General features: G+C 41.8%; 1 protein-coding gene across 3 annotated transcripts; it reads left to right on the plus strand.

The window, feature by feature from the left end:
- Positions 1-34,076: 34,076 nt before the first annotated feature.
- slc2a15a (solute carrier family 2 member 15a) lies at positions 34,077-88,165 on the plus strand. 3 transcript variants are annotated; one of them, XM_077614067.1, is made up of 12 exons: positions 34,077-34,418; positions 34,984-35,082; positions 39,236-39,396; positions 45,547-45,671; positions 46,808-46,953; positions 53,087-53,219; positions 66,462-66,649; positions 76,711-76,821; positions 76,915-77,016; positions 79,881-79,956; positions 85,592-85,719; positions 87,378-88,165. In XM_077614067.1, exons 1-12 carry the CDS (start codon positions 34,374-34,376, stop codon positions 87,630-87,632), a joined length of 1,569 nt encoding a protein of 522 aa, XP_077470193.1. In that variant the 5' UTR covers positions 34,077-34,373; the 3' UTR covers positions 87,633-88,165. The 3 variants fall into 3 exon arrangements, with proteins under 3 accessions (XP_077470193.1, XP_077470194.1, XP_077470195.1); XM_077614068.1 differs by lacking the exon at positions 34,984-35,082; XM_077614069.1 differs by lacking the exons at positions 76,711-76,821; positions 76,915-77,016.
- Positions 88,166-125,000: the final 36,835 nt, after the last annotated feature.

The raw sequence follows: 125,000 nt of genomic DNA on the forward strand, positions 1-125,000 counted from the left end.
ATGGGCACCAGGCAGGCGAGACCCTGAATTGGTGGCCAGCCAATCGTAGGGTACAAGGTACAAACTTAAATGCACACATACTAAGGTTCAGTGTTCAACCAGCCTACCATGTGTGTTTTTGGGATGTGGGAGGAAACCGAAGTACTCAGAGAAAACCCACGCAAGTCTGAGGAGAAATTGCAAACTCCACACAGTGAGGACCGACTTGGGATCAAATGCTCGACCTCAGGACTGTGAGGCAAATACTCTAACCACCATCCACCGTGCCAGAATATTTATTTTCCAAAGTGCTTATGTTCACAAGGGTACCTCAGCTGACTGTGGGCACCGCATATAATATATATAAATTATTTTATATAATATATAGCAAATATACTATATGATTCTTAATAGAATAATTAATGTGTAAGGACTGGGGCTAGTTGGTCACCACATGCCTTAAGGACTTTCCCTGGTATTCCATCCAGTCCTGTGGCCTTCCTGGGGTTGTCAACACAGAGCACAAGTCTCACGTCCACGACCTCCACTGAGAGTTGGGTGAAGCTTTGTCCAGAGTTTGGTGTGGGATGTATTGGAATTTGAGGTGGCGTGACTGAGTGCTAGGCTTGGGACTTAAAGCGGGCAAAAAGTTGTTTAGCTCCTCTGCTAGGGCTGCATCTGAGTTCGCAGGAGTCGTAGCACAGCCCTTGTAGTTAGTGACGAACCGTATGCTCTGCCACCTCGTTCAGAGGTGGTTGAGTTGCCCTTCTATCTTCCCCTTTTAGTCTGCTTTGGCAGCCTTGATGCCTTTCATCAGGTTGGCACGAGCTGCGGTGTAAACTGCCCTGTCGCCGGATCTGAAGACTGCACCACGGGCCCGCAGGAGTGATCAGACCTGGCTGGTCAACCATGGTTTCCGGTTTAGGTACACCTGGATGGAGTTGGCGTACGGATATTTGTGGGGGTAGTTGACTACTTATTTATTTATTACTTATTTATTTACTTATTTATTAGTATTTTTTTCATCATTTACACAGTAAATCTTTAAATCTCTTTATACGTGTATAATGACAATAAAAGCATTGAATTCAATTCAATAAAGGATGGAATTTTAAACAAATGAAAATTCCATCATTGTTTCTTGAATGGCATCCTTTAAAGTTTCATTTACTATGTTCATTCACTGATCATTCGTACCACGCATCCTCGCCAGGTTGCTGGAGCCTATCCCACCTCACGAGCCAAGCACAGGGATTGTCAATCATTCACGCTCACACTCATACTTAGGGGCAATGTAGAGTGTTCAACCAGCATACCATAGACGTTTTGAGGATGTGGGAGAAAACCCACGCAAGCCCGGGAGAACATGCAAACTTCACACAGGAAGGTCCGGATAAATATAGTACTATATTCTTATGAACCAAATATATCTATGGAACCTGGCATCCTAGATTGATTTGAAAAAAAAATACATCTGCTAATTGGACCATAGTGCTTTAACCATTTATTTCATTGAAATATTTTCATCAAATATTGGTCACAATTTAAATAGGCAATCAAATTTGGTTTGAGGTTCTTTTGTTCAAATGGAGAGGATACCTGGATTTCTTCTTGAGCACTGGTATCTTGTAAATTTTAGCAAGACACTGGACTTGTGCATCAAATTCAGCATTTTTTTCATTGTCTGACACCCACCCAGGTAATACATCAAACACCAGTTTACATATTAGTATAGAGTCCGTACGTGTGTGTTGCAACCACTTTACTTTTCCCACTTGTTCAAACTTTCATTTGACAAACAAGGGAAACATTGACGCATCAATCTAACAGTAATTACAAACAGCTCCATGCAAACCACCCCCCAGTTGCTCTGACAATCTGGATGATTGATCACCAGCGGCACCGAATATCTAACCTGATCAGGCAAATTACCGTGCCAACCGCCGGGGCCATCTGAGTCCCTGACTCAAAATTAAATCCACTGAGCTCATCACCTCAATGTAGTGACATGCTTTTTCATACGGTACATGTCCGCACACAACCAGACCTATAGAAATGTATGGACCGCACAAAAGCACCCACCCCAAGCACCCACACACACCCATCCACACACACACTTTCAACCTTGCAACCCCCTCTCTCCCACAGTCAAAAACAGGGAGAATCTCTAAACAGGGCTTCGGGGGGTGTGTAACCCCTAGTGACTGGGATAGTGGGGGAACATGAAGACACATTAATGTACTAAAGACTTAATGATCCCATACCTAGGGAGGAGGTGAAATGGGCGGAGGGAATGTTGTTTACTTTATTAGTTTACAGCAGATTAATGGGGATAATCATTTAAGTGATGGAGATGGATTACCCTTTCAAAGCTGGATTCGTGTTCACACACACACACACACACACACACACACACACACACACACACACGTACCCAGAGAACACACAAGCCTACTCAATATAATGGAATAGAATAGTTTTATGAGGTCTTTATGTGCATTCTGCCTTGCCATTACAGTAATTTTAAATAGGAATGACTCAAGTGACTCAAGTGGACATATGACTTCAATGGGTGACTAGTAACATGACTACATTACATGTAGTTGAGCACAAATATAAGTTTAGAGATGGGTTTGATAGAAAAGGTAGCTTCATAAATTTCAGGGTGGTATGGTGGATTATTTTGGGACAATCCTCAAAGTACTGAGCTCCGGAGTTCATACCCAAGATCCTGCCTTCCAGTATGGCATATTTCCAGTCCTTTAAATTCCTGGGGGTCCACGTAACGGACAAGCTCTCCTGGTCCACAAACACCACGGCAGTAGTGAAGAAGGCCCAGAAACGACTCAATTTCCTGAGGGTACTCAGGAGGAACAACTTGGACACTAAGCTTCTGGTAACCTTCTATAAAGTCACTGTGGAGAGCATCCTGGCATACGGCATCACAGTGTGGTACGCTGGAAGCACGGCAGCAGACAAAAAGGCCATGCAGAGAGTGATCAACACCGCCCAGAGGATCGTCGGCTGCTCTCTGCCCTCACTGGAGGATATTGCCAGCCCTCGTTACCTCAGCAGAGCCGGGACCATTGTTGGGGACCCGGACCACCCTGGTCACGACCTATTCCAGCTGCTTCCCTCTGGCAGGCGCTACCGGTCTCACAAGGCACGGACAAAGAGGTTTAAGGACAGCTTCTTTCCCACAGCCATCAGGACTCTAAATTGCAGTAGCACGACACACAATCCCCTCTGTGTAACAACTTCGGGGTGAGGTAAGATGAAGGACGTTGGGCGGCGATCTGCCTCCTGCTGGCTGACTGGGTAAGTAGGCAGACAGTGGGAGGTAAGTGATCCATTTTATTCTTTGTTGGCATCGGTGAGGCAAACCTTTCGCAGTCGCCGGGAGTTGGTTGCGCTCGGGAGGTGATGCGATGTATCCATCACGGCAGAATGCCAGCAAGTCTGAAACTATCACTTGGTTGGGCTCTTGCCTGAGAATAGTGCACTTTGTGGAGAAGCACCTTCAATTTCGTCATACGCAGTAGGGTATGATGACAATTAGGCTTTTGTCTAGTCAATGATGATGACAAGCCTAAGTCTGATTTTATTTATTTATTTATTTCATGCTCTCCTTGTGGCTGCTCGACTTTCTCTGGTTCCTCTTCCCATATCCCATAAGCATGCGTTGTAGGTCAGTTAAACACACTAAATTGTCGCTAGGTGTGAACCTGAAAACTCTTTGTTCCTTTGTGCCCCTGGGATTGGCTGACAACTATGTCAGGGTGGTGTGATGGCTCGAATATGCTCCAACATCACGGCGACTCTTGTGAAGATAAGCAGTACTGATAATGAAAGATAATGAATGAGCGATGGCAAGTTTTTTATTCACTGCAGTGAATATAATTTAGGGGACATACCCAGATACACGAAAATTTTCGGTGTATATAGAAATTTCTTTATATAGTTCATTATGTATATACTATGTATTTCTGATATGGATTTGCTGCTATTGAGACAATGTTATTTGTGTTTTATTGGTAACATTAAATATTACAAATATATATAATCCACCATTTTTTGATGTGTCACTTATTTTACATGTGATCTATAATCCTTATAAACCGGGATTTATGGGTGTGTGAGTGTGTGTGTGTGTATGTTAAGATTCTCTCGCTACGTTTGTCCAAACCGTGCAACGTAAAGAGTTGATTTTTTTATGGTGGCCAGAAATGGCTGTCGTATCCTAATAGACGAGTTATTGAATTGTTTTACCTCCTCTAAGTGTGTACAACTTGTATTTGTTACAGCTGAAAGCAGAGTTGATGTATGAATCGTTGTTTTAACATGATGTGCCCTAAACGCACCGCGTGGCTGATTTGTCCGCCAGCGAGTTTCTAGGTGCTCCCCGGAACACTTTTTTTTCTGTCGTGATGGGAGTTATGAAACATCCACCCATCCATACATCACGCTTTATCTATTCTCTAATCCCTATAAAACGTGATGTACGGATGGATGTGTGTGCGTGTGTGTGGACCTGGAAACTTGCTGGCGGAAATTCTTCCAAAAATGACATTTGTAAATGACGTGGAAAGGCGTCTTGGGTCAGCGCATCCAGCACCATCGTGGCTCGCCGAGTCTTTCCGTCACGACAGGAAAAAAAGTGTTTCGGGGAGCGGGAATAGATAAAGCGTGATTTATGGATGGGTGGATGTTTTATGTTAACATTCTCATGCTAATTTTGTCCAAACCCTGCATCGTACCGATTTGACATTATGCTGGACAGAAACGGCTGTCAAATCCTAATAGCTGGGTGATTTAATTTCTTTACCTTCTCTACGGGTGTAAACTCAAGCTTTGAGCAAGTATTATCGATGAGTATGCCTGACCAGAAATATGTTAGCTTGCTGCGCTCTTGTGGTGGTTTTGAGCATTACACTGTGACAATTCCAAAACACATACTTTCTTCAGTGCACACTGGAGTGCTTCCGCTTAGCCATTTCCGCTTAGACATTTCCGCTTGAAGTTAGTTGCCTAAACTACGCAACAGCACCGCTATTGTGTAGGTATTTATTTTCATCATATTTTCACTTTGGTTTACAATGTTTTACCAAATATAACACCCAAACATTGCCTAAATAAGTAAAATTCGTCAGCCTTTCTTTTGAAATTGACCGTCACGTTTCCCATACTTTTTCCTAACAGGCATTCTCCTGCTTCTATATATATATTATACGTTCCTTTTTTGCATACTTTGCATACGTTTGCACTGTCATTTTCACCAATTATGTCAAAAAAGAGGAGTTCTCATTTTGCATCCAGTTGGGAAAGGTGTAACCAATTGAAGCGCACCAAGATGGCAGCACAAGCTTCTGCATTCCAAAGTGGTAGCGAGGCTTCCACCTCGGCGGGAGCTCATGATTCTGGATCTATATCATGGCATACCTGTCAACCTCTGCCGATAAAGTCGTACGGTGTTTGTAAGGTTTTTTGGGGGGTTGTAAGGGGAAATCATAATCATTTATAAGGGCAGTTATCGGCAGAGGTTGACAGGTATGTCATGGTTACATAGCCCCGACCATGCTCAGATGCCTGTTACTGAGAGTGTGGATTTAGCAGTGGCGGGCCGTGCATTTCACACCTGGGCCTTCAATAGTGCTACGTGTGAATCAATCCAACCCTCAATAAGTATTTTATGTCTATAAAACCTTTGATGCAGCTACAGCTGCGACACATAAAAATAATCGATAATAACCTCAAAAATTTAAATATTATTTCAGAAAATAGACAGTTTACTCAACAAAAATTCTTTTTATTTATACACAAAATCCATCCTCCTTTCTTTCCTCAAGAAGATTTCAATTACTCTGTCGTACAGATTACACGTGCGTTTCAGGTCCATCAAGAAGTTCCTTTCTATGGCCATCAAAGCTAATGCTGAAAGTCTAGTCTGTCCTGTTGTATTTCTGGCATAAGTTTTGATTCTATTTAGGGCTGAAAACGTCTGTTCGACAGAAGCAGTGGACACGGGGATGGTCACTGCCAAACACACTAATGTGTACAGCTGCCCCATGCTCTCACTCAGATTTTTCTGCTGAAGGAAGTCAAGGAGATCAGTGGGAGATTTTCCTGCAAAATCATCCATGGCATACATAACAATCAGTTCTGTTCTTAGCCGAGGCAGATCGAAAAGTGTTCCGTGGCTCTGCGTTAAAGTGGAGAAGGCTGCATGTGGGAAAGTTTCCTGGTATTCCTGAAACATCTGCGAGTCGAGGAGGGAGAGAAACATCAGTCTTTCGTGGTCTTGAAATCTGGTCCACGTCTGGCAAATAATATTGTCCAGAATCCTGTCGTGAAGTTGTTGGTAGTGCACGCGAGAATTTTGCGCTTGACCTCTTCGTGCGCTTGGAGCACCCACACTGCGTTCGGTGGCATCGTAGATTTCCTCATATCGGCTCCTCTCGCGTTCAACTGTGTCACAAAACTCTTTTACTCTTGCAAGACAAAATTGTACATCCAGTTTGTGGTTCTGTAGTATTGAAAAAAGCACGTCTGAATGCTCAAAAATGCCATTAAATGTGTGAAGCAAAAAACAAAATTCAAAATCATCCAGACGTGCTTTAAATCCATCAGCACACCGCATAGACTCCTCGTCGTACTCGTCATGATGCTCCAGGATGTGATGAAACAGTTCCTTTAGAGCAGCTCTCTTCTCAAATACTGTATTGACCACCCTGGATGCGTACTACCACCGTGTTGGTGCCACACGGGGCAGACGCCGCTGGCAGATTTCGTCCAGCAGCTGTTTGCGTTGAGGCGATCTCGAAAAAAATGCAGCAAAGCCATTCAGGTGAGCAAAAAATATCTTGCATTCTTTAAGCTTTGAGGCCCCCTGAGTCAGTACTAAATTGAGCCGATGGGCATAGCAGTGTATGAATAAAGCTAACGGTGCTCTCTCCTTAACTTTAGCCTGCACCCCATTTAATCCAGAAGACATGACCGCTGCACCGTCATAACACTGTGCCACAACTTTACCCAGACATTCATTTTCCACCAAAAATTGAATTATGAGACCTGCAATGTCATCGACTCGCTTCCCACTGGTAACATTTTAGAATCTGACGAACCGCTCCTTGACACCTTTGCCCGTGACGTAATGCAGAACCAGTGCGAGCTTTGCTGCATTACTCGCGTCTGTTGTCTCATCCACCATTACAGAGACAAACTGTACTTTTTTATTTCGCTTCTGATCTCTTCCTCCATTACTTGAGCAATAGCAGTGATCAGGTCGTTTTGTATTTTGCCCGACCTGCCACTAAATACTTTATTAGTGGACAGGTGGTAATGTAAATCCGTGTTTTTCTCAGCAATGAGAGAAAGAAGTTCCCCATAATTTCCTTTGTTTGGGGAGGCAGCGCTTTCATCGTGTCCCCGAAATGAAAGTTCCTGCTTGCCCAAAAAAATGACGCAGTCTATCAAACTTTTTAAGATTTCCCTATTTTTCTTAACCTTTTCTTTGTGGCGCTCCGTTTCCCTGCGCACTTGCTCGTTAATTGTAACTCCACTCGAGTATCTCCAAATGTTTTGGAGCGGACCGTTGCTTGTAAGTGTCCGGCAGAGCTTTGGTGTCTCGTTGCTGCTTTGGTTAAACAAGACAAATTTGCAAATCCAGTGTTGCTCCAAACACCATGTCGATCGGTGGCAAATAACAAGCACTCCCAGAAATATAATTTGCTGTGTTCATCGGAGCCCGTGAGCCAGGGATAGCGCTCGTAGTTAGCGCACTGGAAGGTCCAAACACACCCTTTTCCCGGCTGTAACAGGCTTGCTAGCTTCGGAGTTGACCGCCCTTTCTGATGTCCGTTTTTTCTGGAAAAGTCCGTCTGGAAAATGGCTTTGCCAGCAAATCTTCAACCAAATCCATTTGCTTTCCTGCGTTGGCCATTGTGGGTGGAGTTTGCTAGTCTGGCTGCCGAGTTCTGGCTTTGGCCTGCCTACTCTAGCAAGCCAATAATAGAGGGTGAAAGCAATGACGTATCCCAGCCAGCAAAATGCCAATGGCTGCGAAAAAAGATTGTGGGGTTGCGAACTCGAAATCTGATTGGTTAAAAGCAGCAGTCTTGTTTAATGCAGCAGAGCCCGCAGAACTGATTGTGAAGGCTTTGAGGCAGATTTCTGATCCTGGCAACAAATAATGGCTGAAATGTGATTGTTCAAATGCTTCAATATGAAAACACACATCTGGAAGCAGTGCAACCAGGGGGAAAAGCAATGAAAGGAAGCTAACAGACCATTTGGAATAATAAGTATTGATGGACAAAATATAATATGATTCAGATATTTCTTAGGCCAGCAGAGAAGGCCTTGAAGGCCCTGACGGCCCGCCACTGATGTATGTGTATGTATGTATATATGTGTATGTACACGTATGTGTGTATATATATATATATATATATATATATAGAGAGAGAGAGATATGTATGTACACGTATGTGTATGTATGTATATATATATATATATATATATATATATATATATATATATATATATATATATATATATATATATATATACATATCATTGGCGGGCCATCAGGGCCTTCAAGGCCTTCTCTGCTGGCCTAAGAAATATCTGAATCATATTATATTTTGTCCATCAATACTTGTTATTCCAAATGGTCTGTTAGCTTCCTTTCATTGCTTTTCTCCCTGGTTGCACTGCTTCCAGATGTGTGTTTTCATATTGAAGCATTTAACCAATCACATTTCAGCCATTATTTGTTGCCGGATCAGATCTGCCTCAAAGCCTTCACAATCAGTTCTGCGGGCTCTGCTGCATTAAACTAGACTGTTGCTTTTAACCAATCAGATTTCGAGTTGGCAACCCCACAATGCTTTTTCATTCACATTGGCATTTTGCTGGCTGGGATACGTCATTGCTTTCACCAACTATGATTGGCTAGTAGGCGGGCCGAAGCCATAGTGAGGCAGCCAGAGATCGCAAACTCCACCTACAATGGCCGACAGAGGCAAAAACAAGTGGATTCTGTTGCAGATTTGCTCACAAAGCTATTTTCCAGACTGACTTTTCCAGAAAAAAATGGACATCATTAAGAAAGGGTGGTCAACTCCGAAGCTAGCAAGCCTGTTACAGCCGGGAAAATGGTGTGTGCGCCACTTTCAGTGCGCTAACTTAGCTGCACAAGCAAATATATTGTTGTGTTGATTTAAAGCCATTTTCAAGACGGACTATGCCGGAAATATGACAGGACAGGCTCGACTTTCATCATTAGCTTCGATGGCGATAGAAAAGAAGGAACAAAGAAAGGAGGATGGATATTGTGTACAGTTAAAAAGAATTATTGATGACTATAATATGGCTATATTCCTAAATAATATTTCAATTGTGGGCCCGGTTCTGATATCTGAAAAGCTCCAGTGTTTGTATTTAAGCTCCAATGTTTGTATTTAATCACTAAATGCTGCTAGGATGTGGATTTTACCCCAGTGGATTTCACCTAATTTTAGTGCATTTTTTGTCATTTCACGTATGGACGTATCGACGTTCATCGCTGTCTTTTTACCGGGGAAATGATACTCCGTGCCCGGTTCTGATGTCTATATATATATGTATATATATATATATATATATATATATATATATATATATATATATATATATATATATATATATATATATATATATATATATATATATATATATATATATATATATATATATATATATATATATATATCAGCAACACGCTTATTTATTTATATATTTATTCATGTATTTATGTATTAACTTATTACCTATCTATTTATGTCTAAAATGCCTTTCCAATTTCTGCATCCTCACCCTCTTGCTACTGTGACAACGAAATTTCCCGAATACCGGATGAATAAAGTTATCCAATCCAATCCAATCCAATCCAATCCAAACAACTTCAAATTATGAATACAAAAAACGTAGCATTAAATATTACTCTAAGCGACTAACAGTGTCTCCATCTTGTCACTCAGTACAGAGAGGCTTTAATGCTTCCTTCTGCCAAAGTATTGTAGCGATGCTAACAGGTGGGTTAAAACTGGGCATATTGCCTTGCCAAATCAGTCATCTCATGGCAATTCCTTATCTTCTGTTTTTCGATGAATAACAGGGCCTGCGTATTCATTTCATTTGCACCAATAATTTTAAATAAAGAACTCCATAACAACAAACAGTGGTCAAAAAGAGTTGTGATGTGGTTGTGGGAGGCCGCAAGTGGAAAATAGGCCGCGATAATAAAATATAAATAAATAAAATAACATACAGGAAATGCATTTGCATTTTGGGGATTTTGTAACTTGTTTTCGGATGTTGGGTCAACCATTTGCATATCAAAGGGTTTTCTAGCGTGAAAGTTTCGTACCTAGAGGCATTCGTAAGTAGAGGTACGACTGTACTCGTTTCCATTCAGTCCATTCAGCCCCCTGCTGGCTCATGTAATTTTGTTACATCATCAATTTGTTCTTAGGAATGCTGATGGGCTGCATTAAAAGAATTATTGTTTTGGTACAATTTCAATAGTTAAGGATCTGTGTATCTGGATCGTTTATTTTTGAATACAAAATTTAATTAGTGTGTAAAAATCTGTGATAGTGGGCCCGTTTTAGTGAATATTGTCTTCACAATTCAACAACAGACAAAATACAATATGAATAGTATCATGTAGTAAAAATTAAGACTAAAAATTGGCATTTACTAAGAATTAATTGCTCAATTTATTTTCCTGATATCATTTTGAAGACTAAGAAAAAAAAAACAATTACGACTGCAAACACCAATCCTGGAGGATAATCATGTAGATCGACGTTGGTGCAGTGATTTTAGACCAAGCAGCTAGTTGTGGTGGAACAAACCAATCCAATACAAACAATTGGGACACAATTATTTTGAAACAATAAAAGACATGCACCCACAAAATACACAGCCCTGGACTAAAATACATTAATCTAAACGGAAACACATCACACAAAACTTCAACCAAAACGTTTAATTAATGTCCGCTTGCTTGATTCCTTTTCTCCTGCCCACGACAAGATAGATCTCAGTGTCAGTGTGGTTGACAGATTGAGACAGAGCATTGTTATGCACACTTATACACCCACACTCATCTGTGTACACGCTCGCACAGATCCCCACATGCACACTCACTTTCACACGGACGTACGAGACCTCCCCCACACACACAATTTTCTTCCCTCCCCCTTGACTGGTATCTCCCTCACCTCTATAGTTACAGTGTACACCAGGGGTGCTCATTATATATATATATATATATATATATATATATATATATATATATATATATATATATATATATATATATATATATATATATATATATATATATATATATATATATATATATATACACAGTGGTACCTCGACATACGATCTTAATCCGTTCCGGGACTGAGATCGTATGACGAGATTCTCGTAACTCGAGCGGACGTTTCCCATTGAAATGAATGGGAAACAAATTAATTCGTTCCAACCCACTGAAAAAAACAATAACAGGATATTGAATTGGAAAAAATGTTTTATTTCTTCTAATTCGCCATCTATTAACAAAGTAACACATAACTAGTGGTTTAAAAGTAATAAAATGTGTTTAATCTAACTAAAATTGGGCAAATTTCGCCGACGGGAGACGGGGTGGGGTTCGTTTTTTTTCCACGACAACGCACTCGTAAACGGAACAAACAAATTTAAATTAACTTGGATTAATATATACAGACACTCAAACATACGTTTAATGTAACTTTACTCAAAACTGAATTCTAATTTTGTTGTAATCTGTTGTAAACTTCGTTTTCCGCGTTGGCGGTTTGCCACGCCTCCACCCTCACGTTCGCTATCGATGGGCTGTTTGCTGTTGTAATACGTATTCCCTTCAAAATATTCCGAAAATGATTCACACAAATGTCCTCACAATAGGATAACCCACGACCACTTGCCAACGAGAAATAGTCTTGTAGTACATTTTAGCGATCGCTCCGCTGCTCATGAGGACCGGCTCGCAACTCCCTCGTTGAAATGGCTCTGAACGCAGCCGCTTTGAACGGCGCCTATGAGAGAGAGAGTTGCGACCAGAAATATTACAAAGAGGGAATTGCGAGCCAGTGCCGCTGATGTTCTTAGGAGCAGCGAACGAGAAGTAATATAATACTCCTCGTATTAGATAATAAAAATAACAGGAAATGCAACAGCTCAGCTTACCCACGTATTGATTGTGGGTAATGAAGTTTCATTCTGAGAAAGAGTGCCATTGCTTATCGGCGTTGTGTGCACGAGTATACTTCATTACCCAGAAAGCCCTCTTTTTGCCCGCGCATGCGCGTTGTGCGTTTCCTGGTCGGAACTCGTCTGAATTAATCGTTCAGTGCTCGTAGATATTGTTATACACGAAAGATATGCAAAAAAGGCTTGGTCGCATCACGAAATTTTGATCGCATGACGGGCGAATTATTCGATCGAAATTTCCGTCGTAAGACGAGAATATTGTGTGACGAACGGTCGTATGACGAGGTACCACTTTATATATATATATATATATATATATATATATATATATATATATATATATATATATGTATATATATATGTATATATATATATATATATACACAGTGGTACCTTGTCATACAAAATGCTCATCTGACGAGGTACCACTATATATATATATATATATATACATATATATATATATATGTATGTGTATATATATATATATATATATATATATATATATATATATATATATATATATATATATATATATATATATCAGTGGCGGTCGGTGCATTTTCTCGTATCTCGTAGCGCCTTCAACGTATCAATCCAACCCTCAAAAACTATTTTATGGCTATAAAACCTCTACTGCAGCTAGAGCTGCGACACATAAAAAATAATCAATTATATAAATATATATATATATATATATATATATATATATATATATATATATATATATATATATATATATATATATATATAAGTACGAAAGTTTCAGGTTATAAGCCAAGTTACAAAATCCCCCAAAAAGTTAATGCATTTCCTTATCCGTTATTTTATTTTGAATTCCCCGTATTAATTATTAAAAACTGTATAAATGCAGCGTGGCACATATTTTTGCACACATAAACACATACACAGATGGCACACATAAAAGTCTAAAATATACTCCAAAGTGAGTTTTTGGCCCTGGTAGAACTGGCTTTTGCCGCCATCTGACGGACAAACACGGATATTACATCTATAACGGCCGCGGAGGGAGATATTTCAGCAGCACAGGGCACATTCTCATATGCTTAATTTATTTTAAGACATTAATAAATCATTTCCTTAGAATTTTCTCTCATTTTTGTGTTTCCTCACATCTTTCATGCAAAATTGGGACACTTTGACCAATTTTAAAGGTTTAGTTGGTAGTTGTGTGAGGACCGTGGAACGAATTAGAGAATTTAAATATAAAGTATACCTCTACTTACGAAATGTTCAAGTTACGAAAATAGTCTTGGAACCAATTAATTTCGTAACTAGAGGTACGACTGCATTATATATTTACATATATAGCGGCGGCCCGATGGATGAGTAATGAAACAAGATGGCAGCGCGCACAGGTGCAGCGGCTCTTTGCTCTCCAGTTTGGTGTTTTGTTTTCTCAGTCTTATTGTTATTTCCGAACATCTGCAAGGCAAACATTTTCTACAGTCGCGAGGATTTAATTAGACAGCTGGGATTGGCTTGAGCACCCCCCACGACCCTAATGAGGATAATTTTCACTTTTTGCGGGGGGGTCCGACCCCCCATTAACTGCGATAATCGAGCTATTACTATATATTGGCTGTGTCACAACATCCCTTCATGTTCCTTTGACTGTCTGCTTAAATTTGGAAGAAGTGTGGCCGATTGAATTCAATGGACTCGCCAACAACTCTTCATGTTTGAAGATTTACTTATGTTTTTTTAACCCCGTTCGTTGTTGTGGGCTTCAAGTTTTTCTTGGAGAAAGCTGCGGCCGCCGAGTGCCTTCGGCGAACTCAGAGTCGAGCCTCAAACTGAACCGCAGCTATTGTATGCACCAAACAGCACTTCAGAGTACCCACCGTTTCTGGAGTCCTTGGCGGGGGTGCAGGAGAGTGGAGGAACTCTTTTTAAAAGTTCTTCCTTTTCTTCCCCCAATAGGTATTCATATGTATTAAAATATTCCAGTCAGTGCCAATGAATTCCCATCTGTACTTGTGCAATGAGAAACATTGGTTTACTAAACGTCTCAGTTTATGAGTTGTTAATTTGTGTCTTCAATTTTCCTACAAAATTGGGATACTGATGAATTTTTAAGGGATTAGTTCAGGGGTCGGAAACCTTTTTGACGAAGAGAGCCATACACAATTCATTTTTTCAAACATTATTCTTTGAGAGCCATACTCAGAATTTAAAAGTAAAAATACAGGAAAATGTATGCATTTATTAATAATTTCACCACTTTGAAAGTAAAAAAAAGTATCTGAATTCTTTTGAGAACATTTTTTCACTGTTGGTAATCAATGAGTAGCAATGAGAGTATGAATGCAGAAGAGTCTAATGAAGAAAAATTATGATTAAAAAGGCGCTAGAAATAGTGTCAGCACCACAGTGCCGGCGTGACGCTCTCATTGGTGCGTTCGGGACTTAGGTCTCTCACCAGAGGTTCCCGTATTTTACCACACAGGTTGGTGGAGAGCCATATCCACCCATCAAAAGAGCCACATATGGCTCCCGAGCCATAGGTTCCCTACCCCTGGATTAGTTGATAGTTTTGTGGGGACCGTGGAACAAATTAGAGTATTTACATATAAAATACTGCTCTACTTACGAAATTTACAACTTACGAAAAAAGTTTAGGAACCAATTAATTTCGTAAGTAGGGGTACTAGCTCCAGCACCCCTCGCAACCATTGTGAGGGTAAGTGGTGCGAGAAATGAATGAATATCTATCTTGCAATTCTGCTATGAAATGAAATATTCTGCTCATCAACTGACTGAAATTCCCCAATGTGTTCTGTTGACTTCCAGAAAGAGAGCAATATTGCCTACTTATCTATTACTTTATTAATGTTTAGTTTTATTTTTCATAAACAAGTCATGCATATGTATTTGTAAAATGAAAGTATGCCCGCCAGATGTCAGTATTAGACCAGTCCTCAAGTACAGCGGTTAGTGATTTTTTTTTTTATGTTTAAACGATCATGAACAGGCTATTTAAACCAGGGGCTGGCAACCCAAAACCCCAAAATGTTGAAAAACCCATATTGGACCCTGCTAAAAATATGAAAAGCCTTATAAAGGCCGTATCATATAGGCAATACATGATGTATGTATCTATATATTAGCCTACTATCAAAATGACCAAGTTGGCTGGAAATCCATCATGAGCATTCATGATTAAATGTTTATTTTCCCTGAAGTGCATTCTGTAATAGCGGCCCGGTGGGGCGAGTGGTTAGCGCATCGGCCTCACAGCTCTGGGGTGCTGGGTTCAAATTCAGGTTGGTCCACCTCTGTAGAGTTTGTATGTTCTCCCTGGGCCTGCATGGGTTTTCCACGGGTATTCCGGTTTCCTCCCACATTCCAAAGATATGCATGGTAGGCTGATTGGACACTCTAAATTGCCCATAGGTATGAGTGTGAGCGTGAATGGTTGTCCGTCTCCTTGTGCCCTGCGATCGGCAGGCCACCGATTCAGGGTGTCCCCCGCCCCTGGCCCGAAGTCAGCTGGGATAGATAGCACCCCCCGCGACCCTAGTGAGGATAAAGCGGTTCAGAAAATGAGTGACATGGATGCGGCCCAGTGCAGTAAATACTCAGCGCTTGACACAATACAGTGTGTATATACGCAACCAATGTTTCCTCTAAATTTTTGTTTGTCTGGGCAGAAAGACAACCTCCCTGAGCAGACTGAGTACCAGTGTGAGAAACATCATCATTGCTCGCTATAGGCACACACCAGTATCACACCTGCCATAAGCAGGTGCATGTCTACTACACATAAATGATTTAAAAATAATAAAATGTAATGATTAACATCTATGAATGGGCGGCCCGGCGGATGAGTGGTTCGCGCGTCGGCCTCACAGCTCTGGGGTCCTGGGTTCAAATCCAGATCGGTCCACCTGTGTTGAATTTGCATTTTTTCCCTGGGCCTGCGTGGGTTTTCTCTGAGTACTCCGTTTTCTTCCCACATCCCAAAAAGTTGCATTGTAGGCTGATTGGACACTCTAAAATTGCCCCTAGGTATGGGTCTGAGTGTGCATGGCTGTCCGTCTCCTTGTGCCCTGCGTTCGGCCGGCCACCGATACAGGGTGTCCCCCGCCCCTGGCCCAAAGTCAGCAGGGATAGGCTCCAGCCTATAGGCCAGCAGAGAAGGCCTTGAAGGCCCTGACGGCACAGCACTGATTTTCTATAACAAGCTGTGTCCAGTTTATATATATATATATATATATATATATATATATATACAGTGGTACCTCGAGATACGAGCTTAATCCGTTCCGGGACTGAGCTCATATGACAAGATTCTCGTAACTGGAGCGGAAGTTTCCCATTGAAATGAATGGGAAACAAATTAATTCGTTCCAACTCTGAAAAAAACACCAAAAACAGGATATTGGATTGAAAAAAATGTTTTATTTCTTATAATTCGCCATATATTGACAAAGTAATAAATAACGAGTGGTTTAATAGAAATAAAGTGTTTAATCTAACTAAAATTGGGCGGATTTCGCCGAGGGGAGAGGGGCACAAAAGGGGCGGGGGGCTTCGTTTTTTTTTTCCCACACAACGCACTCGTAAACGGAACAAACACTCCACCCTCACGTTCGCTATCGATGGGCTGTTTGCTGTCGTACTATTCCCTTCAAAATATTCCGAAAATGATGCACACAAATGTCCCCACAATCGGATAACGCACGACCACTTGCCAACGAGCAGCAGTCTTTTATCAGAGATCGCGCCGCTGCTCATGGGAGCTTCGGGGGCGCTGGCTAGCGGCTCCTTTTAGTTTGTAGCATCTGTGTTCGCATCCCCTCGAACGGCGCCTATGATAGAGTTGCTACCGGGGATGCTGTTGCGAGCCAGTGCTCCTGATGTTCTTATGAGCAGCCAACGAGAAGTAATATAATACTCCTGGTATTAGATAAAAATAACAGGAAATGCAGCAGCTGAGCTTACCCACGTATTGATTGTGGGTAAGGTTTTATTCTGAGTGCCATTGCCTGTCGGTGTTGTGTGCACGAGTATACTTCATTACCCAGAAAGCCCTCTTTCCCCGCGCATGCGCGTTGTGCGTTTCCTGGTCTGAATAACTCATCCGGTGCTCATAAATATTGTTATACACGAAAGATATGCAAAAAAAAATGCCATGGCCACCTGGTTTGGTCGCATCACGAAATTTTGACCGCATCACGGGCGAATTATTCGATCGAAATTTCCCCCGTAAGACGAGCATTTTGTATGATGAGGTCGTATGACGAGGTACCACTGTATATAAAAATTCTGAGTATGGCTCTCAAGGAATGATATTTGAAAGTATGAATTGTTCATGCTCTCTCTGTCAAAAAGGTTCCCAACCCCTGATATATAGTAATAGACTTATTTATTTATGTATTTAAGTATTTATCTAAATGTAGACACATTTAATTTAATTGTATCTCGCAAATTTTAGCTTCAGTCGGAGTTCTCAAGGTCTTCAACTTGTCTTTGCTCTAAAATATGTTCCAGATAAAGAATGCAACCCGGACTGGACTCGTCTGAACTCCCACTGTATCATTTTTATAAATGAGGCATTAAGATTTGGCCTTGCTGAGGTAAAATATTTGGTAACCCATATATATATATATATATATATATACTATGTATATATATATATTTATTTATATATATATATATATATATATATATATATATATATATATATATATATATATATATATATAAAACTAAGCAGTTGTGTTGCTGTTTATTTTGTATTTAATATTCAATGGTTGTTTTCAACCATTAGACTTTCTGCAACCTCCTTGGAGGAAATCTGGTTTCAATTCACAATGCTCTCGAAAATGAAGTAGTTCGACATGTGATTCGGGCAAAGGCTGGACCTTTTGCCTGTACAGACGCTCCCCTACTTACGAACGAGTTACGTTCCGAGCGAGTGTTCATAAGTTGAATTTGTTCGTAAGTTGATTCAGTGCTATATTTTGTATTATAATTTATGTTTAAGGCCTATATAATTATATATTGAAGGTTTATATAAGTGCATTTGTATGTTTAAGGCTTGTATAAGTAACCTGCATTGGTTTGTACTGAAAAAAACATTTAACGAACGATCATCGAACGATTCAAGTTGTATGCCCGTGCAACGCTCACCATTTTCTCACCCGCATCAAGCTTCTTTATTATTGCCACTTTCGTTTCAAATGAAATGGCTTGCCTCTTCCTTGCACTACCACCCTCACTAGAAGCCTTTCGCTTTTCACCAACCATATTGAATAATGGATGCACGAGATATTTAATGATATAAATGTTCTTTGCGCACTGGAGATACGTTCACGCACTTACGCACTGCAACGAACTGGGCAGAGGAAGGTGGATGCTGGGTGAGCTCTCACAGCGCCAGGCGTCGGTATTAGCGGCGGAAAGAAGCACTACAAGAAGTAGCCGAAAGAAGCCAGGCTCACAGAACAAAGAAAGTTGTAAAAACATCAGTGGCGGGCCGTCAGGGCCTTCAAGGCCTTCTCTGCTGGCCTAAGAAATATCTGAATCATATTATATTTTGTCCATCAATACTTATTATTCCAAATGGTCTGTTAGCTTCCTTTCATTGCTTTCCCCCCTGGTTGCACTGCTTCCAGATGTGTGTTTTCATATTGAAGCATTTAACCAATCACATTTCAGCCATTATTTGTTGCCAGATCAGATCTGCCTCAAAGCCTTCACAATCAGTTCTTGCGGGCTCTGCTACATTAAACTAGACTGTTGCTTTTAACCAATCAGATTTCGAGTTGGCAACCCCACAATGATTTTTCATAGGCGTTAACATTTTGCTGGCTGGGACATGTCATTGCTTTCACAAACTATGATTGGCTAGTAGGCGGGCCAAAGCAGCCAGAGATCGCAAACTCCACCCACATGGGCCGACAGTGGCAAAAACAAATGGCTTCTGTTGCAATTTCTTTCACAAAGCTATTTTCCAGACGGACTTTTAGAGAAAAAAATGGACATCATTAAGAAAGGGCGGTCAACTCCGAAGCTAGCAAGCCTGTTACAGCCGGGAAAATGGTGTGTGCGGCACTTTCAGTGTGCTAACTTAGCTCCACAAGCAAATAGTATATTGTTGTTTTGATTTAAAGCCATTTTCAAAACGGACTATGCCAGAAATATGACAGGACAGGCTCTACTTTCATCATTAGCTTCAATGGCGATAGGAAAGAAGGAAGAAAGAAAGGAGGATGGATATTGTGTAAAAAGGATTTTTGGTGAGTAAAATTACAAATATGGCTATATTCCTAAATAATATTTCAATTGTGGGCCAAGTTCTGATATTTGAAAAGCTCCAGTGTTTGTATTTAAGCTCCAGTGTTTGTATTTCATCACAAAATGCTGCTAGGAAGTGGATTTTACCCCAGTTTAATTTTTGGCGTTTCATCATTGACGTCCATCGCTGTCTTTTCCCGGGAAAAATCACCCCCCTGGCCTGGTTGTAATGTCTCAAAAGCTCCAGTATTTGTATTCAATCAATGAATGATGCTAGGAAGTGGATTTTACCTAATTTTAGTATTTTAGTGCATTTTTTGTCATTTCACGTATGGATGTATCGATGTTCATCGCTGTCTTTTTACCGGGGAAATGATACTCCGGGCCCGGTTCTGATGTCTAAAAAGCTCCAGTATTTGTATTTAATCAATAAATGCTGTTTTCGGCTGGATTTTACCCCATTTTCGGGCAATGTTTGCCCATACGCCATTGACGTTCATCGCTGTCTTTTCCCAGGAAAATCACCCCCTGGCCTGGTTTTAATGTCTGAAAAGCTCCAGTATTTGTATTTAATCATGAAATGCTGCTAGGAAGTGGATTTTACCCCATTTTTGTGCGTTAATTTATTGATTATTTTTTATGTGTTGCAGCTGTAGCTGCAGTAGAGGTTTTATAGCCATAAAATAGTTTTTGAGGGTTGGATTGATACGTTGAAGGCGCTACCAGAAAATGCACCGCCCGCCACTGAAAAACATTAAAGTATAAAGTACAAAGTAAAGTAAAGAGGAATGTATTAAGAAATATTAAAATGTAATTTAAAAAAAGATAGAAGGACTGTAAAACACGAAAAACATAAGAATATACAGAGCTACTGTCACTGGCTTCCGCGTGACGGCACCATCTTGGGAAGAAAAAAAAAGGAACAAAAAACAAACAAAAAAAAAAGGAAAAAAAAAGAAAAAAAAAACCTATGCGCAGACATGTTCGTATGTACCGTTGTTCGTAACTCGAATGTTCGTAAATAGGGGAGCGTCTGTACTTGGATTGGACTGCATGATCGAGTCGTGGTAAAATGTTTTAAAAATTCCACTTTCAACTTTCAGGGATATGAAACTTGCTACTACATATTATGCACTGACTCGATGTGATAGGCGTATTTTCTCGCATATAAAATGCCACTCACTGCGTATAAGACGCACCTTTAAAATTGCCTTAAAATCGTTGAATTTTACAATTTCTTGCATATTAGCCGCCCCCAGATTTACAATTTTTACCTCCATATTCATGGTTTTAATAGGGAGTACAAATGTGTTACTTTGAAGCATATTAGCCGCCCCCAGATTTACAATTTTTACCTCCATATTCATGGTTTTAATAGGGAGTACAAATGTGTTACTTTGAAAAACATCGCACATGGTATTTCTGAGATACTATGTGAATCCAAAGTCATTATCAGAGGGGGGACATGTAAAAACAATATATAAAAATAGGATTGGATGATTGGCTAGGATATTGGGTAAAATGTTAGGGTAAGCCAATCATGGACAAGTGTTGGAATAATGATTCAAACCTTTTAAATCATTATTAGTAATATTTAATTAAAAAAGGAAAAACATCTTTCAACAAACTCTGCGGCGAACTTGCAAGGAGATACAATGTGGCGTCGTCTTAGCCCCCAGTGCATTCTGAATTGCAGTAACTGAATCATTGTATTTAATCGCGACACTCGAAAAACATGGTTATGTAATCAGTACAATAACACCCTCGCTGGTTAGAAAAACAACAGTGTGAGGAATGCTTTCAAGGTAAACAAAGCAAAGCCGTATTTTCAAACAATAATGCGATTATCGCCATCTTCTGCTGGAGTCCCGTCAAAACAGTCCCGTTGTGTTCTGCCGAAAAGCGTGTGTGAAAACAATGTGTCCTCGAGCTGTGGGGCCTTGAGGAGACGATGTGGAGGAAAAGTGTCCATGGTTCCATGAATTGGTTTATAGCCTTATTACTTATTGAAAAATGCTTACAACACATATAGAATATTCATAATAATTCTAACATTCCCTCCTTTTACTATATGTTTGTTATTCATTTTATGACAAATTCAAAATAAGAGGGATATCACCGTTGGCTGTTTTAATTTTACCCGCTTAGGCTCTACTCGTTCGGCAGAAAATAAGATCATTTTCGTCCAATCCATCCTCGTAATTACCATGCTCTTGGAATTCACTGTTAGTGTCAGCACTTCAGTAGGAGATATAATTCATGCAATTTGGAATTTGTAGGGGCAATCGCAGTGGTTATAAGTCGGCTCATCAAAGATCTTAAGCAGGGAATAATACAACACCCACATAATGTCAAAATCGTAGCAAAAAGGGCTACCACAAATTAGGCCAAATCATTATTAGTGAGGCCACAAATCTGTCAGCGGACATTATTCTACTCCAGGATGCTTTTTCATCTTGCGGTTTAGGGTCTGCAGGCCATCGTTGGCCCTGGTGTGGGACCCAGTGGGGGGCGTGTTGTTGAGTGCAACATTTTCAAACGTTGCATACGCCCCCTGCTCCTTCAAGAAGCATTTCAACCGCTGCACGATCCTGGAACGCCGTCAGACTAGTGGCTGCCAGTTGTTCCTTTATCGCCACAAATCCCTGTTCAGTATAATTTCCAAGTTCTTGGACATTGTGATGCAGGTAATTTATCCAATCAACATTTTTGTTTGGAGTAATTAAAAGAAAAATATACTCCTAACCTGCTGCGATCTGATTAGCCAACTTATACTCATCCTCGTGGATGCCAATCGCATCAATGTATCACCCTCTCCATGCGACGCCGTCGCGAGGGGCCCGCCATCATACCGGATTTCTGTGCAGCCAATTGTATCTCCTCTACTGTAGATGGAAAAACAGACACTGGTAATAGCAGTGAGACCAAGGCACAAAGTCCTGCTGTCATTTTGGCAGGAGTCGTATAATTTGTTTTGACCCCACCACCACCATAGGTCAGAACGTGGAATCAGGGGTGTAGTCTGTTTTAGGACGTGGGCACACCACGTCACATTTATCGCTCCCAGTGCCGGTCCGTGCCCTGTGAGGACTAAGCAGGTAAAATGATTAAACGCGACATGTGTTGAAAAGTTAGGCTTGTCCTTTGCTGCCGTTGTAACTGGGTAGACATTATTCCATTTCATACATTTTGGGCTTACATCTTTTGTCAATATCAATTCTTTGAAAAACGATACAGTATGTACAGATATTACAGTCTGGCAAAATTCGATTCAATCCAAGATCAATATATGAGTACAGTTCAATGAGCCTTTATGCCACAATAATTGGTATAAATTATTGTAATAAATATTGGTATAATTCTAATTATAAATTATTTCCTCTTTTGTGTAACACTTCTAAACAGAACTTGTAGTATGAGACCTTTATATAACACTAAAAATTTTGCATTATCTCCTTTACACAATCAGGGGTAATTTGCGCGGGTACCACTCTTAAGAGAGGTCGGCCCCCCCATACATGTTATACAGGTTTGATACAGGTTTGATTTATAATAGCTGCATTTTCCATCAACAATAACCAATTATTTCTTACCGCCTCCCGTTTGGGAACTCCCCGTTGCAGAAATGAATTCTCTGGTCATCTCAGATTTTAATTTTACTATGGCGGATCCGGGTGTTTCCATCTCCGACGACCTTCTTACCCATGGACTTAGGAAAAACGTCAGACAAAGATCCACAAGTTAATTTGTCAGTCTGAATTATGATTTGTAATGCCCCCACCGTATGGGTTAATTTTATCGAAGGCCTGATGGTTTTTCGCACACGTGTGTCATCCAAGCATGCCAATCTAGACCAGTTTCTGCAACAAGGTTTCCCCAATCTGTTTTAGGACTGTTATGTACCACACATATTCCATGTGTATCCTTTGAAATGGATACGTAGCTTTTGTAGCTTGACATAAGGGGGAATCGCCCGTGTTTTTGCCATATATCTGCATATAGATTGAATATATAACCTCCCCCTTTTTTGAGGCATGAAATTTACCATGACTCAAAATGGCAGCCCTCCCAGATAAGTCTTTTGTTTTTGTTTAGTCCCCCAGGTTCCCAAAATTTCCCATTACAGAAATTAAAAATTTCATTTGGCGAAATTCTTTTCTTTTTGTTTCTGTCCTACTCTGCCACCGCCGTCCTTGAAAGGCTTATCAGCGATTTCAGAAATATTCCACCTTGATATTAGAATATTGATATATCTTGGTGGCTAGCCAATTGAAACACAAAAGACAGACACTCATCCACGCTGGCACTCATAATCAAGAAATTTAGAGTGCTCCCCCAATCATCAAGATTGATGCCTGAAGAAACTAGATAATTAATGTATTAGATTCACATGCCACATATCTAAAAATAGAAATTTGTTCAATTGCCACCGCCCCTTACCCCATTCTATTCGCCAATAAGGCAATAACGGAAAAGTTGTGACACATTGAAACACACACACACCCCCTTTTTGTATTTTAACCGTTTGTAAAAACTTTATCTCACCCCCTTTCAATGTTATCGAATTTTGCCCATTCTAATCAACCCATCTACTTAAAGCATTTCCCCAAGGTTGATATTTTATAATTTGGAGATGTTATTTTTAAAACATAGACATTATTTCATCACTTGTTTCACACCATGGAAGGCCCTACCTGAATTTAGATTTTTTTGTTTGTTTGTAGATATTCCCCTTTATCTAAGCTTGTTATTGCCCATCGTTATCACCGTAACATTCAGTTGTATTAACCCCATAATTGCAATGCAGTAAGTTTTGGCTAAATTCTTAATTTGTATGCCCCTAAAGCAATAGACAGTAATAACGTCCCAATAGTCATCAATATGACCTACCAAAGCATACGCCCCCTTCAGGTCAAACAAGGAAAGTCTTTTGTGCACCTAAAGACGCTCCATGTTTCTTCTAGGGAAACTATGCCTATCCTTAACCAATTATCTTATCTACCCCAGCCAGGTTCAATTTACCTAACAATTTGGACGAATGCCATGAAATTTCTCATTTCCGCATTGTTAATTTCATGTCTGATTTCTTTAACAACCAAATAACCCTTAATACCTAAGACATAAATTGCAAATCACCCCATACTATGTTTACTTAAGATAAGAGCCATTTCTTATAGCTCCCTGTTACCACAAGAAAAATCTACAATAATTAAATTAGTGAAATCCACCTTTTACTAGGCATTTCCTAATTACAATTTTCAATGCTTAATAAAGGACCCACAAATTGTAACCAATATGCCATAATATTGTAAAAAAATCCATTCATTTTTCTTTAACCAGCCAACCATTCAAAAACAGTAATAATATCGTTTTATCCTCCAAAACTAGCTCTCTTCAATTAAGAGCCCTTTGAACTTCACAAAAAAGAAAATAAAATAATAATAATAGTATTATTCCCAATTCCAAAGCTTTCCCCAAATCAATCTTTGCCAAACAGATTTTCTATCACCTCGAAAGACATTTCTGATTAAACCCCAAAAATAAATGCGAAGATAATCGCGGAACACTGCATCCCTTGCAGACCATGTTTTGTTCTTATTCTGAAATGTTTAAACGGAAGCGCGCCCTTACCCGCTGACTGTGACCTTCACGCTCGCTGCAGAAGCAGCAGCCTTATCTTTTGTTTACAAATTCCAAAGTGCTCTCTTTTTATTTGTGTCCACTGCTTCCCCTCCTGTGCCTCCTGTGAGCAATTATTTTTTAGAGAAGACTAAATTAATAAACTAAATTAATTACTCTCCCGATATCCAACTATATCATCATATCATCGTAGTTTGCCAAGCCCCATACTCACAATATGCTGCAAGCACAACTATATCATAGCAAAACCCATTTCTGCCCTCAAGTTTGCTTCAGCACCCCCAAGGCCAATTATTGTAATATTCAGCCGCATCAAAACAGAGCGCTCCCCCCGCAATCAAAGCATTTATTCGGCAAGTTTAGAGTCTGACCAAAACGCAGTTTTGGCAACCCCGCTAAACATTTAATTTGCTGTTTTGTATTTCTGTTAACCAAAATATTCCCGCTAGCAGACGGGGACGACACCAGGATAAGCCACAATAAGCCATTTCATTCTTTGAAATAACCATTTTAATTGCCATTTTACAACTTTCAGGTTTAATTGTATCAAGTGCCAATATCTCCGCTAAATTTAGTTCCACTTCCCTCTGCTCAAATCCATTTCTCGTTTTGAGCAGGCCCCCCGACTAGTCATGCCGATTTGCCTTCACTTTTAGAGGCCCTGTTATTTGGGCAATCGCGGGATATATGACCTATTTTCCCACAGATCCAACAGATTTTCTCTCTGTTACCTCGATTTCTGTTGAACTTCCCTGCGTATTTTTTTTCATTATCCCTGTTAAAAGGTTTACGTTCACACCCCTTATTTTGGTCAAAAATCCCGTCCTCGTTAGAGGGTGCCCCCCCCTTTCTTTTCCCTTTCTTTTTTAAAACCTCTTCAGCCTGGACCGCCTGATTTACGTATTGTTCAAGCGTGCCCGTAGGCCTGTCTATCATCCAAATTTGCTGCGTTTCCACCCCATTCAGGTGATAAAATCTAATGTCCTCTTTTCTGTGGAATAACACAGCCTCTGTGTTTCCAGTCCCACCGTTATCAACCGATTTAACGCATCCATCACTCCGTTCCCTTGCCATCATAAACCAATAATAGGTATCATTATATCCCTCCTGCTCCATTTTGCTAAGGTTTCCCCCATGCTTAGCACGTATTTTATCCTGCAGTATCAATATCTTATGCATATTAAGCTGGCCAGCAAATCCATATTTATTTATCCATAAGTTTAGGTGTTTAACCCTTGTAGCGCTTTGATTTTCAACAAATTTCCAATCTTTACACGGCAGACGCATCTTTGGATCGTCAATAGCCGCTTTACTGTCTCCACTACCCATTTTTGGAGCGGATTTGTGTGCCCCCGTAGTACCTTTTTTTTTGTACACGGCAGACGTTTATAGACCACACCGTGTCTACCTGCTAGTGACTAGTATCCACAGGGTTTTTTAAAATCGCTATCCCCAGGATGCGAGCCTTACTTCTCAAAATAAGGCCTTCGCGTGTGATGCCCTTCACGCACTCGGAACCCGTCAACAATATGCAGCCATCACACGCGGACTCGGCAGAAATGTCGAAAGATGCTTACCAAGAGGATAGTCGTCAACCGATTAGAAAACAGGCGCTGCTGAGAAATAGTCCAGCCTGGAAAAGGGATTCTCGCCGTGCACGGTCACTCCAGATATTAAACCGCAGCGTCTGGATTCCCTATCGGTTTGTTGACCCCGGCTACTCGAAGGACCAAATGTTGGAATAATGATTCAAACCTTTTAAATCATTATTAGTAATATTTAATTAAAAAAGGAAAAACATCTTTCAACAAACTCTGCGGCGAACTTGCAAGGAGATACAATGTGGCGTCGTCTTAGCCCCCAGTGCATTCTGAATTGCAGTAACTGAATCATTGTATTTAATCGCGACACTCGAAAAACATGGTTATGTAATCAGTACAATAACACCCTCGCTGGTTAGAAAAACAACAGTGTGAGGAATGCTTTCAAGGTAAACAAAGCAAAGCCGTATTTTCAAACAATAATGCGATTATCGCCATCTTCTGCTGGAGTCCCGTCAAAACAGTCCCGTTGTGTTCTGCCGAAAAGCGTGTGTGAAAACAATGTGTCCTCGAGCTGTGGGGCCTTGAGGAGACGATGTGGAGGAAAAGTGTCCATGGTTCCATGAATTGGTTTATAGCCTTATTACTTATTGAAAAATGCTTACAACACATATAGAATATTCATAATAATTCTAACAACAAGGGACAGTCTAACTGAGGGTCTTACACTATGGCTTACTAAACACACAACCCAAGAGAGAGGGAGCAGGATAAAGGGAATACATTACCCCATCACTAGTATTGGAGTTTTGGAGTATTTTTAAATGTTTTAAAATACTTAATACGTTTGCACAAACAACAGCTTTATTGCTTAAATAATCTCAATGTACTTATTGTGGCTGAAAGGACTTTCATAAATTCATCCATCTTTTTTTTGAAATTGTCTTATCTGCCATAAAGATAAATAGTTTATTTTTGTGAGGCTGAAAATAGTAATTTTGCTTACCAAGGTTAATGATGTCTTCAGTTGATCATTATTGTTGGAATCATTTAATGTATTTCATATTTTGCAGCAGTTTTTGTTTTGAAGGCGTTTATTAAAAAATGTCTCTGAAGAAAATTCTCAGTTTTGTTGTTCCCTTACATTTCATATTGTTAAAGGGAGTTGTCTCATCTCTTACTGTAGGATAGAACGACATTTTTTTTTAAAATCATGTTTTTTTTTACTTAAGTTTATAAAGTTATAACCAAGCTCTAAAGGTATTAGTAGGCTGATTGGATACTCTAAATTGCCCCTAGGTATGGCTGTGAGTGTGCATGGTTGTCCATCTACTTGTGCCATGCGATCGGCTGTGTCATGTTCTTTCGCTACGGTAACAGTTGTGTTTCAGAATAGGCCAACAGGTGGGCAGGGTCACCACACCTGCAACTGATGAACCCCGCTGGCATTTATGGACGCCTGCCACAAATAGCCTTTGCCGGAGTATTCCAAAGTATCCCTTACGCTTGCTTGCCTTCCTGCGACCCCTACACCTCGTTGAGACTCTTGACACCGGTATTCCGTGATTTATAATATAGTTGCCGACTCGGTCGTGCCTTGGTTATATTTTGATTCCCGGTATAGTTGCCGGCTTGGTAGTGCTTTGTTATATTTTGATTCCGAGTGTATTCTCCGACTCTGTCGTGCCTTGGTTATATTTTGATTCCCGGTATAGTTGCCAACTCGGTCGTACCTTTGTTTAATAAATTCTACCTTATGATTAAACGACTTCTCTGCATCGGTGATTGCCGTGGATCCACCTACAATCGCCTAGGCCAGGGGTCCCCAAACTTTTTCCCGTGAGGGCCACATAACTTTTCCTTTCTCTGATGGGGGGCCGGTGTCAGTTTGTAACAGAAAAAGTGTGACGATCGTCGGGGAGCTTAAAAAAATTATTGTTTTCTAGAAAGCCACACAACCAAATAACCCTTTCCAGGTTCTTTACAGAAAAAAAGTCAGGAAACAAATAATAATACTATTAATGAAATAAATAATAACTAAATAACCCTCTCTGAGTTCTTCACAGAAAAAACAGGAAATAAATAAAACTATTTATGAAATAAATACTAACTAAATAACTCTCTCTGGGTTCTTCATAGAAGATATTTATTCCTAATATATAAATCCAATTCAGAGTTGCTCCCCTCCACAGCTCTGGGTCAAAAAGAACAATTCTCAAACAGGTTGCAGTTTTTATATGCTTGAATAGTCCACGATGGTCCCAGGGCTCCGCCCTCACCTCTGATCATCCAGATGTCTCGGTAATACTCTGCTCGTGCATGCATCACACATGCACCGGTGGACGTGCCCGCGTGCATCAAAGGGAAACACTCTCCCCGCGCTTGTCACCAAAGAAGCAATGCAAAGCCCCGCTTCACTGGGATGATTTGTGGGCTCAGCGGGGGTGCAATGAACCAAACACAAAATTAAAACGTCCCAGTCTTCAAGGCCAAATAGGAAAAAAATCCGATAGCGTCTCTGGTATTGTTCAGAGGGCCGTCCCAAATGTGCTGACGGGCCGTATCCGGCCCGCGGGCCGTAGTTTGGTGACCCCTGGCCTAGGCGATTCCTAACAGGCTGGCCACCGATTCAAGGTGTCTCCGCCTCTGTAATATTTTGAGGAAAGTCATAAAATTATGCGATTAAAAACATTACATTACTTATTTTTGCATCACTCGAGGGTTCAGGGTCCGCAGACATTAACTTTTGATGATATTAGGTGAGTGTGAAAAATTAGATTTTGGAATCATTTTGGAGGTTTATGGGATTCCTGCTGATAAAACTTTTATGAGAATGACTATTGTTAATGTAACCGACATAGTTTTAAATTAAAATATTTTCAGATGTTGGTGTCCCTTGAGATTTTTTCAATGCAAAAAGTGTGCCGCAGCTCAAAAAAGGTTGGGAAACTCTGCTCTAAATTGCCCCTAGGTATGGGTGTGAGTGTACATGGTTGTCCGTCTCCTTGTGCAATGCCATCGGCTGGCCACCGATTCAGGGTGTCCCCCGCCTCTGGCCCGGAGTCAGCTGGGATTGGCTCAGCACCCTCTGTGACCTTAATTAGGATAAAGCGGTTCATAAAATGAGATGAGAAAAATTCCAACACATCAACAAGCGCTGGCTCTAGAAGTGACTGTGTTGTTCCCTTCAAAAAGAGTGCATTAAGCCAATGCACCTTCTCTGTCTGAGCCGCACACACCTTGAACTCAATACCAATTAACATACGTGAACTCCCGTTTCTGAACCTCTTCGCCAATCATTCTAAAGCCTGGCTGTCAGACGAACAAAATTGCGATCACAACGCTATCTAAAACTGTGCTACTTGTGTGTGTGTGTGTGTGTGGGCGTATGTGTGCGTGTGTGTGCGTTTGTGTGCGTGTGCGTGAGTGTGTGTGTGTATGTCTTGTATGTGTTTATCTTCAACCTACACAGGGACTAAAGATGGAAATTTGTCCTCGGCTACAATCTTACATAGTATTTACATTCATTCATTAACATGAATATGAATATGTTCATTTGTGTGTGCTATCCCTTTTTAAATAAATCAAACACATTTTTTTTCAATTATCTTCTTTACAAAATGAGTTCCATTATCACTATATATAGTTTCTAGAATACTATACCTTGGAATCATGTCTTTTTATAATGCTTTGGCAACAGTTAATGAATCTGGTTGTTTTTCAGGAAATATTTCAACCCATTTTGAAAAAGCATCTATGATAACTAAACAATATTTTTCCCTTCAGTTTTATTTACTTTAAAAAAATCCATATGGGTTGTTTGAGATGGATATGTTGATTTAGGGAATTGACCACGCTACGGCCATAAATTGTTAGGGGTTTATGTCGAGCACAGATCAAACACGCTCTGCAAAAATGTTTTGAATATAGGTTAAATCCCGTGACCGGATGATTCGCCTAATGACGTTTCGCCGACGGACGTTTGACAGACGGACAGGTCGCCGAATGGACGTTCCACCGAACGTTCATTCGGCCGAACGGAGGTTTCGCCGAAACGGGATTCGCGCGCTCGCCCCGCCCCCGGATCGTGTGTGTACATATTTTTCAACCTCGGCCCGCGGGCCATATACGGCCGTTACAGATAACATTCATTTAGGAATAACAAGGGCATATACTGCCCCCCGCAATAACAAGGGCATGTACTGCCCCCGCTGGACATATTTCTAAATACAAGTACGCACTACATTAATATGTGCTGCCATTTTTTTATATTTTTTATTTTATCCTTGGGTTTAAAGTAGTAGCCATTTGGAGATCACGCAGAACAGTACGTGACAGAAGAAATAGAGAAAATAAAGTAATAGTAAACTTACACCAGCATAGAAAACGTTGAGATTAATCTTTGAATTAAGGTTCTCAGCAAATCATTTTGAATATATATTTCCTAAAATATGGCAAATGGCTACTACTTTAAACGCAAGGATAAAATAAAAAATATAAAAAACATTGGCAGCATGTTTTGCTATCCCCTTATGGAATGTTCGAGAAAAGACCTTGCTGGGAATACCACGCACTAATAAAGGTTGGCACCTCGCATTTCAATGTATAGTGTCAGTTGTCCATCCAAATGTATCTCGTCTGATAAGCAAACTCAAATTAGAGCAAAGTGATTGGGAAATAAGAATACAACAGGCTTATGGCGGTATTATGCCCAGACAGACCAAAAAGTCATACGCAGCTGTTAATGAACGGTTAAAAAAAGCTCACAGATGACTATGAAAACCCGGATCGATTTCAAAACAAACTACAGTACCTAGAAGCCATTGCGCTTAATTTGTAAGTTTTACTGTTTTAATAAAAAAAACTGCCACTGCCATCTGTGAATTCCCTTTGTACATAATTTGTAAGTTTGTATTGTATTTGTAATTTTTGTACATAGTTTGTATTGTATTTGTAATTTTTATACAAAATTTGTATGTTTTTTACTGCTTTAATAAAAACACCATCTGTGAATTTGCTTTGTCTTCTTTTTAATAAAATATTTTTTTGAATGGCATCTTATTGATAATGTGTTTAATATTAAAAAGCAAGTAAAATGATTATCTTTGTACTGGCTCTTGACTAATTCATTTAAACCATCTCTATTTACTCCCAAACGTACTTGTATTTAGATATAGGTCCAGCAGGGGTCAGTACATGCCCTTGTTATTCCTAAATGAATGTTATCTGTAACGGCCGTATATGGCCCGCGGGCCGAGGTTGCGAGGGGCGAGCGCGCGAATCCCGTTTCGGCGAAACCTCCGTTCGGTGGAACGTCCATTCGGCGACCTGTCCGTCTGTCAAACGTCCGTCGGCGAAACGTCTTTAGGCGAATCATCCGAGTACCGTTAAATCCAGAAATTGCATAATGGCGTTTGATGAGAGATGCCATTCCCCCCATTGAGACATGTGTTTTCCCATGGCTCAATAAAGGAATGTGTGGTTGAGATAGCAAAATAGCCATGAAAGACAAATGTCTCGCTGGAGACGCCATGTTTGTTTGTAACAGCAATGCTGCAACGGTATGTGGAACCTTAACAGTTAAAGAATATAAAAGCACAAGAAGAACTGCATTCCACTGTTAATGATGCTGCTATCACAGCCCGCACGCAATGTGGCAATGCTCATGCTACCCTATCCAATTCTGATGAAAAATAAGCCACTGGTTTCATTTTATTTCCAAATTCTTGAACCAAACCATGTCATATATTCCTCTTCAATCCACCATTTGGACAAAATGTTTCCTGTAATCAGGAAGGGCTAACGTCATGGTAGATACAAGTGCTTGTTTAATTTTGCAAAACGCCTGAATCCATGATGCACAGTAATTTGTCATAAAAATTAGATCATTTGTATCTTTGTTCGTAGTCTTGGAGCCTGTAATATTGTCACTTTTCTATCTTCCAAAATTGTTCTACCCCCCTTCCTGCGGTCATGTCCCAAATATTTTACGTTCTTTACACAATTGTAATTTTATTTCGTTTACTTTTTGACCTTCTTTGGCTAAATGTCTCAATGTACTATGTCAGAAGGACCATAGTTTAAGAGGAACTCTTTTTAAAAGTTCTTCCTTTTCTTCTTCAAATAGGTTTTCGTATATATTAGAATATTCCAGTCAGTGCAAATGAATTTCCATCTGCACTTGTAGTGAGAGCATTTGTTTACAAAACGTCTCAGTTTGTTCATTGTAATTGAAGGTTTAAGCTAATTTACAGTCAGGCCCCCACATATACCTATTTCTGACTTCATTATCATTTTCAGCCCCTGTGATGAAGAGCATTTGTATGAAAATAGCTCCCATACCTAAACCCTTACTCCAATTTCTACGTGATTCCCTTCAAATTACTCCTAAATACAAATGAGAGCTTGTATACATACTGCATGAACTACACGCAAAGATTAAACATTTGGACAGTAACACAAGTTGAGTTATTTTTGCTTTTCTCAAAACTGTATTTAGGATACAATGATCTGTAATTTGAAGCCATTCACGTAGAAACTGGAACAAGGGTCCCTTATTAATTAAATAAATCAAACTAGAACTCAAACTAAGCGGTTCAAGTTATAGGGTATTAAAACTCCATCTTTTTGTGTGCCATATTTATTACTGATCATTTGGAGAATATTTGGGAGTTTTGTGCCAATGAATAATATTTTCTGAACTAAAAACGCTTTCATTACAAAGTAGTAGAAGTAAAGTCAAAAACTGCATATAATTCAAGGCAAATGATTGGGACTCTGTGATCACTCACCAAAGAACACACAGACCTCTTTTATTCCTACCAAATAACTATTTACACATGACCGCTGTGTGATTGCACACACACATTTTTGGATTAGGTGCAAAGCTTCCTGTAAGCATTCCTAATATAATTTGTCAAAGATTATGAAAATATACACTGTTCTTAAATGTTTCTACTAAAAATAAAATGTTCCCATTGAGATTTGACGGTGATGGCATGACAATAATTTGTCAGAAATATTAATAATATAAAATGTATATAATATAATAATATAAAATGCATTATACAAATTACCAAAATGATTACTACTGAAGTATTGAATACCCCAAAACGTTTATTCTTGTTTTAGGTGCAAATTTTGCATTACTATAATTTGCCTACTTATATTTTTGTGTCATACAAAGCTAACACCTTTAAAAAAAATGTAAAAAAAATAAACATCAAGTCCAGTGCTTCTTACTGCCCCTCCCTACTTCCTATTAAGCTTTTTTCCTTGTTTGTAAAAGGTCACATTCCCTTCTTTCCTTTTATGTTTTTTCTTTTGTGAATGTCTGTTTTTTAATGTATTGCCTGGTACTGTGGTCTTTTCCTATTTCAACACCCTTTTCTGGATTCCTTCTCTCCTTTTATTTAAATTCAGTTACATTTAATTAGTTCCAGCAGGTCTTTCTCTTCCTCTGTCACGCTGGAGTCTGTCATGTGATGACAGTGTGCAGGCTTGTTTATGGGATTTCGCTCCATTCACGAGAAACCTGGCCTTGTGCTTATGAACGGACCCAGTAATGTTGTACTCTTATGTGACTTCGGTGGCCATGCAATCTCATGAATTGTAGAATGAAATTGTTCTTTACTGTCTGGACTGTGAAAGCAAAATTTTCAAATGGCCGAGGAGGTTTTGATTCCACTAGCTGGCAAAATAATCCCGGTAAGTCAAACTTTAAACTACTTCCACATCAGAACTAACTGATGAGTGGCTTTTGGTTATTTGCATGCATTATTTTTGAGACTTTTTCAATTTTTAAGAGCAAGATTTTTCTGTTGTATGTCTACTCAAAATGGATATAATAATTAATAAATATAATATTAATTAATTATAATAATTAACAATAAAATAATATTATTGATTATGAACTTTGTTTTTCAAATAGTTAATACTAATTTATACATGGATCATGGTTCTAAAATTAGTTTCTGTTCCTGCGATGAGAGAGTGTCCGTTAACTGGCTCTCAACTATGACCTTCCTTGGTGGACTTGAGGAATGTGAATAATTGCTTATAATAATAGGTTCAGGACAAAATACAGTCTCATTTCAAAATAATACATAGATTGTTCGAGCTAAACTAATAGCCAATATGTCAAACAATTCCCATTAGGCAATAGGCTCTCAGTAATGTAAGAATAAAGACAAATATTCAGTGCTGCATACAAGTTTTATGACAAATAACCGCTAAAAGACAGATTTCTGTTTTATTTTCCTTGTTTACAAAGCATCTTACTGGCTCATTGTTGGCTGTGGCTTTTCTTACGTCTTTTGGGAGTTCTATGCTTTATGGATACAATTTAGCTGTGGTCAATTCTCCAGCCGGGGTAAGTAATCTACACTTCAGTCTAAAACTATTTGAACAGTGAGTTGAATAACATCATTATTTAATGGAAACTAAAAACATTTGTGTTCACCATTGTCAGATGTTCGTGAAATTGAGAGGCAACATTTCAGATTTTACTTCCACGTGCATTCATCTCTGCATCTTACACAATTTAGAGCATTGTTGTACACTGGTGATTTCTTTTCCCCCATGATGACTAAATTCCTTCCACATGTATGTGTAACCAAAATTAAAACCAGCGAGCTGTCTATGATTTCAATTTTGAAGAAGAGAAGATGGAAGCTCAATCAGAGCCAGAGCAAACACAAATGGGATTTATACCCACAGATCAGTACCATATGGCATGTTTATTGATTAGCAGGTTCTCCAAACAAAATATTCACAAACCTAAGGCGTAATAAGTGGGAATGCTGCATTAAAAAAACCTCACCAACCGCATATTCAAAGCAGACGTAACTTTGACCAGTTAAATCACATGACACTAAAGTGATACATAATATGCCCAAAATTAATATGATATGATTACATGTTGACATGACCATTTGCGTAGTACAGTAACCACATATTATCAATACCATGAGTTAGCCATGTGCGCACCATTACTGAGCATTTAAGTGAATTATATTATGCAAGAGGCGCCATACTGAAAAGAACAGTATGTAAAGGTGAAGGTTATTTGTTTAGAGCAGGGGTAGGGAACCTATGGCTCGGGAGCCATATGTGGCTCTTTCCATGGGTACATATGGCTCTCCACTAACCTGTGAGGTAAAATATGGAAATCATTGGTGAGAGAGCTGAGTCCCGAACGCACTAACAAGAGCATCACTGCGGCGTCGACACTACCTGTACCCCTATTTTAATCATAATTTTGTTTTTTTACTCTTCTGCATGCATGATATCATTGATACTGATTTTGTAAGCCACCACATAACAATGTTGTCAAAAGAAATCAGAGACTTTTTGTACGTTAAAAGTGATGAAATAACAAAAAAATAAAAATTACTCTTTCATATATTTTTACTTTTCAATTCCGAGAATGGCTCTCAAGAAATAACATTAGAAAATATTAATTGTTTATGTCTCTCTCTGTCAAAAAGGTTCCCGACCCCTGGTTTAGAGGGAAAATGTACACTATGGTAGACTTAAAGGAGATGGTCAACACTTCCGGTTAGCTCCACACGGTTATAAGCATATGAAAAGACTGATGTATTAATATCGAAGTATAATCTATATAAAAAAATGGAAATAATTTAATTACTGTACTGACAGCGAAAATACTTCCTCTCCGCTTGATATAAATTTAAAAAAAAAACATGTTAATGGGAAATTTTGTCCAAGTCCTCCTGCACAGTCCAGACCTTGAAGGGCAGCCCCCTTTCAGCGAGGTACAGCTTTGCGTTTGGAATAAAACAATTTAAGAACCAGTCCTTTGTGAGGGCATTCGTGATCCAGGCTTTCCTGTTGCTCATCCAGTAGACAGGCAGCAAGGTTTTGTTCTTATTTTTTAAAGCTCTACCATGAAGCCAGAAGCATTCCCACATATTATTATGTTCCTCACTTTCAGTTCACCTTTGAATTAGAATGTTCGGATAGGCATCTTCTTCCAAAAAAGTCCAGTCTCATCCATGTGAAAAACTTGATCCAGATGATAACCAAAGATTGTCTTCTGTGAAAGATATTCTGAATGTTTTTATCCGTTGTTCACAGAGAAGTTGAGAGTAAAGAGTAATTCTTAGGTATTTAAATTCTTGGACTACATTGATTGTTTTACCTTGGACAAAAACAATGGGGTCCCTGTTAGTTGTCGCTCTTTTTGAGAAGTACATACAGACAGTGTTAGATATATTTAAATGTAGTCAGGATTTTTCAAGCCAGTTATTCACGCTCGCGATTGCATCTGTGAGTTCCTGTGCAGCATGTTTTTTGTCTTTCACGTGGACATATAGAACGGACAAACCGCTGGTTAATCTTCAAGAGTTGTAAACCCGGGAGTGTAGGCTCAGCTAACGGATGTGTATATAAGGCTAACTCAGCTAGCGCTGTGGGCCCAGCTAACCCGGCAAACGGTCTGGGCTTGGCTAATTTAGATAATCATCCTGCTCTACAGCCTCGCTTCTGCTTCCTTTCCCGACGCCGTCTTCGCCGGCCAATCCTGATAATAATCCACGGTGGTCCAGTTGATCTCACTATTTCTTTTGGTATATTGCGCGTGCAATAGAAGTCGCTAGAAACTGTAGTTATGTGCCGGAGACAAGTAGAAAAGTATAGAGAGTTTAAGGCTGCATGCATTGGGGCCGCCATCTTCGCTGCCTCTTGGTCTGCCGATGAGGTTTCTTCAGACAGTGAAACACTTTGTAGACCACACCTCTTCTTAAACTTTTCAAACCAGCCCTTGCTTGAAATAAAATTACGAGGCTCACTCATGGCACTGGAATGAGGCTGAGGTTCATCTTCATTGTCTTTGTCAGGAGCTATGTAAGCTATGGTAAAAGGTCTTGGCTTTGCTTCTAATCATGTTGGTATCCAGAGGAATCTTCTTCTCCCTACAGTCCGAGATCCAGACCGATAGCACATTCTCCATCTTAACGATGATTTTATTCCTCATGGTTACCACTTGCTTGGTGTCCTTGGAACAGGATATCGTGGCCCTCTTCCAAATGTTAGCTCATTCCTTTTTCACGGTAGATTCATCTTTGATGCCTTAGATGACGCAGAATACTTAGGAGGTATTTTAAGCTGCAATTCAAAATCCAAACAATGCTGGAAATAGGCTTGGCATAGTCTTTTTGTGCGCAATGCGAAATGTAATCTGAAGAAAATGAAAGGAAAGGTAAGATGACGTCCTTCTTGACTGTTTGTATTATTTGGCGCATCATCCTTCCTCTACGGTGGAATTTCGTTTCTTCTTCTGCGCTCAGTGCCACCCAATTCATCGCCGAAAAAGAAGCGGTACCCAGACTTCCGCCATTTTTTCATCTCCTGTCTTCCGCTTGCGAGTTTCAGCGTGAATTTTGACATTTCTAGAAACGTTTTAATATTTAATATAAAAAGCTGCAATGTGCTGAACCCGCGAAGTGGTGAAAGATCGCAGTATATCGGATTGCCAAAAACAAGCCATGTTACACAAGATAAAAGTCTCTAATAGCCTCTTGAAAAATGTATTTGAGAAGTTTGCATTTGATCCTTTTATTAGATATTATTATTGATTAGATAATATATCCTCGATCGTTGACAGCTTCCACCCTGCCCAGGAGTGTGCTAACCCTAAACAGCTGCTGGGCCCAATAAGCAGGGATAGATGACACCGACTCGGCCCACTTTCAGGGAATTTATGAGGCCAGCCCCATGCTTCTTCACGGGCCGGACCGGACGACCGCCGGACCGGCCAGACCCATGCTTTTTTACAGGCTGGTCCGGAGGCCCGCCGGTCAAGGCCCCCATCCCTGTGACCCTTTTGAGGATAAACATTATGAGTGAATTTAAAATGAGTGTCTGGTGCCTTTTTCTTCAGCCCCATGAATTACCATGTTTCACTAAAAGATCAGTCTCCTGTCAGAGTTAGGCAATGGATTTATTTTTTTAATATTTTTTCTATTTTTTCTGATACAATTAGATTTGTCTCATCTCATCTCATTTTCTGAACCGCTTTATCCTCAATAGGGTCGCGGGGGGTGCTGGAGCCTATCCCAGCTGATTCCGGGCCAGGGGCGGGGGACACCCTGAATCGGTGGCCAGCCAATTGCAGGACACAAGGAGATAAAGGCCAACCATGCACACTCACATCCATACCTACGGGCAATTTAGAGCTTCCAATCAGCCTACCATGCATGTTCTTGGAATGGGGGAGGAAACCGGAGTACCCGGAGGAAACCCATGCAGGCCCAGGGAGAACATGCAAACTCTGGTGGGACGTGACCTGGATTTGATCCCAGGACCCCAGAGCTATGAGGCCTACGCGCTGATCACTTGGACCACCGGGCCACCAGAAATTAGAGTGTCCTAATAACACTTTCTTTTTATTTCTCTGCATTTGTTAAGTTGTATCTCAAAATGTGATTCCTTTATTGGATTCTGTTTCTCTTTGTCAGTGTTTACTTGCAAAAGTAATGTCCCATCCTTCTTGCTTTATTTAGTATATAAAGGACTTCTTCAACAAAACAGCATTGAGTCGCAATGGAAAAGGACTCAGTGGGGAGACCCTGACTTTGATGTACTCACTCACTGTGTCTGTATTCGCTATTGGTGGTCTACTGGGTTCGTTGATAGTGGGTGTGCTGGTAACTCGCTTTGGGCGGTAAGTACACTTTTTCAAATGTATAATGCAAATTTAATTTATTCATAAATGACGGTATAGAATATTTAATATATTGTGAAACAATATTTAAACCAAAATCTATCTTTCAAAAAGTAGCATGTTTTAGCTAATGTTATATTCATACCAATGATTATGTCTGATCTTTTAGTGTGACTGTTCATACTGCAGTTTACCATTTACCAAAATTCACTTGTAAACACGTGTGCACTGTCTTGCAGTCTACCACATACTAAGTTAACTGCTCTGGCATGCATAGAAGTATGAAACAATACCAGCCTATATATGCTGGGAATTCCTTTACCTTCTCTAAGTGTGTAAACTCAAGCTTTGAGCATTTGCAAGTATTATCGATGAGTATGCCTGACCAGAAATATAATAACTTGTCACTCTATTGTGTTAGTTTTAAGCATAACACTGATTACACAGATTAGAAAAACTAGTGTACACTGCACTTAGCTTAGTCATTTTCCCTTGAAATTAGTTGCATGAACTACGTACGCAACAGCACCGCTATTTTGTGAGTTTTTATTTTCATCATATTTTCACTTTGGTTTGCAATGTTTTAACAAAAATAACACCCAAACATTGCTTAAATAGGTAAAATTTGTCACCCATTTTTTAGAAATTGACCATCAGTTTTCTTACTTTTTCCTAAAAGGCATAGTGCTGCTTCTGTATACCTGTACATAAATGTATACACATTTGCTGTGCTATGCGTGTAACTGAAAACTGAAAATCATTTGACCCATTTTTGAAAAGAGTTTTTTTTTATAGTGCAACAACTGTCTTTTGGTTCTAATAAAAAAAAAATTACAAAAAGAAAGAAGATTTGAATCACTGAAGCACAATGTCACTGAGCCCACTTTTACACTCTGCTAAATAGTATGCTATGATCAACCATGTCAAATGTGGCTCTGAGGACCTGATTTAAAATAACAGATAATTTGCCTGCATTATTGTTCCACTGAAAATTATTTTAGACTTGGTGATCACAGTCTCATTACAGGGGTGTGACCGAAATCCAGATGAAATAAGTTAAAGAGATAGTTTTTTTTTTTTTTTGTAGAAAAGTTTTTCTTACAACAGTTTCAGATTCTTTGGAAGCTCTCCTATTTGGAGAGAAGTGTTTATGACAAGGGTGCTCAAACTTTCTTTGCTCAAGATTTACTTTTCAAGAAGCCAACCTACCACAATCTACCATTTTCTCCGGGCTACTGACAAAGCTCAGCAGTTATGTATTTTCGGCAGTGCTGAACAGCACGGGACCTATTAAAGAAATCATCAAGTCAAAAGATCTACCCATATATATTTATTTATTTGTACCTTACAACTTATATATACAAAGTGGTACCTCGAGATACGAGCTTAATGCGTTATACAGAAAACAAGAAGCACCTGACTGCACTCCACTGATTGCACTTGTAGGACACCAGATTGGTGAAAAGGTGCCCTCTCTATGGGTTGGAATGAAAACCCACAGCCACTGCGGCCCTTTGTGTAATAGTTTGCCCACCCCTGAGCTAAACTCTCAAAGATTGACTTGGGGAACAACATAGGAAGACAGGTGTTTTAATTGTTGAGCTAAAACTGCACACAGCTTGTTATAGAAAATACTGCCTTTATTCATTTCATAAATTATCTCTGAAAAATATGATTCTCTTATATTATTCAGTTCCTAGTTATATCGTTGTAAACACTATTTATAGATGTGACAATTTGTTTTTTGGCAACCTTTAGTCGGCTTGCTTGTTTATGAACCACTGTGGCATTTATTCATGGTAATAAAAGTGTCAATAAAAGTCATAACACTGGAACTGATACGTTTAATGAGGGAATAGTCATAACACTAGCTGGCCTAAAAAATATCTGAATCACAGACTGATGTTAATTATGTTTTGTCCATGAATACATATCAATAATTCCAAATTGTCTGTCAGCTTCCTTTCATTGCTTTTCCCCTGGTTGCGCTGCTTCCGGATGTGTGTTTTCATATTTAAGCATCTAACCAATCACATTTCAGCTATTTGTTGCCAGGGTCAGAAATCTGCCTTGAGGCCTTCACAGTCAGTTCTGCAAGCCCCGATGCATAAAACAAGCGTCGATAAAACTATTGCTTTAACCAATCAGAATTCGATTTGGCGACCCCAAGGCCTTCTCGCAGGCGTAGGGATACGTCATTGCCTTGTCGCAGGCGTAGGGATAAGTCATCGCTTTCACCAACTATGATTGGCTAGTGATAGAGTGGACTAGCCAGAGCTACCAAACTGGTAGATCGCAAACTCCACCCACAATGGCCAACAGTGGCAAAAACAAATGGATTCTGTTGCAGATTTCTCTCACAAAGCTATTTTCCAGACAGACTTTTACAGAAAAAAATGGACATCATTAAGAAAGGGCGGTCAACTCCGAAGCTAGCAATTCTGTTACAGCCGGGAAAATGGTGTGTGCGGCACTTTCAGAGCGCTAACTTAGCTCCACAAGCAAATAGTATATTGTTGTTTTGATTTAAAGCCATTTTCAAAACGGGCTATGCCAGAAATATGACAGGACAGGCTCGACTTTCATCATTAGCTTCGATGGCGATAGGAAAGAAGGAAGAAAGAAAGGAGGATGGATATTGTGTAAAAAGGATTTTTGGTGAGTAAAATTACAAATATGGCTAATTCCTAAATAATATTTCAATTGTGGGCCCGGTTCTCATACCTGAAAGGCTCCAGTGTTTGTATTTAAGCTCCAGTGTTTGTATTTAATCACTAAATGCTGCTAGGATGTGGATTTTATCCCAGTTTAATTTTTGCCATTTTACCATTGACGTCCATCGCTGTCTTTTCCCGAGGAAATCACCCCCCTGGCCTGGTTGTAATGTCTCAAAAGCTCCAGTATTTGTATTCAGTCAATAAATGCTGCTAGGAAGTGGATTTGACCTAATTTAATGCATTTTTTATTATTTCACGTATGGACGTATCGACGTTCACCGCTGTCTTTTTACCAGGGAAATGATACTCCGGGCCCGGTTCTGATGTCTAAAAAGCTCCAGTATGTTTTTCGTGTTTTACAGCCCTTCTATCTTTTTTTAAATTACATTTTAACATTTCTTAATACATTCCTCTTTACTTTACTTTGTACTTTATACTTTTTACTTTAATGTTTTTCAGTGGCGGGCGGTGCATTTTCTGGTAGCGCCTTCAACGTATCAATCCAACCCTCAAAAACTATTTTATGGCTATAAAACCTCTACTGCAGCTACAGCTGCGACACATAAAAAATAATCAATAAATTAATGCACAAAAATTGGGTTAAATACACTTCCTAGCAGCATTTCATGATTAAATACAAATACTGGAGCTTTTCAGACATTAAAACCAGGCCAGGGGGTGATTTTCCCGGGAAAAGACAGCGATGAACGTCAATGGCGTACGGGCAAACATTGCCCAAAAATGGAGTAAAATCCAGCCAAAAACAGCATTTATTGATTAAATACAAATACTGGAGCTTTTTAGATATCAGAACCGGGCCCGGAGTATCATTTCCCCGGTAAAAAGACAGCGATGAACGTCGATACGTCCATACGTGAAATGACAAAAAATGCACTAAAATTAGGTAAAATCCACTTCCTATCAGCATTTTGTGATTAAATACAAACACTGGAGCTTAAATACAAACACTGGAGCTTTTCAGATATCAGAACTTGGCCCACAATTGAAATATTATTTATGAATATAGTCATATTTTACTCACCAAAAATCCTTTTTACACAATATCCATCCTCCTTTCTTTCTTTCTTCTTTCCTATCGCCATCGAAGCTAATGATGAAAGTCGAGCCTGTCCTGTCATATTTCCAGCATAGTCCGTTTTGAAAATAGCATTAAATCAACACAACAATATACTATTTGCTTGTGGAGCTAAGTTAGCTTGCTGAAAGTGCCCCACACACCATTTTCCCGGCTGTAACAGGCTTGCTAGCTTCGGAGTTGACCGCCCTTTCTTAATGATGTCCATTTTTTTCTGGAAAAGTCCGTCTGGAAAATAGCTTTGTGAGCAAACAGAATCCATTTGGTTTTGCTTCTGTCGGCCATAGTGGGTGGAGTTTGCGATCTCGGCTGCCTCGGGTACTGCTTTGGCCCGCCTACTAGCCAATCATAGTTTGTGAAAGCAATGACATGTCCCAGCCAGCAAAATGCTAACGCCTATGAAAAATCATTGTGGGGTTGCCAACTCGAAATCTGATTGGTTAAAAGCAACAGTCTAGTTTAATGCAGCAGAGCCCGCAAGAACTGATTGTGAAGGCTTTGAGGCAGATCTGATCTGGCAACAAACAATGGCTGAAATGTGATTGGTTAAATGCTTCAATATGAAAACACATCTGGAAGCAGTGCAACCAGGGGGAAAAGCAATGAAAGGAAGCTAACAGACCATTTGGAATAATAAGTATTGATGGACAAAATATAATATGATTCAGATATTCCTTAGGCCAGCAGAGAAGGCCTTGAAGGCCCTGACGGCCTGCCACTGATATATATATATATATATATATATATATGTATATGTATATATATATGTATATATATATGTATATATATATATATGTATATATATATATATGTATATATATATATATATGTGCTAATGATTAGCGCCTGCAGCACTGCCTAGTTGAGGTGCCACCAGTCTGAAAGACGTACCTTCGTTCTGCAAATATATTAGAATTGTCAATGATGTTTATTTATTTAACAGCACATGTATCTTTACGACATTGGTTTAGCATTATCACTCTGCTGAATATCTTATTCTACCGCTGAACTCACTGATCCAAAATGACCTTTGACCTGAAATGACACCCGGAGCAGCTGCATTGCCACTTCATCATGACAATAAAAAAGTCTCAGTTCAATCCTTGCAGGTTGCATATGTCTGTGTACGAAAAAAGAAATCACGAGAGCTCTCACGAGATATTACGCGATAACATGTGGGACTTCGACAAAAACATGTATAGTTGGAATGTAACGTAGGTTCCACCGTGAATACTTCATCAGACTAGTGAAGAAAAATGTTTAAGGGTAGTCGTTGTTTTTAGTTTTTTTTAATCAAAAAACAAACAATTGAATTTAAATTAGGTATTTTTTTCTGCATGAGGACATAACAAGCTCATAAAAAATATATATATTTTATTTGTTCATGAAAATGGAAGGGCGGCCCAGTGGGACGAGAGGTTAGCGCGTCGGCCTTACAGCTCTGGGGTCCTGGGTTCAAATCCAGGTCATGTCCATCTGTGTGGAGTTTTCATGTTCTCCCCGGGCCTGTGTGGGTTTCCTCCGGGTACTCCGGTTTCCTCCCATATTCCAAAAACATGCGTGGTAGGCTGATTGGACACTCTAAATTGCCCCTAGGTATCGGTGTGTGTGTATGGTCGTCCGTCTCCTTATGCCCTGCGATCGGCCGGCCACCGATTCAGGGTGTCCCTCTCCTCTGGCCCGGAGGCAGCTGGGATTGGCCCCTGCACCCCCCGTGACCCTAATGAGGATAAAGCAGTTCAGAAAATGAGATGAGATGAGATGAAAATGGAAAATATGGACAAACTTTGCTATCCTCGTTGACAGCGGTTCTTTATTTTGCAAGGAAACGGGAAGTTTTATTTGTATCAGTACTAAGTTTCCTTTCCCCTACAGTGCGGAATTACATCGAATTCATGCGGTCGGGCCGCTCCTTACAGAAAAAAAAGACTTGTGCGTCTTGCCCACGATTGGATCCGTCACATCCTAGACATTTTGCTGGGGGTAAAATTTGTCAGATTGATTACTATGCTTGTGAATACCTATGATATCGTGAATGCAAACAAACTGTATGCAGTAAAATCTAGGGGTGTGACTTGTTAACTCAGTGGTGTACAGCACATATGGAATGACGGGGCGCCAATTGAAAAAAACGATACAATTTCAAACTGGAAAGAGATAATTTTGGATATTTTTGGTTAAAAAACTGTCTGACTGGAGTGGGACAAATGCTAAAAAAAATGAAATTCCGTCATTTCAGCCTGGAGCGTGAACATACCTTAAATATTCATGTTTTAGTATTATACTGTTCCCGTACTGATGATTGTATTGTTCACTTGCGATCTATTATAATTCCAGGAAAGGCACTGTGGTAAAAACAACAGTTCTGGTGTTTATTGCTGGCTCATTAATGGGCTTTAGCAGAAGTTGTGGTTCACCTGAGATGGTCATACTTGGTCGTTTCATCACAGGGATTCACTCAGGTAATTACATATATATACATATGTACATATATATATATATATATATATATATATATATATATATATATATATATATATATACATACACACATATATATATACAGACGCTCCCCTACTTACGAACGAGTTAGGTTCCGAGAGATTGTTCATAAGTTGAATTTGTTTGTAAGTTGATTCAGTGCTATATTTTGTATTATAATTTATGTTTAAGGCCTATATAAGTATATTGAAGGTTTATATAAGTGCATTTGTATGTTTAAGGCTTGTATAAGTAACACGCATTGGTTTGTACTGAAAAAAACATTTAATAAAATGGAGAGAATATGTACAGTACTGTAGATATAGAGAGAGAGATTTATGTATTAGAAACTGGCCGAAAGAAGCGATCTAACGACGATTGCACAGTTTTCTTCTTTTTTTCATCATAAATGATGCGGTAGCACTGTATGGCATCATTCAATTGATTTGCAAAATTTGTGCAACGTTCAATATTTGGGTCCTGCTGCTCGATCTTTCTGTTTATAAATGGTACTGACGGTCGAACGATTCAATGCCCGTGAAACGCTCACCACTCTCACGCGCATCAAGCTTCGTTATTATTGCCACTCGTTTCAAATGAAATGGCTTGCCTCTTCCTTGCAACTCCCTCAATAGAAGACTTTCGCTTTTTACCAACCATATTCAATAATGGATGCACGAGATATTTAATGACACAAATGAAAAAGGTTCTTTGCCCACTGGAGATACGTTCACGCACTTCCGCATGCAACGAAGAAGGTAGATGCTGGGTGAGCTGAGCCCTCACAGCGCCATGCCTCGGTATTAGCGGCGGAAAGAAGCACTACTCGGAAAAAAATACAAAATTGGACTTAAGAACATTTTTCGACTTAAACGCAATTTGCAGACATGTTCGTATGTACCGTTGTTCGTAAGTTGAATGTTCGTAAGTAGGGGAGCGTCTGTATATATATATATATATATATACATATCTATATCTCTCTCTCTCTCTCTCTCTCTCTCTCTCTCTATATATATATATATATATATATATATATATATATATATATATATATATATATATATTTGTGAATTCAATTGGGTTGCCATATAGGTCATGTATCTTTTTTATACTACAGGAATTTCTTTAAGTGTAGTGCCAATGTACCTTGGTGAGATAGCACCAAAGAACCTTAGAGGCTTTCTGGGACTGGTGCCAAGTATCTTTATTGGCACAGGAGTCTTCGCTGCCCAAATCCTTGGATTACATGAATTGTTAGGAAAGGTATGTCTTGTGACTATAACTCCTGGTTGTGGTCAATTTTGGCATGTGCAAAATGTATGGCTGAAGATTTTTTTGGGGGTGAATTCGCCACATAGAGAAAATAATCATGCTTTTATAGTTACAGAAGCACTAACAAACTATACTTGTTTCCTCACCACTGTCATTAATAAGACAATACACAGGATATTCTTGATTCGTACATTTCAGAGACCCAGACATGACATGAATGAAAATAAATTTGCTTGTGCACGTACTTCTACTACTTACTGCGGACCCTACTCCTTTCTTTGAATGAACTAGTTCTTTGTGTGAACGAACTGGTACATTGTGTACAGATTCATTCCTTGTGCACAGGGATTCATACTTTGTACGCACGAAGTATTTATTTTATGTGCAAAAAATAGATGCTTCTGAGCTCACTAAGTAGATCTGGCACCGTCTGAGGCACAAGGGTATAAACGTCGAGTGCACTTAATTTGGTCTTTTGGCTAAAGCTACCAAGATTGACAGCGTAGACATGATCAAATTTTATTGTAGGCTTGGAATGAGCAAAAAGATATTTTTTAAAACCTGTCATTGCGAGGAGTCATTATTATTAAGAGACATTGGAACAGAATGCTGAGAGGGAGTCGCTGGTTCCTCCACCCGTTGGCAATATGTCTGTAGATGGAGGTTGTTTGTTGAGTGATGTGGTGACCGTGGGGTGGACCCAGTTTTATCTTTAATGTTTTTACAACTTTCCTTGTTCTGTTAGCCTGGCTTCTTTCGGCTACTTCTTTTTTTGGAACCATTCAGCCATGCCATTCCATCATGGGATAAGATGGAAGAGCTGTCGGCGCTTACCAGCAACGGAGTTCAGGAGTTCTGCCCTGCTGCTGTTTTCTTCAGCTCCAGACTACTGAGGAACTGTGCGGATAAGCTTGGAAGAGTGACTCTGCATATTCTCTACCTCGGTCACAGTCTGCAGAAGTTCCCCATCTCGTGGAAGACTTCCTGTGTGTGGTTCCAGTTTTTGTCCAACTTTACATCTTTTTGAGTCTATCCGTTTTTGCTACCGAAACTCGTAGCTCGTTTTGTGTTTTTGCTGCTTTTCTGTCTTAATGATTTGGTGATTCTTAATGATCCCATTGACTTTGATTTGCTTTGTACTTTGTGCTTTTTGCTTTTGCTTTGTTGTTCTGCAGCCTTTGACTGTACTGTCTAACTTATAACTATGCCTTTTCTTGCTACTGTCACAATGAAATTTCCCGAATACGGAATAAAGTTATCCAATCCAATCTGTCCCCATTTTTCTGGACTTCTTGCAGTCCCTCCCTTACAGGGGGTGTTCCTCATCCATCCTTCGGGTTTATATTGCGGCGGTCTTGTCTCACTATGCCAGGGTTTCCGGTGGCTCAATCGGGAGCCACGAATTGGTCTCCTCAAAGAGGCTCTGCGGCTCCAGCCACACAGGCATCCATGTGCCCCACCGTGGAATCTATAGTTGGTCCTCGATGGATTGTGCCAAACCCCATTCGATCCACTGGATTTGACTGAGCTTAAGGTGGTGGCCCATAAAGCAGCCTTCCGACTAGCCATTGTCACTGCTAAGCATTCAGTGAATTGCACGCCCTTTCAGTGAGCCCGCCGTGCATGTTGTGGCACCCCGACTTTGTATCCAGAGTGTTGACTGGCTCGCATTTTAATCATCCTTTAAACCTTGCCGGTATTGCCCACCGACTGGTGAGGGCGCGGACAGACCAGAGCGTTTGTACCAAGTCAGAGCCCTGTGGGCTTACGTGGACACAACAGCGAGTTTATCTGACTGTTCATCTGCTGTGGGTCTTACGGTAGAGGCTCGGCTCCCTCTATGCTGTGCCTTTCTTATTGCCTCCTAGTCATCTCCTGGCACATTTTTCATGTTCTACTCTCTGGATGTCACCACACCCCACCCTGTGGGTGTGGTCTTCAAGAGGGGGTTTGTGTCAGGTAATCTTCGTGACCTCAATGCTATTGGTCATTCAGTGCTTAAATCATCGCCTCTGGCGGTCAGGAGAGATGAAATAGACTGAAAGTTACGTATGTCACTACGTGTTGGGGTTATTCTGGGATGGTATTATATGTTAATTAATCATTAATAGGTAATGAAGCTATATTTTAATTTGGGCTATATTTTAAGTTGGGACCGAGCAAGCTCGAGGACACTTCCCCCCACAGCTGTTTGAGGCCATTTAATTGTTTTCAGGACTATTGACCGAACAGGACACTATGTTCCAGGAGGACTGTTGATCTGAGTTTGCAATGAAGATCTACGAAGGACTCTTAAATTGCTTTGACTTGGATTCCGGCAGATGGCGATAATCGAATCAACTTCCGAAAATACTCGCATATTGTTTAAAAATACTGTCGCTCTGTTTACCTTATATGCTTATTTGTGCAAATTAATTTCACCACTTTTAAAGTAAAAAAAAGTATTCTATTGGTGCGTACGGGAATCAACTCTCACTAACGGTTTCCATATTTTTAGCTCACAGGTTAGCAGAGAGCCACATGCACCCATCAAAAGAGCCACATATGGCTCCCGAGCCATATTTCCCTACCCCTGCTGTAGGGACTGAAACCACGGTTGATCTGGAGGTTGGATTGGATTGGATAACTTTATTCATCCCGTATTCGGGAAATTTCGTTGTCACAGTAGCAAGAGGGTGAGGATGCAGAAATGTATATCTATCTATATATATATATATATGTATATATATATATATATATATATCTGCGGAAGCACTCCTTCCTGCAATGAGGGTGCAGCAGTCTATTGCTGAAAGAGCTTCGGAGAGACTCCACAGACTCATGCAGGGGGTGGGAGGTGCTGTCCATGATGGACATCATCCTGGTCAGCATCCTCCGCTCTCCCACTTCCTCCACAGAGTCCAAAGGACAGCCCAGAACATAGCTGGCCCTCCTGACCAGCTTATTCAGCCTGTTCCTGTCCCTCTCCGTGCTCCCGCATCCCCAACAGAGCACTGCATAAAACACTGTAGATGCCACCACAGTGTCGTAGAAAGTCCTCAGCAGTGTCCTGCACACTCCAAAGGACCGTAGACTCCTCAGTAGGTGGAGGCGGCTCTGGCCCCTTTTGTACAGGGCATCTATGTTTGTGAACCAGTCTAGTTTGTTGTTGAGGTGAACACCCAGGCACGTCAAATTCTCCACGATTTCAATGTCTGTACCGTGGATGTTCACCTGAGTGGTCTGTTGAGGATTCCTCCGAAAGTCGATGACCATTTCCTTTGTGTTACTGGTGTTGATGTAGAGGTGGTTTTGCCTACACCAGTCAACAAAGGCTGTGATGACTCCCCTGTACTCCAGGTCGTTCCCGTCCGTCACTCGTCCAACAATAGCGGTGTCGTCAGAGAACTTCTGGAGGTGGCAGGTGTCTGTATTATGTTTGAGGTCTGATGTGTAGAGGGAGACGAGGAGTGGGGAGAGCACTGTGCCTTGCGGGGCCCCCGTGCTGCAAGCTACCACATCAGACGTACAGTCCTGGAGTCTCACATATTGTGGTCTGTCCGTGAGGAAGTCGATGATCCATGCGGCTAGGTGGTTCCTTACTCCAGCCTCTTCCAGTTTCCCTCTCAGTAGGACCGGCTGAGTGGTGTTGAACGCACTGGAGAGGTCAAAAAACATCATTCTCACCGTGCTTCCCATGTTCTTCAGGTGTGAAAGAGACCTGTGCATCAGGTAGGTGGTATCATCTTCCACACCAATGCCTGGACAATAGGCAAACTGCAGAGGGTCCAGCTCTGCATTCATCAGAGAACTGAGGTGATTGAGGATGATCCTCTCCAATGTCTTGATCAGGTGAGAGCTTAATGCTACCGGCCTGAAGTGGTTTGGCTCCCTGGGGTTCGCAGTCTTTGGAACTGGGACCACACAGGAAGTTTTCCACAAGGTGGGGACCTTCTGCAGACTGAGGCTGAGGTTGAAAATATGCAGAATCACTTTGCCAAGCTGATCTGCACACTCTTTCAGTTGTCTGGAGCTGAGACCGTCTGGACCGGTAGCTTTCCTTGCCTCGATCTTCGTTAGCTGTTTTATCACCTAATCGACACAAATGCAGAGACCGGTGGAAGAGGGGGGGAAGAGAAGGAGAAGAACGAAGGGGGAGAGTTACTTCTGGTCTGGGGGGTCAGGGGAGTGGGGGCAGGACTGAATCTGTTAAAGAACTGATTCAGTTCATTGCCCCACTCCCTGTCTCCGGACTCCGGGTCTCTCTCACTGTTGCCTCCATGGCCCGAAATGGTCCTCAAGCTCCTCCAGACCTCTTTGGTGTTGCCTCTCTGGAGTTGGTTCTCCAGCTTCCTCCTGTAGATAGTCTTTCCCTTCCTTATCCCTCTCTTCAGCTCCTTCTGGACTATTTTCAGACTCTCTTTCTCCCCAGACCTAAAAGCCCTCTTCTTCTTGTTCAGGGGGGCCCTTAGATCCCTGGTGACCCACGGCTTATTGTTGGAGAAACAACGGACCTTCTTGGAGGGTACAATGTTCTCAACACAGAAGTTAATATAATCTGTGATGCAGTGGGTCAAGCTGTCAATGTCTTTCCCATGTGAATTGCACCGCACCTCCCAGTCAGTGGTCTCAAAACAGTCCCTCAGTACCATGCTGGTCTCTTCGGTCCATCTTTGTATGATCCTAGTGGTAGGTTTTATTTCCCTCACCATAGGGATGTAGGTGGGGATCAGATGGACCAGGTTGTGGTCTGAGCAGCCCAGTGGGGGCAGGGGGACTGAGCTGTATGCCTCCTTTGTGTTTGCATACAGCAGGTCCAGATTTTTTTGTTCCCTGGTGTGGCACTTCACATACTGAGTGAAGGTGGGGAGAGTAGAAGCCAGGGGAGCATGGTTAAAATCACCAGAGATAAGAAGGAGAGACTGGGGGTGTGACGTCTGCAGCCGGGACACAGCAGCGTGGAGCAGCTCGCGAGCGATGGAGGTATATACGCAGTTATTACGATAACGTGCGAGAACTCCCGGGGATGTAAAACGGCCTGATGCTAACAGCTACTAGCTTGATATCTCGAGTGCAAAGTTGCTCCTTCACAGTAATATGCCCGGGGCTGCACCATCTACTATTAATAAAAACAGCTAGTTCCCCACCTTTCTTCCTACCGCTCTCCTCAGCATCTCTGTCCGCCCTCACCAGCTGAAAGCCATCCAAGGAGACAAGAGAGTCTTGTGTTAGGTCATTCAGCCAGGTCTCCGTGAAGCACATATTGCAGATTCTCCGATATTGTCGTTGTTGTTTGGTAAGCGCCGTTAGCTCTTCCATCTTATAGGGGAGAGATCTTACGTTCCCCATAATAATAGAGGGAATGCTGGGTCTGAAGCGTCGCTTTCTCTCTAGACATTTTCGTCCAGCTCTGCATCCTCTTCTCTTCCTCTTTAACTCAACGGGGAGGTCCAGGTCCAGGGGAATCCAGGTATCGGTCCTCGGACTCCGCATGGGATATTTGCAGGTCACTTGGTGTAGTTTCTGATTTTGTAAATGTGTGCTCGATGTGGTTGCGCACAACGTGTACTGAGTTTGTTCACACAAAGTAGTAGCTCATGTACACAAACTTGCGGCCCAGGCGTCGAGTGGTTAGTGCATCGGCCTCACATTATTATGGTCGGGGATCGATCCCAGGGCAGTCCTCACTGTGTGGAGTTTTCATGTTCTCACCAGGCCTACATGGGTTTACTCATGCTCCGGTACTCCGGTTTTCTGCCACATCCCAGGGTAGGCTGGTTGAACATTCAAAATCGCCCCAAAGTATTAGTGGTTGCCCGTCTCTTCGTGCCCTGCGATTGGCTGGCCACCGATTCAGGGTGTCCCCCTCCTGGTGCCCGTAGATAGCTGGGGTAGGCTCCAGCACCCACTGTGGCACTTGTGCGAATAAGCAGATCAAAAAATTGAATGGATGGATGGATGGAGGGATGAGGGATGCAGGAATGGTTACGACTATATTGACATTCCCGCACAAATTGAGGGTTTCTATTGTGATATTTGTCTTGAGCATGGTGCAAAATTGATACTATTACCATTTGTACTAAAGTAAGTAAACATTTTAAATAATTGTGACATTACTCATGTGCAATACTATACTGTTATTCAGGAAGAACATTGGCCATTGTTTCTCTCCGTGGTGGTGGTGCCTACATTAATCCAGTTAATGCTCTTGCCATGGTTTCCTGAGAGCCCCAGATACCTGCTGATTGAGAAGCACAATGTACATGCCACCATCACAGGTCAGTCGCAAGACATATGTTGAATAATTATCACTAAAACAAATGGGTGTTTGTGCTAAAGTTCTTAACATTTAACATTGTCCTGTTATTATTCCTACTTAAATTAAATCTATTACTCTGACAGTTTACTTTACTCAAACATTGTCTCTATTTTTTCTTCTTTAAGTGCCAGGAATGTTTTTTAACTGTATGATATGGCATATTGCACTGACCACCACTCTCATATTACTCGCTAAATTACAAGCTCTGTTGTCCAAATTCATTAATAAATGTCTCATTTCAGTGAGATTGCATCATAGTTTCCTCCAAAGTGAAGAAGTGACAGGTGGTGCATACAGGAGGCTTATTTTATTTATTCATTCATTTTCAACATTACTCCTTGTCATGGTCATGAGGTGCTGCAGCATACCTCAGCATACCGCAGACGACACCTTAGATTAGTCGTCAGTCTATCGCAGGGTACAAATAGAGACAGACAACTATTTGCATCCACAATCACAAGGCCATATAATGGTGAATCGATCACACGCTGTCTGCACTGGAGTCGAGCAAAAGACTGCACCATCGGGTGGCCCTCATCTATTTCTTTATTTTCAATATGATAATTTTCGGATGGCCCCGTGCAGAGCAGGCTCAGTATGAAATCTCAGTAAAAGTTAAAATACACCCAAAATATGGCTATATGGTATATAAATATTAGCCAGAATATTGTCACAGTCCCCGAACAACACATGATTCTGAATTGGGAGCACATCGTAAATTATTACCCAAGGATTTTATTGAAATATTACCTTGCTTGAATGGCAACCAGTTGATGATTACTGGTGGTATCACTTGAATTAGTTCACTTCAATCAAGCTTATTTTCTAAAGGCAATTTAACAATCATTTATTCATTCACTCTTTTTCTGCTATGAATGTCTTGGAGGCGAAACAAAGTTGGGTCCAAATGCAGGAAAGTAGGCGGACAAAAGGGAGTGCAAGTGCTAACGCAAGGTTTTAATAACAAAAAGGCAATGTGCAAGATAAAACCTTCAATACAAAAAGCAGGGAAAAAGTAACAAACAAAATTTACCGAGAGGAAAAACAAGGAGGGAAGACGCAAGTCAACAACATATGACGTAAATCAAACATAACCTCAAATGTGACAGAACAATACACCCACAATGGTAGCGGAAGACATGGGGTTTAAATACACAGTATGTATTTGACAAGAAAATTAGTGACAACTGTGTCACACGAGCAGGAAGGACACAGCAGGCGAAACTAATTGGTAATCACATGAACAGGACATAGAAGGCATAATGCCCAAACCCCAACAAAACGTGACATTTCCAAACCACCTATAATCACAAGGGTTGGGGGGTTGCTGGAGCCTAGCCCAGCTAGCTATGGACCCCAGGCTGTTGGAATAATGATTAAAACCTTTTAAATCATTATTAGTAATATTTAATTAAAAAAGAAAAAACATCTTTCAACATATCTGCTTACAACTTGCAAGGAGTTGCCTTGTGACGTCGTCTCAGTCCACAAGGCATTCTGACGAGCGGCATACTCTTCGGTCCATTTAGCGGCACATAACCAAAACATTCAAAGGTAATCTGATTTAAACAATTGCATAAGCAAAAACAACTGTCTCAACTGTTTTGAACAATTGTATAAGCTTAACCGAATAACATCATGAAGGTTATAAAAACAACTGTCACAACAATCTGTTTTTATCGGAACACCTGCGTAAGAATTTGCACAATAAGCAAAACAACGGCATTAGAATTTGCACCAGTAAGCATAATAATTTCTTTATAAGGTAAACAGAGCAAAGCAGTTTAAGAGTCCTTGTAGATCCTGGAACTTGTATCTGAGGAAAGGGTTGAGGCGTATCTTCCAGTAATCAGTCCTCGGAGCAAGGACTCAGTGAATTGTTAAGTCTCTAGCTGTAGCCAGCTGTCCTGGAGAGTCAGCTTGGAGTAAGCGTTTGTCTTTGTTGAAAGCACATATTAATTCTAACTCTAACATAAAAGCGATCAACACATATATAACTATATTGTTTAATATAGTTAGCATTACTATTCCTAATAAGCAAATATATTGTTTAATATAGTAAGCATGTATATTATAAGGCTTTATATTCCTAAATAAGCATTGCAAACACATTTATAACAATGATTACTCCAACATTCCCCCCTATATTATAAATTTGCACATGATTTTCATTTTATGGCAACTCCAAGAAGAGAGGGATATCTCCGTTGGCTGTTTTAAATTTACCCGCTTAGGCCCAACTCGTTCGGCAGGTCTGAAAAGCAGAAAACAAAATCATTTTCGCCCAATCCATCCTCGGAATTACCATGCTCCTGAAATTCACTGCTTCCCTCAGCACGTCTCATCAACAGAGGATATAATTCATGCAATTTAGAGTTTGTAGGGGCAATCGCAGTGGTTATAAGTCGGCTTATCAAAGATCTAAAGCAGAGAATAATACAACACCCACATAATGTCAAAATCGTAGCAAAAAGGGCTACGGAAAATGCAACAGATTGGGCCAAATTCTTATACTTTCCAAAAGACTTATGCCACCAGCTTTCCAAGGCGGATTCTACGACTCCAGAATGCTTCTTCATATTGCGGTTGAGGGTCTGCAGGCCACTAATGGCCTGGGTGAGGGACCCACCGGGTGACGTGTTGTTGAGTGCAACATTTTCAAACATTGCATACGCCCCCTTGCTCCGCAAGCAGCATATCAACTGCTATGCGATCCTGGAACGCCATAAGACTGGTGGCTGCCAATTGTTCCTTTATCGCCACAAATCCCTGTTCAGTATAGTTTCCAAGTTTTTGGACATTGTAATGCAGGTAATTTATCCGATCAACATTTTTGTTTAGAGTAATTAAAAGAAAAATAGACTCCCAACCTGCTGCGATCTGATTAGCCAGCTTATACTCATCTGGTACGCCCCGTGGATGCCAATCGCATCAATGTATGTCGGATCACCCTCTCTCCATGCCGATCGACGCCGTCGCGAGGGGCCCGCCATCATACCGGATTTCTGTGCAGCCAATTGTATCTCCTCTACTGTAGATGGAAAAACAGACACTGGTAATAGCAGTGAGACCAAGGCACAAAGTCCTGCTGCATTTTGGCAGGAGTCGTATAATTTATTTCCACCCCACCACCATCATAGGTCAGAACGTGGTACCAGGGTGTAGTCGGTTTTAGGACATGGGCACACCACGTCTCATTTATCGCCTCCAGCTTCAGACCATGCCCTGTAAGGTTTTAAGCAGGTAAAATGATTTAAAAGCGACATGTGTTGAAAAGTTAGGCTTGTCCTTGCTGCTCTTGTAACGGGGTAGACATTATTCAATTTCTCACAATTGGGGCTTACATTTTCATTTGTCATTATCTCCATTACACAATCAGGGGTAATTTGCGCGGGCACTACTCGTAAGAGAGGGCGGGGCCCTATACATGTTATGCAGGTTTGATTTATAGTAATAGCTGCATTTTCCATCAACAGCAACCAATTATTTCTTACCGCCTCCCGTTTGGGAACTCCCCGTTGCAGAAATGAATTCTCTGGTCATCTCAGATTTTAATTTTACTATGGCGGATCGAAGGCCTGATGTTTTTTTCGCACGCGTGTGTCATCCAAGCTTGCCAATCTAGACCAGTTTCTGCAACAAGGTTTCCCCAATCTGTTTTAGGACTGTTATGTACCACACATATTCTATAAAATCCACATGTATCCTTTGAAATGGATATGTAGCTTTTGTAGCTTGACATAAGGGGGAATCGCCCGTGTTTTGGCCATATATCTGCATATAGATTGAATATATAACCTCCCCCTTTTTTGAGGCATGAAATTTACCATGACTCAAAATGGCAGCCCTCCCAGATAAGTCTTTTTTTTTGTTTAGTCCCCCAGGTTCCCAAAATTTCCCATTGCAGAAATAATAAAAAAAAAAAAAATCATTTGACGAAATTCTTTTCTTTTTGTTTCTGTCCCACTCTGCCACCGCCATCCTTGAAAGCTTATCAGCGATTTCAGACATATTCCACCTTGATATTAGAATATTGATATATCTTGGTGGCCAGCCAATTAAAACACAATAGACAGACACTCATCCACGCTCGCACTCATAATCAAGGAATTTAGAGTGCTCCCCCAATCATCCATAATTTTGGTTTGTTGGAGTAAAACTGGAGTACCCAGAGAAAACCTACGAATTCTTGAGGACACCAGGAATACTCCACACTCCGGAAGGTCTGGATCCACTCCGCATTAGTAGATCCTCGAACCGCAAGGTTGTTGCCTGAAGAAACTAGGTAATAAATGTATTAGATTCACATGCCACGTATCTAAAAATAGAAATTTGTTCAATTGCCACCGCCCCTTACCCCAGTCAGTCAGCATGTAGACTGCCATGCGAGTGGCTGTGATTAACTATCTATTCGCCAATAATGCAATAACGGAAAAGTTGTGACACATTGAAACACACACACACACCCTTTTATTTAACCGTTTGTAAAAAACTTTATCTCCATGTTCTGCATTAAGTTACACCCCCTTTCAATGTTATCGAATTTTGCCCATTCTAGTCAACCCATCTACTTAAAGCATTTCTCCAAGGTTGATATTTTATAATTTGGAGATGTTATTTCTAAAACATAGACATTATTTCATCACTTGTTTCACACCATGAAAGGCCCCACCTGAATTTAGAATTTTTTTTGTAGATATTCCCCTTTATCTAAGCTTGTTATTGCCAATCGTTATCACCGTAACATTCAGGTGTATTAACCCCATAATTGCAATGCAGTAAGTTTTGGCTAAATTCTTAATTTGTATGCCCCTAAAGTAATAGACAGTAATAACGTCCCAATAGTCATCAATATGACCTATACCAAAGCATATTCCCCTTTAGGCCAAACAGGGAACGCCTTTTGTGCACTTAAAGACGCTCCATGTTTCTTCTAGGGAAACTATGCCTATCCTTAACCAATTATCTTATCTACCCCAGCCAGGTTCAATTTACCTAACAATTTGGACGAACACCATGAAATTTCTCATTTCTGCATTGTTAATTTCATGTCTGATCTCTTTAACAACCAAATAACTCTTAATACCTAAGACATAAATTGCAAATCACCCCATACTATGTTTACTTAAGATCAGAGCTATTTCTTATAGCTCTCTGTTACCACAAGAAAAATCTACAATAATTAAATTAGAGAAATCCACCTTTTACTAGGCATTTCCTAATTACAATTTTCAATGCTTAATAAAGGACCCACAAATTGTCACCAATATGCCATAATATTGTAAAAAAATCCATTAATTTTTCTTTAACCAGCCAATCTCCTATATTAAAGAATTTTGAACAATCCAACCATTCAAAAACTGTATTAATATCGTTTTATCCTCCAAAACTAGCTCTCTTCAATTAAGAGCCCTTTGAACTTCACAAAACAAAAAATAAAATAATAATAGTAGTATTATTCCCAATTCCAAAGCTTTTACCAAATCAATCTTTGCCAAACAGATTTTCTATCACCTCGAAAGACATTTCTGATCAAATCCCAAAAATAAATGCGAAGATAATCGCGGAACCCTGCATCCCTTGCAGACCATGTTTTGTTCTTATTCTGAAATGTTTAAACGGAAGCGCGACCTTAGCCGCTGACTGTGACCTTCACGCTCGCTGCAGAAGCAGCATTCTTATCTTTTGTTTACAAATTCCAAAACGCTCTCTTTTCAATTATATTTTTAGAGAAGACTAAATTAATAAACTAAATTAATTACTCTCCCGATATCCAACTATATCACCATAGTTTGCCAAGACCCCATAATCACAATATGCTGCAAGCACAACTATATCATAGCAAAACCCATTTCTGCCCTCAAGTTTGCTTCAGCGCCCTCAAGGCCAATTATTGTAATATTCTCCAAGGAAGGGGTCCCCCAAAAATTTTAGTCGCTTGTGTGGTCCGCGCGCATACTATACTGTATTATAATGTCTAACACCATCAAATCAACCGCACCAAAACAGAGCGCTCCCCCCGCAATCGAAGCATTATTCGGCAAGTTTAGAGTATGACCAAAACCCAGTTTTGGCAACCCCGCTAAACATTTAATTGGCTGTTTTGTATTTCTGTTAACTGAAATATTCCCGCTAGCAGACGGGAACGAAACCAGGATAAGCCACAATAAGCCATTTCATTCCAGTAAATTGACAGTACATTTAGTTACTATTAACAAAGTATGCCTAGCATTTGGAAATAACCATTTTAATTGCCATTTTACAACTTTCAGCATCACACAAAAAATTCCAATTGAATTCATTCACAAAGAATGTGATCTCTGGTTTAAAATTAGCCCAACATCCTCATGTTCAAAATCCTCATTCAAATCATTTTGAGCAGGCCTGTCTTGTTTTTAGAGACCTTTTTGTCCAGGCAATCACGCGATATATGCCCCGATTCTCCACACACCCAGCACATAGCATTTTTGAAAACCCGATTTCTGTTCTGTCCCCGTCAGGCGAGGAGGCCGCGCTATCTTTTATTTTTTCACACAACGGACCCGTTTTATCACTCTTGTTTCTGTGGAACAAGCCGCCTCGCTTGTTTCTCCCTTCACATATTATATATAGATTACTTCTATGCTTAGTCCGTATTTTATCCTGCAGGTTTTAATATTTCAAGCATATTTAAGCTGGCCAGCAAACCCATATTTGTTTATCCATAAATTTAGGTGTTTAACCCTTGTAGCGCTTTAATTTCCACCAATTCAATCTTTACACGGCAGACGCATCTTTGGATCGTCGTCAATACCCGCATTACTGTTTGCACCACCCATCTTTGGGGTGGATTTGTGTGTATCCCCGTAGTACCTTTTTTCCCCGTTTCTCCTTAGGCTTTAACAACTATGCACACACCACCACATTTTATAGACCACACCGTGTCTACCTGCTAGTGACTAGTATCCGCAGGGTTTTAAAATCGGCATCCCCAGGACGCGAGCCTTACTTCTCAAAATAAGGCCATCGCGTGTGATGCCCTTCGCGCATTTGGAACCCGTCAACAATATGCAGCCATCACACGCGGACTCAGCAGAAATGTCGATAGATGCTCACCCAGAGGATAGTCGTCAATCGATCAGAACCCAGGCGCTGCTGAGAAATAATCCAGCCTGGAAAAGGGATTCTTGCCGTGCACGGTCACTCCAGATATTGAACTGCAGCGTCTGGATTCCTTATCGGTGTGTTGACCCCGGCTACTCGAAGGACCAAATGTTGGAATAATGATTAAAACCTTTTAAATCATTATTAGTAATATTTAATTAAAAAAGGAAAAACATCTTTCAACATATCTGCTTACAACTTGCAAGGAGTTGCCTTGTGACGTCGTCTCAGTCCACAAGGCATTCTGACGAGCGGCATACTCTTCGGTCCATTTAGCGGCACATAACCAAAACATTCAAAGGTAATATGATTTAAACAATTGCATAAGCAAAAACAACTGTCTCAACTGTTTTGGACAATTGTATAAGCTTAACCGAATAACATCATGAAGGTTATAAAAACAACTGTCACAACAATCTGTTTTTATCTTTTATCGGAACACCTGCGTAAGAATTTGCACAATAAGCAAAACAACGGCATTAGAATTTGCACCAGTAAGCATAATAATTTCTTTATAAGGTAAACAGAGCAAAGCAGTTTAAGAGTCCTTGTAGATCCTGGAACTTGTATCTGGGGAAAGGGTTGAGGCGTATCTTCCAGTAATCAGTCCTCGGAGCAAGGACTCAGTGAATTGTTAAGTCTCTAGCTGTAGCCAGCTGTCCTGGAGAGTGAGCTTGGAGTAAGCGTTTGTCTTTGTTGAAAGCACATATTAATTCTAACTCTAACATAAAAGCGATCAACACATATATAACTATATTGTTTAATATAGTTAGCATTACTATTCCTAATAAGCAAATATATTGTTTAATATAGTAAGCATGTATATTATAAGGCTTTATATTCCTAAATAAGCATTGCAAACACATTTATAATAATGATTACTCCAACAAGGCATAATGCCCAAACCCCAACAAAACGTGACATTTCCAAACCACCTATAATCACAAGGGTCGGGGGGTTGCTGGAGCCTAGCACAGCTAGCTATGGACTCCAGGCGGGAGACATCCTGAATCGCTGGCCAGCCAATCGCAGGGCACAAGGAGACGGACAACCATTCAATTCACCCTCACACTCATACATAGAGGCAATTTAACCAGCCTAACCTACATATTTTTGAGCTACAGGAGGAAACCGGAGTACCCACAGAAAAACCAGACAAACCCAGGGAGAACACGCAATTTCCACAGAGTGAAGACCGACCTGGGATCAAACTCTTGACCCCAGAACTGTGAGGCTGATGCGCTAACCACCTGCCAACTGGGCCCGGGAAATTTAACATACAACATAAAATGTAGAAACACAGCAGGTCCCCAAAAAATAGAATTCCTTTAGCATCTGATAGCAGATGAGATGTCGTGACCGGACGTTTCCTCGAAAGACGTTTGGTCCCGGGATGTTTGGTCCCCGGACGTTTGGTCCCCGGATGTTTGGTCGCCCGGACGTTTGGTCGCCCGGACGCTTGGTAGAATGGACGTTTGGTCGCCGGGTTCGCTCCCTCTTAGGAGAGGGAGAGAGTTTACTGTTGAAAGCGAGCAACCAGGTAATCTCTCGCTCTCAAAATTATTATCATTGGATTGGATAACTTTATTCATCCCGTATTCGGGAAATTTCGTTGTCACAGTAGCAAGAGGGTGAGGATGCAGGAATAAGAAAGGCATTTTAGACATAAATAGATAGGTAAAAAGTAAGTTAATAAATAAATACATGAATAAATATATAAATAAATAAGCGTGTTGCTTAGCACATATATACATACATACACATAAATGTACATGCATGCATACGGTAGGTCTTAACACAGCCATTTTTTTGTTAAAGAGCCTGACAGCTGATGGGAGGAAGGATCTGCGGAAGCGCTCCTTCCTGCAATGAGGGTGCCATAGTCTATTGCTAAAGGAGCTTCGGAGGGACTCCACAGACTCATGCAGGGGGTGGGACGTGCTGTCCATGATGGACATCATCCTGGTCGGCATTCTCCGCTCTCCCACTTCCTCCACAGAGTCCAGAGGACAGCCCAGAACAGAGCTGGCCCTCCTGACCAGCTTATTCAGCCTGCTCCTGTCCCTCTCCATGCTCCCGCATCCCCAACAGAGCACTGCATAAAACACTGTAGATGCCACCACAGTGTCGTAGAAAGTCCTCAGCAGTGTCCTGCACACTCCAAAGGACCGTAGACTCCTCAGTAGGTAGAGGCGGCTCTGGCCCCTTTTGTACAGGGCATCTATGTTTGTGGACCAGTCTAGTTTGTTGTTGAGGTGAACACCCAGGTACTTAAAATTCTCCACGATTTCAATGTCTGTACCCTGGATGTTCACCTGAGTGGTCTGTTGAGGATTCCTCCGAAAATCGATGACCATTTCCTTTGTCTTACTGGTGTTGATGTAGAGGTGGTTTTGCCTCTTTGGTGTTGCCTCTCTGGAGTTGGTTCTCCAGCTTCCTCCTGTAGATAGTCTTTCCCTTCCTTATCTCTCTCTTCAGCTCCTTCTGGACCATTTTCAGACTCTTTCTCCCCAGACCTAAAAGGCCTCTTCTTCTTGTTCAGGAGGGCCCTTAGATCCCTGGTGACCCACGGCTTATTGTTGGAGAAACAACGGACCTTCTTGGAGGGTACAATGTTCTCAACACAGAAGTTAATATAATCTGTGATGCAGTGGGTCTAGCTGTCAATGTCTTTACCATGTGAATTGCACAGCACCTCCCAGTCAGTGTTCTCAAAATGGTCCCTCAGTACCATGCTGTTCTCCTCGGTCCATCTTTGTATGATCCTTGTGGTAGGTTTTATTTTCGTCACCATAGGGATGTAGGTGGGGATCAGATGGACCAGGTTGTGGTCTGTGTTGGCATACAGCAGGTCCAGAGTTTTTTGTTCCCTGGTGTGGCACTTCACATACTGAGTGAAGGTGGGGAGAGTAGAAGCCAAGGGAGCATGGTTAAAATCACCAGAGATAAGAAGGAGAGACTGGGGGTGTGACGTTTGCAGCCGGGACACAGTGGCGTGAAGCAGCTCGCGGGCGACTGCCGCATCGGCCGAGGGATGTATATACGCAGTTATTACGATAACGTGCGAGAACTCCCGGGGGATGTAAAACGGCCTGATGCCCAGTTGCCGGGGCTGCACCATCTACTATTAATAAAACCAGCTAGTCCCTCACCTTTCCTCCTACCGCTCTCCTCAGCATCTCTGTCTGCCCTCACCAGCTGAAAACCATCCAAGGAGACGAGAGAGTCTGGAATTAGCTCATTCAGCCAGGTCTTCGTGAAGCACATAAGGCAGATTTTCTGATATTGTCGTTGTTGTTTGGAAAGCGCGTTAGCTCTTCCATCTTATTGGGGAGAGATATTACGTTCCCCATAATAATAGATGGAATGCTGGGTCTGAAGCGTCGCTTTCTCTCCTGACATTTTCGTCCAGATCTGCATCCTCTTCTCTTCCTCTTTAACTCCGCGGGGAGGTCCAGGTCCAAGGGAATCCAGGTGTTGCGTAGCGCTAACAGCTGATCCTTTGTGTAAAACAGCGGAGGCATGGCTGAGTGGGTCAAGAATACAATCTCCAGAATTCGCAAAGATAAACTAAACTAATAAATCAAAGACTGCCTCTCGCACAACTTGAGTCTTGGAGTAGAGTCTTGAAAGTAATGTTTTAAAACATAAAAGTTTGGAATATGATATATAAAGCAAAGTAACAAGTAAAATCTTAAGAGACAATAAAACGTAAAAATAAAGGATAAAAAGCTCTAAAAAGCCCTAAAATCACAGAATACGAGTGAGGGTTTAGGGAGCCACTGCAACTAGCAGCCGCTTTGAACGGCGCCTATGATGAGGTTATGAGATCAGGTTATGAGGTCATGAGAGAGAGAGTGAGAGCATTAATATCAAAATATCGCTCGCTCCCGGCAGATCTATTGGCGTGTGTGTACATGCTATTCAGCGCAGGATTCGCTCGCTCGCTCCCGGCAGAGCAGAGAGTTTACTGTTGAAAGCGATCAACCAGGTAATCTCTCGCTCTCAAAATTATCATCATGAGAGAAAGTGTTTGTAATTGCATTGACAACGTAAGAGAGCATTAATATCAAAATATCGCTCGCTCCCGGCAGATCTCTTGGCGTGTGTGTACATGCTATTCAGCGCCGGATTCGCACGCTCGCCCCGCCCCCAGATTCGCTCGTATTGGCGTGTGTACAGTTTTTCAAACTACGGCCCGTTAGGCTTTTTAATCCGGCCCGCCGACATTGTCCAAATTATAGTAAAAATCAATGACCTCATTCATTTCCCTTTGCCCTGCAATACAGCTCATCACTCTCAATTTAAAGACTGCTTTCTTTCGTTGAATAATAATATGTTCTTATTGTTGAAAGTAAATTTGAAAAAAAAATCATCTTCAATTGTGTCTTTTTTTAATATTTCAATCCCCAGGTTTGATAAATTACATTGCGTCTCCAAATGCTGTCCAATTTTAGTATCCATTCTGGCCCGCAAGTCAAAAAGAATGGATGGCAGCCGCACGTCCATCGCCGTCATTGGCATCTTATTGATAATGTGTTTAATTTGGGACAATAATAGTATAAAAGAGGCAAGTTTGTCTATACCAGGGGTAGGCAAACTTTTTGACTTGTGGGCCAGAATGGATACTAAAATTGGACAGCATTTGGACACGCAATGTAATTGATCCAACCTGGGGATTGAAATATAAGAAAAAAGACACAATTGAAGGTGAAAACTTTGTTTTCAAATTTACTTTCAACATTAAGAACATATTATTATTCAACGAAAGAAAGCAGTCTTTAAATTGAGAGTGATGAACGGTATTGCAGGGCAAAGGGAAATGAATGCGGTCATTGATTTTTACTATAATTTGGACAACGTCGGCGGGCCGGATTAAAAAGCCTAACGGGCCGTAGTTTGAAAAACTGTACACACGCCAATACGAGCGAATCCGGGGTCGGGGCCAGCGTGTGAATCCGGCGCTGAATAGCATGTACACACAAGCCAAGAGATCTGCCGGGAGCGAGCGATATTTTGATATTAATGCTCTCTTACGTTGTTAATGCAATTACAAACACTCTTTCTCTCATGATGATAATTTTTAGAGCGAGAGAATACCTGGTTGATCGCTTTCAACAGTAAACTCTCTTCTCTGCCGGGAGCAAGCGAGCGAATCCGGCGCGGAATAGCATGTACAAACACGCCAATAGATCTGTCGGGAGCGAGCGATATTTTGATATTAATGCTCTCACTCTTTCTCTCATGATGATAATTTTGAGAGCGAGAGATTACCTGATTGCTCGCTTTCAACAGTAAACTCTCTGTCTCTCTCCCTCTCATAAGAGGGAGCGAACCCGGCGACCAAACGTCCGTTCTACCAAACGTCCGGGCGACCAAACGTCCGGGGACCAGACGTCCGGCCACCAAACGTCCGGCGGCCAAACGTCCGGCGGCCAAACGTCCGAGTACCATGAGATGTTTGCATTTTAAACCTATCAAAGTTAGCAGCATAACTGTCAAACTGTCATGTTTTTTTGATCATTTCAAATTGTGTACGCCGTATAACAACTTTTGTATGGGATTTTTTTTTGTAAGACCGATCTTGTCTTACCCATTTCGGTTCTAATCTGTATCGTCTCAGTCAGTCTGCGCGTCAGCAAGCAATGTACAAGTCAAGCAATGTACAAGTCAAGCTGTCAGCGTCATACAGCGACATCTACAGAATCTTGAATTTAGTGCATACAAAAGCGCACCAACAGATTGGGCACCCCGTCCACTTTGGGAAATTTTTTGCTTTTAATTGTGCCCTATGTGAGTAAATATGTGCTGCGTTGTGTTTGTAAGTTTACGATTGCTTAATAAGGAGAATCTCAATCATTCATAAGGGGAGCAATTGGCTGAGGTTGAGAGGTATGTAGCAGTCAGACTGAAGTTTGAAGAAAATAAATTAAATTTCTTTTTATCAAGTAAAAATGAGCATGTCACAGGCATGCATATGTTTCCTGCAAGGTTTTGCCCAGAAAGTTGCATAGACATTTCAGACCTTTTGCTTATGTATGGAACATCTCTTCCCTAGCTCTGAAGTGGTACAGATCAAATTGTAACATACAAGCTGAGATTGAGGAGATGCAAGAAGAGCAACATTCTTTGACATCTGTGAAAACACTCTCAGTGTGGAACCTGCTTCTTGACGACACAGTCCGCTGGCAGGTCCTAAGTGTGGTGGTCATCAACATCGGCATGCAACTCTCTGGAATTGATGCTGTAAGTAGAGTTTGTGTGCATATATATCGTTACCTTTTTAGTAGCGTGTTTTTTGATATACAGAAATGAGACCAAATAGAGAATGTGCTTTGCCTCCATTTCTGAAATGTGCAACGAGAGTTGTGGCCCTAATGTGGTCTGTGACTTTCATGGCGCCAATCTCCAAACTTGTTGGTGGACACTAGTAGTATGGGATCCACACATGCTGAACGACCCTTGGGACTTTTTTGGCCAATGAGAGTCGAGAGGTAGCTGATGAATACCGATAAGCTGCATAAAACACAGTTAATTTTGGGGATCTCTGAGGCAAACGCTTGGGCCTGGGAGGTGTTTGGTAAAAGAATTGAGGATGACTTCCATGGACCAAAGAGTTTTTTTCCAACTACAGAGAGAGAATACTCCTCATCATTCCTGATAAAGTCTATTCAGGGGTAGTAGAGAGGTGGTCTGCCAGGCAGTCAAAGGAGCAGTGCAGTTTTCATCCTGGCTGTGCAACACCTCCACAACCTTAACAGGGAAAAAGGCAAACTGCACCATAGACGGGTCGCAAGTCAGCCATAGGGCACTGTTACGACCCCCCCTGGTGGTAAGAGGTACTAGGGAGTCGCAACTACCACAGCAGAAAAAACCCGGCCAATGAGGAGCCAGACACACAAGGCAAGTAGCATTAAATGATAATTTATTTACAACAAAGTCCACAGAAAACCTGGACTATGGGACAACATAGGGGAAGCAAAAGATACAAAAGTGGCACCCTCAAATGAAAAAGATGTTCAAATGAACACCCCCAAAAATACAGGAAATAAGGACTAAGGGTGCCACTGTCAGAACTGATGTAATAAAAGTCTAGACATGAGAATAAGGTACGTGTATAAGTGCAACAAACTATATGTATACCCCGGGGTGTCTAAACTTATCTCAAGTCCCCCTGTGCAGCCCAAAATAATTAACTTTATCAACATAAATACTCAATATAACAATGAATAGCACACTTACAAATCAGGGGAAGATGGGGCAAACAAAACCTACTTATCTCTAGACAATGGGTGCTATCTAAAGAAAGTAAGGACTCCACTGCCTCAGCACCTACATTCCAGACAGTCGAGCCCAGAACTGAAAAATAGGAGGGTTTAAATAAGGGCTGGATGTGGATCTTGATTGGAGGAGGGATGAGTGGGAAGTAGTCACAGCTGTGTTGGCCTGGGCAGGGCTTTGCCACAGGGGTGGAGCCACAGCTCCAGGCACCTGCAGAAAAATACCAAACACAACCTACTACATAATGTATACCCAGGATGACAGCCGTAAAAGGCACACAGAAAGAGAGCCGACCCTTCGCACTCCCAATCACACCAGCACCAGTGGGAATCGAGGCTAAGATAACATATAAAATCAGCTGAAATGGATTAACTTTGCCAGGTTTCTGGCCTCTCCTTTAAAAATAGAATGAGAATGTAAGGTTTGTCGTTAGACATCTACAAAAATATGCATCAGTAAGAGTAAGACACCCTTCTGGATTTTTACTTGCAAGGAGGGCGGACGTTCCCCTAGCCGCTATCTCGGACGCTTCCCCAGACTATGACTCGGCGAACCCTTTCTGGGGTTCGCGATTAGCCATTTACCCATGCCATCCACGTGGTGGATTGCGGGCAGCCGCTATGCCCAGCCATGCAACCCTCTCCATGCCGCCGACGAGCTTGCTCGTATTTGCGCCTTCTGGCCAACACCGCCGGCGTGCATCCCGGAGGTGAGGGAGGAGGAAGCGGCGTGCCGATAATCATTTCGGAGCATGGCTTGATCACACCGACCAATTTGAGATGTGGCACGGTGACGAGGACCGATTCGAAACCCGGCTGGACGACGGCGACCATTTTGAATAGTGGCGGGATGACGACGGCCATTACGGGTCTTGGTGTGATCACAACAGGCATCTTGCATGGTAGCGGCGGCAATTTTGGTTCAGGGCAGGATGACGGCGACCACCTTGAAGTTGGACAAAATAACTTTTGCCCTTTGAGACCCTGCATGACAATGTGGGGCATTTCCCAAGCGTGGGAAGAGAAGGACCGTCGCCTCGATCCAGCGCGCCGTCGCCTCGCTCCAGCGCGCCGGCGCCTCGCTCCAGCGCGCCGGCGCCTCGCTCCAGCACACCGTCCTCGGCACCCCGCACCCTCGCGGCGACGCCCCGTGCCCTCACACCGACGCCGCGCCCCGTGCCCTCGCGCCGACGCCGGGACCCCACGCTCTCGCACCGACGCCCCGCACCCTCGCGCGACGCCGGCCCCCCGCACCGACACCAGCGCCACGCACCCTCACCCTGACACCGGCGCCCCGCACCCTCGCGCCGACGCCCCACAACCGTTGCCGCATGCTTGGAGGCCGTGGAAGACGACAGTGACACATGCTTGGAGGCCGTGGACGACGACGGCGGCGCATGCTTGGAGGCCGTGGATGACGATGCCGGCGCATGCTTGGAGGCCGTGGACGACGACGGCGGAGTATGTTTGGAGGCACCGCACCCTCGCGCCGGCGCCCCGCACCCTCGCGCCGGCGCCCCGCACCCTCGCGCCGACGCCCCGCACCCTCGCGCCGGCGCCCAGCACCATCGCGCTGGCGCCCCGCACCCTTGCGCCAACACCCCGCACCCTCGTGCCGGCGCACCGCACTCATGTGCCTAGTGACGGGAGTCCTTTTGGCGGGGGCCCCGGCGGCGGCGATTCCCCTGGCGGGGCCCAAGTTTGTGGCGAGAACCTGGAGACCGTGGGCGGCCCTCCTTCTGGCGGGGACCAAGACGACAGTGAGAACCTGGAAGTCGTGGGCTGCCATCCTTGTGGAGGGGGCCAAGACAGCGGCGAGTACCTGGAGGCCGTGGGCGGCCATCCTTCTGGCGAGGGCCAAGACGGCGGCGAGAACCTGGAGGCCGTTGGTGGCCATCCTTCCTGCGGGGCCCAATACGGCGGCATGGACTTGGAGGCCATGGACGGCGGCATGGACTTGGAGGCCATGGACGGCGGCATGGACTTGGAGGCCGTGGACGACGGAGTATTCTTGGGAGCCGTGGACGACGGAGTATTCTCTGGAGCCGTGGACAACGGAGTATTCTTGGGAGCCGTGGAGGACGGCGCATCCTCGGAGGCCGTGGACGATCACGGCGGCGCAGGCTTGGAGGCCGTGGATGACGACGGCGGCGCATGCTTGGAGGCCGTGGACGACGACAGCAGCGCATGCTTGGAGGCCTTGGACGACGACGGCAGTGCATGTTTGGAGGCCGCGGACGACGACGGTGGCGCATGCTTGGAGGCTGCGGACAACAACGGCAGCGCATGCTTGGAGGCCGCAGACGACTTCGGTGACGCATGCTTGGAGGCCGCGGATGACAACGGCGGCGAATGCTTGGAGGCCGAGGACGACGACGGCGGCGCATGGTTGGAGGCCGTGGACGACGGCGAAAACCTGAAGATCCTTTTACCGGGGGGCCAAGACGGCAGCGAGAATGGCTGTGGACGGAGATCCCGACAGCATATACTTAGAGGCCCTGGGTGGAGGCCGAGGGTGGAGACCCCGACGGAGTAAACTTTGAGGCCGACGGTGGCGTAGTAAACATGGAGGCCGACGACGACGGTGGCGTAGTAAACTTGGAGGCCGACGACTACGCTGGCGTAGTAAACTTGGAGACCGACGGCGGCGTAGTAAACTTGGAGACCGACGACGACGGCGGCGTAGTACACTTGGAGGCCGCCGCCGATGGCGGCGTAGTAAACTTGGAGGCCGACGACAATGGCGGCGTAGTAAACTTGGAGGACGACGGCGGCGTAGTAAACTTGGAGGTGTAGTAAACTTGGAGGTCGACGACGACGGCAGCGTAGTAAACTTGGAGGCCGACAACGACGGCGGCGTAGTAAACTTGGAGGCCGACGACGGCGGCGGCGTAGTAAACTTGGAGACGGACGGCTCGTAGTAAACTTGGAGACCGACGACGACGGCGGCGGCGTAGTAAACTTGGAGGCCGACGACGACGGCAGCGTAGTAAACTTGGAGGCCAACGACGGCGGCGTAGTAAACTTGTAGGCCGACGACTACGCTGGCGTAGTAAACTTGGAGACCGACGGCTCGCAGTAAACTTGGAGACCGACGACGACGGCGGCGGCGTAGTAAACTTGGAGGCCGACGACAATGGCGGCGAAGTAAACTTGGAGGCCGACGACAATGGCGGCGAAGTAAACTTGGAGGCCGACGACAATGGCGGCGAAGTAAACTTGGAGGCCGACGACAACGGCGTAGTAAACTTGGAGGCCGACGACGACGGCAGCGTAGTAAACTTGGAGGCCGACAACGACGGCGGCGTAGTAAACTTGGAGGCCGACGCCGACGGCGGCGTAGTAAACTTGGAGGCCGCCGACGACAGCAGCGTAGTAAACTTGGAGGCCGACAACAATGGCGCCGTAGTAAACTTGGAGGCCGACGACGGCGGCGGCGTAGTAATTTTGGAGGCCGACGACGACGGCGGCGGCGTAGTAAACTTGGAGACGGACGGCTCGTAGTAAACTTGGAGACCGACGACGACGGCGGCGGCGTAGTAAACTTGGAGGCCGCCGCCGACGGCAGCGTAGTAAACTTGGAGGCCGCCGACGACAGCAGCGTAGTAAACTTGGAGGCCGACAACGACGGCGGCGTAGTAAACTTGGAGGCCGACGACGGCGGCGGCGTAGTAATTTTGGAGGCCGACGACGGCGGCGTAGTAAACTTGGAGGCCGACAACTACGCCGGCGTAGTAAACTTGGAGGCCGACGACTACGCTGGCGTTGTAAACTTGGAGACCGACGGCTCGTAGTAAACTTGGAGACCGATGACGACGGCGGCGGCGTAGTAAACTTGGAGACGGACGGCTCGTAGTAAACTTGGAGACCGACGACGACGGCGGCGGCGTAGTAAACTTGGAGGCCGACGACGACGGCAGCGTAGTAAACTTGGAGGCCAACGACGGCGGCGTAGTAAACTTGTAGGCCGACGACTACGCTGGCGTAGTAAACTTGGAGACCGACGGCTCGCAGTAAACTTGGAGACCGCCGACGAAGGCGGCGGCGTAGTAAACTTGGAGGCCGACGACGACGGCAGCGTAGTAAACTTGGAGGCCGACGACAATGGCGGCGAAGTAAACTTGGAGGCCGACGACAACGGCGTAGTAAACTTGGAGGCCGATGCCGACGGTGGCGTAGTAAACTTGGAGGCCGCCGACGACAGCAGCGTAGTAAACTTGGAGGCCGACAACGATGGCGCCGTAGTAAACTTGGAGGCCGACGACGACAGCGGCGTAGTAAACTTGGAGGCCAGCGACGACGGCGGCGTAGTAAACTTGGAGGCCGACGACGGCGGCGTAGTAAACTTGGAGGCCGACGACGACTACGGCGTAGTAAACTTGGAGGTAGACGACGACGGCAGCGTAGTAAACTTGAAGGCCGCCGACGACGGCGGCATGGTAAACTTGAAGGCCGACGACGACGGCGGCGTAGTAAACTTGGAGGCCGACGACGGCGGCGTAGTAAACTTGGAGGCCGACGACAGCGGCGGCGTAGTAAACTTGGAGACCGACGACAGCGGCGGCGTAGTAAACTTGGAGACCGACGACGACGGCGGCGTAGTAAACTTGGAGGCCGACGACGATGGCGGCGTAGTAAACTTGGAGGCCGACGACGGCGGCGTAGTAAACTTGAAGGCCGACGACGACGGCGGCATAGTAAATTTGAAGGCCGACGACGACAGCGGCGTAGTAAACTTGGAGGACGACGACGGCGGCGTAGTAAACTTGGAGGCCGACGACTACGCCGGCGTAGTAAACTTGGAGGTCGACGTTGACGGCGGCATAGTAAACTTGAAGGCAGACGACGACGGCGGCGTAGTAAACTTGGAGGCCGAGGGAAGGGACTACGATACTAACAGCAGTATCGCCTCAATGTTAGGTGAGTCGCTCCGCCACCTCGCTCATCTCTACGTGGACTGTTGCAAGATATACTTTGCAAACAGCACTGGCAAAAGCATTTATATATTGTCGTAAATGTATAATAACACCGATAAATGATACATATGTCAGAAATAAACTCAACACCCATCTACAAAAAGAGTTTTGCCTTACTCAGAGGTTGATCTTTCATAATTCAGAAGTGCTAATGTTGACTAGACACTAGTACTTGTTTTTTTGCCAAGAAAGACCTGTTCAGCTTTGGGCATCCATTGTAAAATAGAGCTAATTTCCAAATTTTCCTCATACATTATTTTACAAATGGGAGTCACACTTCCAAAGTAATTTGGAATCCATGCACTACAACAGTTTTTCAACCCCCCAAAAATTACATCATTTGTTTCTTTGTTAGAGGTTTTGGATCTTGGAATTTACTCAATTTCCTGTTTTCTAAGATTGTCCTTGTCAGTCTTTACATTTTTACTCTTGCACTAACATTTAACTGTATTAAAACTTTGCAATTGCAATGACCAGTCTGTAAGTCGTGAATGCAAGTTTCCTTAACAACAACTGGGCTTGTATGCCTTTAAAGTAGCGGAAAACAATCTCACCTATTTAATATTAACTATTAAATGCTTATGAAACCCATGAATATTCTAATATTCATCAATATGACAAAGTACATGGGAATGCCTTCTGTGCACTGAAGACACTCCAAGTCTCTCCCATCCTACGGAAATTATGCCCTTTGGAGCCTATCCTAAAATCAATTAGTTTATCTTCAAACTTCTATCTCAACTACTATTTTCCTAATTGTTTCAATGAATTGTCTCACATTTCTCCTTTACCATGTCCATCTTTGATGCTATTAAAACCAAATGCTTCTTCAGTTTTGAAATGTATTTCGTAAATGTCCCCTCTATTCTTCACTCAATCCACATTATGTCCACCGCACTTAGGCTTACCCAAGGAGGGCACTAATGTGAAGTTAGTGTCTGCACACCGACATTACCGGCTGATTTCCTCCTGCAACTGACTTGTCTCACCCCCACTGAGGGGACAATGTTTAAGTAAGATAGGAGCCATACTGAGGAGCTCATCGCTTGCTTTTACTTCAGTTAGATCCAACAATGCGCAAACTAGAGAAAAACAATCCGGTCGTAGGCGGATCGTGTGTGCACAGAGCAAACATTCCCTAAAACAAAGATTTTTTTTTGAAAACACTGACCCATAAATTGCATAATGGCACTGCCTACCATTCCCTCTGTTAAGACAGGGGACTTCCCATAACTCAATATAGCAGCCTACCCAAATAAGGTTTTTCTACAAATTTGGTTTTCCCTCCAGCCGCCTCGTGGTTTAGAAGTTAACTCGCCTAACTTCGGTGCAGGCAGGCGCGGGCTCAATTCCCGCTGGTGGCGTAAGTCATCAACCCTTGGCCTCCAGGTGCAGAGCCAAAGTCCAGTCCCGTAAAAGGGATGTCAACTTCGTCTTTGCGGTTCCAGCAAGTATATTGACCCCTGACTAAAAAGGATCATTTAAATGTCAGAATTGCCCTTAGATATTCAGAAAAAAGACACCCTTCTGAACAATGTTCCCTCTAATTTTTCGTTGGTATGAGCAGAAAGACAACCTCCCTGAGCGCACTGAGTACCAGTGTGAGCAACATCATCGGTACTCAGATGATTCGCCTAAAGACATTTCGCCAACGGACGTTTCACAGACGGGCAGGTCACCGAATGGACGTTCCGCCGAACGTTCATTCGGCCGAACTGAGGTTTCGCCGAAACGGGATTCGCGCACTCGCCCCGGCCCCGGATCGTGTGTGTACAAGTTTTTCAACCTCGGCCCGCGGGCCATATACGGCCCGTTAGGATTTTTAATCCGGCCCGCCGCCGGTGTTGTCCAAATTATAGTAAAAATCAATGTTAGTCTACCATCAATGGCAGCCCAGGAATAAGCACTCTTGGGGGGGGCATGGCAGTCCGGGAATAAGCACTCTTGGGCGGGCAGATGTAGCAGAACCGAGCCGTAAAATGACAGCAATCGGGTCAAATCCATCCTAAAACAGCATTTAATGATTAAATACAAATACTGGAGCTCTTTGGACATTAGAACCGAGCCCAGGGAAGAGAATTCCTCGGTAAAATGTCGCAATGATATCGCGATGGAGGCAAAAAAACGTCTATATACGTCCATTCGCCAAACGGCTCAAAATGCTCTCAAATTCGGTCAAATCCAGCCGAAAACAGCGTTTAATGATTAAATACAAATACTGGAGCTCTTTGGACATTAGAACCGAGCCCAGGGAAGAGAATTCCTCGGTAAAATGTCGCAATGATATCGCGATGGAGGCAAAAAAACGTCTATATACGTCCATTCGCCAAACGGCTCAAAATGCTCTCAAATTCGGTCAAATCCAGCCGAAAACAGCGTTTAATGATTAAATACAAATACTGGAGCTCTTTGGACATTAGAACCGAGCCCAAGGAAGTGAATTCCTCGGTAAAATGTCGCGATGATGTCGCGATGGAGGCAAAAAAACGTCCATATACGTCCATTCGCCAAACGGCTCAAAATGCTCTCAAATTTGGTCAAATCCAGCTGAAAACAGCGTTTAATGATTAAATACAAATACTAGTATTTGTATTTAATCATTAAACTAGTATTTCAAATACTAGTATTTGTATTTAATCATTAAACTAACAAATACTAGTATTTGTATTTAATCATTAAACACTGTTTGAATGAACGTTCATTTGGCGACCTGTCCGTCTGTCAAACGTCCGTCGGCAAAACGTCTTTAGGCGAATCATCCGGTCACGACATCATCATTGCTCGCTATGGGCACACCAGTATCACACCTGCCACAAGCAGGTGCATGTCAATGTTCCCTCTAATTTTTCATGTAAAACATGCTGTAAAACACGAAAAACATAAGAGTGGACAGAGCTACTGCCACTGGCTGCCGCTTAAACCGCGCCATCATGGGGTAAAAAAAAAAAAAATACACCACTTTTTTTTTTTTTTTTTTTACTGCGCGCCATATGATTGCTGCTGCGCAGAGAAGACGAGAGTAGTGCGCAATTGCGCACGCGCGCAGCTTAGAGGGAACATTGCTTCTGAATGTTCACTTGCAAAAAGAACGTACATTAGGGACCGCATGCGGTAATTCCCCAACGGCATTCTGGCCATTATTTTGTTTTGTCCATGCTTATTATATTTGGAGGCTGTGATTACCTGGACATCCCAACTCTAAAGAGAGGGCTAGATTACACAATTGGGACATCAGAGTTTTTAAAAAATGTTCACAATCTCATCACTATAGTCAAAACAGAAGGCACAAGGACTCCAAGACGCCTCGGATAAACAAAGCGCTCTTCATTGATGACAAGAAATGAAATGATGGCAACTCATTGTCTCAAGCAAGAACACATTCAAATTCAGGCAAAGCTTATACTAAATGTGGCAAATGATAATGATGTGCGTATAACTCATACAGAAGAAGTATGGTCATCTGCAATGGACTTGGAGTAGAACGGCTACTCCTAAGCAACGGAAAGACTCAGCTGAGGTGGCCTCGGCATCTGGTTTTTGAAGTTTGTGGTTACGGAAGGTATCCTGGAGCGGACATGCAGGAGGCATAATGTGTGGTGGGAATAAGTTTATCAAAACAAGAAAGTGTCTGCGGGCAGGCGACGAGGATCTCCACATGCACAGTCCGGAGAAATGTAAGGTGTGAAATAGGCAGATCGCCAACTAGGCTGGAAATGGATCACATGGATGGAATCCGGCATGGGGCATGCAGAGCAGGTCCTGAGACGAGAACAGTGAGTCAGAGCTCAAAACAAACACAAGGAACACACCATGCAACTGACATAAGAACCAGACAAGTTGATAAAACGATGTGTTGCTGCGTCCAGTTGGGTTTTAAAGCTCGCTGATGATGAACTGTAATCAAATAAACTCCCTTCACCTGCTTTGGAAGAGTCAGGTCTCAGGAAGGAAGGGGCAGAGACCACAACAATGTTAGGGCATATTTTTCATACAAGTCATGACGATTGCTGCAATTTCAAATTCATTCATAAAAAACATATTTTCTTGATAGATTTGGTTCTATACCAATGATATATTTGCGAATGCGGGAATACCTGCAAGAGAAATCCCATACACAACAGCAGGCACAGGAGTAATTGAGATAATTGCTGGACTCATTGGGGTAAGATCATAATATTTCCATACAATTGAAAAAGGTTTAAAGCACATAGACCCTTGAAAATGTGTGTTTTTTTCCAATGGTGTTCTCCTGTAGTGTTTCACCATAGAGAAGCTGGGGAGGAGGTCTCTTATGGTTGGAGGTTTCACCATGATGGGAATCTGCAGTTCTGGGATAACTTTTACCCTCATTTTACAGGTAAAAATGTTTGTATCCTTAGATAAATGGGTCAAACCAAGACTGCTGACCACTACTAATATTAGTCAGCCCCTACTAGGTAAACATTTATTCATGGCTGGGCACCAATTCATAATTTAGATTGCAATTACTATCATGACATTTTTGTGATTATTTATGATAACACATATTGTTGCTCTCATTCATTCAGTTTTAATCCATACCGTGCATGCTTGTAAGGGTTGTAGGTTAGGGTTAGGTCCTAACCCCCTAACCGTTAGAGGGTTATCTCAGCCTATCCCAGCTATAAAAGCAGACCGCACTCTAGATAGGTCTCAAGTTAGTGTTAAAATTATGTCGTAAATGTGTAGTCAGGCACTTTTTTCCATTGACGGCAATCCTGCTGTATGAACTTGAATGTTTTGACCAAAACTTTTAAAGGACTGGACTTTGAACGGATGGTGTGTTCATCTCTGGATGTCTGTCTGTACCTCCCAATGGAATCATTTTAAAATCTGAATTAGATAGTAGACAAAAGGCTAGTGGTACAGTAACATAATCACACAAATCACTATACGCCAGTGGCGGGCCGTCAGGGCCTTCAAGGCCTTCTCTGCTGGCCTAAGAAAGTCCATTAATACTTATTAAATAATTCCAAATTGTCTGTTAGTTTCCTTTCAGTGCTTTTCCCCCAGGTTGCACTGCTTTCAGATTTGTGTTTTCATATTTAACCAATCACATTTCAGCCATTATTTGTTGCCAGGGTCAGAATTCTGCCTCAAGGCCTTCACAATCAGTTCTGCAGGCTCTGCTGCATTAAACAATCGTCTATAAGACTGTTGCTTTAACCAATCAGATTTCGAGTTGGCAACACCACAATGCCTTGTCGCTGGCGTAGGGATACGTCATTGCCTTGTCGCTGGCGTAGGGATACGTCATCGCTTTCAACAACTATGATTGGCTAGTGATTAGCCAGAGCTACCAAACTGTATCTGGAGCGAGCTACACAAGCAAATATATTGTTATGTTGATTTAAAGCCATTTTCAAGACGGACTATGCCAGAAATACGACAGGACAGGCTCAACTTTCAGCATTAGCTTCGATGGTGATAGAAAAGAAGGAAGAAAGAAAGGAGGATGGATATTGTATACAGTTAAAAAGGATTTTTGGTGATTAAAATATGGCTATATTCCTAAGTAATATTTCAATTGTGGTTCCGGTTCTGATATCTGAAAAGCTCCAGTGTTTTTATTTAAGCTCTAGTGTTTGTATTTAAGCTCCAGTGTTTGTATTCAATCACTAAATGCTGCTAGGAAGTGGATTTTACCCCATTTTAGTGCATTTTTTGCCGTTTCGCCATTGACGTCCATCGCTGTCTTTTCCCGGCGAAATCACCCCCCTCGCCCAGTTGTAATGTCTGAAAAGCTCCATTTTTTGTATTTAATCAATAAATGCTGCTAGGAAGTGGATTTTACCCCATTTTAGTGCAATTTTTGCCGTTTCACGTATGGACGTATCAACGTTCATCGCTGTCTTTTTCCCGGGGAAATAATACTCTGTGCCCGGTTCCGATGTCTAAAAAGTTCCAGTATTTATATTTAATCAATAAATGCTGTTTTTGGCTGGATTTTACCCCATTTTCGGGCAATGTTTGCCGGTACGCCATTGACGTTCATCGCTGGGCAAGTCACCCCCTGGCCCGGTTGTAATATCTGAAAAGCTCTAGTATTTGTATTTAATCATTAAATCATTTTATATGTCGCAGCTGTAGCTGCAGTAGAGGTTTTATAGCCATAAAATAGTTTTTGAGGGTTGGATTGATTCGTTGAAGGCCCTACGAGAAAATGCACGGACCACCACTATAGTATACGCACAGAAAACTTCTGCTTGCACAATTTGACAAAATGGCAATGATAGTAAATATAAGTTATTTGGTTATAAAAAGAATAGAAAGTGCTGCATGAATTTCAATGTTATTGTTCAGAATAACTTCTGTCAAGAAAAACAATTACGACTTTCTTATGGGGCGGCCCGTTGGATGAGAGGTTAGTGTGTCGGTCTCACAGTGGAGGACCTGGGTTCAAATCCAGGTCGGTCCACCTCTGTGGAGTTTGCATGTTCTCCTGCGTGGGTTTTCTCCAGGTACTCCGGTTTCCTCCCACATTCCAAAGACATGCATGGTAGGCTGATTGGACACTCTAAATTGCCCCTATGTATGAGTCTGAGCATGAATGGTGGTTTGTCTCCTTGTGCCCTGCAATTGCCTGGCCACCAATTCAGGGTGCCCCCCGCTTCTGGCCCGAATTCAGCTTGGATAGGCTCCAGCACCCCCCGTGACCCTAGTGAGGTTAAAGCGGTTCAGAAAATGAAATGAGATGAGACCTTCTTATGAAAAAAACATCTACAAATAACTCGATGACTGTGTTTTTAACCAGATACATAAAATCACTGTCCTTTTAGCTTGTCAAACTAATTTTCCATATTGAACAGCTCACAGAGTTGAGCATCTTGTGGCCCAGTGCACAAAATGGCTTTAACAGAGTAGCAGCACCATATCTTCGCGTCATGGTTGTTCGTCTATGCTCTTGATAAAACCACCTGGAAAAAAGCATCTTAACATTCAGGGTAGTATCTATACTATCTAAGAATGGAAACGTGTGCAATTGTAAACATGGATACATTTTCAAACGCAAAACCACTTTTATTCATGTACAGAACACACACAGGCAAATTAGATTTTACTTTGGTCAGATAGTTTTAATGGTGTACATTTCTATAATGTTTATGGTATTTGCCAAAACATAGGAAAATATATTTTAACAAGTGTTCAAATATCTACTTTTCTGTTATTACCAAAATGACACCTGATTTTCTCTTTCTCCAGACTCATTTGTCTTTCATGCGTTATTTGAGTGTATGCTGTGTTGTCGGCATTATCGCTGGATTCTGTATTGGCCCAGGCAAGTTGCTCTTCACCCGATGTTTATTGTTATGACAAAACAGCTCACTTGGTTTGCGAAGTCAATTTTCTTACATGTATTGGGTGGGTTTGTGCGTGGGTGGGTGGGTCGTTTTTCCAATGTCTGGATGTAAATACATAAAACATGTTGATGGAAATAATACAGGTGTTCAGACACTGATTTGGTACTCACTGATGAGGTTGACACACACAGCTTGCAAAATCGAGCTAACCAACACATGAAATCTACCAATACTCACAGATACACATACAGTGCCATGAAAAAGTACTTGCCCCCTTCCTGATTTCTGTGTTTTTTTTGCATATTTATCACACACAAAAGTTTGAGATCATCAAACCGATTTTAGTTTGACACAGAGATAACCCAAGGAATTAGAAAATGCAGTTTCTAAATGATGATTTTATTCACCAAGGCAGAAAAAATTACAAACTTGTCTGGCCCTCTGTGAAAAAGTAATCGCCCCCTAAACATAACAACGGGTTGTGCCACCTTTGGCAGCAATAACTGAAATCAAGCGTTAACGATAATTTGTGATGAGTCTTTCACAACGATTTGGAGGAATTTTGGCCCACTCTTCTGTGCAGAATTGTTTCAATTTTGCAAAACTAGAGGGTTTTCTAGCATGAACAGCCCAATTCAGATCACACCAGAGCATTTCAATAGGTTTTAAATCCGGACTTTGACTTGGCCACTCCAAAATCTTTACTTTGTTTGTTTTTTTAGCCTTTCAGAGGTGGACATGCTGATTTGTCTCGGATCGTTGTCATGCTGCATGCTCCAAGAGCACTCGAGTTTGAGCACACAAACTGAGGGCCAGACGTTCTCCTTCAAAATTTGCTGGTAGACAGCAGAATTCATTCTTCCATCAATTACAGCAGGTCGTCCTGGTCGTGGGGTAGCAAAGCAGCCCCAGACTATCACACTGCCACCACCAGGCTTCAATGTTGTGTTCTTTTGAAGGATTGCTGTGCCATTTCCTCGCCAAATGTAACGGGCCGCACACCCTCCAATAAGTTCAACTTTGGACTCATCAGTCCACAGAATGTTCTTCCAAAAGTGTGAAGGATCATCAAGATTTTTTGGGCAAACGTAAGATGAGCCTTTATATTCTTTTTGGACAGCTATGGTTTCCGGCTTAGAACTCTGCCATGGATGCCAGCTTTGGCCAGTGTTTTTCTTATAATAGAGTCATGAACATTGACCTTAACTGAGGGCAGCGAGGCTTGTAGTTCTTTCCGTGTTTTTCTTGGTTCTTTTGTGACCTCCTGGATAAGTCTTGCACTCTTGGAGTTATTTTAGCTGGCTGACCCCTCCTGGGAAGGCCTGCCACTGTTCCCAGTTCTCTCCAGTCCAGACTGATAGATTTCCATCACTTTTTTTTCGCATTTCTTCTTGAATTTCTTTGGATCGTAGGATGATGCTCTGATCTTTTAGCCTACTTCACTTTTTCTGACACGTTGCATTTAATTGTGTGGGTGTGGCGTGTGAAATTGAACTACATACATCCTAAATTGAACTTCCTACATTTGTGATTAGTCGCAGTTATTTTGTAATTTAACAAAGCAATTACTTTTTCACAGGCGGCCAGACAAGTTTGTATTTTTTTCGGCCTTGGTAAATAAAATCATCATTTAGCAACTGCATTTTTTTCTTTCCTTGGGTTGTCTCTGTGTCATATGAAAACTGATTTGATAGTCTGTGTGATAAATATGAAAAAAACACTGCAATCAGAAAGGGGGCAAATACTTCACGGGACGGTAAGTGTGAACATCACAAAAGGACCTCTGATATAATATTAAGAGTTGACAATTTAGAGGCAGCGACTTAATTATTCCTGGCCATACCTTACCAGTCAGCAGTTAGTTGGAAAAAGGAAATGACAATCACTCCTCAATCATTAAGAGCCTCTGATAAAATATAGCCAATTGAAATTTCAAAGGAGGTACCTATTCAATCAACTATATACAGACGTACCTCTACTTATGAATGCCTCTAGGTACAAAATTTTAAGGTTACAAAACCCTTGATAGGCAAATGTTCCACTTGGAGCCTCCCACAACAACAAGGGACTAAAGATGGAAATTAGCCCTCGGCTACAATCTTTCATATCTACATATACAGTTAAAAGTTTACATACCCTTGTGAAGAACATAATGTCATGGCTCTTTTGAGTTTCCAGTTATTTCTACAACTCTGATTTTTCTCTGATAGAGTGATTTGAACAGATACTTCTTTGTCACAAAAAACATTCATGAAGTTTGGTTGTTTTATGACTTTTATGACTATTATGAGTTAACAGAAAAAGTGATCAAATCTGCTGGGTCAAAAATATACATACAGCAACACGAATTAGAAATTTTGGTGACTTAGAAAGCTGTCAGTGAAATGAGCGTCATAGCATGGCTTCTTAACTTCTTGTGAGTGATTATGAATGACTGCTGGTGACTTCTCTTAAGCCATTTAAATAGGGCTCATTGGATGCAAACGCCCACAAAAGCTACAATGGGAAAGTCAAAGGAGCTCAGCATGGATCTGAAAAAGTGAATCATTGACTTGAACAAGTCAGGAAACTCAGTTGGAGCCATTTCAAAGCAGCTGCAGGTCCCAAGAGCAACATTGCAAACAATTGTTTGTAAGTATAAAGTGCATGGCACTGTTTTGTCACTGCTGCTGAGAGAAAATTGGTCAGGAGAGTGAAGATTCAACCGAGAATCACCAAAAAGCAGATCTGCCAAGAATTAGAAGCTGGTGGAACACAGGTGTCAGTGTCCACAGTCAAGCGTGTTTTGCATCTCCATGGACTGAGAGGCTGCCGTGCAAGCAGGAAGCCTTTGCTCCAAAAGTGGCACCTTAAGGCTCGACTGAAGTTTTCTGCTGATCACATAGACAAAGATAAGACCTTCGGGAGGAAAGTTCTGTGGTCAGACAAAACAGAAATCGAGCTGTTTGGCCACAATGCCCAGCAATATGTTTGGAGGAGAAAAGGTGGCCTTTAACCCCAAGTACACCATGCTTACCGTCAAGCACGGTGGTGGTAGTATTATGCTGTGGGGCTGTTTTGCTGCCACTGGAACTGGTGCTTTACAGAGAGTAAATGGGGTAATGAAGGAGGATTACCTTCAAATTCTTCAAGATAACCTAAATTCATCAACCCGAAGATTGGGTCTCGGGCACAGTTGGGTGCTCCAACAGGACAATGCCCCCAAACACACAAAAAGTGTTAATGAAATGGCTAAATCAGGCTAGAATTAAGGTTTTCGAATGGCCAACCCAAAGTCCTGACTTAAACCCCATTGAGAACTTGTGGACAATGCTGAAGAAACAAGTCCATGTCAGAAAGCCATCAAATTTAACTGAACTGCGCCAATTCTGTCAAGAGGAGTGGTCAAAGATTGAACCAGAAGCTTACCAGAAGCTTGTGAATGGCTACCAAAAGCGCCTAATTGAAGTGAAAATGGCCAAGGGACATGTTACCAAATATTATCGCTGCTGTAGGTATATTTTTGACCCAGCAGATTTGATCTCTTTTTTCTGTTCACCCATAATAAAGTCATAAAAGAACCAATTTTCATGAATGTCTTTTGTGACAAAGAAGTATCTGTTCCAATCACTATCAGAGAAAAATCTGAGTTGTAGAAATAACTGGAAACTCAAGAGAGCCATGACATTATGTTCTTCACAAGTGTATGTAAACTTTTGACCACAACTGTATATGTTCATTAACATGAATCTGAATATATTCATTAATATGTGCTGTCCCCTATTAAATAAATAAAACTCAACTGTCTTTTGACCACCGTTTGTCATCACAGAGTTCTTTAAAATTAATGGAGCTTATGAAATGAATAAGCGGGCCTTGTTATTCATCAAAAAACAGAAGAGAAGAAAGTGCCATGCGGTTGACTGATGATTCAAGGCAATACAGCCGGTCGTAAACCACTTACGAGCAACGCAATGCTATTGAAGCAGAAGGAAGCAATGAAAACGACGAAATCTTGGCATGGCCACTCTGTACTGAACGACGAGATGGAAAGTTTGTTAGTTCTTTGGAGTTCTATTTAATGCTAAGTTGTTTAGATATGGGTTTATGTGCATGTATTCGTATGCTAATGTTAGCTCCCTCCTTACTGTACTGTATTACTGCACGAATAGACTATGTTTTTGCATGCTTGTCATTTTAATAGATTAATAAATATATTTTTTATAATTTTCTTTCATTCATCTCTGTTTCTAACATCTTTCATACAAAAGTGGGACACTATGATTATTTTTGAAGGGTTTAGTTCGTATTTGTTTTGATGACCATCGAACAAATTACAGAATTTACTCATACAGTACTGCTCCCCCTAAATCACAATTTTCACTCCCATATTCATCATTTGAATAGGGAGTACACGTGTTAGTTTGAAGGGACGATCTTAAGAAAAATCATCGGGCGTGGTATTTCTGAGATACTGTATAAATCCAAAGGATTGTCTGCTGAGTTGCACATTATTTGGGTCAATATCTTAAGGAAGTTAATATGCCTGTATTTGCAAATGCAAAATATCGAATTATTCAAATAAATATATCTTGATGAGAACCTGATGCTTTTAATGGCAGAAATTACAAAAATGTTGTGGCAGCCAAATTGCTTCCAATGTCGAAATATCTCGATTCTTACGATGGTTCATATACTGCAATAGTTGTCACTTCCGAATAAGAAATAAAAAGAAAAAAATCAAAGTGGAATTTTGTTTTATTTCATAATCACAAATGTAGAATCACTTTCTCTTTGTATTCCGAAAGGATGTTGCCTTTACGTAGACAAATTCAAAAGAGAATTCACAGGAGCAGTACATCCAGGAAGTGTGTCCGTAGCGGTCTACTTTTCATCAAATCTCTGGGTGCAATAATAGCATGAGATACACATTACGCCGGTATCAAGGCTGATATGTTAACGATTGACCATAAGACTAGCCTTCACAACTACTGGGATGTGCTGACATGGTAAACACTAAGAACACATCTATCAAGGCTACTCGTGTCTGGCCAGTCAGAGCACGTTTAATTACGGTAAGAAAGCAACGCCCTGAGCAAACAGTGGCAGGCACAAGTGAGTTTTTTCACTTTTTATGCCAGATGCGTTTTTTTTTCTTGAATTTCATTCATAGACGTCAAAATGAATTTTGTTTAGCGTTTTATCTATTTATCTTTTCTCGATTTTGAAACAAATGACCGTATTGGCCCCATTGTCTTGCATTATTGCGTTTTGTCACCTTGCGGTTTTGTACATGTCAAGTCTAATTTTTGCCGTACCCTGATTCAGTCATAATTTTTTTAGTGACAAATACAGCTTATATGCGAGAAAATACGGTATCATTAACTGCTGTTTGCTTTTTTTAATTTTTTTTTTTTCCGCTGGTGGTCACGCTCCCAGGTGATAATGCACCCTTAATTAAAATATTCCCACTTGAAAAAGGGGAATTCAGGGCCTGAGTTTCAACACCAGATTGACCTGATGATTGTTTACCTTTCATTTGATGTGTTTCTTTTTAACTCTTTGCCATTGTGGTATTAAATGTACTGTGAATGGAAAAATGTAATAACAAATGCATATGTTTGCCTGTTGCAGCGGGGATTCCCTTCTTGGTTACAGCGGAACTCTTTAAACAATCTCATCGCCCAGCAGCCTACATCGTGGGAGGATCTCTGAACTGGCTCTCCAACTTTACTGTGGGCTTTGTCTTCCCCTTTTTACAGGTGAAAGAATTGACCAGTCTTTAGAAAATCCAGAGTAAAACAAAAAAATTGAATTGAAAAAAAAAAAAAACATTCATTCACTCATTGATTTTCTGAACTGCTTATCCTCACAAGGGTCGCTGGGGGTACTGGAGCTTATCCCAGCTAACTACAGGCAACAGGCGAGGGACACCCTGAATCGGTGGCCAGCTAATTGCAGGGCACAGAGAGACGGACAACCATTCGTGCTCACACTCATACCTAGGGGCAATTTAGAGTGTTTAACCAGCCTACTATATGTATGCATGTTTTTGACATGTGGGAAGAAACCGGGGTACCAAGAGAAAACCCACACAAGCCCGGAGAGAACATGTAAATCCAACACACTGTGGACCGACCTGGAATGAAACCTTCTACCCCAGAACTGTGAGGTCAAGCGCTAACCACTCGGCTTGCGGGCTGCAAGAAAAAACATATTTAATATATTAAATGCAAAACATTATTATATGGCTATTTGTTTCCTTTATACCTTGTTGCACTGTAAAACTCTTAAATAAGGGGAACATGACGTGCCCTAAAGACATATTTTATTTCTGCTGTTAGCGTTCAAAGAACATATAAAAAATACATTTTTGCAGTGGTACCGTGGCTTAATAAACATCTTTATATATGAAATATTCAGCTAATTTCAAATCTAAAAAAATCAAACGTACTCTTATAGAATCCTGTATTTTATTTTGAAATTGTTGGGACAGAGTTGCTCTTCCATTACTTTGCTGGCCTTCCATTGGCCCGAGGTTAGTGCACTCTAGGCGGACACACGAGAGCTTGCCTGAGCAGAGTAGTGGCCACCGTGTGTGACAGAGGAGAACGGCGGAGCCCGATTAAAAAACAGAACACTTTATGTGCACACGAAATCCTACCTGAGTGTGGTAGCCCACAATTGTAACATAATTTTTAGTTGTGTTTGCGTGCATGTGTACATACATTTACCGAGCTGCCAAACGTTTGCCTCCAACTCCGCCCAAACTTATGCACTCGCCGATTAAGCCTCTGTAAAATGTCTATATGTCTTATTAATTTTAATGGCCTTATGAGTAATTTTCTTGTCATTTTTGTTTTTCGCACATGTTTATTCAGCTTCGGTACTGCTTATCCTTCCTTATAAAGATCACGGAGGCTGCTGGAAACCTCTCCCTGCCAACTAGGGGCACCAAGGGGGCGACACCCTGAATGGGTGGTCAGCCATGTGCAGTGCACAAAGAGACGCACAACCATTCTCGCACACATTCATACCTAGAAGCAATTAAGAGTGTTCAACCTGCCTACCATGCATGTTTTTTGGATGTGGGTGGAAACTGGAGTACCCGGAGAAAACCAATGCAATCCTGGGGAAAACAAGCAAACTCCACACAGAAAAATAGGAATATACCCGCGGTTTAACATCTCCTTGTGCCCTGCTGGTGGCTGGTACCCAATTCAGGGTGGTCCCCTGCTACAACCCTGTGAGGATAAGTGAGATGGAGAAGGAATGAATGTGATTTAATGAGAAAAGCCTGATGTTGGTTGTCCTTGTTTTCACCATCCAAGGCATTAACAACACATCTACAGCATTAATTATTGGAATTTTGCAACTAATGTGTCTTCATATTTTGTTTCCTATTTTACCCCACAATTAGATGTCAGCTGGTTCTTACTGTTACTTGGTCTTTGCCAGCATTTGTCTGACTGTGGCCGTCTATGTCTACATGGTCATACCAGAGACCAAAAACAAGACATTCATGGAGATAAGCCAGATGTTCTCTAATAAGGAGGCAGTTCAAGAAACACAGTGTCTTCTCCTGGTGGATCATCTGAAGTTGAAGAAGATGAACGGCTACGGAGTCCTAGAAAATCATTCATCGGAGTTTGAGAGCTCTTCATCAGTACCTTAAAATTGTTTGACATTTTTACTCATGCTTTAGATCTATTTTTCAAAGTGTGGTAAGAACACCACTAGTGTTATCCCAAAGATTGCATCAAATAACTGTTCAAACTATTTTTTTAAAATCCATTACAGTTCATTTCCCAGGCACAGGTCAGTTTTAAACATCTTAAACTGCAAGAGATTGGCACAAGGTTTTACAGAAGTGTTTCCATTAAAGTATTTACTCAAATCTTAAGCACTACAATACTGAAAAAATAGCTTTTGGGCTCCTCACACTAATGTAATCTAATTTAGTGGCTGCCATTGATGGCATCACAGAAATATTCATTTGCAGTTTATTTGAATTCCGATTTCAATGACATCGATTATGCTATATATCCATGCTCTATATCCAAAACCAATTTGGCCTTGGAGGGCCTTGGCCTTGATAAATAGTTGGAGAGCAAAGTAGATTTTACGGTGCTAGTTGGTGTAAAACGTTTGAGGAATACTATATTAGAGGCATTTCCATTTTTTTGCAGAAAATACTGTTTGTTCATAGTGAACACACTCTTTGTTTAACTTTTTTCAATCTGACTGTACTCTATAAACAGTATTAAACCTAAAAAATGAAATGCTTTACTGTAACAGACTTGTATGTGACACACCCACGGTCATGGGATAGTATGATGGATTTATGTGGAGAATATAGTGGTAGCTCGAGATACGAGCTTAATTCGTTCTGGGACTGAGCTCGTATGTCGATTTTCTTGTAACTCAAACGAACGTTTCCCATAGAAATGAACTAAAAACAAATTAATTTGTTCCAACCCTCTGAAAAAAAAGACCAAAAACAGGATATTGGAATGGAGATTTTTTTTATTTGTTCTAATTCGCCATCTATTAACAAAGTAACAAATAACTAGTGGTTTAATTGTATACTAAAATGTGTTTAATAGAACTAAAATTAGACAGATTTCGCGGAGGGTAGAGAGAGAGAGGGACAGAGACTTTTTGCACGTCAACGCGCTCGTAACATAACATAAACAAATTTAAATGAACTTGGATTATGATGCAGACATACTCAAAACTAAATTTAATCTAACCTTACACTAAACTTAATTAAAATTTTGATACCTTTCTTCTCCTGGGTTGGCTCTATTTGCCCCGCCTCCACCCTGACTTTCAAATGCAACATATCGAGGGGCTGTTTGCTTTTCTAATCCCGTCCAAATATTCCGAAAATGATGCACACAAATGTCCTCACAATAGGATAACGCACGACCACTTGCCAACGAGAAGTAGCATATATAACTTTCATATTAGCGATCGCCTCGCAATAACTAACGGGAAAAAAAAAATTGAGCAGCCTCTCGCGTCCGGTATCTGCTCGGATATCAAAATTTGTCTCGTATCTATAGATAAATATTTGCCCGAAATTTTACTCGTATCTCAAATTGCTCGTATGTCGGGGCACTCGTATGTCGAGGTACCACTGTATGTTTGTCACACTACTTCCAGCCAATCAATTCCATTCACGACCACATGATAACAATTGTTGAATTACACTGACTGAAGACACCCCAAATAGGAATTTGTTTAAGATTACTGAATGTCAAAAAACTCCTCATTCCTGCCTTTTACACGATAAATAAGTTTTAGGTTTATTAATACATCACTGGTAAAAACAGGGCATTTTTGGGTACCTATCCTGTTCTCTATCTAGACCAAATGCTGCTGCCGTGCTTCCAGCGTACCACACTGTAATGCAGTATGCCAGAATGTTTCCACAGTGGCTCTATAGAAGGTTACCAGAAGCTTAGTGTCCAAGTTGTTCCTCCTAAGTGCCCTCAGGAAATGGAGTCGTTCCTGGGCCTTCTTCACCACTGCTGTGGTGTTGGTAGACCAGGAGAGCTAGTCCGTGACGTGGAGCCACAGGTATTTAAAGGACTGGACCCTGTCTATGCATTCTCCATTCATGAGGAGTGGGGCCAGATCTGTGTTGCGTTTGCGAAAGTCAAGGATTATTTCTTTAGTTTTCGTGGTGTTAAGTGTGAAATTGTTCAACAAACTCCACAAAGACAGTTTGTTGACCTCATCTCTGTAGGCAGACTCATCCCCCCTGTTTGCAGTCGCTAGCAGGAGACTAACATGCTGTGCTAACGTTAGCATCCGGTGGGATGTAAAGAGCCATTACAAAGACTACCGTTAGCTCCCTTGGTAGATAGAAGGGCCTGCACAGAACTGCCAAGAGCTCTAAATCAGTAGAACAGTGAGTGTTCATGATACTACTGTTCCAGCACCAGTCGTGTATGTACACATAAAAAACACCCCCCTACCCCCCTTCTCTTTCCAGAGTCTGTGGTTCGGTCCTGCCGGTGTAGCGTGTGGCTCGCTATTGAGACCGTGGCATCGGGGATTTGCGGGTGTAGCCACGTTCCCGGGATGAGAATAATGTTGCAGATCCTGACAAAGCTGCAATCTGAAGTTCCAAATCGTCCATTTTGTGGGTGATGGATCTGGCGTTGGTCAAGAAGATATTTGGAAGCGGTGCTCTGTGTGGTTGTTTCCTTAGCTTAGCAGCTAGGCCTGCTGGCATCCCCGCTTTTGCTTTCTTTCCCTTTGCCACCTCCGTCGTACGCTGGGTGGGCTGACTATCCACGGAGATCCAAGTGGTCTCAATATGTCCTCAGGGATATTGTAGGTGTGTTGTAATCTGTTGTGATGCAAGACTGCACATTCTCAGGGGTGCTACAGATGACGCCATGATCAGGTCCTGAGGAAACTAGCTGGAGAGACGCCGACAGAGCAGTAAAAATTCACCACCAGCAGAGATCCACGCCAACCTCGTCACGGAAGGGGGGAAAAGAGATACACCAGGCCAAGAGAGACACTAAGGCCCTTTTCCCATGGTCAGGAGTGGGACATGAGGGTTGACCTCAACAGGCAGCTCCGATTCCCCACGGACAGGTGGAGTCCAAACAGTCGACTGACTAGCACCATTCACACTCCCCCACCAAAATTGAGTTCTAGATTCAGACATACCCCGATCAGCATTAATAAGTTGTTTGAGGGATGCACTGTGTTTTATAGGGTGGTGGGGGTACATGGGCATCCAGAGGAGCGCTTTGTCTCTCACGTCTGTCATCTCTCAGAAATCAACGAACCCATCTTCTATCTGCGCTGACATCAACTGCATTGGCTTCGTAAACGTTCAACAGGTGTCTGTGAATGTTGATCTGTTCCATTTTTTCTGCATGGAACTATTCAAAGTTGCAACCCGGCTTCTGGCGCACATCCAGGATAGGGGTTGATTTCACAGTAAATATCTACAACAGATAGATGAAACTTTCAGGTCAGAAAGGTCATACAGTCCTGTCATTGTAACAATGCAATTTGCAATCCCTTCTGAGCTATAAGAAGGAATCAAAAAATGAAAAACAGGAGGCATTACTATTGGAACGAACCTCATACTTGTTCCAAAAAAAGAACATATTATTTCAGTAAAGCAATAACCCTGTAATGCATTACACCCAACAATGATATCTCTTTACATTTTCTGGACAGTATCAACTCTAAACCTACAGTGGGGCAAATAACTATTTAGTGAACCACCAATTGTGCCAGTTCTCTTACTTGAAAAGATTAGAGAGGCCTGTAATTGTCAACATGGATACACTTCAACCATGAGAGACAGAATGTGGAAAAAAATCTAAAAAATCACATTGTTTGATTTTTAAAGAATTTATTTCCAAATAAGAGTAGAAAATAAGTATTTGGTCACTTACAAACAAGCAAGATTTCTGGCTGTCAAAGAGGTCTAACTTCTAAGGAGGTCTCCACCCGTTATCTGCATTAATAGCATCTGTTTTAACTCATTATCGGTATAAAAGACACCTGTCCACAACCTCAGTCTCTCACACTCCAAACTCCGCCATGGCCAAGACCAAAGAGCTGTCGAAGGACACCAGAGACAAACTTGTAGGCCTGCACCAGGCTGGGAAGACTGAATCTGCAATAGGTAAAATGCTTGGTCTAAAGAAATTAACTGTGGGAGCAATTATTAGAAAATCGAAGATATACAAGACCACTGATAATCTCCCTCGATTTGGGGTTCCATGCAAGATCTCACCCTGTGGCGTCAAAATGATAACAAGAACGGTGAGCAAATATCCCAGAACCACACGGGGGGGACCTAGTGAATGACCTTCAGAGAGCTGGGACCACAGTAACAAAGGCTACTATCAGTAACACAATGCGCCACCAGGGACTCAAATCCCGCACTGCCAGACATGTCTCCCTGCTGAAGCCAGTACACATCCAGGCTCATCTGCGATTCGCTAGAGAGCATTTGGATGATCCAAAAAGGACTGGGAGAATGTGTTATGGTCAGATGAAACCAAAATAGAACTTTTTGGTAGAAACACAGGCTCTCGTGTTTGGAGGAGAAATAATACCAAATTGCATCCGAAGAACACCATACCCACTGTGAAGCACGGGGGTGGAAACATAACCAGGACGACTTATCTGTGTAAAGGAAAGAATGAATGGGGCCATGTATCAAAAGATTTTGAGTGAAAATCTTTTTCCATCAGCAAGGACATTGAAAATGAGACGTGGCTGGGCAACAAAGGAGTGGCTTCGTAAGAAGCATTTCAAGGTCCTGGAGTGGTCTTGCCAGATTCCAGATCTCAACCCCATAGAAAATCTGTGGAGGGAGTTGAAAGTCCATGTTGCCCAACGGCAGCCCCAAAACATCACTGCTCTAGAGATCTGCATGGAGGAATGGGCCAAAATACCAGCAACAGTGTGTGAAAAGCTTGTGAAGAGTTACAGAAAACGTTTGGCCTCTGATATTGCCAACAAAGGACACATAACAAAGTATTGAGATGAACTTTTGGAATTGACCAAATCCTTATTGTTGGAGTTATTTTGGGTATTATTATAAATGTGCTTGAAATATTAATCATTATATGTGCTTGCAGCTACAAACGCTTAGTATAATTGTTACCGAAGGACACTTCCCCCTGCAGCTGGCTCCGAGGACGTTCAATTGTTTTGCCCTGCATCCGAGGACTGTTCACTTGACACCTCACCCAGTCCCTGGATCCGAGGACTCTTGACTTGGATTAAAACCTCGACCCTACACCCAGTCGCAAGTTCGTGCGTGGGTTGCGTGTGTAGGTCTGAAGAGTAATAAAAATACAGATAAGCCTAAGGGAAAACAAACGAAGGGGGAAAAGAAAGTTACTACCTAATTACACATGAACTTACTACAAAATGGGGAAATCAAAGCGCTTCAAGGGTTAAATTTATGGATAAACAAATATGGGTTTGCTGGCCAGCTTAAAATGCATAAAATAATAAACCTGCAGGATAATATGCGCACTAAGCATAGAGGTAATCTGTATATAATATGTAAATGGTAATAAAAGCGAGACGGCTTGTTCCACAGATACTAATTATTGTTTTTTGATGGCAAATAAGTTGGTGATGGAAATGCAAAAGAAAGTTGAGCAGAGTGGAAATGAGCATGTTGATAAGGGCGATGCGACGGGAACGTTCTGTTTTGAAAAAATAGCGGGGCCTCCTCGGCTGACTGGGAAATTATTTATTGAGGTAGGTGGCGAGAGCGGTACTCGGTCGTTTGGTCGCCAGTCTTTTAGTCGCCGGTCTTTTGGTCGCCCGGAAGGTTATTGATAATTACCATTTAAATCGTTGCTCAAATTCCCTAAATACAAACTGCAAATTATTATTTAGTTATACTTAATGCCCTATTAATTATTAGGCTAAAAAAAGCTCCAAATTTCCCGTACTTTCATTGTGTTTTGTTGGAGAACCTTGACTGACGTCCCTTCCTAAGGGGACAACTCATGTTCATACAAACTCTTATACACTCACACGTCCGCTCAGTGAAACTGCTCAGGGCCATTGTTGGCTTTTATTGATGCGTAGACCGTGTTGTTTTACCTTGTTTTGTCACCGGTCTTTTGGTCGCCCTTTGTTTGGGTCCGGGCGACCAGAAGACCGGTGACCAAAAGACTGGCGACCAAAAGACGGCGACCAAAAGACCGGCAACCAAACGACTGCACACAGGCGAGAGCGTAGGGGTGTTAGCCAAGAGATTGGAAGAAGAAAGATGAGTAAGTTGAACAGAAATCAGGTTTTCAGGGGGTGCTGCGTGCTGGGTTTGTGGAAATTTGGGATATATATATATATATATATTTATATTTATAAGGCCTAATCGGCATGACTAGCCGGCATGCCTGCTCAAAATGATTTGAGTGGGGACTTTGAATATAAGGATGTTGAGCTAAATTTAATGAAAACATTGGCATTTGAAATGGTTAAACCAGGGATCACATTTTTCGTGAATGGAATTCAATTGGAATTTTTGTGTGATACTGGAGCCTGTAAAACAGCAGTTAAAATGGTTATTTCCAGGTGCTCGACGTACTGTGTTAATAGTACCTAAATGTACTGTCAATTTACTGGAATGAAATGGCTTATTGCAGCTTAGCCTGGCTTTGATCCCGTCTGCTAGCGATAATATGGTGGTTAAAAGTACGAAAAGAAATACAAAACGGCCAATCAAATGTTTTTATCATACTCTAGACTTGCCAAATAATGCGTCAACTGCGGGGGAAGCGCGGCTGTTTGCTGCGGCTGCTGATTTGATTGGAACGCGGAGAAACATGCGGGCCGCGGGGCGACCGATTGGACGGTGTTAGGAACAGAAGCTTGATTATATGCAGTCATTCAATATGCGCGCGGACCGCACAAGCGACTAACATTTTTGGACCCCTTCCGTGAAGACATTACGATAATTGGCCTTGGGGGTGCTGAAGCAAACTTGAGGGCAAAAATGGGTTTTGCTATGATATAGTTATGATATCGGAAGAGGAATTAATTTAGCTTATTATGGATTAATGGTAGTCTTCTCTAAAATGCATTATGCACTGAAAGAAAAACAGAGTGAAATTTCAAGCATGATACCTCGCTGGGGACGCATTTCTAAACAAAGTTAAGAATGCTGCTTTCGCAGTGAGGGTAGAGGTCACAGTTAGCGGCTGAGAGCGCACTTCCGTTAAACATTTCATAATAAGAGCAAAACATGGTCTGCAAGAAATGCAGGGTTCTGCGATTACCTTTCCATTTATTTTTCAGAATTTAAACAAAGATGTCTTTCGAGGTGATAGAAAATCTGTTTGGTAAAGATTGATTTGGTAAAAGCTTTGGAATTGGGAATAGAGCAAAATAGCCATTTTGACCAATTTGTGGACTAGCTTTTAATAATAATAATAATCGGACATAGGCCCTGTCGTCATCATCAACAACAAAAGCCTACTTGTCCTCACACCCAGAAACTGCGTATGACGAAATTGGTAGTGCTTCTCCATAAGGTGTGTTTACTCGGCAAAAGACCTAAATAAGTGATAGTTACGGACTTGGATTTTGGCATTCTGCTGTTATGGATACAGGTCACTTACCTCTCACTGTCTTTCACTTACCTTCAGTCAGCTAGTAGGAGGCAGATCACCACCCAAACATCTTTTCATATTACCTCAGAAGGGAATGTGTGTTGTGTTACCGCAAATTTAGAGTTCTAATGGATGTGGGGAAAAAACTGTCCTTAAGCCTATTTGTCCGTACTTTGTGGGACCTACAGCGTCTGCCAGAGGGCAGCAGCTGGAACAGATTGTGACCAGGGTGGTATGGGTATTTGGAGGATAAACGAATATTAATACTGTTTTTGAATGGTTGGTTTGTTCAAAACACTTTGACATAAGAGATTGGCTGGTAAAAGAAAAAGGGATGGAAAATTTACCATATTATGGCATATTGGTGAAAATGTGTGGGTCCTTTATTAAACATTGAAATTTGTAATTAGGAAATGCCTGGTCGAAGGTTGGTTTCTCTAATATAATTATTGTAGGGTTTATTGTAGGTTATCACAATTGATCAACTACAGGAAATAGCTCTTATCTTAAGTAAACATCGTATGAGGTGCAAATTAGATCTTAGGTATTAAGAGTTATTTGGTTGTTAATGATATCAGACATGAAATTAACAATGCAGAAATGACATAAGAAAATTGATGGCATTCATCCAAATAATTAGGTAAATTGTGCCTGGCTGGGGTAGATGAAATAATTGATTTAGGATAGGCATAATTTCCCTAGGACTGAAGAGACATGAAGTGTTTTTCAAGTGCACAGAAGACATTCCCTGTTTGTCCTGAGCGGGTGAAATATGCTTTGGCGTGGGTCATGTTGATGACTATTAGGATATTACGGATTGGATAAGCATTGATCAATTGATACAACCAAATGACGTTGCTTTCTATTGCGTTAAAAGCATACAAATTTAGAGAACTTCATCTTAAAACTTACAGCATTGCAATTATGGGGTTAATGCACCTAAATGTTACAGTGATAACGATTGGCAATAACAAGCTTATATAAGTGGAAAAAGGAACAATTTTCCAAGTTCCAAAATCTGGCTAAGAAACAGATTATGTTTGTTGCGTTGGGTTTTGATTAAATGTGTTGACGCATGAATTCTGGATTATTTGGGGAATGGCAATCCCATATCTAAAACAAATTCGAGGGAAATTTGGGAATAGGCTCTATTTGGCACTGGATGCCCAAATTCTGGTGGGGCCTTTCATGGTATGAAGCAAGTGATGAAACTGTTTATGTTCAAAAATAGCATCTCCAAATTATAAAATATCAACCTTTGAGCAATGCTTTAAGTAGATGGGTTGTCTAGGAATAAAATGGAATGGGCAAAATTCAAACGGAATGCCATTTACATTGACGACTACTTAAACAAACTTTAGAGGTGAAACTATTGCCACCTCAATTCTGCGTACAAACAGCTAAACTGATAGCATTAACAGAGGGTATAACTTAATGCAAAACATGGAGGATTTTTTTTTACAAACGGTTAAACTACTTGAGTGGGTGTGTGTGTGTTTTTCAATGTGTCACAACTTTTCCGTTATTGGCAAACAGATAGTTAATCACAGCCACTCGCATGGCAGTCGCTCATCCTGCCTGACTAGGGCGACGAACGGCGGTAATTGAACTTCCATAACAAATTACTATTTGTAGATATGTGGCACGCGAATATAATACATTAATTACCTAGTTGCTGATAGGGCAGCAAATTGGGTGAGCTACCAGGAAGCCCCACTGGGGATGGTGGTTTATACCTGTGATGAAAATTTACGGGCCACTGATATATGGGTGAACGACCCAAATTGAAAGACTAGTGATTAACGCATCAACCTTGCGGTTTGAGGATCTGCTAATGAAAGCGGGGTGGATCCACACCTTCCAGTGTGGAGTATTCCTGGTGTTCTCGGGAATTTGTGGGTTTTCTCCGGGTACTCCAGTTTTACTCCAACAAACCAAAATTATGGATGCTAGACTGGTTGAACACTAAATTCCCCTGATTATGAGTGTGAGCGTGGATGATTGTCTGTCTTTTTGTGTTTTGGATTGGCTGGCTGGCCACCAAGATATAATCTATCAATCAAATATCAAGGTGGAAGAGGATTTGGAAATTTGAAATTGATTTCTGAAATAGCCAATAAGCCTTTTGGGGATAGCGGCGGCAGATTAAGACAAAAACAAACAGTAAGAAAAAGAATTTCGCCAAATGAATTTTTTGTTGAGAATGCAGCAGCAGTCCTCCACATTTGAAACTTAATGTGGAGAAACAAATAATCTGCTTGGCAATGGGAAATTTGGGAATGCTGGAAAAAGAAAAAACAAAAAGAAAAAACTTGTTTAGGTGGGCTGCCATTTTGAGTCATGGGAAATCCCATGTCTTAACAGGGGGGATGGTAGCCTTGGTACAACGGCACTACAAAATTCATGGATTTAATCTCTATGCAAAGAATTTTTGCAGAGCATGTTTGATTTGTGCTCGGCATAACCCCCAGGGGGGTTTACGGCCAAAACGCGGGCAATTCCCAAAAGCTACATATCCATTTCAAAGGATACATATGGATTTTATAGAGAATGTGTGGTACATAACAGCCCTAAGCAGAAATTGGGGAAGCCTTGTTGCAGAAACTGGTCAAGATTGGTAAGCTTGGATGACACACGCGTGCGCAAAAGCCATCAGGCCTCTGATAAAATTAACCCATATGGTGGGGGATTGCGAATCGCTATTCAGACTGACAAATTAACCTGTGTAACCTGTGGAAAAGATCCTTGTCTGATGTTTTTCCTAAGTCCATGGTCAGGTGGAGAAGACCCTTTTTACATTTTTTACATTTGTGTCTCAACAGCAATGACCATGCCTATGGAGGCTGTGAGAGAACCGTCAGAGAGGGAAACACCCGGATCCCCCATAGTAAAATTTAAATCTGAGATGACCAGGGATGATGAATTCATTTCTGCAACAGGGATTTCCCAAACGGGCAATAATTGGTTGCTGTTGATGGAAAATGCAGCTATTACTATAAATCAAACCTGCATAACATGTATGGGGCCCCGACCTCTCTTAAGAGTTGTACCTGCGCAAATTACCCCTCATTGTGTAAAGGAGATAATGATAAAAGATGTAAGCCAATTGTGAGAAATAGAATGATGTATACCCTGTTACAAGAGCAGGAAAGGACAAACCTAACTTTTCAACACATGTCGCCTTTGATCATTTTACCTGTTTGAACCTTACAGGGCATGGTCTGAATCTGGGTGTGGTAGATAAGACATGGTGTGCCCATTGTCCAAGACAAACGGCCTCACTGATTCCAAGTTTTGACTTATGGTGGTGAAGTGGGGCAAATAAATTATATAACTCCTGTAAAAAAGAAACAGGGCTATGTGCTTTGGTTTCACTGTTTTTACCAGTGTCTGTTTTAGAGTGAAGGAGATACAATTGGCGGCTTGGAATTTGGGTGCGGCGACTGGCCTCTCTCGACGACGTTGAGCCTCATCGAGGGATGGCGATCTGACTTATTGGTTGGTCTCCCAGATTGCGGTAGGAGTCTATTTTTCTTTGGGTTATGCCAAATAAAAATATGAATGGGTGAACAACATCCATTACAATGTCCAAAAAAGAAATTTGATTCGCAATGAAGGAACAGCTGGCAGCCACCAGTCTCTTGACTTCCCAGGGCCGCAAAGCGGTTGATATGCTTCTGACGGTTGATGTGCTTCTGACGGTTGATGTGCTCTTGATGGATCAGGGGGCGTATGCAATATTTGGAAATGTTGTACTCAACAACACGTCCCCCAATGGGTCCCTCACCTGAGCTGTTGAAGGCCTGACCCTGAACCCAACGAAGAGGCACTCTGGAGTGGAACTGTCCACCTTCTGGCAGACTGGTGGCATAAGCCCAAAACAATTAGCCTTCACCGAGGTGATATCAATAGCTGTTTTGGCTAATATTTTGACAGTATTAGCGTGTGGGTGTTGTCTTATTCCCTGCTTACGCTTTTTGCTAGACCGACTCAGGGTTGATACAGTAGCTCTAACAAATTCCAAATTACAAGGATTGTATCTGCTCATTGGACAGCCTACTGGTGATAATATTAATGTCCAGGATTACGCAAATTATGAAAATGAGTTGAACGAGAATGATTGTGTTCTTCCTTTTTCAGACCAGATATGCAAGTAAGGTGAATTCTGGTAGTATTGTGTATTTGTCATAAATAAAAAATGATTATGGGGGGGAATGTTGGAGTTATTTTGGGTACTATTGTAAATGTGCTTGAAATATTAATCATTATATGTGCTTGCAGCGACAAACGCTTAGTATAATTGTTACCAAAGGACACTTCCCCCTGCAGCTGGCTCCGAGGACGTTCAATTGTTTTGCCCTGGATCCAAGGACTGTTGACTTGACACCTCACCCAATCCCTGGATCCGAGGACTGTTGACTTGGATTAAAACCTCGACCCTTCACCCAGTCGCAAGTTCGCAATGAAGATCTGTGAAGGACTCTTAAATTGTTTTGACTTGGATTCCGGAGCAGATAGCGAATCAAACCTCCGAAAATACTCGCAATTGTTTAGAATAGTGTTGCTCGGTTTACCTGATATGCAATTGTTGTTCCGCAGTTTTTTTCGACTTTTGACCTTAATTGTGTTGTTTGGGTTAAACACTTATGCAATTGTTTTGAATAACATAACCTCAATTGTTTTGATTCTAATGCAACTAAATGGACAGGAGAGGATTGGTTTCTTGAGAATCATCTGTGACGAGGACAAGTCAGGATTGATTCTCACTTGCATGTAACACTGGATTATGTGCTCCGATGTCTTTCTTATATTAAAGTATATCTATTAATGAACCTAACACTTATTTTCCACCATGATTTGCAAACAAATTCTTTAAAAATCAAACAATGTGATTTTCTGTTTTTTTTCCACATTCGGTCTCGCATGGTTGAGATCTACCCATGTTGACAATTACAGGCCTCTCTAATCTTTTCAAGTAGGATAATATGCACAATTGGTAGTTGACTAAATACTTATTTGCCCCACTGTATAGGTTCAACGACCTGCAATACTTTACATATCGGCCGAATAGATCCACCGAAGATGCAATAACCACCGGCCTCCATGCTGCACTGCGCCACCTTGAGAAAAGAGGCAGCTATCTCAGAATGCTTTTCATCGACTACAGCTCAGCCTTTTACACCATAAGACCGGTCATTCTTATCCCCAAGTTGGCCAACCTGGGCCTCCAACCTTCAACATGCTCCTGGATTAAGGACTTCTTGGTCAACCGACCCCAGCACGTGAAGCTGGGTCGCCACCTCTTATCCGCCTGAATGCTCAGCACTGGCTCGCCCCAAAGCTGTGTGCTGAGTCCATTACTGTACTCGCTCTACCCACACGACTGCACCCTGAGAACATCATTGTGAAATTTGCGGACGACACAACGGTGGTGGGGATGATCACAGGGGATAATGAGACGGTTTACAGAGATGAAGTCCTTAGGCTCAGCGAGTGGTGGGCTCTCAACAACTTGGCGCTGAACATCTCCAAAGTCAGAGAACTCATCCTGGACTTCTGAAGCAACAAGGCTGCCCCTCTGTATATCATCTGTGAATGTGTGGAGCGAGTGGAGACTTTCAAATTCCTAGGGGTCCACATCTCTGTTGATCTCACTTGGGCAGCAAACACCACAGCACTTGTCAAAAAGGTGCAGCAGAGGCTACATTTCCTGAGAGTACTCAAGAAGGAGCAACTCAACACCAACCTGCTGGTGACCTTCTACCGGTCTGCCATTGAGGGCATGCAGACCTACGCTGTGTTAGTGGGGTACTCAAGCTGCACAGAAGCCGACAGGAAAAAGACTGCCGTGGGTGATCAACAGAGTCCAAAAGATCATCAACTGCCCCCTACCTACCCTGTCCAACAGCTACAAATCCAGGTGCCTTAGAAGGGCAGAGAGCATCATAAAATACAATACACATCCCGGCTTCCACCACTTCAATCTGCTGCCCTCTGGAAGGCACTAAAGAGCCATAACAGCCAAGACAAACAGACTCAAGTTCAGTTTCTTCCCAAGAGCTGTCACCATACTCAACTCGAGTTCTGCACCTAGGACCTAAACAAGACTTGGTAGATACTACTTATTTTATATGTTGCCCACCTATTTATTTATTACTTATTTATTGATTACCGTATTTTCACGACTATAAGGCGTACATAAAAGTCTTAAATTTTCTCCAAAATAGACAGGGCACCTTATAATCCAGTGCGCTTTATATATGGACCAATACTAAAATTTTTATCATGATAAAATAAAATAAATCAGTCAATAGCAGTGGCGGGCCGTCAGGGCCTTCAAGGCCATCTCTGCTGGCCTAAGAAATATCTGAATCATATTATATTTTGTCCATCAATACGTATTATTCCAAATGGTCTGTTAGCTTCCTTTCATTGCTTTTCCCGTTGGTTGCACTTCTTCCAGATGTGTTTTCATATTGAAGCATTTAACCAATCACATTTCAGCCATTATTTGTTGCCAGATCAGATCTGCCTCAAAGCCTTCACAATCAGTTCTTGCGGGCTCTGCTGCATTAAACTAGACTGTTGCTTTTAACCAATCAGATTTCGAGTTGGCAACCCCACAATAAATTTTCATAGGCGTTAGCATTTTGCTGGCTGGGACATGTCATTGCTTTCACAAACTATGATTGGCTAGTAGGCGGGCCAAAGCAGTACTCGAGGCAGCCGAGATTGCAAACTCCACCCACTATGGCCGACAGAAGCAAAAACAAATAGATTCTGTTTGCTCACAAAGCTATTTTCCAGAAAAAAATGGACATCATTAAGAAAGGGCGGTCAACTCTGAAGCTAGCAAGCCTGTTACAGCCGGGGAAATGGTGTGTGGGGCACTTTCAGCGCGCTAACTTAGCTCCACAAGCAAATAGTATATTGTTTTGTTGATTTAATGCTATTTTCAAAACGGACTATGCCGGAAATATGACAGGACAGAGTCGACTTTCATCATTAGCTTCGATGGCGATAGGAAAGAAGGAAGAAAGAAAGGAGGATGGATATTGTGTAAAAATGATTTTTGGTGAGTAAAATTCCAAATATGGCTATATTCCGAAATAATATTTCAATTATGGGCCAAGTTCTGTCATCTGAAAAGCTCCAGTGTTTGTATTTAAGCTCCAGTGTTTGTATTTAATCACAAAATGCTGCTAGCAAGGAAGTGGATTTTACCCCAGTTTAATTTTTGGCGTTTCACCATTGACGTCCATCGCTGTCTTTTCCCGGGAAAAATCACCCCCCTGGCCTAGTTTTAATGTCTCAAAAGCTCCAGTATTTGTATTCAATCAATACATGATGCTAGGAAGTGGATTTTACCTAATTTTAGTGCATTTTTTGTCATTTCACGTATGGACGTATCGACGTTCATCGCTGTATTTTTACCGGGTAAATGATACTCCGGGCCCGGTTCTGATGTCTAAAAAGCTCCAGTATTTGTATTTAATCAATAAATGCTGTTTTCGGCTGAATTTTACCCCATTTTCGGGCAATGTTTGGCCGTACGCCATTGACGTTCATCGCTGTCTTTACCCGGGAAAATCACCCCCTGGCCTGGTTTTAATGTCTGAAAAGCTCCAGAATTTGTATTTAATCATGAAATGCTGCTAGGAAGTGGATTTTACCCCATTTTTGTGCATTAATTTATTGATTATTTTTTATGTGTTGCAGCTGTAGCTGCAGTAGAGGTTTTATAGCCATAAAAATAGTTTTTGAGGGTTGGATTGATACGTCGAAGGCGCTACCAGAAAATGCACCGCCCGCCACTGGTCGATAGGGTATATCATCCTCTACAGCGCTCACAACTACGGCAAGCAGCCCCCGACTCTACTATTTTCCCGTAGAAAAAGAATGCGCAGTGACTGCTGGGATATATAGTTCTTTTGTCAATAAACCCAAAGGATTGTGGCCTGGCGATCGACATCAACACAGCTTTACGAAGCATGGAAAACAGCGTTGGAATAGTTACGCTAGCTACTATTTGCGAATGGATTGTGGCCTGGCGATCGGCATCAACACAGCTTTACGAAGCATTGAAGACAGCGTTGGAATAGTTACGCTAGCTACTAGCTAGCTACTATTTGCGAATGGATTGTGGCCTAGCGATCGGCATCAACACAGCTTTACGAAGCATGGAAGACAGCATTAGAATAGTTACGCTAGCTACTAGCTGGTACTCGGACGTTTTGTCGAAAGACGTTTGGTCCCCGGACGTGTGGTCGACCGGACGTTTGGTAGAAAAAAAAAAAAAATCAGACTTAGGCTTGTCATCATCATTGACTAGACAAAAGCCTAATTGTCATCATACCCTGCTGCGTATGACGAAATTGAAGGTGCTTCTCCACAAAGTGCACTATTCTCAGGCAAGAGCCCAACCAAGTGATAGTTTCAGACTTGCTGGCATTCTGCCGTGATGGATACATCGCATCACCTCCCGAGCGCAACCAACTCCCGGCGACTGCGAAAGGTTTGCTTCACCGATGCCAACAAAGAATAAAATGGATCACTTACCTCCCACTGTCTGCCTACTTACCCAGTCAGCCAGCAGGAGGCAGATCGCCGCCCAACGTCCTTCATTTTACCTCACCCGAAGTTGTTACACAGAGGGGATTGTGTGTTGTGCTACTGCAATTTAGAGTCCTGATGGCTGTGGGAAAGAAGCTGTCCTTAAACCTCTTTGTCCGTGCCTTGTGAGACCGGTAGCGCCTGCCAGAGGGAAGCAGCTGGAATAGGTCGTGACCAGGATGGTCCGGGTCCCCAACAATGGTCCCGGCTCTGCTGAGGTAACGAGGGCTGGCAATATCCTCCAGTGAGGGCAGAGAGCAGCCGACGATCCTCTGGGCAGTGTTGATCACTCTCTGCATGGCCTTTTTGTCTGCTGCCGTGCTTCCAGCGTACCACACTGTGATGCCGTATGCCAGGATGCTCTCCACAGTGACTTTATAGAAGGTTACCAGAAGCTTAGTGTCCAAGTTGTTCCTCCTGAGTACCCTCAGGAAATGGAGTCGTTTCTGGGCCTTCTTCACTACTGCCGTGGTGTTTGTGGACCAGGAGAGCTTGTCCATTACGTGGACCCCCAGGAATTTAAAGGACTGGACCCTGTCTACACGAACTCCATTTATGAGGAGTGGGGCCAGATCTGTGCTCTGTTTGCGGAAGTCCAGGATTATTTCTTTAGTTTTTGTGTTGTTCAGTGTGAGGTTGTTCATCAAGCACCACAAAGACAGTTTGTTGACCTCATCTCTATAGGCCGCCTCATCCCCTCCTGAGATGAGTCCGACCACAGTGGTGTCATCAGCAAATATGATGATGTGGTTGGACCGGTGGGTTGGTGTACAGTCATAAGTGTACAGGGAGTACAGAAGAGGACTCAGTACACAGCCTTGAGGGGAGCCAGTGCTCAGTGTAATGGAGGAAGAAAGGTGGGAACCAAGTCTAACAGTTTGTGGTCGGTTGGTTAGGAAGTTCTTTATCCAACAGCAGATGGAGGAGGATAGTCCGAGGTGGGAGAGTTTGTTAGTCAGAATGTCCGGTTTCATGGTGTTGAAGGCTGAGCTATAGTCAATGAAAAGCATCCTCACGTAATTCCCATGATGTTCCAGGTGGCTCAATGCTGTATGTAGAGCAATGGTGATAGCATCCTCAGTGGACCTGTTAGCTCTATAAGCAAACTGGTGAGGGTCAACTGAGGGAGGGATTGTGTTCCTGATATGGCGGGCTATCAACTTTTCAAAGCACTTCATGATCACAGGTGTGAGAGCAACAGGCCCATAATCATTCATGCTGTCGATGGTTGGCTTTTTGGGGACAGGAATAATGGTGGCAGATTTCAGGCAGGATGGAATGATGGATTGTTGCAGGGAACAATTGAAGATTTTTGTGAAGACTCCAGCCAGCTGGTCAGGACAGGGTTTGAGCACCTTCCCAGGTACTCCATCAGGTCCAGCAGCCTTCCTGGTATTCACAGACCGCATTTCCAGTCTCACTTCCTCTTCCTGGAACTTCAGTGTATTGCTGCAGGGTAGTGGCGGGGGTGTTGAGACTGGGTCTGATTTGTCAGTCTCAAAGCGGGCAAAGAAACGGTTCAGTTCCTCCGCTAGTGAGGCATCTGCGTTAACAGACATATTATTGTTATTGTAGTTGGTAATATGTCGTATTCCCTGCCACATCTTCTTTGGGTTATTGTATGTGAAGTGCTCCTCAATTTTCTTAGTATATTCTGCCTTGGCCTTTTTAATGCCTCTTTTCAGCTCTGGCAGCTCTATATTTCATCTTGTCCCCTGATCTGAAAGCGGTGTTACGGCATTTGATGAGTGCCTGTGTCTCCTTGGTCATCCAGGGTTTTTGATTTGGAAAAACCCGTATTTGTTTATTTCTAGTGACATTGTCCATGCAGTTTTTGATATAGGAAAGTACAGCGTCCGTATAGTCCTGGAGGTTGTCGTGTTCAAAGAGTTCCCACTTGGTGCGGAAAAAACAGTTGTTGGAATAATGATTCAAACCTTTTAAATCATTATTAGTAATATTTAATTAAAAAAGGAAGAACATCTTTCAACAAATTCTGCTTACAACTTCGAAGGAGATGCCTTGTGACGTCGTCTCAGTCCACAGTGCATTCTGAATTGCAGTAACTGAATCATTGTATTTAATCGCGACATTCGAAAAACATGGTTATGTAATCAGTACAATAACACTCTCGCTGGTTAGAAAAACAACAGTGTGAGGAATGCTTTCAAGGTAAACAAAGCAGTATTATAATGTAAGCAAAGCCGTATTTTCAAATCTGCTGGTGGAGTCTTCGTCATAACATTTGGTAGAAGTGTCCGTAACGCCGTGACCTCTTTTCCTTCGCCCTTGAGGAGCCGACTGTGCAGGAAAAAAGTCCATCTTCCCATGACTTGATTTATAGCCTTACTACTTATTGAAAAATGCTTACAACACATATAGAATATTCCATAATAATTCTAACACAGTCCTGCAGCTGAGAAAGGGCATCCTCGGGCCAAGTTTTTATTGTCTTTATTTGTGGCCTTGTTAGCCTCCGGAATGGAGTGTATGCTGGGGTGAGGGCTAGACAGAGGTGATCTGATCCAGCTAGGTGAGGGAGGGAAGTGGCTTTGTAAGCATGTTTAATGTTAGAATAAACATGGTCAAGAGTTTTGTCTCCCCTCGTGTGACATTTTACGTATTGGATAAACTTGGGTAGAACAGTCTTTAAACATGCACTGTTGAAGTCACCAGCAACAATACAGACTCCATCGGGATGATCAAGCTGTTGTTTGTTTATAGCCATTAGCAGGAGGTTTAATGCCGTGTTGACGTTAGCATCAGGAGGAATATAGACCGCCGTTACTATGACGACAGCTAGCTCTCTCGGTAGATAGTAGGGCCTACATCGTACTGCCATTAGCTCTAAGTCCGGGGAACAATGAGTGTCAATGATCCTACTGTCACCACACCATTCATTATGTATGAACAAGCAAAGTCCTCCTCCTCTGCTTTTGCCTGTTAGTTCCTTTGAACGATCGTTCCGAAAAAGTGTTCGGCTAGCTAGCGAAACCGCAGCGTCAGGGATTTTCTGGTGTAGCCACGTTTCCGTGATGAGGATAATGTTACAGTTCTTAACAAAGCTGTTGGTGGCAATTCGAAGTTCCAACTCGTCCATTTTGTGGGTGATGGATCTGGCGTTGGTCAAAAAGATACTCGGAAGCGGTGCTCGGTGTGGTTGTTTACTTAGCTTAGCAGCAAGGCCCGCCCGACAACCGTGCTTTTGCCTCCTTTCTCTCCGCCGCCTTCGCCTCCTTCGACGTGCTTTGAGTGGGCTGACTATCCACGGAGATCCCGGAGGTCTCAAGATGCCCTCGGGGATATCGTAGGTTCGTTGGTAGTTCGTTGTGACATCGGATATATCGCATCTCCTTCCGATAGCAATTAAGTCGTGGCGACTGTAGGAAAAGTTTGCCTCGCAGATGTTGGTAAATAACAATAGGATTGAGAATAGAAAACACCAAACTGGAGAGCAGAAAGCTGCTGCATCTGTGTGCGCCGCCATTTTGCTCCTTTTTTTCAAACGGACGTTTGGTAGAACGGATGTTTGGTAGACGGACGTTTGGTCGCTGGGTTGTTACTGTTGAAACCAGCTCTCAAAATTATAATCATGAGAGAGAGAGTGAGTTTATTATCTAAATATCTAATATCAAAATATCAACAGTAAACTCTGTCATAATTTGACAGTGAGCGAACCCGGCGACCAAACGTCCGTTCTACCAAACGTCCGTTCTACCAAATGTCCGTTCGACCAAACGTCCGGTCGACCAAACGTCCGGTCGACCAAACGTCCGGGGACCAAACGTCTTTCGCAGTGGCGGGTGTTCTTTTTCTATTTTCTGGTAGCGCCTTCAACGTATCAATCCGGATTGATACGATTGCAATTTCATCTAAGCTGTTCCCAAAAACGGTGCGTCCTTTGTGTGTGTAAAATATAGAAATATCACTCGTTACTGACACTGCGGCTAAAAATACGATGCGCCGTATAGTCGTGAAAATACGGTATTTATTCATCACTAATATATATTGATTATCTGTGAGTGGTTCTTAACCTTGTTGGAGCTACCGAACCCCATTATATGCGCATTCATCGAACCCCACCAGTTTCATTTGTGCATTCACAGAACCATTCTTTATTGTAAAATAAAATGTGTTTTTTTTCACATTCAAGATATATAAATTCCTCGCAGCACTGATTGGCCAGGCAATGTCACATGATCATCTGCAGCCAGTGATGGTCAAGCGGGGCATGTTATCGTGAATAGACACGATGAGTCGATGTGTCTTGACCGCCGCGGCAGAGGCTCCACCGAACCCCTGAGACCGACTCACCGAACCCTTAGTGTTTGATCGAACCGAGGTTAAGAACCACATAATTATGTGTTTATTTGTTTGTTTGTTGTTGACTCTATAGACTCAGCGAGTGGTGCACTCTCAACAACTTGGCCTTGAACGTCTCCAAAACCATGGAAGTCATCCTGGAATTCAGACAGAACATGGCCACTATGCTCAGCTGATTTCACCTGGACTATTTATTTATTATTTATTGATTATTTTTTGATTATTCATTGATATTTAATGATTATTTATTGATTATTTATTTGTCTTTTGGTTTGTTTTTGATATTTGTGCATTTTCTAGTGGAAGCTTTAAATCTCATTATATGACAATAAAAGAATTCAATTCAATTCACTTTAATTAAATAGTCATACCTCTACTTACAAAGTTAATTGGTTACAGAACTTTTTTCGTAAGTTGAACATTTCGTAAAAAGAGCAGTACTTTATATGTAAATTCTCTAATTCGTTCCCCAGTCCTCACACAACTACCGACTAAACTAAACCCTTTAAAATTGGTCAAAGTGTCCCAATTTTGTAAGAAAGATGCGAGAAAAACACAAATGAGAGAAAATGATCATAAATGTATTTATTAATGTCTTAAAATGAAAAACAAGTATATACAAAATCTACCTGTTATGAAACGCAGGGGAACAAGAGGATGCTAACGATAGGCAACATATAGAGACCGCACGAAAATATGAACACACATCTAATAAACACAGCATTAGGAATTCAAACGACAACATTAACAACATTAATCACTAACAAACATGAACGTTTTATGATTTCTTTGAAATGTAATTTTGTGAGTCGCTACTGGTTCTTACCTCCTTGGATTTAACTTCCCCTTCTGCAGGGCTGGTGGATGGACATTTTGAAAAAAGACTATCCAAAGACAATTGCCTTTGACGACTTTTACGTTGTCGAAATGGGCAATCGCACGACCCGTGAAGACTTTTTCGGGATGTGTTTTTTTGACAAAGAAAGAAAGTTCCTGAAATTTCTCCAGCATTTCTTTCATTTTCGTTGTTGGAATGCTCACAGCTCCCTCCACATCCGCCTTATCGTTATATTGCTCCTGGATTGCCGAGTGTCTACTGCAGGGGTGGCCAAGTCCGGTCCTCGAGAGCCGTTATCCGCTCTGTTTTCCATATCTCCCTCCACCAACACACCTGAATCAAATCATCGGGATTGGTATCAAGCTTCTGGACAGCTTGCTGATGAGTTGATTATTTGATTCAGGTGTGTTGGTGGAGGGAGATATGGAAAACAGACCGGATTGTGGCTCTCGAGGACTGGAGTTGGCCACCCCTGGTCTACTGGGTGAGAACCCAGTAGAGTGTAGCAAGGTTATAAAGTGTGAATTGATGCATCTTCCAAAAATGTCTAAATAAAATAACAGATACAGGAAATGCATTTCATTATGGGGGGATATCGTAACTTGGATATTTTTCGTATGCCGAGGCACTCATTTGCTTTCGTAACCTGAAAATGCCATACCTTGAGACATTCGTAAGTAGAGGTATGACTGTAATACCACAGAACCAGGCTCTTTACACACACCCTTCCCCCATTAAGCGTTACGTTCTGTGATGTTTTGTTGGGGGTTTTGTTGGGTGTGTTCCCTTGTGTGTCCTGTCCGCTCGATTATGAATGTGTGTTCACCAGCTGTGTATTTCCTGTGCTCCCTCCCTCATGTGAGCCAGGTGTTTGTGATTGTCATCAACCCCTGTCTGTGTATTTATACCCGGTGTTTTTGTGCATCCGTGTGTGAGTATTTTCTGTCGTGCGTTATGTTGCCCTTGGTCTCCCGTGTCTTTGGCCCTCCGTGTTAAGTTTGTTTTCTTTGTTAATTTTTCCCAAATTGCGTTTGTAAGGTGTTTTCTGTTAGCATTTTTCATTAAACCTTAAGTTTTTGCACCATCACTCCCTTTTTGTTGACTGTTTCCAGCTCCTTGGGTCCTACTCCGCTCCACAGCTGAGGCAAATCATAACACATTCACAGCTTGTTTCCTGATTAGAATCGGTCTATCAAATGCATTGCATTGATTCACTACCCTTGCATTATGCTAAACCACATTGGGTCCTTTTATTTATCTATTTTGCTTCATAAGTATATTTTGGGTGGCTCAATGGAGGAGTGGTTGGCAGGTCCGCCTCACAGTTCTGAAATTGAGGGTTGGACCCCAGGTTGCGTCCAACCTTTTTTGTAGCGTTTGTTTTTTTCTCCCCAGGCCTCCCATATCCCAAAAACATACATGCTAGGCGAATTGTACGATAAATTTGTTTTGCTCTAAGTGATTGTTTTTTGTCTCCGTGTCCTGTGGTATTTCTGGCATAAGTTTTTATTCGATTTAGATGATGGTCTCTGCCAAACACACAAATGTGCACATCTGCCCCATGCCCTCACTCAGGTTTTTCTGCTGAAGGAAGTCAAATCGATCAGTGGGAGATTTTCCTGCAAAATCATTCATGTCACATATTTCTCCAAAGCCCTCCAAAATAACAGGTGATGCTAAAAAAAAAAAAAGATGCTGAAAGCAGGGTTTATGACACATTATCATACCTGTCAATGTATACATTTTTTCCATAATTTATAAAAAAAAATATCATTTCAAATTGTGTACGAGGTATAAAAACTTTTGTACGAGAAAATTATGTTTTTTAAAGTACGTACGTTTTTTGTAAAACCGATCTCGTTTTACCCATTTCGGCTCTAATCCGGATCATCTCTGTCACTGGTAGCAGACCAAAACATCATAGTCGACTGCTAATTTGGTCATGCTCTAAGCATGATATGCGCACGCCCATTCCCATTTCATATGTTCGCCTTTTCATCATATAAATATAGCGTGTCAGCAAGCTATGTACTTAGAGTCAAGCTGTCAGCGTCAAACAGCGACATCTACAGAATCTTGAATTTAGTGCACATTTCAAGTGCGCCATATGTGAGTAAATACGTGCTGCGTTGCCTTTGTATGGTTTATCATCACTTAATAAGGGGAATTACTATCATTAGTAAGGGGAGCAATTGACCAAGAGATTAGAAAAAAAATAATAATAATCGGACATAGGCCCTGTCGTCATTATCACAACACAAAAGCCTACTTGTCATCACACGCAGAAACTGCGTGTGACGAAATTGATGGTGCTTCTCCATAAGCTACGTTTAATCGGCAAAAGACCTAATAAGTGTAAGTTACGGACTTGTAATTTGTCATTCCGCTGTTGAGGATACAGGTCGCTTACCTCTCGCTTACCTCTCACTGTCTTCCACTTACCTTTCCTCAGTCAGCTAGTAGGAGGCAGATCACCAACCAAACATCTGTTCATATACCGCAGAGGGGAATGTGTGTTATGTTAGCGCGAGTTTAGATTTCTGATGGATGTGGGGAAAAAACTGTCCTTAAGCCTATTTGTCCGTGCTTTGTGGGACCTATAGCGTCTGCCAGAGGGCAGCAGCTGGAACAGATTGTGACCAGGGTGGTAAGGGTCCCCTATGATGTTCTTGGCTCTGCTGAGGTAACGAGGGCTGGCAATGTCTTCAAGTGAGGGCAGAGAGCAGCCGACAATCCTCTGGGCAGTGTTAATCACTTTCTGCATGGCCTTTTTGTCTGCCGCCGTGCTTCCAGCATACCACACTGTGATGCCGTACGCCAGGATGCTCTCTACAGTGGTTCTATAGAAGGTTCTCAGAAGATTGGTGCCCAAGTTGTTCTTCCTAATAATAATAATAATAATAATAATAATAACAATAATAATAAAGAAACAAACTACATTTCCAAAGAAGGTCAAAACTGACTGCAGTTCTGCAACCAATCTTCTCACCAGAAAATGCACCGCCCGCCACTGATATATATATATATATATATATATATATATATATATATATATATATATATATATATATATATATATATATATATATATATATATCAGTGACGGGCGGTGCATTTTCTGGTAGCGCCTTGAACGTATCAATCCAACCCTCAAAAACTATTTTATGGCTATAAAACCTCTACTGCAGCTACAGCTGCGACACATAAAAAAAATAATCAATAAATGAATGCACAAAAATGGGGTAAAATCCACTTCCTAGCAGCATTTCATGATTAAATACAAATACTGGAGCTTTTCAGACATTAAAACCAGGCCAAGGGGTGATTTTCTCGGGAAAAGACAGCGATGAACGTCAATGGCGTATGGGCAAACATTGCCCGAAAATGGGGTAAAATCCAGCCGAAAACAGCATTTATTGATTAAATACAAATACTGGAGCTTTTTAGACATCAGAACCGGGCCCGGAGTATCATTTCCCCGGTAAAAAGACACCGATGAACGTCGATACGTCCATACGTGAAATGACAAAAAATGCACTAAAATTATGTAAAATCCACTTCCTAGCATCATTTATTGATTGAATACAAATATTGGAGCTTTTGAGGCATTAGAAAAAGCCAGGGGGGTGATTTTTCCCGGGAAAAGACAGCGATGGACGTCAATGGTGAAACGTCAAAAATTAAACTGGGGTAAAATCCACTTCCTAGCAGCATTTTGTGATACAAACACTGGAGCTTAAATACAAACACTGGAGCTTTTCAGATATCAGAACTTGGCCCACAATTGAAATATTATTTAGGAATATAGCCATATTTGGAATTTTACTCACCAAAAATCCTTTTTACACAATATCCATCCTCCTTTCTTTCTTCCTTCTTTCCTATCGCCATCGAAGCTAATGATGAAAGTCGAGCCTGTCCTGTCATATTTCCAGCATAGTCTGTTTTGAAAATAGCATTAAATCAACACAACAATATACTATTTTCTTGTGGAGCTAAGTTAGCGCGCTGAAAGTGCCCCACACACCATTTTCCCGGCTGTAACAGGCTTGCTAGCTTCGGAGTTGACCGCCCTTTCTTAATGATGTCCATTTTTTCTGAAAAAGTCCGTCTGGAAAATAGCTTTGTGAGCAAACAGAATCTATTTGTTTTTGCTTCTGTCGGCCATAGTGGGTGGAGTTTGCGATCTCGGCTGCCTCGAGTACTGCTTTGGCCCGCCTACTAGCCAATCATAGTTTGTGAAAGCAATGACATGTCCCAGCCAGCAAAATGCCAACGCCTATGAAAAATCATTGTGGGGTTGCCAACTCGAAATCTGATTGGTTAAAAGCAACAGTCTAGTTTAATGCAGCAGAGCCCGTGAGAACTGATTGTGAAGGCTTTGAGGCAGATCTGATCTGGCAACAAATAATGGCTGAAATGTGATTGGTTAAATGCTTCAATATGAAAACACACATCTGGAAGCAGTGCAACCAGGGGGAAAAGCAATGAAAGGAAGCTAACAGACCATTTGGAATAATAAGTATTGATGCACAAAATATAATATGATTCAGATATTTCTTAGGCCAGCAGAGAAGGCCTTGAAGGCCCTGACGGCCCGCCATATATATATATATATATATATATATATATATATATATATATATATATATATATATATATATATATATATATATATATATATATATATATATACTGAAATCAGTGATAAAGCCGTGTGTTTAATTTGCTGAGAACAGATCGCTGTGTTTAAGGATTACAATTTGAATCGCCATTACCAGAGTTAACATGCCCGGGGACACCTTGAATTGGTCCAGAGGGATCATGCAAACTTTACCTAGAAGGTCCAAACGAGGATTGAACCCTCAGCGTCAGAACTGTTAGGCCAACCTTCTAATCACTCCTCTACTGGGCCGCTAACTTTAAATATAGTAATAAAAAAAATAAAGGATCATTGAATTAATGGTGAGGATGATTTACGTCTTCTGTCCTCTTTTTTTGGAAATCAATATATGGTCACCCTAGAATAATGTATCTGATCATGTGTAGTCATTTATTTTTCATGCTTTTGCGTGCACGGCGGACTGTGTAATTTTTGAACGGGGTTAATAAAAAAAGGCTGTTAGAGAGGTCTCTCTATCTATATCTGTGTCTATCCAAGCATCTGTCTGTCTATCTGTTTATCATTCTACCCTATCAAATCTTTCGCCATCTTGATCCTATGCATCAAATAAGCACAGCCGCTAGAGATTACCAAGGATTTATTCAATGAGCCTGTTTCAGGAAGTACTGGTATAACATTTTTGCCCGGGGAGAATAGTAGTTGAATTAGGCAAATGTCCTGTTTTTAGCTCAGCCTGATTAATTCTTTTAATCGCATTTCCCAAACTTGTTTCTGGAGTTATAAAACAAAATTATTGCTTGTGTACAATAGGTCGATATTAGTCATTTTCAGACTGGTTACCACCTTCTTTCTGTTTAATCTAAACATTATAGCCCCACAATCACCCACCTCATTCCTATCCTCATCTCATAGGTCTTCTTTTACTGGAGTGTGTGATACTGAGGCTTGTTATTTATTACTCATGTCATTTACGATGGTTGAAACCCAGAAACAAATACACCAATACACAGCCTAATACACATGGTAGCCTGGAGAGTCTGTGCTTGCTTGATGGGCTTGGCCCTTTTCAGGTGCATGGGATGTTTACCTTGAAACTTATTTGAAGTCATTGTAATCCATTGTGTTTTATACCCTCATGTTAACAAGTAGCGGCAGTTCGCAACTACCTGAAATGGTGGATACCACCTAGCACTCAAAAGAGAAACCTGAGTGTCCGCTTCTACGAATAACAATACAACCATTTCCCAGTTGGGGCCAGTATGTTTGTTCCTTGACATCCTCCGGTTGTCCTTGTCAACCCTGCAAATAGCCTTTACAGCCATTAATATGAAAAAAAGAGTGGAATAAGTAGATCACCAGGTGCTACCATAATGGTCAAACTGTGATTTAAGACAGATCATATTTGTTATGTACAGCCAGACATACGTTAAGACAAAGAATATATTTGTCAACTTCCAGCACATACCATATGTACCACCACTCAATAGAAAAAAGGGGATAAGGGGGTAAGTAGGTAAAAATAAACAGCAAATAAAGTATTTAAAATGTTGGCGATGTATTTTGAACTCTGACTTCCCTTGCTTTGTTCTGACAAAAACAAACACTGGATATTTTAAGAGGAATGGTCGTGAGATGTACGCTATAGATTTGATTCCAGCTGTACCGGTAGTGGAGAATAGAAAAATGTAATAAAAATAAATAAATAAAATAAACTGATCCATTCGATTATTTTAAATGCCTCTTATCCTTATGAGGATCGCGGAGGGGTTAGAGCCTGTCCCAACTGCTCAATAAGGTGGGTACAGGTTGAATTAGTCACCAGCCAATCTCTGTCCACGAGCTAAACAACCCTTCATCCACACCCTAATACCTACAGAAAAGTGTTTAATTAGGCTACCGTGCGTATTTTTTAGGATGTGGGATAAAACCACAGTACCTGGGGAAAAACATGCAAACTCCACACAGGAAGGCCAGAGCCTGAAATTGAACCCTTGCTCTCAGAACTGTGAGGCGGAAATATTTACCACTGTCACATTGAGCTGTCAATTGTTTTATCTATTTATTTTGCACTGCGGCGTCCTCCCCAAAAAGAAAAAAAATGCATAGTAGGTTGAATGAAAACTCCAAATTGCCAGTAGGTATGCATGTGTGAGTGAGTGGATGGAAACCAATTCAGGGTGTGACCTACCTATTGTCCGTTGATAGCTGGGATACACTCCAGCACTCCCCCAACCCTCCAGGTAGTGAAAAAAAAGATTTCAGGGTCATGTTCAAGGAGGCTACAGCCAAATAAAATAAAATAGAGCCCCCACAGTGGAAGCGACTTTAATCACTTTGCTATGGTTGAAAAAATGAATGTACTATAAAAAAAGAGGTGTTTATATAACCGCTCAGTCATATGCCTTAAAAATTAAATCAGCAACTTAAATTTTACGTTAAAGGACGAGCAGACTGGGTCAATATACATTGGTTTGCATCCATAGCAAGGGTATTTGTCAGAGTCAATCTGCAAGTCTTGAGACAGTGGTAAAACCAACATGTAGAAACATTTTGTACAGTATGCTGTTGATTGTGAAGAGCATAATGATCCAGTGTTTAGAAATATCAGACCACTGCAAGAATGTCAGTTACAAGATTAGTGGTGTTAGAGTTGTTTCACTCTGCTTGCAATTATGTTATCGCTGAAGTCATTGTACACTAATTACAATCACCCATTCATTTTTTTTAACCTTTTATCCTCATAATGGTTATGGGGGGTGCAGGAGCTTATCCCTAACTAAGGGCACTTGGCGGGGGATACCTTGAATTGGTTCGCCAGCCTTTCGGAGGGTACAAGGAGACGTACAGCCATTTATGGCCACACTCATACCTAGGGGCAATTTAGACTCTTCAATGAGTTTACATTTCATGCGTTTGGGATGTGGGAGGAAACCCTAACCCACGCAAGCCTGGGGAGAACATGCTTGTGTGAGGACTGACCAGGGATCAAACCCACGACCCCAGAACCGTGAGGCTGACGCGCTAACCACTTGTCTGCCGGGCAGCACTAATTAAATTAATTATAGAATTAAAAGAAGATAATGCGTACATTGTTTGTCCAAGTGATTAATATTGAACAGTGGAACAAGGTTTCCCTAACTTTAAAGTTTAAGAACAAAGTGCGTGAATCAACTATTTTATGACATTATCGCATTAAATCTTCCAATGAAACAATATTTGGTAACATTGCAAAGTTTGCCATGAAACAAAAATAATAAAATTTAATATCATTTCTGTATAGATTTGAAATGTGTCCATTCATTTTCTGAACCGCTTATCCTCACAAGGGCCGTGGGGGTGCTGGAGCCTATCCAAGTCAGCCAATTGCAGGGTACAATGAGACGGACAACCATTCACCCTTAAACTCATACCTAGGCGCAATTTAGAGTGCTCAACCAGCCTACCCTGCTTGTTTTTGGGATGTAGGAGGAAACAGGTGGAGAACATGCAATTATACACAGAGTGATGACAGACCTCGAATCAAACCCACGACCAGAACTGTAAAGCCGACACGCTAACCACGTGTCCAACGGGCTGCCTCAAGCAAGAATAGCTCCTCTAATTGTATTTATGTAGTTTGTTGTGTTAAATCAAGGAGGAAAATCTGTATGAATACTTTTTGCTCACTTATACATATATACTGGATACATACAAAAAAATCCATCCATGTTCCTTCGATTGAAATTGAAAACTTTTAAATGGTATGTGCATATGGGGGTTGGAGGGTTACAACAGGGACATTATCAATTTGTAGATGGATTTGTGTGTGAGTCTCACTAGTAGGTGATTGATCAGTTAACAACTATTTCACTTGCAGTTCCTTGATTGAGTGTTGCTTGTCCTTGTCCTGAAAGAACTATTTTGCAAGTGTTTGTGTGAGTATTAGTGTGGGGGTGCATGTCCGCACGTGTGTATCCGCTTGTGTGTGAGATTTTTCTTACATATTCATTCATCCATTCATTTACCGAAACACTTATCTTCACAAGGCTCACAGGGGGTGCTGAGGCCAAAATATCCCAAATAACTGGGCACCAGTCAAGGGACACCCTGAAGCGGTTTCCAGGCAATCGCAGGGCACAAGGAGACAGACAACTATTCATGCTCACACTCATACATAGGGGCAATTTAGAGTGTTCAGACACTGATAAAGAATGTGACTGTGTGTTCTGAGGGTTGGTGCAGGTATTGTTCAGGGCCCGTCAAAATGCGACCCGACTTCGGATAAGCGGAAGAAGATGTGATGAGATGGGAGATGAGATAACAGGGAAACTTTTCCTTTGGATCACGTAAGATAAGTAACAAAGTTAATACTCGTCCAATAACTATAGGCACATTACAGATTGAGAAAATGTAAGGCGTTGCGTTAGAAGTTTCAGCAAAAAAATAATTTCGTTATGTAACCTAAACACTAGTTCCAGCATTGCTTTTCTAGAGCAGACCTTCACTTGTCTAATTTCTGCTTTCCCTGTTTCATGGTCTCACTGCAGATCACAACATCATCTGAAAACATGATAATCCAAGTAGCTTCCTGTCCCACCTCATCTGTCAGTCAAAACTGTCACTTCACGTTTATGTGGTTGGAGCGTCATGATGTATAAAGAAGCCCTAATCCTTGTGGTAACTGTCACTATTGAGACATAGTGGCAACATTTAGATTTTAGTTTTGAATTAAATTTAATTAAATTCAGAGTGCTGCAGTGGCATACAACGGGCCGTGGGTGACAGATTGCTGTCCCCAGTTATTCAATTGGGACCCCCAGGCAATCATACATGGAAATAATGAAGTGATTGTGTGATCATTCAGTTTTGGGAGGCCCTGTAGACTACAGAGGCAGCGATTCGATTACACTATTATATTTTATATACAAAAAAAAAGTAAATATTGATAAAAACGGATGTTTTTTTTTTTTTACATTTTTTTCACATTTGGAATCAATTTCAAAGGTGTTCACTGTTCTGCGTGCAAGCAAGTAGAAATCTAGGATTCAGGGTGTGAGTCAGAACTCTATAGTGTTAACATATTCAATATATTTCTTTCTGGATCCCTCTCTGTAGGGAAGGGAACGACCAATGATGCAAACAGAAAATATCTGAATAAGTGATGTAGGCGCTTAATGTTTGTAATATTTTATAGTTGCCACGAGATAGCAGCAAAGTACTTTATCCTCCAACACATTGCTACAGCCTGGATGAAAGTGCGTGGCTGCTCTCCTCTGTTAAAAAAATAGTTGTTTGGCAATGAATTGACACCGGACAACGCCAAAGCAATACTTTTGTATTAGACATTATATGGCATAACTATTAACCTGCAAATGGTTAAGTAAAAAATGCTAGGAATCGAATCAAAATTGCCATCTTGAAAGTAGGGGATACTGCTCATTTGTGTGCTTTTCTTGAGAGTTTATATAATTTCTGAATGAAATGTTCTAACTCACTTTTTTTTTTAACCCGCTACAGTTGAATGTGATCATTTAGGACTGTTTAATTAATCTTCCAGCCTTTTAAAACAATGTTGTTTGACATTGTATAGGATTGTGACACTAGAAATATTTTTTCAAGATATCATTTGTTTTGTTTGTTTTAACCACAAGAGGACTTCTTCATTCATAATAATTCATTCACACTCATCAAACGCAAATGTTCATAAAGCATATTTGTACACGGTGGCCCGGCGGCTGAGTGGTTAGCATGTCGGCCTCACAGTTTTGTGGTCCTTGGTTCATATCCAGGTCGGTCCACCTGTGTGGAGTATGCATGTTCTCCCCGGGCCTGCATGGAGATATACATGGTAGGCTGTTTGGACACTCTAAATTACCCCAAGGTATGAGTGTGAGCATGAATGATTGTCTCTCTCCTCGTGCCCTGCGATCGGCTGGCCACCGATCAGGGTGTCCTCTGCCTCGTGCTCGAAAGTCAGTTGGGATATGCTCCAGCACCTCCACCACCCTGATGATAAGTGATCCGCTCGGGGGTGATGCGATGTATCCATCACGGCAGAATGCCAAATTACGTGTCTGAAATTATTTTCACCTATTTGGGTCTTTTGCCAGGAAACGCACCTTATGGAGAAGCACTACCAATTTCGTCATATGCAGTTTCTGGGTATGATGACAATTAGGCTTTTGTCGAGTCAATGATGATGACAAAGCCTATGTCTGATTATTATTATTATTGTTATTATTATTTTTATTATGAGGATAACGTGGTTCAGAAAATGAATGAATGAATATTTGTACACATAATGTTATAACTCTCTGAATGTTGAATGAATTGAATGGCCAAAATTTTGACAGTGGTCTCAAAATTAAAAAGATCGGATGTTCATTTTTCCTGAAATACAGACTTCAAGATAAAAATTCAAAGAGCAATTAGCATGTCATTGTAATATGCAGACTCAGATTTTGTGGGAGGGCGATGCGACAACTGTCTCTAATTCACAAAGGGCTGCAGTGGGTGTGGGTTTTCATTCCAATCCATAAAGAGGACACCTTTTCACCAATCTGATGTCTTACAAGTGCAATTAGTGGATTGCAGTCAGGGGCTTCTCTTTTTCTGCATAAATATAATTGGTCAAAGTGTCTGTGCTGGATTGGTTGGAACAAAAACCTGCACCCACAGCGGCCCTCGAAGACCGTTTTGCCCACCCCTGGTCTAGATTAAAGGATTAGGTTGCTGTAGTTTGGAGCTTTGATTGGCGGCTGGAGGGGAGGGGTTGATTGATAAGGACCCCCCTTGCTATTTCAGTGACAGCTCCTGTCACAGAGCCACCTAATGTCACATCAGATGAATAAACTTGTACAGCTTGATCCCACCCCCAATGTACACACACAACCACACACACACTGTGAGAACAGTCTTTTTTTTGCTTCAGGAAGTGAGAAATAAACACAGTGCATTGTGTTTTGTAGGTCATAATATGTATTTAAACAAAGACCTTTCCCCCAACCATTAATTATTAATAACAATCTCTTTTTATTTGTATTTGGCAGCCCACATAAACACTTCTTACATTTCAAATTCATTACACACAATTCTTGAAGAATGGTACAAATATTTTATCAGAGTGGGTAGATGATAATTAAGCATCAGAAAAATGTAAGAAATATCAAGAAAAAAATTGCCGTGTAATTATCATACCAGACAACTCTGGATGATTGTCCCTTAGCACAAAAAACTACATAATTTTCATCCAAACATGTCAAATTGTCTGTAAACTTAAAATATTAGAATGCCAAAATGCCTCACTGGCAGCTTCCAACTGACTGCTCAGCTACTCTCATGCCCTTGTTTAATAAATGCATTGCAACCCCTACCTGTGCCTCCCATGTGTCTGCTCCCGGATTCCTTCCGCCACCGCGAATCCTAAGAGTAACAGAGTATGTTACAGGACACATCACATATCAATTAGTACGTTTTTAAAAATCCATTGCAAATACAGTTCCACCAAAGAGTATCTATGTAGTCAGATGGGAAAGGTGTCAAGACCAATCTCAATGTGAACCTTCCTTGCTATTTCAGTCTGCTGATAAGGTCCTGCAAGAGAAAAGGCATGTTCTGAGAAGGTTAGGTGAGTTCATTCTCTAGACTGGGAAATCAAATACTTTAACACTAGTGCATCAATTTGTCTGGAAGACAAGTGAAACTCTCAGATCGTATTTGTCATGTCCACAAATTGGAAGTTGCAGAGCCAGATTCAGAAATAAATCATTTACAATCCATTAACACTTCAGAATAATAATTCATTGTTATCACAAAATAATCATCATTATCTATTAAAAATGACATTTTATGAGCTGTATGTCAGAAAGGATCTTTTTATTAAAAAGAAAAAAGCTTGTCAATTGCTCATCATTTAATTACCATTTTTATAAATTTCCACACAGGGAATCCCCAAATTAAGTCTATCACCATGATTCCATTGTGCTAATTTCCTTCTAATTTAAAGTATGTTATTCTAATGAGAGCCGCCTGATGGTGCAGTGGTTCACTCGAGTAACTTCGGGCCGGGTGCGGCGGGCTCGATTCCCGCTGTTGGCAGTATGATTGTGCGAATGGTCATCTGTCTCTTTCTGTTTGCCCTATGGCTGATTAGCAACCAGTCTAGGGTGTAATCTGCTTTTCACCCAAAGTTAGCTGGGATAGACTCCTGCAATCCCCGCAATCCTTTCTAGGATGGGCGGTATGAAGGATGAATGAATGAATGTTTACAAAGATTCACTTATTATCATTAATTACATCCTCATTATGCCCCGCCACCATCTCGGTCGTCTTATATTTGGGCTAATACTGTAAAGATGATAATCAACAGGAGTTTGTTTTGCTACACTGTACATCATAGGTGTCAAACTCATTCCAGAAAAGGCCGAGTGGGTCCAGGTATTCGGTCCAACCCAACAAGACGACATCTATTCAGCAATCTGTTCTTTTGCAACTGTAATCTGTTGATTGACGTCAGGTGCGGCTCCTTCCAGCAGATTTCCTCATTGGCCTAACTGTCTGCGCTGTTTCGGTAGGGAGGGAGACCTGCACCCTCTTGGCCCTTTCTGGAATCAGTTTGACACCAGTGCTGTACATCATCATCAAAAAAAAAATCACAGAAAAAAGTAACAGACATGGAAATTTCAGATTTTCAGAAATTTTAGAAGCAGGAACTTTTGGTGCAGCAACTAAGGTCATCTCCAAGTAACAACTCAAGTAATGTAACACGTGAGGATCGCAATAGATTTTTTTGTCGATCTTTGCATCAACCTGAGCCTATGACAGCAGTTCTGGCTCCATCTATGTGTCAAAGGACAACTTCAATTTGAGACCAGCGTGTGTGTAAGTGTGTAATTAGATAGCTGTGTGTGTGTGTGTGTGTGTGTGTGTGTCTGAGTGTGCATGTGTGTGCGCACGCATGTGTGTGCGTGTGTGCATGACAGAGAAACACTGGTGATCTTAAACCACCCCTGCCAGAAATTTGATGACACCCACAGATTTGGAAAATCAGCTCATTCAATTCAGTCGTTAAACATATATGTTGTAATTAAATTATAGAACAACTTAAACAGAAAGATCAGAACCCACCAGAGATTGCTCTCACCTCCCCTTCGATCTCATATGAAGGGAATCTGTAAACCTGATTATCCTTCTTTAATAGCAGTTCTATTGGTAATTATATTGTTGTTGTTTTTTCTTTATATTTATGTACATTGTCCATGGTCATGAAATGCCCTTATGAAGAGAATGTATGACTACTTTTATTTGAAATATAAAACACGTGTAAATCTTTACATTCAACAATTCATCCATTCACTCATTTTCTGAAGCACTTATCCTCACAAGCATCGTGGGGGGTGCTGGAGCCTATCCCAGCTGACTTCGGGACGGGAGCAGGCCGCAAGGATATGGACAACCATTCATGCTCACATTAATACCTAGGGGCAATTTAGCCAATCAGCCTACCATGCATGTTTTTGGAATGTAGGAGGAAAGTGGAGTACCCGGAGAAAAACCCCGCAGGCCTGAGGAGAACATGCAAACTCCACACACCTGGATTCGAACTGTGAGGGCGCGCGCTAACTTTTCATCCACCAGGCTGCCTATCCTTTCAACAATGATAAATGACATTTATTTTGTAGGGGCGGCCCGGTGGCACGAGTGGTTAGCACGTCCTCACAGCTCTCGGGTCCTGAGTTCAAATCCAGGTCACATCTACCAGTGTGGAGTTTGCATGTTCTCCCCGGGCCTGCGTGGGTTTCCTCCGGGTACTCCGGTTTCCTCCCACATTCCAAAAATGTGTGTGTGTGTGTGTGCATGGTTGCCCGTCTCCTTGTGCCCTGCGATAGGCTGTCCACCGATTGGGGATGTCCCCCACCTCTGGTCCGGAGTCAGCTGGGGTAGGCTCCAGCACCCCCCGCGACCCTAATGAGGATAAAGCGGTTCAGAAAATGAGATGAGATTTATTTTGCAATTCACTCTTGTTTGGACCTTCTCAAAATGACAATGACACAACATTCAGGCAAGAGAGGGACATGATTTATGATGGAGCTTAACTTTAAATCTTTCATTAAAAATACAAAGGTTCCCAATTTTATTGTCGAAAAGACATAATGTAGATTATGTCTTGAGTAATTCCATTAAAAAAATGACAGGATGAAAGCCGATTCTTTATTATCTATTTTGTCTGTCAAATATGAATGAATCAATGATTTATTTCCATAACTGTCCTTGAGGAACCTAGTCATGTGTGGCAAGAGACCATAAAGTAGCTATAGAGCAGTAGCAGAAGGGGGAGGGTATTTGCCCCCTGCTGGGCTGCTGATGGATGCAAGGCTCTGGGGGTTAAGGGGAGGGCAGCCATACCCAGAGGAAGACTACAGAGTGGCAGCTACCTGCTGCTCATCACACACACACACACACACACACACACACACACACACACACACACACACACACACACACAAGCACATACAGTTTTAGTCTTACATTGAACTCCCATTCACTGCCTCACCTCATGTCTGACACTGAGGTTTTAACTTGCACCATATTGTCAAAGACATACAATACTGTGCCTCTATGGATATAAATAGACACCTAAAGAAATTGTACAGCGTAATTAATGATTTACAAAAATGAAGTTGGTCACGCTTTTGAAAGTGTGTCTGTATTAATTCTTCCAGAAAAACAATGACATCATATATTACTGATTCTCACAATTGCAATTAATCCCAGTCTGGTCTAATATGTTTGTCCTGTGAGCCAGTCAAAGTCTTGTACTTCAAACTAGTACGGCAATGAATCACTGAACTTTTTTGTTTTCAAAACGTCATGCTGAAACAGATTTATTTTGTATGGATTGGTTGATGGGTGGTAAAGGAAATATGTGATAGTTTGGTCAAGTTTTATTTTGCACTACCTCACACTCACAAACACAGAAGGGTGTAAAGAAAATCCCTCCATCTGTGACAAAGACTTCACATGCAGACAGATAAATAAATAATGTCAACAGACACTGTATGTACTGTTCACCATCATGCCCAGAGACATACTATAATTCACCTCGCAAGAGGCCCCTCTGGTGGCCTCATGATGCATTAGACATTCCCAGTAGAACATTTATGCGTCACACAGTCCTAGGAATATGAGACATTTGTTTTTTTAATAATACAAATACTAACAAATTTAAAGGATCCGACAATGATACTGTGTTGATTCGTTTTATATTCTACTTTTTGCCAACTTTCATAATATGAAGTATTTTTAATATACTGCATCGAAATTATGTAAAATGAAGTTAATTTCTCACATCAAACAGAGCGACGGTTCTAAAAGGCTATTTTAAAACTTTTGGCTGCTCTCGTGACAAATAACATTAATTTGCCAGGCTGCCTGGCGTTTAGTTTCAGCAATACAGATAAAGTGCTGTCTAATTAAGTGGGCTAACCAATCAGTCCTAATTAATTCAAAGATGGGGAATGAATATATATATATATATAT

The sequence above is a fragment of the Stigmatopora argus genome, chromosome 11 (assembly GCF_051989625.1).
Source record: "Stigmatopora argus isolate UIUO_Sarg chromosome 11, RoL_Sarg_1.0, whole genome shotgun sequence".
NCBI classification, from domain to species: Eukaryota; Metazoa; Chordata; class Actinopteri; order Syngnathiformes; family Syngnathidae; genus Stigmatopora; species Stigmatopora argus.

What these genes read in the sequence shown, in the direction of transcription:
- slc2a15a (XM_077614067.1), top strand. Translation starts at nt 34,374, where the DNA reads ATGGCCGAGGAGGTTTTGATTCCACTAGCTGGCAAAATAATCCCG. An exon ending in TGTACATGCCACCATCACAG is followed by an intron (nt 53,220 to 66,461) that starts GTCAGTCGCAAG and finishes TCTCTTCCCTAG; the next exon opens with CTCTGAAGTGGTACAGATCA. An exon ending in TAATTGCTGGACTCATTGGG is followed by an intron (nt 76,822 to 76,914) that starts GTAAGATCATAA and finishes GTTCTCCTGTAG; the next exon opens with TGTTTCACCATAGAGAAGCT.